Raw genomic sequence first — 121061 nt, 5'->3', positions numbered from 1 at the left:
AGTGATATTGATTTTCAGCCCGATCAGTGAGTTGGTTTTTGTTTGATTTGGCTCATTGCCCGAAGACTTAAATAATGAGGAGCAGAGGAAAGAGTTAGCTTCCCTGATTTTTTAAGCTACCAAGAGAAGGTTCAAAAGCTTCTTTCCTCCCTTTTAAAGGGCTCCACCTAAATAAGGAACTTTCAGTAAAGTGAAATACAGCAAAATACAATAAAAACTCTGAAAAGGCAGGCAAACAAAAGAAGTCACTGATCATTTGGAAAGGCACCTCGTTATGCCAGCAGCAGACTAACATGGACGAGACGAGAGAAAAATGTTTCCCTTGTTCAGGCTGTGAGGAATTAAAAGTTTGATTTTTTCTTAAGGTACTCCTCTATAAATAATGCTAAAACATTTAGTGGCAGCATCTCTCTTTATGATCAGAAACTGTCACAGGCTGTTACCACAGAGAGGATGAAAAGTGTCATGAACACTAAAATGCAAACCAATTCAGCTGAACAAAATGTACATCCTTTAATCAACAGGTTTAAGGAAGGTATGGCTGCATTACATCTACACAAAACACAGACATTTAGCTGCATACTGCAAAATATATTTGTTACCCTGATCACAGATGCTTTTCTAGTTTAGTTTAGCTTTAGGTATAGGTTTTCTGCTAGACCTAAACTCTGGCTTAGCCTTCAATAGGCACAGCAGCTATGGGGTTGTCCATGGATATAGAAGAATGTTCCATACAGAAGAATTTGCACTCTGTGTCTGACAAAATACAGGAGGCTCTGCAAAGACTGTTTTTTGTGAAGGGTCAGAGCCTGAAGCGGTGTCTCAGTGGTTATTCCACACCATGAGATGGTGGTTAATCCATGTAGACATTGTCACTGCAGTCAGGAGCAAGGGACTCTCACTTGTGGGAAGAAGGGAGTGACTGTGAATGGAAAACAGAGAAATAATTCCTGTGAACATACTTCAATACGGGTTTTTTTTTTCCTTACATTAAGATGTTAAGAGTCTGTAACATAGGCTTACATTTTAGGAGCATAATGAAAACACAAAAACAGCAAGTCACCTATGGAAGGCTAATAAGGGACTGAAAAGAGGTAGGACTATGAGTAACTGTTTAATTAAATAAAGACCATTTAAGCTGGAAGTCTCTCTAATGACGAGTTCCAGTGGACTTTGGATAACTTTCCAAAGGAGGAGGTTGAAAACTAATCCTGATCTATTCTGAATTGGTGGCAGATGGAAGAAATTTTTTCTTTTTTTCTTTTTAATGCTGACACTGGAAACTGGCACATCTCAGCCTCTAACTTTGAATACTACAGTACCAGATACACTGGGGTTTTTTATCCTTCAGACACGTTATTTCTGAAGCTCTGCCATTTTAAAAAGGTTTTCCAGATTTTATGAGCAGACTAAAAGAAAGGCTCCCTATGAAAAATCTCAGCTTCAAGTGTCAGACACTACACCAACACTTGAAAACTAGCATCAGGAGCTGTCTGTAATCCATAGGAAACTCTCCAACAAGTTCCTAGAAAACAGAAGGGGAGTGGAAAAATGTGATGTTGCTGACAGTGATCTCCTCCTGCTCTTTAGTAAGTGGAGACACAGAGTGTCAGAAGCAACACAGAAATACTATAAACCCTAAGCTGGCAGCAAGCACCCTTCTTTGAAGAAAATAGGGACTTAAGGACTCCAGGACTACTTCTCCTCATGCTTTACTAGTGCTTTGCAAGGGTAGAGAAAAAGCAGGCATTGCACCAGAGAGGAACAGCTGAAAGAACAACTCCAGGGGAAGTAGGGCAGTCAATAGGACAAACTGAGCAAAGACAACAGAAAAACAGGTGGAACTCAAAATCCAAAAGAAGATGTACAGGAGTTTCAAATTTAATAGCAAACCAATAATTGAAGGAAAAGGTAAGCAACTGCTGTCAGGACACAGGAGATAGGAATTTAATTTTTTTACAAAGAATAGCATTAAAAACAGCCTCACAACAAACAGTATTTAATATAACCAAAAGCACAGAAGTTGTATAAACCAATTCTTGAGAAGCAGCTTGCTCCTTTTGTTTAAAATAATCAATGTTAATCACATCCTAAGGTAGAGTCAAAATTTCTTTTCACAGAGCCAGCAAAAAATAATGCTGATTAGATTTTAAAGGAACATTTGAGACAGACCCTTGCTCTTTTTTCATTAATATTCATGTCAGTGGCAAATCCCCATCAGGAAGATGCTCTCACTTCCATCAAAATCAAGAGGGTAAACAAATTTCCTTCTGAAAGAGTGGCTGCCAAGGTCATTTGAGAGGATATTGGCTTAGAAGATCCAGCTTCACTGATGATACACACTGTTTGGGGCACCACAATGTAAACAAGATATAAAGGTATTAGAGAGCATCCAAAGGAGGCTACAAAGATGGAGAAGGGCCTTGAGGGGAAGCTGAGTGAGGAGCAGCTGAGGGTGTTTGGTCTGTTCAGCCTGGAGGAGACTGAGGGGAGACCTCAGTGCAGTCACAGCTTCCTTGTGAGGGGAACAGGAGGGGCAGGCACTGATCTCTGCTCTGTGGGGACAGTGACAGGACCCAGGGAATGGCCTGAAGTTGTGTCAGGGCAGGTTTAGGTGGATATCAGGAAAAGGTTCTTCCCCAGAGGGTGGCTGGGCACTGAACAGGCTCCCCAGGGCAGTGCTCACAGCACCAGCCTGGCAGAGCTCCAGAAGCATTTGGACAATGCTGTCAGGTGTGGTTCTTTGGGCTGCCCAGTGCAGAGCAGGAGTTGAACTTTGATAATCCCAGTGGGTCCTTTCCAGTTCAGGATATTCTATGATTATCTATCTATCTATCTATCTATCTATCTATCTATCTATCTATCTATCTATCTATCTAATCTATCTATCTAATCTATCTATCTAATCTATCTATCCACACACATAGCTATAGTGCCAAAGACAATGCTCAGGAACTGCAAATGCCCCAAACTAGAAAGTAAATAAATAAAAGGAAATCAAAATAATATTCAGTTTCCTCTGCCTTTGGAACCCTAACTGCCAGTTTAAGGCAAAAGGAGACCAGGCAACACCAATATAATAACTTAAACAAACTTAATGGCCTCAACACACTGAGGCCATGTTTCCAGAATTACACCTTGCTTCTTCAGGAGAGGAAAAAGGGCAATGGAAAATCCACTGGCCACTACCAGAAACAGGAGAGCTGACTGAAGCACCTAAAAAGGAACCCTAAAAGGAACCTGTTTGGAAAGAAGAGGAACATGGACACGGCCAACTTGGTTTTATATAAAAAGGTTTTAAATACAAAAAATACAAGAGGTATGGCCAGCACCATGGTCCTCAGCAAGAAGGATGATGATGCCCTGTTTCCTTCAGCTCCTAAAACTGCAGTGGCAGGTGCAGCCCCAGCCTCCTGACACCAGGACAGAGCATGCTGGGAAGCTGCAGGGCTCAGCAGGGAAATGTGAAGTTTGTGTTTGGTGCAGCTATGATACCTAATAAGGATGGCCATGCTCTGGGTCCCTTTCATTAAGGGTAGGCTGATATGCAGGGATTGATGAACAACATCTGGCAGGAATGGCCAGCTGCAGCAAGCAAAGCTGCCAGACAGCTTCAAATTACCAAGGTCAGGTTCTTATCATAATTAGTGTATTATCCTTTAATAGTCAGTTCTATGAATTTTAGTTTCCACAAAATCAGTTTAGTAGTGAAAAAATTCTCAAGTTTCATAAACATCTTTAGGATGACAACTAATGACTGTCAGAAAAAAAAAAACTCCAAGAACAAAACAAGAGAAACTTGGAGCAGAACAGATATTTTTAAACAACAGATGTACAGACTTGGTGGTATTCTTGTTACACCAGTTTCTTCTGAGTGTCAAAATATTACAGCAGTCAAAGACACTGGAAACATACACCAAGGATCAGGTGTTTGCCTCAGAATGGCAGGACTGAGATCCATTGTATTTCTCACTGTTTCCTCTCACAGAAGCATCAAAGTCTGAGAAACTGATTTGTGATGTTTCAGGGCTTGCCATTAAAAGCAGACTGACAATCTGCAAATCTTCCATGTGGACCAGAGATGGATGTAAAAAGGGAGCATGTGAAACACACTGGGGGAAAAATAATCCACAAAAAAGGTACAAAGCTAGAAATAGTTCTCACGAAAAAATGAAACCACTGCCTAAATTGTTACTGAGAGTTAATACACTGTAAATAATGTGGAATTTTACCCAAACATGTGAGACGTATTGCTGCCCATAATGCTCACAGCAGCTCCAGCCCTGACAGGGGCTTGGCCTCGGGGTGCGCCTGTCCCTGCAGCCAGAGCTGATCCCTGTCCCAGCTCTGCTCATGCCTCTGGGCTGCTGGAGATCCCTGTCCCACTACCAGCCCTCACAGAACCAGGACAAACCTCACCCTGAAGTCTTCTGTGAAGAAAAGAGAAATCTGAATCCTCCCCCCCTTTTTTTTTTTTTTTAATAATTGAAAAACATCACTTTTGCAGTTTCCTATGTATCTCAACCAGGTACAACATTTCATAGAAAAATAACCTCTTCAGCTGAGGAACACAGGTTTTGTAAAAAGCCATAATGATTTGGACCACCCAAACATGAAATCAAGTGCTCATATTCCTGGATTTGATGCTCTTACCTTCCCTTTGTAAATCTGAATCCATGTCATTAAAAATGCTCCAAGATTTGACATGGATTTCCATTGCAGACAGACCAAATAACCAAAGGATACACAGAGTTGTCTATGTAAAAATGTGCTTCTGAGTCGATTCCTTTCCATGATTTAAAGTTTCACCTCTTACAAAATTTTACTATAACAAACAAAAAAATGAGAAACATCCTGTACAGTCAGTTTCACAGTGTGGTGTGTCTTGTGTGCAAAAGATAGCATCACTCCCTGGCTGCTACTATCACAGGCCTGTACTGGCCTCACTGCACGGAGGGAAATGGGATGTTGTGTTTGGCAGGGAGTCCTGGCAGAAGGCAAAGGGTCACACAAGCTGCACACAGCAGCTCCCCAGGCACTTGCCTCTGGCCACTCTGCCCCTGTGCAGTCACAGCCTCTCATTTGTAAGGATTTAACAGCAACCTGACACAAATTCAACATTTGACACTAAGAAAACAGCCAAAGGGCAACCTCCAGCAACACCTGACACTAACCCAGCTCAGTCTGAGAACAGGAAACATTTTCTGGGAAAAAGCAGATATAGCACAGCTTGTTTCAACCATGCCTCGACAGCCCTGTGCCTTGGCAAGGAGCTGTCAGCAGGAGCAGTCCATCAGGCAGCTGCTGCTGGGAGCTTGCTCCAGCTGTCAGAGTTTCAGGAGCCTGTTACAGGGCTGGAATGCTCTCATTGCAGGTGGCTGACAAGTAAAAGCCCAGAAGCTGCAGTGCTGTCTGAACTTGTGAGTTGCTGTGCACCATGGTGCCTGCCAAGCTGCCCCCTCCACACACAGAAAGTGCCTCACTGCAATGGCTGGGATTCCTCACAGCTCTCTGCACACTGGAAATGAGAGGTGACTAGGAATTGAGTAGCATGGTTTGAAAAGTAATGTTTAAAACACAAAACATGAGTTGCTGCATCAGCTCTGAAAAGGGCTTGGGAGGAGGGTGAGGAGTTTGTGGAATGGAACAGGTGCCCAGGGCTTGCAGGTTGAACTTTATTTAAATTACTCATCTTTGCAGCAATCAGGTCTTACTTTTCTCTTCCATTTGTGCACTTCTGTAGCCATTTTTCAGCCCCACTTACCATGGTGTCTTCATACAAGAAAGGCCAAGAGGATTTTGGAGAGCATGGCTTCCTGTGAACTGGAGCCCTGAACACCACCTACACCACAAAATCCACCATTAATACTTCATTTTATTCTCATGTGTCACATACTACATGTTTGATCCTCTTCTGTGACCTGTCCTGCCTTCTCATGGTCTTTGTGCAGTAAGAGAAGCTTTGTTAATGGCAGAAGAATAAACAGAGACCAGGATTGTACTTCAGACACAAAATTCACGCACTGCAAGTAAATGTATGCCCATACTCCTTGTGATGGGCTTACAAATAGGGAAATGTTTTCTAACTCAGATGGAGGATTTACTTTCAATTCCTTTGGACTGACCTGTTTTGGCAAACCAATTTACTCTTCCAATATGAAAATTAGCTATAAATCAACATTATCTTTCTGCAGAGTTAAAAATTGCTTTTTATTACACACAAAATAAAAAAATTATGGCTTTTAATGCATATTATTGCTAAAATGTCTGAGTGATTTTATAAGTATGACACATATTAATAACTTGCCTACAATATGGCAGACAAAAATATTGCAAAAGAATGGGCTTGGATAAGAATGAAACAAAAGTACTTAAAGGGCTGCAGTGCATGTCTCATGCTGCTCCTGGTATCCAAGAGGTCTGAAATGCCTTGGAGACATCTAAAGGTACAGTTTAATATTCTTGGTTTTGACATGCAGTTACAGAGAGGTACAGAATCCCCAATCAGAAACACTTCTCCTAAAAACAGAGCCAAAACACAATTCAGGTGTTCCAGTTTCCAAAAAGACGACAAGCTGTCAGACAGTCAAACACTGCAAGCTTCCAGAGCGCTGGTGAAACAGAGGTATCAGTGATACACCAGGAGCACTGCTGGCATTCCTACAAATGCTGCCTTCCCTTATTAAAGAAACACTCAGGATTTGATGTACTTGACTGGAATTTTCCCTAAACTCTAAGTCAAAGTAAGTTTCCAGTTATGGTTATCTCCTGTTCCTCCCAGATATGTATTTCCTACCTCATTATAATAAATGTCAAGTACCAACAAGAAACTCAAAATATTGTTCCAGACACCCACCAAAATGGATGCACACCCAGAAGCTTTAACTGAAGCAATAAGGAGAGCAATGGAAAGACAAGCCAGAAGAGCACACAGGAATGCCCAGAGCCTCAACCAGGTCCAGGTCACCCTTTTTCAACTCCAAAGAGACACAAAAGCCACCTGTAGCATTTCCATAACTAAATACACACACATGGTGTTACTTGATACGGTGCAATGGCAATAACTGCAGCTGAATGAATGTTTTCAGTCAAAGCTCTCTGCACAAACCATATTACAAAGGGAATGCAGACACAGGTCAATCAACTGCTTTAATGTGACTAAAAACAAATCAGTACTGCAAAGCTGAAGCAAACTACCAGTCAGATGCCTTCACAAGAAACAAGTCACCTGTTCAGGTGACTTCAGCAAGTCATCTGTTTTTTTTTTTTCTTATTACAGTAATAGGAAAGGTACCTGCTTTCAGCACAGGGCACTCACATCCACTCCTTTCCCAGCAAGTATGGGAAATACCTTTATATTTTTTGTTGGGATGGTTTTCTTATTTACACATTTCACTATGACATATAACTCAGGTGCAATGTTTCTGGTATCTGTCCCTGGGCAGTTTAGAACAGGGAATGCAAGCCAACATGGTTTTAATGTTCAGGAATAGCTGTGCAGAGGCATGTTAATTTGGGGCCCTTTCACTAACAAATCACACAGTATAACTAGAAAGCCACAATGGATGGACTCAAGACAGGCAGACTCAAACTGAGTAATTATATTTGAGTTGACAACTCCAAAGAAAACTCCAACAGGCAGAGGCTCACAATTTAACTGAGGCAGGAGCTGGAAGCAGCATCTTCCCCCATCTGGCCAGTCAGCATCAGGAAGTCTGACAAAAAACCTCCGAGGGACACCAGGATGGAGCACAGACCCTGGCAGGTTAAAACTCTCTTGACACGGCCTGAAAGGAGACAGACTTTGCTGAGTGAATCATGTTGCCAGCCCAAGCTGGTTAAGTGTAGGCTTTGGGTAAACCAGGCAGCACAACATGGCATGGCTGCCAAAGCCTGACTGCAGCACTGCTTCCAAACTGCAGTGCTATTCTTGTGAATGTGTGTGCAACACATCTAAATCCAGTACCCTAAATAACAGTGGCATTTCCTCAAAAGAACAAGAAGAGGGCAAGACGTAGGGAAGAAAAAAATCAGATGTCTTCATTCATGCTGCTCAAATTATAAGGAGATGTGTCTATTCAGAGTTGTGACAAATTTTAAATTTTGCACAATGGGAAAGAAAGAGTTTCCTTCCATATCAACAGCACAGGAGTTTCAGAATCTTCAAAACAAGATTTATTTACAAAACTTCTAAATCATCCAGTCTTCACATGTGCAGTACTCTCACACATGCATTTTTTTATCTACTGCAAGATCTGAAGCAAGTGATAGTACTAAGATAAATTTTAATGTTATATATCTTACTGCAAAGCTGCAGAAGTTTCTTCTGTGTCTCCCTGAAGGACACATAGCAGCACATCACAAATCAAAGACTATACAAATCAAAGATGTATCCACCCATAAAGAGACACTTACTCACCAGTTTCAAACAAATGAATGCAATCAAGAATCTTTATGACACGCATCCTGCATGTTTGTTGTGGGTCTTCTTTTTTCTCCTCAAAAACAGCTCATAATAACCGTCTAGTGTCCCAGAAGAACAACCCAAAATTTCAAGCATTCTTTATTTTTCAGGTCTATGTATCAGGCAGAAAAACTTGTGTCTTTTCGAGCAGCCCACCTGAACCCCACAGATGTCATCTGTCCTTAGCTGAAGACGTATTTTCACTGAGCAAGCAAAAAAGCATGAAGTTATAGAAACTATCTGCTCCAATGGCAAAAACCTTTGCCAAAAATGTCCAGCCACCCCCAGCTCGAGCTGCACAGGCTGCCAGAAGCTCAGCACTCTGCCATGGCTGGAGGTGTTTCCCTCTCCCAGCCTGTAATTCGCCCTGCACGCTGCCAGGAGGGGTCGGCAGCTCTTCCCAAATACTGAGCCAATGCTCAACAGGCAAAAGGAGGGCAGTGAGGATGTGCAGAAGGCTGGAAGAGACAGCACTGTCCACAGCAGCAAGGCGGGACCCACCCTCAGTGCCTATTTCACATCAAATCCCACAAGAGGGCACAGGAGAACATCCAAGAACAGTTCATGTGAATCCTGTCCTGGTTTGGCTCACTCGCAGGCTCCCCTTCCCCAGAGGCTTGTGATCCCATGGAAACCACCCTGCTAACTCACAGCCAGGGGTGCTCACCCAGAGGAGGGCAGGACATGTACTGATGGCTATCTCAAATGCAAGATTTTACACTGTAGATGTTTGGCAAGCCTTTGTCATGCCAGACTTACTGCTGCAGTGGACCAAGAAAAGGGGTACAGCAGCTTACAGACATGAAAAAAATTGTCATTGATGGTTCTATGGCACCTCCTGTACCACCTCCAGTGCTTGCCCAGACTTGGCTACCCAGGACATTAAATGCACTTAATTTGTCTGTGCTTTCTGGCAAGGTGTATTTCACTCTGAGAGAAAGGACAGTTCAACAACTCATTGAAATATCCTTAATTTCACTCTCTGTTTATGTGATCTCACCCTGGAGATTTCAGTTGCACTGAAGCCCCCAGGTGTTGCTGAAGAGTGAGCAGGCTGAACAGAGAGGAGGCAATGACCTGATTATTTAAGGACCACTCAGGAAAAAATGTCCTGCTTTGGTAATGCTTATTAAGCTGCAAGGAGTTTTCAGTAGGGAACTACTACAGCTCATGAAAACGCTCCACTTCACTCAGGAATATATGAAAGCAGTGTCAGGAGATGAGTCAACATTATTGATTGATATTAACATGACATATCTGTTAAGCCTGAGGTCACCTGAGAATGCTGCTGGAAGTCTTATTCATATGCAACTGTCCAGGTAACTGGAGCTTGTTTAGACAGAGCCAGCCCATCCAAAGCACAACTGTGGATGAAGTCGTGCCTTAGAACACCTGCTTGTATTCAGAACATCACAGAATCATAGAATGGCTTGGATTGGAAGGGATCCTAAAGCTGATCAAGCCCCTTGCTGTGGACCAGGACACCTTTCCTTAGACCATCCATTCCCATGCTGGGTTTGGCCAGCACACAACACCTCCAGGTCTGTGCCCACCACGGTCACGAGCGGCGCCTGCAGCTCCACACTGGATCCTGTGCATACAAATTGTCACCCAGAACTGCCAAGACAGCCAGCAAACTGTGTTTAGAAGAAAAATACAACAAAAGAACTCTGAGCTGACACAACCGGCCCCACCCTTGGCACCGCAGAGCACCAGCTGTTCAGAGCCCTGGAGATTGCTTCTGGACCATTCTGCAGCTTGGTCTGATGGAGCAGGAATCAAATCGTTGTGATGCCAGGTTTTTTTTAAGCCTGCCATTTGACTTTAAGCAGTCTTAAATACTCTCTTCCTTCAGTTTTGTCCTCCTATCCTTTGTCTATTTATAGCATAAAAACTACTGGGTGAGAACTGCCTGTCTCTGAAGGGCTGAGGCACTCAGCAGTCTCACTCACAGATGAGCTCTTGACCTAGCACACAGCTTTGAGAACCACCACTTCCACAACCTGACTTCCATCTACCCATATTTAATCCAGAATATACATAGGTTATAAGCATATGGTGCTTATGTATATATTGTTTTCTTTGAATTAAATCTCATACAGCTTTTGAAAATAGTTCCATAATATTACATGGCTCTCAAGTGATTTTAGTGACATCTCCCTCAAGGTTCATGGCCCTTCACACAAGTATCCTGTTCCAATGCACAGAACACATTCATTCTATCATAGATGAGCTTTTCTTTTCATCTACCAATAGTGTAAGACACAACTACCACAGCCTTACATCATACAGTGCCACTTGATTTCACCTTCACACCCCCCAAATACTGAACAAGTGATCCCCATAAAAATGTACTTATGGACAGCTGTACCCTCCCCAACACCACAGAAAGTCTCTGAGAGCTCCAAGGGCACATTTCCCTCTTCAGCCCCTAGGAAAAAGGTTTTACTCTTGTTTTAACTACCAAAAGCTGCATCTCTAAACTGTTCTTGAGGAGAAAATAGACTTTCCTCTGAGTAGTGCCACCAGAGAGATTTCATCAGTGCCTTCTTAGCTTTGAATGTATCAATGTGATAATCCACAGCATCCTTTCAAAACTTAAAAATATGAAAATACAGTTCCAGTTAAAGCAGCTGCTGCTTCAAAGGTTTTTAAGTATTTTAAGAATTTTAATTATTTGGATATTTCTCAATTTTCGTTCTTATGTCACGTAGATAATTAGTTCAATTACAATTTCCCAGGTGGAATACCAGCTTGATTTCTACTTGCCTGCCATCAAAAAATTGACAGCAGAATTCTTAGGGCATGAAAATTACACCTATTTAGTGTGGTGTTTAACATAGTCTTTGGAATTGTGGAACACAACTTTCCTATACCAGAAACTTCAGTGTTATCAAATTATGAGTTCAAGAGCTGATTGGACTATTTCTGATATTTAAAGAACAATCTACTATTGAATTACAAACATTTTGCATGAATCCAAAACAGGCTGCTTGGCTTTGCCTACAAAGTGTCAACATCTTGATAATGGTTCAATAAGCTTGTGCCTGTATAATCAAGAGGGCCCCACACACACGTGCTGTAGAGATTTTATTTTTTTTAAGTCCATTTTAGTTTACTTAGTGGCATTCTGTACCTAATGTGCATGGTTATACACCAACACAGTACCATTAGAGAAAAACCCATTAACAGTTTCACTAGATTTCATACTGGGAATAAGGATCTGAAATAATACCACATTTCTCTAGTAAAAATAAACAGAAGAAAAGTAACATGAAACATTCACTTAATATTAGGGTTTACAATTACAGTTGCTGACGATTTAAGCTCTTTGGAGCCTTGGACACTAAGCATTAGGAGGAAATTGGACTTTCAAATGAGTGAAAGATGAAACAAGCAGGCTTTTGTGCAGCCAACTTGAAGATTACATGCAAAACTTAAGACTTTTGAGATTAGAGAGGTTACATTTGTCCTTTTAGGAAAACAGAGGATAGGATATTAGCATCCTCTGTAAACTACCTGAAGACTGACATTCACATGAACCGCAAACTAAAGCATTCACTCGTCTTCCTACGAAAATAAAGAGAATTTGGCAGTACAATAATCCTCAGAGAAATGCCAGGACAGGAACTTCTGTGGTCTTTGTTGATTTAGCAACTGATGTGTCCAATACTTTAGTGTTTGGTAAAGAAAGAGCATAAACGTGTGTTCCAACATCTTCCCCCTTGGAAAAAAGCCACTCTTAACCCGCCAATGAAAATAAGGAAAGCAAAACCTCAACTCACAAATACCACCCCTATGCCACTTTACACCCCTCCATGGACAGAACTACATATTAGGCAGGGATAGCCCCAGGAAACAAAATATGGATATCACCAACATGCAGCTGTAAGTTGTATTAAGACACCTTTCTCCCGTGTTCACTGCTGCCCTTCCCCTTCATGCCAGTGACACACATCAGTTTGAATCCATACCCACTGACATGAAAGGCTCTGTTCTGACCACAAATTCTCACTTACTACACCTGTTAAACCAGGGCACGGCAGTTTACACTGGCTTTGCTTACCATGCTACCAAATCAGAAGTGTCTAATCTGACAAAATGCATCTGCTTTAGAACAGGCAGAAACCACATACCCCTTTCTTTTTGCATGGAAATGGAACCTAAATTTGAGCTCATTTAATTTTTGCTACAGGAAATACAAACACTTAGAAGTGAAATGGCATCAGCATGCATTTTTTAATGTACTAGGTGCCTAAGAAACCAGGCAGACTCACCCATTCATTGTTCACATTAAAAAGAGAGATTACCTTGCTGCATGCAGTCTCACCCGGGCACCAAAAACTGCTGAGGCAGGGCTGGCCCATCGGACTTACACTTTACACTTAGGGACAACACAGAGCCTCTCTTGTTCAGCAGCTTTGAGCGGCTGTCACCTCCTCTCTCCGAGTGCCACGGCGGCGGCACGGAGGTGCAGATGTGAGAGGGAGCTGCCACCAGCCCGCCCCGGCAGGGCTCAAACCCGGCACGGCGGGAAGCTTTCCGGGCACCCACTCCAGTAACAACCCGGTTCTCCACACCCAGGACGCGGCTCCATCCGCGCTGACGGGACTGGACCGGACATAGAGCGAGGCACAAAGCGCTGCGGGTCGGCAGCGAGTGAGCAGGACGGGCCCCGGCCCCTCAGGCTGCCGCGGACACCGCGGCGCTCCCGCCGCCCCCGGCCCGGCCCCGCTCCCGGCCCTGCCCCGGCCCCGCCGCCCCTTCCTCACCCGCGTACTCCAGGCTGGCCCGGGCGCCCAGGGCGAGCAGCGCGGCGAGGCACAGCCAGCAGCTCCCCATGCTCCTCACAGCGGCTCTGCCCGGCGCGGGGCTCCGGCAGCTAGCAGCAGGAGGAGAAGGAATGGGACGGGGCCATTCACTGAGCGGCTCCCGGGCACTATCGAAGACTCCTCCCGCTGCCCGGCCCCGCCTCCCGGGCCGGGATTGGGATCCGCCGGGACTCCGGTGTGCCGTGTGTTGTCCCCCCCGAGGGGCTCCTGCTGCCCCGTGGCCCGGTGGTGCCTTGGCTCGGACAGGGGTCACAGAATCACAGGATCAGAATGGTTTGTGCTGGAAGGGACCGTAAAGATCACTTCGTTCCAGTGCCGCCGCCTCGGGGCTCACCGCGGCCGGTTCACGGCCTGCCCGTGCGGGGGTTCTCAGCTGGATGCACCATCCGGGCTGGGGGCTAAGCAGAGCAGAGGGGCACAGTCCCCTCCCTGCCCCTGCTGCCCACGCTGCTGTTCAGGCAGCCCGGGAGGGGGGTCCCTGCTCGGTGCCATGAGCCAGGACAGTGTGTCTGTCCCGATGTCCTCCTGTCTGTCCTTCCAAGGCAGATAGGCTCCCAGTGAACAAGGGCAGGATGGGGAGGATGAACCCCTCCTGCTCCCTCTGGTGACATTTCTGGCATGGTAGGACCTCCCTGGGGAGTTTTCATGCTGCCGGCCCCCATCCCATCCCATCCCATCCCATCCCATCCCATCCCATCCCATCCCATCCCATCCCATCCCATCCCATCCCATCCCATCCCATCCCATCCCATCCCATCCCATCCCATCCCATCCCGGTGGCAGTGCCCTGCCCACGCATGCCTGGGATTTTGCAGGCAGCAGTGCAAGGAAATAGACTGTATTTCTCAAGATGAACTGCTCTGGTTGCTCAGCAGTTTGCAGATGGCCATCTTTAAATGTTAAAAAAAAACCAAAAAATCCCCAAGTCATGAGAGTAAGAAAAGAAAGTTTGGTGTCATCACATTTCTCATTAGGTTTTTGAGCTGCCAGGGTGATGCGGAGTTACATTTTCAGGCTTTGTTCCATAACCACAAAGACTATAGGCTTTTCTTACTGCCTTTCACATGAAAGCAAATTCCCCAGACACTCCAAGCCCACGGAGGTGGAGGCTTCAGGCAGAGCATCATATGTTCCAACACTTTTGATTTGACATCTGTCAACCCTGCAGCTTAACTAAAGGTAGATTTGGGGTTTCTTTCTTTTTGCACTTCCTACTATGAGCATTTAATGTGTAATCTAAACTGGCAAAGATGTGGGAAAAGCCCATAAAGGTGTGTGAAAGCAGCTTCAGCCAGAGTTTGTGTGCTGGGGTGGTACAGAGGAGCGAGCCCAGGGAGTTCTGAGGGTCCCTTCCACATTCTGTGCTGTTTCCTGGACAAATAGTGAAATACCATCTAGTCAGGAAAGGAATACTTCTTTAAAAATAAGAGACAGAATTGCAGAGGAAGGAGAGTCTCCTCAAGGGGAAATGTTAGTCTGGAAACAAAAGAAGGTGACAATTCTGCCGCACTTTGAGGCTGGTTACACCAAAATGACCTATGAAAAATGTCATCTTGCTGCTAATTAAAATAAAAATCTGTGTGAGTGCTGTGTTTGGCAGCTTTCTCCAAGCATTTTCTTTTCATCTGACTTTTCCTTTGGATCAGGAGTGCCCCTGGATACCTCCCCACCTGGGTCCCCCAGTTTGCTGTCTGAGGCTGAGGTGTGCACAGGAGTGAGTGCTAGAGCTCCTCTGGGGTGAAGTTCCTGGTGGGGTTGGGTGGCACTGGGGCCTCAGCACAAACTGTTCTCCAAGTTCTCTGCCCAGTCCTGGTGGAGTCTGAGTGTGCTTGGGCTCAATAATCCGTTTTGAACTTGTTTGCCAAAAAAAATGAAAGATGTTAACAAAACCAATGTCAGTGTCATCAGAGTAACTGCAATTTAACAGCCTAAGGAATTCTTAGATTACCACATGTGAAGAGTTAAAATAATAACATTGCTCTGGTTAAAGAAGAACATCAGGAAAAGGAGTGCTTTAATCGGTTTATCTGTGCTGCAAGGCTTTGCTGAGAGTTCAGTGTTCTGATATCATTGAATAATAAAGGTACCTGAAGCAGATCTTAATGGGTCAGGTATCTCTTGCTTTCCCTTTGTGTATTGTCCTTGTGGCTGCCCATTTCCAAAACACTGGCCTTCATTTAGGTATTTCTGTGAGCTCAAGGTCTGTACTGCTATGAGAGCCTCGTTCAAGAAGCCCCTGCCAGAAGTGTGAATGCAGCTGCAGCTTCTCCATCAGCTGTCCCAGCACCACCCTGCCCAGAGGTCACAGCCTCTCTCCTGAGCAGCCTTGTTGAGCCTTTTCAGGGTGCAGAAATGTGGTGATTGTGGTGGCAAACCCTCCTTGCTGGGCTGTCTCCTCAGCGTGAGAGAGAGAGGTCTCAGCAGTAGATGCCATCAGTGACTGCAGCTGTGGAGTCTGAATTAGTACAGGCAAGAATCCTGTTTGATTCCCTGGAGTCAGTGGGACCTCAGACTGCTCTCCTGTTGCTCCTGATTGTGCAAGTGCAATTCCATCTGCTCAAACAACATGACCACTGATGGTTGCAGAATTTTTTCTTTGTCTTGCCTGTCCTGTGAACAGGGCTCTTGCAGCGGGCACTGTGAGCAGCCGTGGCTGCAATGCTGCTTTTCCTCTGACATCCAGCTCCTGGAGGGTCCCAACTGCCCTGAGAAAGGCAAGAGATTTAAGAGCTAACACAGTCTGCAACTTACAGCTCAAATTTAGACACAAATGTGAGCATAAGTAGCAGTGGCCTTCATGGCCTGTTTGAAATGAGCCTTGGAAAAACACCAGTGCCAAGATTTGCCTTCATCCAGACTCCAGTTTGCTCTGAGCAATGTAACATCCATTCTTCATGTTTGATAGAATGACAGCAATGTGAAATCACCCAAAAGACTGGGGCTTGAAAGGCAAATTCAAGGAAACTTTAAAGAAAAATGTTGAATTCCTAATGAGAGTTTTTAAGGGACCTTTTAATAGGGCAAAGTGTATGGAACTATGAATGAATTAAACAAATGTCACATGTATTGAATTGGAAGGCACAGTCCATTTTTTTTTTCCCAGTTCAGCTTTTAATTTTTATAGAAAAAAATTCTAACTATTTAAGCTTGTGGTGAGTTGGAGTTCCTGGCACTTCTGGTATTACACAAGAATTAACCAGTCTGCTTTTCATGGAAAATTCACCGGAATTTTCCATGAAAATTTTTCACGGTTCAGAGGTGAAAGAAAATTTTCAAGACTGAAATCAAGCAACACTAGAGGACTCAAATGTGTGAAAATGTCTTGGTTGAATAGAAAAATAAATCTCAAGACAAAGTTACATGCTCTTGGAGGCTTAAAGAATTATTCTTGTTATGTCAAAGAGTTAATATAATTACATAATTTTTCTTTTCTGCTTTTTTTAATAGCAGTTCAGAAGTATAATTTTATTACTCTGCACCAAAATAGCTGTAACAACTGTAGTTACAGTGATAATAAAAATACAACTTTTGATGGGGAGGAGAAATTAATTAAAATCAAATTTTAATAATGTTTAACAATCTAATATTTTTTCTCCAAATAGTAAAAGAATGATAAGGAAATAAAAACAGTACCCAGACAACCCACATGTGTGTAATGAAGCTTTTGTTGAGTAAGGTCTAATTCATCATAAGAGGATGACAAATAGGGCCCCAATCCAAACCACACAGTTTTAGTCCAGTGAATTGCCTGACCGAATGCAAATGCTCTGATACTTAGAATTACTCTTATAAATATCTGCAGAAATAGACAGTCTTAAAATAAAATTATAATCATAATAATGCTTTTCTTCTGTACAATTCCTAGAATTCTTGGAGCTTATCATTACTTTGTCATCATTTTTAGTGGCAGCGGCACTTAAAAATGCTCAACATTTTGATTTGTAACTCAACATTTACTGTTACCAGACCCTCCTTCCAGCTGGTGGTCACTGCCAGCTCTGGGGCCAAATTTTTCCCTCTGGATGTCAGCCTGCTGCACATGGGCTGTGCTCAGACACTCATCCCTTTGGGATCGCACTCAGAGCCATTCTGTGGGGTGCACTCCAGTGTTGGAAATGTGGGAATTGGAAAAACAGAAATTTCCACAGACTCTGAAGAGTTTGATCTGCAGACTTAGAAGGAGCTTGGATTGATGTAAAAATTCAATGCACAGACATTAAGTAGAAAAACCTTAAACTTATGTTTCTATAGTTGTAAGAATATACCTTAAGTAAGTAAGAAATTGTATTGGGTAAGATGGTGAAGGGTCTATAGCATAGTAATGTCACTGTATAAAATAAGTTTAGAATTTAAAAGTTATAATAGAAGCGTATGAGCATACATGTGATGATAACCTATTGGGTCAAAATATCCACTGTGCAGTAGAAGTGAGTAAAGGTGATAGGTTAGAAAAGCAAAATCAACCTTGTAGTGACTGTCCATTGGATTAGAAAGTTCAATATTGTCTTGTAACAAAGAACTTGTGACTGCTCTTGAGCTATGGCTGGATACTTGCTCCTTTAAAATCTCACTGAGACTGATGTTTATCTGAGCAATAAATGGTTCTTAGCGTGAAAATTGTCCCATCCTTTCATTACTAGTGGTGATAATGATACAGAAACTCTGACAGAATCTGGGAGAGGGAGGCTGAAATAGAAGCAAAGACTGGGGTTGACTTGTGGAGACAGCAGGCAGGAAGAACAGACCTTCCATAGGTGCTGCTGTTGTGAAGGCACGAAGAGGGAAAAAGGCAAGATTATTCAGAGGAAGGCATGGGCAGAAAGAGGCAGGTGGGTGAGTGTCATGTAGGGTGCTCTCTGAGGAATGATGGACAAAATTCCTCACACACTGTGCTGCTGCTGTCAGCTCATGACAGGAACCCCAGCGCTAGCCAAGAAACACCACTGCTAGCCCAAGATCATCCCTTCATGCAGAGCTGGTTCTTCACTCAGTGCAGTTTTCAGAGGGCATCTCCCCTGCCCATGGGCATGCCTGTACAGGGCTCTTGGCTAACTTTGCATTTTAAGTGACATATTCACCTTTGTTAATAGGAAGCTGCTTTTCCTGAAGTGACAGACAGGAAAGAAACACTAGAGGCCAGCCTAGGAGAGGACAGCATTGGCTAAAAATGTCAGGAAGATGTACACCAATGGAAATTCTTGTTCTGGGAGCTTAAATAACAGAGATCATGATCACATAGTTTCTTGTGTGAAACAATAAACTTAAAATTAATATATCCTAATAACTTTCTTTCCTAGGTCACACTTAAACCTCAATGGCACACTCCTTGTCAAAAATATAAAAGAAGATACAGCCCTGACTGTAAAAATAGCATATTTTAGGGAAGTGAAATTTTCTTCAGGGCAGCAGTCTCTGTGTGTCCCATCCCTGAGCACTTTCTTGCTCCCTATGTCAGTGATCTGAAGAAATCTCCTTGGCTCTTCCCAGTTAAAGGTGGCCTCCTAAAAATGGCACAAAGCAGATGTCAAGAGTAACTTTTCCACTGCCAAAACCCTTGCTGTGGAAAATTTTAATATGAAGGTCTGGGTCAGGCATGCAGAAAGCACATGGATGGAGTACACATGTAGCAAATCTTGGAGAGCACCAGTTCCCTTTTTCCATTCCATCTGGAAGGACTGGTGTGTCTTAGGCAGCCAGAAAAACAGAAAATTTGGGGGGGAATACAATATTTCATTCCCAGTTAGACACTGACTGATGCATCAGTATGTGGTAAATCATCATGGTAAATGCTAAATCATGGTCTCATGTATAATAAATGTACTGAAGAACAAAATCTCTGTATTTTTTATTTTCTTGATGCTGTTAACATGTCTTAAAATTCTAACTTAATATCTCTTCAGCTTTTGATGAGGGTGATTGGAAACAGCTGTGTCTAAACTGTTCCGAGATTAAATGAGAATGGTCTCAAGAATAAAAACTTCTTTGTGTACAAATCAAAGAACTGCAGTTTATCCAGATTTAGATTTTGCAAGGCTTTTGCTGAGTCATTACAATCTGGTCCTGAAAAAAAAAAAAAAAGTGGTAATTACATAGCATGAATAAAATGTAATTCCAGAGCAGTCTTGAAGGGCAGATAGGTGTGAACTTTAAAGCTCATCACTATGAGATACTGAGCACTGATGGTGGTCTCATTACACTTAATCAAAACATTATTTAGGCCCTTAAAGGAATTTAGACATAACACAGTGTGCAAATGTTGTAAACTCCCCTAAGTAGTGAGTTGTATATTATAGTTTCTAAAAGCACTGTGAGGGAATTTAGAAATATTATATTTATGTTTATGTTTATGTTTATATTTCTAGTTTAAAGAGCTAAAGTAGTTTGAGTACATGAGTATGTTTTAAGAACCCATACTTAGTCTCTCTATAGTCATGCAAGATTAGCTTCTGTATTCTTGATTATCAGGACTTAGAGTGGTTTACCATCATGATAGGGATTCAGTTCACTTCAACTACCCTAATGTCAAAACATGACATAAAATATTCCCCAGGGACAAAGACTGGATGTATTTTGCATATTGTACAAGTAAGATGTGGAATAAAAAGGAAGAAGTCGCACAAAATTAATTATGGTTATTAACTTTGGGCATATAAAATAGTGTCTAAATCAGCTTTCTTTCATGATCTCTCCTTTTTAAATTTCAATTACCACAAACTTGCATGGGTGCAGCAGCTGCATAAATGAGTCCTATGCTTCTGGAAGTCAGTAAATGTGCATAGGTAAATATATGGATTAAATGGAAATTTCAGGAGGTCAGGCACACATTTGATCATCCATGTGCACACACACACACACATTCACACATATATCTGTGTATCTCTGTCTATAAATATACACATATATGTCTCAGTGCACATACATGTATATCTGTGTATGCAAGGTGCTCTAATTCCACTTCAATTTAAATAAAACATGTATACCTAGATTTATCAGAAGTTGACCACTGTCCATCTATGTATACTTAGAAATAAATGAGTAATTGTATTTTTTTATCTTTATATTTTTACAAGGACACACAGTTGAAAACGTTCAAAATGCACAAATACATTGAGGTAGCAGAGTACTTTAATGCCAAAAGCAATGTGCCAGAAAACATAAAGTTTTCTGAGAATTTGGAAACAGAAAATTTGATACAGAATGACTATCTTTAACTTCTTTCAGGGGCCATGAGAAGGAGAATTTCTGGCTCCAGGGGCTGGTGACACCTTTGAAGAGCACAAACTCCACCTAGTGATAGGTTTAGTGGTGAAATTTTAGAAACCCAGCAATTCTAAAGCACAATCTCAATTGTATGGCAGGACTATAAAAATGAGAATTAAATATTTAAGTTGACAATTTTTGGGAAAGTAAGAAAAAAAAACAGAGAAAGATGTACTAGAAATGTTTATGAAATTTTTTGCTACTCATCTGTTTAAGAAAACATTTCAGTAACAAAAAATCTTCACATTTTTAATATAAATATTGTGAACTTGTTAGAAAACCTATAATTTAATACACATGCACATATAAATTGTTTTATTTGTTTAATCTTTTTTATTAAAAATGAAGACATGTAGAAAAGACATTGGAATGGGTTAATATATTCCTGCTTCTCGTTGAGCAAAGTATGTGGACAAGATAAATGTACCAATCCCTGAAACTGCTCAGACATACAGCAGCTTACAGTCCATTGCATAAACTTCTGTAGTGTTAGATTTGAGGGTAATTCCCATTTTAAAGTAATATTTCTCACTAAATTATTTCACCTTTAAAAAAAATTGTTCTTACAGTAACAATTTCTGTGACTGATCTCCCCTTAAAAAAATAATTAAAGTTTATTTAAATTAATGAGGGCACCATTTACTTTATTTCTCCTTTTCCACTTTACTCTTCTCAACAGTATCCAAGTGGAACAGAAACCACGTGTGCATTCAGAAAAATAAGAAAATATGTAAATATAGTGGAGGAACAACCCCTCATGTAAGGTTCACTGCAGAACCCAGGAGTAGCCCAAAGTAAAATAAAAGACCCAAAAGAATCCTAATTAACTCTGGCAAAGGATGAGCCAAGCATCCAGGTTTTTAGTATGATGATTGTGGTAGCACAGAGGAAGCCCTGTGAAAGAATCTGGGCACCTGCCATACTTAAAAGGACAAAGCATGCAGGTGAACCAACTCCTAGGATTAAATAAATTCTGGACACTTCTGACCTATTGTATAAAATTTAAGCAACTCTGAAACTGGGGAAATTGAAGGAAGAACTGGAAAGCAACCAGCCCAGTTGTCCCCCCTTTCACCAGTTCACTGTGTGGTCAGGGATCACTGAGGGGTCACTGACCACCAGGGACCAGCAGAGTGACCTCCAGGACAGAAGAATGTGTGTAAATGGGAGGGAAAATATATTCTTGATTTCAGGGAAATTATTTGTCATGTGTATGTTTCTTCTGGGAAAATCAATGATTATGTATGAAAAATACAGTATCTAAACAGGAGCCTTTTCTGTACTCAGCCTGCACAATATTTTAGAGGAAATATCCCCTTGAGCATCAGGCTGAATAAAGAACTCCTGCTTCTTAATGCTACAGTGGTGTTAAGCAGTTTTTATTTGTACTGACTTTTGGCTCCTCCTGTTTCCTTCTGAAGAAAAGCCTGTCTGCCTGAGAAAAACATGAATATTTACCCCATAATGATCAGCCTGTCATACTGATGCCACATTACCTCTGGTTGCATTATTTTCCTGTGAGAAAATCTTCACATTAAGGTGTGGATATTTAGAGGATACAGGATTAGAATCCAAGTGAAACAAGAATGAGGGTTTCCAGTTTTCCCTGGGCCTGATCCCGTAGGAGAGAGGCCCATCAGCTTATGCCAATTTCAGCAGGAGCAAAGGTTTTCAGCACTTCTCAGAAATAAAAGCTTTCTCCCTGTCCCAGTTTGGCAGGATACTTCCATCCTTACACTGTTTCCACTGGGACTGCTGCCATGAGTGAAATTAGGCACATACTCAAGTAACTTCTTCCATAATGGCCTACAAGGTAACTTGAAAGTTTTACTGCTATTTTTTCTATGTCAAAACAGAAAGATGTATATTTCTGAGTACCTTAAATATTCTTGACTAGGTTGTTAAACCAAGTAATATATAGAATATTATAATTTTGCAAGAGTGTCATGCTGAAAGTGGTACTCTGTAGACTGAAACAGAAGAAAATTATTTAGCAAAAAACATAAAATGCCTGTATTCAACTCTTCACATTAAAAAACCCCATATTTTGCTTTAGAACATCAACAGGTAAGGCCACAGAACTCCAGCAAGGTGCTGATAAGTATATAATTTTGACCTATTAAAATTACCAATAAATACCAAGAAAATCATCTGCCTATTTAAAATTACAGCAATCCAATCAATTAAAAAAAAGCAGCCATCAACATCTCGAGTCATACCTGTTTTCAAGTAAAAATTGCACTGTATGCTTTAAGACTGTCACATTCTCTTATATTACAACAGTTTTACAGCAATGTACATGTATTAACTTTCATCCTTCTGTCCTGGTTAGTCACAGTTTCACTGGAATTCTCCAGTGTATGATTCTGATTTTCATCTTTATTGCTTTCACCAGTTAAATCTTCCTTTTCCTTTTCTTCACTCTGCAGTGGCTTTGCAGAGCTGTCTTCCTTTCTGCTACATACATTCTTCTGGTTTGTCAGTGGCTTTCGCTTAAACAGGGAAAACTGGAGTGAAAGAAACAGGTAAAGGATATGTCTGAAACAGTTAGCAGTGAAATTCAAGATTAAAAAAACACAAACCCAGTAGGATATAAAAGTTAAATGAGGTTGGCAGATTTCTCCTTGGTAAATTTTTTTTTTTTTTAAACAAAATCACTAAAAAATGTTGAGAAACATTGCAATGTTTAAAATGTGTTAAAATAGCACACGGCAATCAGAAAAGTTCAAGTGATTGCAATTTGTCAAATTACACATTGTACAGTTTGTACAAAATGCTGTGAGTGGTGCATTTATTTCGGTTTCTTCCAAATAAGAGCCTGAGGCAAGGTCCAAACATGAAGTCCCAGAAAGTGCTCACTGTGCCTGCTGATAAATGTGTGTACTGCCATAAATGACAGTGCTTGTGCTCATTGAGACCACACTGGTGTCAAAGCTAAAGTAAAATTAAAGTTAAGTACTGCTTAGGGCCTTTGGTCAACAGGAAACTCAGCAGCCTCTGCAGGAGCCTCTGAATCCTAAAACCTGTAAGAAATTCTACTCCTCAACATGCTCATGCACCTATATAGAGAGATATATTTGATGATAAAATCAGTGTATGTTGCAAATAGATGCAGAGTAATGACCTCAGCTACTGCTTTCAGAGGCAAATAGGAGGGGAAATCTTTTTAGATAATGTCCCATAGGAATCAAGTCCTAAGTTTTCACCTCACCAGTTCATGATGTGATGACCAATCTCTCTCTCAGGGACATGCCTCTATTAAGAGGTCATAATGGGCTTTAACTAATTTCTATTATTTGGACATTTTAAAATTATTTTATCAAAAAATAAAATCAAGTCTTAAACAGGTTGCTCAGCAGTTTAATTATCTTTGCACATGATATGAGTTGAGGTATTTGCTTTGGCAACTGCCCACTGGCTTCTTGGTCACTGGCAAAGTTAGAAAGAATCATCAGGCCACAAACCTTTTTTCTCCCCACTCCAGTTTTTTGGTCCTCAGTGTTCTCTGAAGAACTGTTCACAGCATGATTGTCGGTGCTTTCCTTCTCTACAATAACATAAATCTTTATATTAAATTTCTTCTGATTCATGGAAATCAGAAAAATATCACAGAAAAGCAGAAACAATTACTCTTCAGATTATTTTTGAAGTAGAGCTAAATAAAACTGAAAAAACAATCAGAATATTCAGTAAAACTTGATGCCCAGCCTGAAAAGACGATTTTTATTTTTTAATCTCTCCATATATTGTCCTGACATTACTCTCCAGATGCTCAATTTTTAAGAATAGAACATTTACAGCAGTGACAATATAGAAAATATTTTTACTTGACACTCACAGTTTCCTCTTGCTGACAGGAGACAATGTCTTGCACACTTATTTGCAAGTATATTCTAATTTGGCAAAGCTGATTTTAGGGCAGGAGTTACAGTTCAGCATGAATTTTATTCCATAGAAACAATTCTGGGAAAAGGAAAACTTTCCATCTCAGTTGATGTGTCTGTGCTTAAATTTTCCTATATTCCCTGTATGAATCATATACATTTCAAACTTAATACCAAAACTTCCAGATCACTGAATAGTGGAAAAATATTTAGCATCCCTTCTGTACAAGTGATTTCCATTATAATATTGAAAATAAATGGCATAGCTTCTTCATTATAAGGGCTGTGGTCTGTTTTATACCACACTTGTTATTTTCTTTCAAGAGAACTATTTTAGATTATTCCAAATTTCTAAAATAAAAAAAAAGTCCTATACATATAGGGCACCCAATTACATGTTCCCCAGCTTTTATAAAGGAATATTCAGTTCCCATAAACTGCCATGAAAACTGCAAGGAGCTACTAGACTTACATATTCAGCATCCTGAATAGTGTTCAGCAATTATCACATCTCACCTAAAATAATCTCTCTGTGAATAGAATGAGGAAATGTCAGCTGAAAAAGATGGGGAAGAATTCTGAGCAGCTTCTTGACTGAATTGAGGCACAGGGCACATAAAGAAGTTTTCTGAGAGACAATAAAATTACCATGACTTTGGCACTGCACAGGATTCAGTCCTGCTAAGAGAAAGTCCTCGTGGACTTCCTGCACATGACTGGGAAAAGTATTTATTTCTTTCAAATCATTAACAGTTAATAATGGGGGTTTGCCCCTCAAATTTCATTACCTCTCAAGAACTGCTTTGCCAAGTATGAACAAGGACAGTGTTGTCCAGTATTTTTATAATATCATTTAGAAAACTTTTATCTGTCTTTAGAATGTACAGTTCTTGGGAATTGTATTCTTACCCTGCTGAACGATGGTCTCTTTCTGAGTAGTCTCCTCTGTCTATAGACCAAAAAAAAAAAAACCAAACAACTCTTTCAAAATTGTTAAAAAGAAAAAAAAAGTTTAACTATTAAACCTATATGTGTTTCTTCCTCTACCAAAACCACCCCAAACAACAACTTTGCATTTACAGGATAGGTACACATGTATCAAGTTAGTTACAGAACCAAATTCTTTCAGAGACCTGTAACTTAATAGGAGTAAATAACTTTACCTCTCCAGTTTCCACAGTGCTACTAGAACTGCTTGTCTCTCCCTCAGGTGATTTACGATCCTTTTCTTTTTCATTTTTTTCCTCTTTTCCCTCTTTTTTCTCTGTGCTTTCTTTTGTTTCATCTCCTTCTCTTTCTTCTTTTCCTTCTGCTTCTTCTACTTCCTCTACTTCTTCTACTTCCTCTACTTCTTCTACTTCTTCTATTTCTTCTACTTCTTCTATTTCTTCTTCTTCCTCATCATCATCTATTTCTTCATCTCCATAGAAGTTTTGTTCCTTGGACAAAATTGCCAAAACATAATTTTGAAACTCAAGGTGTAGAATTATCATGATCCTCATCCCATACCAGTTCATCACACATCAGAATTTGACTAACAAGAAAACTCAAAAGGGAATGTTCTAAGGAGATAGAATAAGAACAGGCACAGGAGATCTCAATCAAAGTTTGCTAATTTTAATCTGTTTTTAAAAAACTGACCTCCAGAGAACATTAGGAGTGCAGCTAACTTATGTTTTGCCAATATGTGCCTCCTTAAAGAAAAAGCAATGAAAATAAATTATTTCTGGAAATAAAGTATTTCTTTTAAATGTTTTAAATGAGCATAATTGACACAAGCAGTAATAATTCCAACATTGAAAAAAAATTCAAATCTTTTTCTCAAGAAAATTAATGAAGAAATGCCAGATACAAAGCTTTGATTCATGTGATTCAGTACAGACATTGTAATTTGAATTTAAATTATTTTCAGCCTAAGATAAACTTCAATATAGTAAAAATAAAATGGCCAAGGGCGTTATAAAATAAATATTTAAAAGCACGAATGCTATTTCTGTAAAATGTGTGGAAAAATGAATCAATTATATCCTTCTTACTCCCTTCAATCAGACTGTCATTATTATGCCAGTATGTACTTATAACAGCATAAAATGCAATATTTAAATAAGCATTCTCCATCCCATTGCAGGAATATAAAGGCCTAAGCCAAGGGCTTCCAAGGACAACTCGAGTGAAGGCACAGCAGTGCCCAGAGGAGAACATTTGTGTTCCACTGCAGCCAAGGTCACTGTGGAAAGTGGTGGGAAGTATCTGCACACCCTTTTGGAAGTGTGGTAAGGAGTCTTACATTGAACTCCTTCCTACAGCTGGTTCCAAATGTTGTCTCCCATCTGTTGTTAATGTTTTCCCTATTCTCTCTTACTTCTTTGGGTTTTTGCCTGTTGTCTCCCCAGCTGCTCTCATGGTCATTAGAAGGTCCTTGCTGGTGAGGAGGAGACCACCAGTGAAGTTTGAACACAGAGACCTTTGGTGGAACTCCTTTGCTAAGCCCAACTCACATATCCCAGGAATCTGAGACATCCTTGCAGGGGACTTATGGAGACCTGCATCATTCTGGAGCCCAGCTCACAGCCTACAGCACTTAAATCACACTAGATGAATTTATTTGAGCCATGCTCTTCATCCAAAATACAAAAAATGGAGGAGAGAGACACTCCTTTTACTCCAAGGAAGCCACCTGTTTAACTGAACAGCTTCCCAGAGTGACCCCATTTCCATTTACTGCAGCTTTTCACAGGTGTCTCTGGCTGCCACCTCATCTGGTACTCCTAAAATAGCAAATTTGGCATCATAACTCTGATAGCACAGTTCTGTTACTGTTATTTCTCCTTGCCCATTTACAGGCATGGTTTAGAGATTTTACCAATGGCAGGGAAGGATCTGAGATTGTTATACTACACATATGCTTTTACCTTAAAGGATGCATCATCTGACCATTCAAACTTATACCTGAAGAATTTAATAATCTAATAACCTAGGCTACTAATTAAAGTACATATATATGTATACTTATATGCATATATATACCTATAATCTCTTCATTATTCTCTTTCATCATGCTTCAGGGGGTTTATTTTCTTATTTCACTCTAAATTCCTTTTCATAAAAAGGTAATGCTGAAAGAATACCTTCAATACCTCTAAAGTTGAGACAGAGAGAAGCTGTCTGTGCCAAGGTCATGCATACAAAGTCAAAAGTAGTAGAGACCATACGAGTGAAATATTCCAAACCGGTTTCATTTAAGCTTGAGGTTCCAGTTTCTTCAAGGATAAAACTGTGGTTGTTACTATGAAACAGCCTTAAACATTTTGTACCTATGGTATAATAAATCAGTACAGCAGAACAGCAATCTAGAAAATACAGCCTTGCAGATTTAACAAAATACACATATTTTTGAAGAGTTGTCTTTGCTGATTTATTTTCATGCATTTATTCTGGTTTTCCTGTAAATCCAGACCTTCATAACTAGACATTCTTGAATATAAATTTGCTGTTTCCAAGCTTATGGGGACAAATGACTTTACTTGCACTGGTTTTGGCAAAAATATTGCTTTAGTGGGTGTAACTCAGGGTGTATAACTGTCTTCTGCCAAAATGGCTGCTAATGGCTTTTCTTTGGGCAGGTTAATACAGAATAAAGACATTTCTTTTCAAATTGCTCTACAAAAAATATGGTCCTATGTCCACAGGAGAGAGGGGAGAAAACTTCCCTCTGTTCTATACTGTTGTCTCACCTGATGCCATGCTCTGGCTAAAAGTCTCACTGAAGACTGAGACACATCTCATGGCAGATCTTGCTCAAACAACAGCTGCCAACTAGGTTTCTCTGTATTTCTGTAATTGTTTCATTGTAGACCCCTCCTGCTTAGTTTATGGAAACAGCTCTGCCAGATGGGCTGCTCATAATTAGCATTTGAGAAGGGAAGGCTTATGGTATCTTTCCACATCTCCTCAAGAAGTCAAAATAATGTTTGCCATGATCATTTTATATTTCTAGAGAAGAAAATCTCAAAATGTCCCACTGATGGGACAAATTTAGTTGCAGATCTTTTTAAAATCTGGTGAAAACTCAGTGATGAAGAGAAAGCTGTAATTACTATGTGTACCATTTGAAGTGGAGAGTTCTAGGAAGCTCTGCTTTACAGAGATGTTTTTGTTTCCAGTTGCCTTGGAAACTGTTAAAAATCCACACAGAAGGTTATTAAAGAGAGTTGAGAATGAGATAGGTAGCTACATGTCTGTTGCTGTGTGGTGTTCTGCCAAGCAGCCATAAAACAGCAATTGCTTAGCAGAGTTTTTAATCATTTAAGGAAGAGATTTCTCCATTACCTGCCCAGCTCATTAGCTTGACATGCTCAAAAGCATTCTCATGTCCCTTTTACATGTCTACAGGATAAATGAATGGTATAAATACCAAACAGGATTTTCCCTATGAAGCAGAAGTCTCTGAGTAAGTGGGTGTTAGTCCAAGGAGGGTGGGCAATGGTCATAATGCTTCATATGGGCCTGAACTTTCTGGAGCACTGGTAAAGACAAATACAAAACACATTCTACACACTATCTTCTTGCTTTGATGCAGGATTGAAGAGGAATAGATAGAGGAATCATGACCTATGGTAGCTGTCATTCTGCTCTCCAAAAACCTAGTGCACATCCACGTCACTCCCAAACTGTCCATGCTGGGAAAATGCACTGAGTTAACATTTTACTAAAACAGCATTGAAAGTAACACCAACCCTGATCTTATGTAGAGATGAGTGAAAAAACCCCAAAACCAAAAAGCTCAGTTTACCATTTGTAGGTTAGAGGTACATGGTTGGGTAGCCATGTAACATTTTCTTGATACTGATCAGGGTGTCAAGGCATCTGATGTGAAGTGACTGGAAATACTGCCTGACAGAACTGCTGGAAAAGTTAAGGTTCATACTGTGTTGTTTCTTACTAAACAGTTCCAGAGACAGCTTAAAACCTTAAAGTCCACATAGTGTTAGCCACTTGTCATCAGGTATTTGAACTGGCTTTCATTTTGTAGCTATTAATATAGAGGAGTTATTAGCTCAGCCACTCTAAGCCTTAGAGAAATATCCCTTACTTTAATGATTAAAGAAAGCTGTCAAGTTTAAAAAGACTGACAAAATTCAAAGACATGAGTACTCCAATGAGAGATTTAGCAGCTTATCCTTCCACTTACAAGCAATAAGGAGCCAAACTAAGCTTTCCTTCTATATTGTCACAGAGACAAACAGAAGGGTTCAGCTAAATACACCTAGAAGAGTTTCCTGCAAAAAACTGAGCCTGCCACCATAACTTGTCTAAAGCTAACACCTAGGTTTCTACTAGGTTATATTGGTTTCCCAATTACACAATTTTATGTTAAAAGCACTTAACATGGATTACCTGATACTTCTAACACTCCCTTAATGCTGCTGCTGTTGTGTGAGTGTCCTGGAAAATGAAGGCAATGCTACACTTGTAATTTCAGGCACTCTGTGCAGTGAAACCACTGGAAACCAGTTTTATGTCAGATGGGAGTTTCCACTGTTAAATGTCAAAAACTGAACTATAAAAATAGTTATGCCTTAAATATGATGGAAGAAAACATATTGAAGTAGCAGTTGTCCTGTAGTGATACACAGATTACCCTGGGCATGTGGTGGCTAATTGCCACAACAGTGCCCTCGAACGGGATGGCATCACCCTGGGATAAAACAGTGAATACACAGCTGAAAATGATGTTGGTAGAGACTGACTGAAAGATTCATTTTCCATTAAGTTTTTTTCAGCCCACACTTTGCTACCCAACATATTTTATTTACTAAAAGCTGAACACAACAACCTACAGGTCTCCACAGACCTGTGCACTTCTGTCACAGGTTGGCAGTGCACATACTTTGCATTAAGAGGATTAATCAGATTACATTCATTAACCAAGGTGTCATCCTGAGACTGCACGCTGGCATTGATTACACAGAGTAGCCAGTAATTTTTGAGGGCATTCTCTTAAGGATTATTTCAGTTGGCTTTGGTGTTATTATTCTGTGGTTTGCCAGCTTGCTGCTGTAGGTGCTGCTGTCGGAGAAAGATGTATCTCTGCATTCTTCTGTGAATAAAAAGAACTACTTACCAATGCATAAAATTCTAATTTAAAACTACATTCTGAAGAAGTATTTGTACTTTCAGTTTTTCACTAGATATTTAAATAGAGTCATCTAAAGTTTTATCCTCCCAGAAACTCAAAAGATATTTTTTATTTATTCTCCAAGATAAATCAACATCTGAAATAGCTCAGATGTACTACAACTTTCACATACAAAACTGTTACCTTCTCATAAAAGTTTTCTTTCTTTGGATAACAAACAGAAAATAAAAATTTCCAAGCAAAAAGGGGGAAAAAAACTTCTATAGAACTAGAAAGAATTTTTAAGGTGTTTTGTGAAAACCATAAAAGAAGTTTGACTGTTTACATCAAGTATAATCTCTTATGAAATGTTTTACACAGTAACATAAATAGCCTGTAATATTCACTCGGAAATACCACACCAAAATAACTCCTGGGTACTTGAGCAAAACAGGAGAAATATAATGAGCAACTCCAGAATATGTTGGTGTTATCTGAAAAACTCACTGTGTCTCTGGAAGATATTATACTGTATAAAATGAATTCTTAATGCTAACAGACACAGAGAAAAAAAAAAAAAAACAACTACTTGGGAATATTGGCCCACACTTGGATGCAGATTGTGCATATTTTCCAAATCCTTATAGAAAAAATTGTAGTGTCTGGAGTTTGTCATGCAGCTCTCACATATTTGCAAGTGAATAAGGACAGTCACTCCTTCTGCTTTTATTGTGCACATAGCTCAGATACTCCATGATTTTCCCAAATCCTGTACTTTTCATTAAAATCCTGCTGTAATAATTCTGCTTTTTATTCAGTGCTTTGATAAAAATACTGGTAAAGGCAAATTTTTGCCAAAGAAGGTTTGCAGGAAGATTTTTGACATTCTCTGACTTGGTACATTCCTCAAAGAACTGGTCCATGAGTCACTGCTAAAACCTCCACAGACTGCAAGACTGGGTCTCAGGGAAGAGCCCCCACTTCAAAATTATCTGATGTAAATTGGTAATTTTTACACAACCATCACTAATCTTTAAGCCCATTCTCATTTCATAGATTTTTCAAGGCACACCCAGCTCAGCAATGCAAGTGCCATCAGTTTCCCCATGGAATTGTTCTGGAATTCCTGCCAGCACTTGTGGAAGCTCTCCCTCAGCCACTGCAAGGCTGGCTGTACAGCACAGCTTGATTTCATTCTGTATCCTTGATACAGGACAGTTCAGGTTTGCTTTGTCCTTTTTCTCCACACTGATGATAATGAAGTGCTTTGTAAAAGAGGTTAAATTTTGCAGCAGTTCTGCTGCTGTGTTTCTAATTATGAAAGTAGTTTTGTGCCTAGGATAGATGCTGGATTGAATGAAAGTGAAGTATTTTATACTTCCTGTAAGAAAGCCAGGCTCTGCCAGGCTGGCTCACAAGCTCCTTTTAGGTTGGTATTTATTGCTCACTTTCCAGTCAAACAGCACAGGCTCTTGTACTAACAATAGTACACAGGGGGGATTGAACATTACTCTTCAATATTATTGTGATCTACAGCCTTACTAAAGAGATAAAGGCTTTGTTTAATATAAAATTCTTCTTAGAGCCACCTTTGTTTCTCTCTCACACACTCTCATATGACAGCACAAATACTTTAAATTTTACACAAACCACAAATGAGACTCTGTGTGAAAGGTGTGCCAGTCAAATTATAAGGCTCTAAATCCATTGAACCTGGGACACTCCAGCAGACAGCCCTGCAACCCATCACAGACGTAAAGAGTCATTTCTGATTTTTCAATGCTGGAGAAATAAGAAAACCAGAATGGTAAATATTTTTAAACCAGACATTTCAGGGCCCTGGTAAGAATTATTTTCATAACTAAGCATGGGGGTTTGAGATAACAGTATTAATATTTGTTTAAATTATTATAGCATAGGTTGACAAGCAAAAAAGCAATGAGCACTATCATGAATCCTTAAAAAAAGAGAGCGATTAAGTGTACTTGCTTCTTCTTTTGGCAATAGAAAAATAAAACTTCTGTTGCTGTCTGCAATGCAATTTTCTGATGCCAAAGCTGTGTCTCCAAAATCCTTTCAATATCCTTTCAATTCTCTTCTGTCTCCATTAAAACATAAATAAGTGTATAAGAATGTTACAGCTCAGTGAGTGACTTTGGATCCCAAACATGCCCAGAACTTTACTGAGCACAATATCATGGGTTTGCCATTTCTGCAAGCAAAGAATTTGCTCATTTGTTCATAGAATGCCACAGTACTAAACACTGTCACTTCCACAATTAGATGAAAAATTACCCTTTCACATTTACTTTGCCCTTTTTTGGCCTTTTTACAGATCCTTAATGTTATATGACAGATAGCATCTAAAAGGTAGTGTCATCTTGGGAGAAAATAAGCTAAAATTTATATTAAAAGATACCAAATGGTAAGGAAAAACTAGGAGGGAAAAAATCCTAAGAGCACTGAAAATAAAAACTAGATGTCCTTTCAGCAAAGTTCTGAAAGGCCGTGTTCCAAAGAATCTCCATGTGGTCATCCAGATAAGAAGCTGGAACAAAAATTAATGAGTGAAACCTAGACATTTTTTGTAACTTGGAGAAGGACATTTTTGTTATTCAGCATCAATTATGCAAAGAGATCTACTATCTGAACAAATGCTTTGATATGTTCAGCTATAATGGAAAAACTTATCTGCTGAAATTTTGCAGACACAAGAGAAGAGCTGTGTTACAGAATATTCCAAGGTCACCCAGAACACCCTCAGCTCTAAGCAGAGCTGTGAGGCAGCAGCAGATCTGCACCCCACCCTCTGAAAATGCCAGAGGTCTTTGTATTGCACACCCACTGTAAAAAGCAGCATCTGTAATTCTGGGAATCTCTGTGAGACTGTGCAGGGGATTAAAACCTCTGAGATGAGCTGCAGGGGATGCCTAGAAATTTGCATGTGCTTCTTAACACTGAAGATGTCCAGTGTTGCTGCTCTTGAATTAAACATGTAGGTGATTGATTGCTGGTTAACTGTAATTAATAAATCAATAAACCACTTATTCTTGACTTAAACCACAGAATTGAACACCTTTTCCATGTGATGGTCATTAGGGAATAAATAATGAAGAGGGAATAAGTGCTCTTTTTTCTAGTACAGGAATACAAAGACATCAAATGATGCAAATTAAAAAGAGGAGTTACTTCTCCAAACAATGTGTAAAGAAATCTAAGAATTATTTTCCAAAACATGCTAAACAGGCTAAAAATTGATTGAAAGAAATTCGTGTGAAGAAAATGGATGTTAAAAGTAATACATGTATCTGCTAAACTACAAATTATTGAAAATGCTGAATATATTCATTATACTGAATGATTACAGGGGTGAAGTAACACTACATGTTTGTGCTACCCAATATTCGAATTTATTTTTTTTCCCAGGTACTCACCAGCAGCCACTGGTAGAAAAGAGATGGACAGATCTTTGGTCTGGGCAATTGTCTGTTGTTTTCTCTCTCTAATGCAGGATTTCTTTTCTCTATTAAAAACTAATCAGAACTATTTCTGCCATGTTTCTTCAGTACTGCATATAAATCTCTTTGTATGCCACAATAAATACCAAGGATATACTGAATTTTCAGAAAACCACAAGTAGCAAACTTCATAAACCAGAATGAGTCAAACTAAATGAAATTCCACTCATTATGCTAATGAAGTTTCAAAGTCCCCTGAAAGCCCAGAAAGGGTGGCAGAGAGCCCAATTTATATAACGAGCCTGTGGAAAACCCTTAGAAGTGCTGGAGTAAAGCTCTGCTTTTCCCCCACCACAGGAATGATCCACAAAACTACATAAAAACAGTTCTCAAATCAGTGAATTTTAATCTAGACAAAACAAAGAAGAGGAGATGACCATAAGCTGGCTTCCTTCACTTTCTTGGAAAGCTTTCTGCTATCAGCATATGCTAAGAGAGAAAAAACAAATAGTCCTCATTTTCCTAAGAATTTACATTAAATGCTGCAACCAAACAGTAAATGAAGGGCCATTCCTATGTGGAATTGGAAATCACTTGCTTTAAAATGCTCTCTTTTTTTTCTCTCTCTCTAGGAAATACTTTTTACTAGAAAAAACAGTGTTGTTTTGTTTTTCACAGCCCAGTTTTGCTCCAATGATGCATTCTAGAACCACGAAGAAGTAGATGTCATATCCAAGAAACCCAGTTTTAGGCCTATAAAAATACTTTTCAATACTACTAAACTTACTAAGTTTAATCACAGTAACATCCTAATCTTTCTAAGAAAGATAAAATAACACATCACAGCTCCACTTAGTTTCAAGGGGAAGTGTTTTCAGAGGAATTGTGATAGCACAGCACACTGGCAAAATATCCAATGACTCCACTGTTAGAGAGATATTGGGAAGGGCATTTAACTGATTAAATATTCTCTAACAGAATATGAGGATACTTACCCTGCTCCAAAGACACATGCTGATGTCAAGACAATGTGCTCCAGAAAATTCCAAAGTTTGAAACAAATGTCACAGGGAAAAATTCAGTCACTGGGGTAACATTTTGCTGTAGTTAGGCACAGCACACCTGAAGTGATCTTACCTTCAAATGCAGCATGTGGAAGGGGTGAGTGAGGCAGGAAGGTTGGACCTAGACTAGGATTTACTGGCAAACTACTGATCTACTACAGGCTTTGTAGAAAATAAATTCTGGACACATCGTGTCAAAGATTGTTTAATGCCAGCATCTTACAAAACAATAATAAAATGTTTCATAATATCAACATAAGTATTGATTCCATTCATGTTTTTATTGAATGACATTTACTCATTTTGATTCCCTTCTTCTTCTCTCCTCATTTACAAGTAGGGCTTAAACAACTATTTTTTTAAAAAATGTCAATATTGAGATCTGTTTGCAAAAATTTCCGAGACCCCCCATTGGCGTAATATTCAAGTAACAATTCTGCATGAGTCCCTATGTCTTCATTTGCAAGTTCAGTCTCTAATGGTTGAAAGAGTGATGCATTATATTACAAAAATAATTTGCAAAATTTGTTTGTGTATTTTAAGGAAATTCTGAAAGTATTAACTTTGTCTTTAAAAAAATCAGACTTTCTTACCACTTTCTTTACTATTCCATCTGGCTTGTTGATTTGCCTCTTTTTGGAGATAACAGATAGGGTTTTTAAAAACCATAAATATTCTCCAATGAGGAGAAGTTTTGGCTCTGATCCTGGAAACATATGTGTTTCACACAGCAACAACATATATTCCCCCTCCTGGAATAGCTCAGAGTTAGAGGACTTATGTAATGTACTCTTTTGTAGGCAGATATAGAATCTTTTGTGTATTGCACAGTATAAACAAATAAAAAAATGTTTTAGAAGTGTGTATTTCAAATTCTTAGTTCTATCCAATCACCAAGTGTGATATTCAAAAAATTATCCCTGTACTCTAAAGTTATCTAGGCCAGATTCTGAGATCTTTGTGTGCCTTTTTGCACAGAATTATGTGCTGACAGCAAATAAGAAGTCAGCCTTAAGGCCCTTGGAAAGTCCCAGGCCATCACTTACCCAGGCCGCATTTCCATTACCATCCGCTGACCCACGTAAATTTGGCAACTTGTCCTTTCTCTTTTAATTTAGGTCCTTGAACATTTTACCAATGTATGAACAGAATAAAAGTAGGGGGAATAAATTATGGAGTGATGTGAAAGAAGTTTTACAGAGAGCCAGAGAGAAGTTTGACAAAAGGATCCATGTTTACCCCTGAAAGAATTTTCTACCAAGGTTGTTGACATAGAAACCAAGAAAGAAAGAAGGATAAACAAGAGAAACCTACAACTGCCTATTCCAATAAGCACTTTGTTTGTCTCTCATGACCAATGAGTAAAGTGTAAACTTAGGAGTTTTGTAAGAATGTATAAAAAGCATGCATGCTATAATAAAAACAGCTTTGAAGCCTTCTGAAAATGGAGTGTGTTGCTTTGTATTGTCACTCAATTACAACAGAGTGATACCAAAATTTTAAAATATGTACCTTTGCTAATTTACTGAAACTCCCTTCAAGTAAGGCACATTATCAGTAAACTGCCCTGCTACTAAAATTGGTGTGTTGCTGATTCAAAGGCAAAGATTACACTGTTACAATGTATAATTGATTTGTCAGCATATTACACTTTGATTAAGAGGCAAACGCAATTTACCTCCTCAGCAATTAATGTTTCATATATCATACATGATAAACATGATTGTGAAAATGATTGTATCAATAAAGTATGATTTCTCTCATAAAAGTATCCTGAATCCAAACATTTTCTTCAGTCTTTTTCAAGACGTTGGCACTTAAATTATATGCATAACAGTTTGCTTTGATTTCATGAAAAGATTCCTTCAAGTAATAAAAATTGATCTGTTTCCTGAATAGGCTTAAAATTCATCTACAGTAGTCTATGCTACTTTAGTGTTAAATAATGAGGTAGCACATTGTTCCAAAATTGTTCTGGATTATGTAAACCATTTGCTACATGACGTTTGGATTTCACGTTTTGTTTAGAGCTGTTTGGTAAAGCAGCACTTCCTGTCTTTTCTGGCTTCCTGGGTTTGCTTTTCTTTTCTGGAAGTTTACTACTATAATTTTTCCTTTTATCTTTTGCTTTTTCCTCTTCTTCCTCCTCATCCTCATCTTCTCCCTCATCCTCTTCTTCCTCCTCTCCTAAATCCCCTTCCTCCTCATCTCCTTCTTCCCCCTCTTCCTCTTCATCTTCTCCCTCCTCTCCCTCTTCCCTTTCTTCTTCCTCCTTACCCTCTTCCCCTTTTTCTTCTTCCCCCTCTTCTTCTTCTTCCTCCTCACCCTCTTCCCCCTCTTCCTCTTCTTCTTCTTCCTCTTCACCCTCTTCCTCTTCTTCCTCTTCCTCCTCACCCTCTTCCTCTTTTTCTTCTTCCTCCTCACCCTCTTCCTCCTCTTCCCCTTCTCCTTCTTCTTCTCCTTCTTCCTGTCCTGCCTCTTCCCCCTCCTCTACCTCTTCTTCTTCCTCTCTTGTTTCCTCATCTCCCCCTTCTTCCACTCCTTCTTCTTCCTCCTCATCTTCCTCTTCTTCATCTACTCCCTCTTTTCCCTCATCTTCCCCAACACTCTCTTCTTCCTCTCCTACTCCCTCATCTTCTTCCACTCCTTCTCCCTCTTTATCTTCCCCTTTCTCTTCATTTTCCCCCTCCTCTTCTTCCTTTTCATCTTCTTCCCCCTTGTCCCCTTCTGCTTCTGCCTCTGCTCCTTCCTCTTTCTCATCTCCTCTTTCCTCTTCCACTTCATCCTCCCCATCTTTTCCTTCTTCCACTTCATCCTCCCCATCTTTTCCTTCTTCCATTCCATCCTCACCCACTTCCTTAGTTTTTGTATTTGCATCTTCCTCAACCTGCTCATCTTCAGATACCTCTTCTTCCTTCCCTGCCAATGATTCTCCCAACTCCTCCTCTTCACCCTCTTTGTCTTTTTCATTTTCCCTTTCTTTTTCTTCTTCATCTTCCTTTTCATCTTCTCCTTCCTCTTCTGCCTCTACCTCTTTTTCTTCCCCTTCCTCTGTATCTTCCCCTCCTTCCTCACTCTCATCTCTTCCCTCATGTTTAACCTGTTCTTTGTCTTTTTCAGTGCCTTCCTCTTTCTCATACTTCTCCTCCATATCCTCCTTTTCTCCCTCGCTCACCATTTCTTCTTCCTCCACCAACCTGCCTTGCTCATCTCTTTGCTCTTTGCCATCTTTCTGGCTGAGCTCCTCATTCTCCTCTGCACCCTCATTCCCACTTTCTCTTTCAGCTTGTGATTCTTCTTGTTCACTTTCTTCCTCATTATCTTTTCCCTCTTCATCTTTTTCTACTGAAACCTCATCTCCGTCTTTGTTAACCTCACTCTCTTCTTCCTCCCCTAGTTTACCTTCACTGTCAATTGTTTCATCCAGTTTTTCTTTCTCACTTTCACCCTTTTCACTGCTTTCATTCTCCTGCTCCTGATCAGATTCCTCCTCATTCTTAATTTCTACTAGCCTGTCTTCATCAGGTTTATCATCAGAGCTTGTTTCTTCCTCATTCAGGCTTTTTAAATCAGTCTGTTCTACACGTTCTTTCTCATTGTTTGTAGCTTGCATCTCCTCAATCTCACTGTCTTTTTCTGAGTCCAGATGTGTCACTGTCCTCCTTGCCCTCTGCACAACTCTGTGTTCATAGAAGGCCTCTTCCTTAAGTATATATTTTTGGAGATCATTAATACGTTCCTCAGTTGAAGATGATGATGAAGTTACAGATACTTGTTTCAAAAACTGATGCTTTTTTTTATGATGCTCCTTCTGTTCTGCACTACTTTCTTCTCCTGTGACATTCATTCTTTCATACTTGTCAGATTTTTCAACACCATCCTTTAGTTTGTTTTGACTATCTGCTGTTTTTTGACTCCCTTGCTTTTTAACAGGATTGTATTCTTGTACAATTAATGAATCAGCCTGGGGCTGATCCCTGGGAGCAGAAGGAAGTACCTCTATTTTAAGGGACTGCTTAGATTTAACAGCTTTTGGCTTTTTATTGGAAGAATTTATTTTTTCAGTCAGAATTTGATTTTCAGTGGGAAGATTATATCTTGAATCCTCTCTGAAAAATTCAGGATTTTCCACACACACTTTTTCCCTTTTCACTAATATGCTTTTGTCCTCAGTAATTTCTTGAGCACCACTTTCCAAAGTACTATCACTTTGTGCATGCTCAGATTTACCCTTCTTTATACTTTTTCTGGCCACAGGCTTCCCTACAAAGGCACTACTCTTTTCTAAATCTTGTCCAGTTGACTCTGAAAGTGAAGACTGCTTTTGTAAAGAGCCAGACTCTAATTTTGAGCCCTCCTTTGTGGAATCAGAATCCTTGTTTTTCAGCCCACCCTTACCATCTCTTTTCAGTTTCACATTTTTATTGTTCTTCTATTCCACATGAGAAGCAGAAAATTAAAAAGAAAGAAAACAAGCATTAAAGACAAATGGCAGCAAAAGAAAAAGGTTACAAAAGCATCTGAACAATAAAAGAAACAATTTGTGAGAGGGGACTAAAAGACAGCATAAAAGGTAGAGTATTTCACATGAAATGAATTTACAAGTGCACATATTAGAAGAATGCAACATCCTGGTAATGATCAGTGTAGTGCTACACCTTTCCCACTACCCAAGGAAAGGCAGCAGGAACTGTGCAGCCAGTGCCACATCCCATAAACCAGAGCAGGGGCAATGCATGAGGCTGTGCAAGCAGGAGGAAATTCATACAGTTCTCTTACACCTTCCTCCTTTTGAAATCTTCTGATGCACTCACTGTTATGCCCTTTCTAAGAAGTTTTAAAATATGTTGTATTTCTGCTTTAAATTTTACACTTATTTAACAAATTATGAATTTAAAAATCTAAAATAAAATTGTAATGAAATATAACAAAGTGCTGAAAAGCTAGGATCACTTTAGGAGTGAAATATAAAGTACTACAAAGTACTTTAATTTCATAATTAAGACCAGTATTGCTTCTTTAAATATACTTCATGGTGAATATCTGTAAATAAAATCTTTATTTACACTGTGTCCCAAAATATTTTCTTAGCAACAAACCAGTAGAAATTTATGTTACCACATGAAGTTACAGGGTGTATACAATAACCTCTAGCTTCTTAAATTAGTGAAATATTACACTCTTAAACTGCACTGAATATGTGGACTTCTAGGTGCCTGCCCAAATTCTCTCTGCCTTCATGCAGCTTCTTAGAATTTTAGGTCATGGATATTCAGAAAATTAGCAAGAGGAGGTCTATAAAATTTGCCTGACTTTTTAAAAACTCAAAGTAAAATAATGAAGTAGTAGGACAGTACAAGAATTGCAGATTTTTAAACATCAGTATCAATATAAAATATGTAATTAGTTACAGTACCTTCTGTTTTTGGAGCGGTGATAATTTTAAGGACCAGTCACCAGGATTCAGCTTCATTGCATGTGTCTGCAAAAAATAAGATGTCTATTAAAAAAATAAATATATTTAATACAGAAAGCAGCATCAAAGCCCAGTTTTACTAAACAGAGCTAGTTTGTGAATATTTTAATATTATGCACAGTCAGGGTGAGACAAACCTGTATGATCATTCAGCTCAGCTATTTCACTTCCACACCATCATTTACTGCTTAAAAAGAGTGTGGTGAATAAATGTCAACACCTAAACTGCCTGTAGAGACTGAACACTACAGACATGTTTGAGATACACCTTCCAGCCCATATAACCTCACCCTCCCTGTGAGGTTACAAATAGAACCTTACTTCATTATCATCACAAACTTAAACTCCACATCCAGTTTGGCACCACAGCCTTGAAAGAACATCTTCAAAGAAATGTTGCACAGCAGAATTTTTCCTTGGAATCTAATGCTTTTATCTCTTCCACATAAAGCAAGGAACCAAAAGGCAACAAAAAATACTACTAAGTGGGAATATATAATGAAATTTTGCTCATCCCTTGCCATATATTCCAAATGACAATATAATAATATTGTTTGCTGTTGATTATTAACTGCTCATGGTTTAACTATATTCTTTTTCAACACAGTAAGCATGAAGAGTTCTGGTTTCAGACTCTCAATAATTTGTATCATCAATATAACATTAAAGATTTTTCTTCCTCTTGTCACATGTGTAAATAAGATGTATGTTGCCACAGTCTAGGAAAATTGAAAAAAACTATGCTGTAGCAGATTGTTTTCATTCAGATCCAAGAAGAGGAACAATTTATCTTGTATTTTGGCAAGTTTTCCTGATAGGCTTTTTTACAAATTTATGTTTAAAATTTTTTACATGTTTTAAAATTGATTCAGGACAGGTATAAAACTGAAAAGGAGAAGGAAGTCTAGCACATAAAGTGTGTAACATGCAAATAATGCTTCAGTAAATTAATGGAGGCCATGCTGTGCATTGGATCTGATCACATTTTTTTCTTGTAAATAAAAATGAAGTTTTATAATGTAAATTACTAAGTACTTTTAAATGCAAACAAACAATAATTCCTGTAGATGTTCAATCCCTCCAGCATAACTGTGGCTGCATTAAGGCCAGGACATGTTCCTTCTGCTGAGAGAACCAAATGTTTTGGAAAGTTGTACAAGTGATAAGGTGAACATGTTTTTTAAATAAAAGAAATATGTAGGAACAAGCTGGGGGATCACCAAATAATAAAAATGTCTGGATTTTGGCCTTCCCTTTAATATGATCCACCTGTATTAAAAAACCTTTTCTCAAACAGGAAAAGATGCTCTTCTGCTTCATTTCCTGCATTTCTCTGTTAGAAATCATCAAGAAAAGCAAGGTCAGAGATAGAGATCACCATGTGGCCTCCAGCATCCTTTTCCTTTTCTTTCTGATTTCCAGAGCTAAAGCATGGGGAGGCATTGCACTACTTGGACTGCTTCATGTCACAACACTACTTTGAAGATTAAAACATATTTTAGCATTGGGTGATGATGATAAAAAATGCATGCTCATCTAACACTATATCAGTATGATGTGTGTCACATATGATCTTCTGGTAGTCAGGAATTCTGCATTAGAACCTGGAACACAATTCAGTTTCTTTGTCTTCCCCTGCAAAAAATTACTGAATTATAGATCCATTACTGGAATATATTACCATATTTAAGATGTCAGTTGTATCCCCAAGGTTTCTGTCGATATTTTCATTATCTGAATCTTGTTCTGAAGAGTCTTCACTAGGTTTATCATTTTGATGATTATTTTCTACAAGGTAAAACAGGGGTAAATAAACAAATGTCACAGGAACAAACACTGTACAGCAAACAGAACACCCCACTCTTATAAAATAGAGATTATTCCTATTTTAGTAACATAGAACTGAAATCCTCAGATTCTTCACTTCCCCAGCCCAAGACACAGCAAAACCACTTCCATCTCCTTTCACCATTAACAACAGAGGGAGCTCAGCAATCTGGTGAGTTGCACAGTGGTACAGTGCACTGTAGATCTCTGACCATTTCTGCAGGCTTTAAAAGCCTAAATATTACCTGGGAAAGAGATTCTTTTGGATAATCTTTTTAATAACAGTGTAGCAATTAGACCAAAGTAGCTGCAGTTGTGTTATATCCATTGCACCTTATCTGTGTTATAGATGGAGAGACAGTGAGTTTCATGCAGCATTATAAAAATGTCCCTAAATCATTAAGCTCATCAGGTCTATGACCATTTTGTACAGCACAAAACCTGAGGTTTTAGGTCTAAGAAAACTCCAAAAGAAATTGAAATTTCACTGCATTGCTTTCCTGGAACCAGAAATGCTACTGGACATGCTGGCAGATTTAAAAATAACCATCTTCATTCTATGAATGAATTACTTTCAAATTAGATTTGGCTGTCCAGTAAATCTGAACTAACAGTTACACAGAAGCTTTGCATCCTGCACTCTTCAGCATTGTTCTTTCTAGGAAATCACACAGGCCCAGGATGCCAGACAAGTCCAGAAGTGCTCTAGAGAATCTGTGCCAAAGTCCAGTACTCTATTATGGTTATCCAGACTTTTCCATCAGCTGGAATATTACAAATCCTTATTATCTTAGATAACAAAGAGTGAAGAGTACTTCTGCATTTCCAAGTGAAGAAGAAAGGTCCTGTAAGAATTAGTAGACCTCTTTTCTTATGTTTTCTTATCCAAGTTCCTTGTGGGCTTACCTGTGTCCTTAACATTGTTCCTAACTTCTTTTTTTCTGTAATTCCTTTTTTTTTGTGTGTGTGAAAACAAAATAAGTAGTTAATGTTCTTACAGTATTTTTGTGAATCTTATTTCTAAAGGCTTAAGGAACCACAGGTACAATCAACAAATTGTTTTTCTTTCACTCAAGCCTCCTCTTAATGTTTAAACTTGTTTTGCAAACATGAACAGTGTGAGACAATTTTTGTCTGCATTTCTATGCTTTCATGCCTGTATGCTGCCAGACTGTCCTGAGGTAAGACTGAATCTAAACCTTCTTTCAGGTTCAACCTGCACATTTGTTTATGAATTTTGAGTCAAGCCATTCTTATCAGAAAACAGCAGCAAGATGTGGGGGCACTTCACCTTTCTCATGGTCTCCATCCCTCCCAGATTCAGCTTTAGGACGACTTGCAGAAAACCAGAATGGGCTGGTGTTGCTTGCCACAGGCAATGAAGATTTTAAGAAGCTTTTCCCCATTGCAGGCAGAGTTTGTGCCATTCGAGCAAACTGCTCTGGTGACCTTTCCTTTAGGAGATTGAAAAACAATAAATTGAGAAAAAAGCTAGAAGAACAAAATGTAAGCAATCAGTGGTATTTGCTGTTAGCTTGGGATACAGTGTTGCAACTTAATAAGCAGAAACAAATATCTTTTAAAATTTTAATTATTTATAGTCCTAGAAAGTGGACAGGTACATAAGGAGATTTTTAAGATCATCTCTATGGAATGATTTCAAGTAATCCTAAAATATAAACAAAGGAGAAAAAGAAGTTTTTCTTTTTATCCAAAATGAAGAACTAATCTCCCAAATAACATTAAGGTATTTAAAAGGTATTTAATCCACATATCAATATATTTTTATATAATAAATTCAGCTTTTGGTAGAGTTAGTTCTCAGATAGGTAAGTGAAATAATCCAATTCATTGTGACTAAGGAAATCACCTGGAATATGTAGCAGAGATATAAGAGCAGAAAGCAATATTTTAAGTAGCTACATCTAATATTCTCCTTTGATATTTTATAAACTATGAAATTGTTTAACATATTAAAGGATTCAGAGGGAAGAGTGAAAGAGTCAGGTTCTTGCTATTTTTAAAAAAATATTTCTAAGTTTAAAAAATGCAAAGGAACAGGTTCTACATTTTTAATAAAAAAAAATTACAAATCCAATTTGAATCTCCTTCACAGAAATAATTAAGCAAAATCCGACTAACACTTACTTTTTTCCTCCTGCATCAATTTTTGGGACCAGGGTAAATGTCTGTTTTTCATATTATACAATAAAATTAAACCCTTAGTTTAAGAAGATATATTTAACTGCTTGGCACATGCTGTGATTTAGCTTTTAAAGTGGTTTTGATTCCTGAAAGAAGTATTGCAACTCTGAATACCTCTGAGCTTACCCTCTCTCGACGCCGCATTCGTGCTGCTGATAACTGCAAAGTGTTTGCCAGCACAAAGTCCCCTCTGCTTTGAGAGGCAGCAGCAGCCAAACGAGGCTCATACAAATCTTCCAAGGGTATTTCAGATCCTTTAGGCCTTGGAGCAGCAAAAACCAGCATGTGACAACCCCCACAAGCAACCTACAGCTCAAAAAAAGGTCGGATTAGTTCATTTGCAAGTATCAAGGATGCAATTTTCTTACAGTCATGTCTAGGGACTTAGATGATAAGAAAGAAATGTAGTAGAAGTAAGACATAGCAAGTGGCTTCAAATTTAGTTCCAAATTACACCAAGATAAAAGTACTTAATTACGTTTATTAATGACTAGTGATCTATGTTCACTTCTTCTTAGTTAAACACAATGTATTTGTACTGAACAGAAGACAGGACAATCAAATTTTTATATAAAATATAGCAAAGATGTTCCCACTGATTTTCAAGAGACATTAGCTATTTATATTGATAAAAGTCACTTGAAAGCAATACTGATAGTTTCAAACCTACATGTTTTATTTTTTTACAAAATCAGCAAAATGTAAAATAAATTCAACATCCTCCAGTAGACACAATATTATTATATAAAGATGAGAGGTTTCACTTTTTAGAAAGTTTAAAACACTCACTGCTTCCAATAAAACTTCCTTCACCTCTAATTCCAGTAAACAAACAGAAGTGATCAATAAACTTCTGTTGCAAATTTTGTTCAATCTTGAGTCATGTTAACATTTTTGGTGCTGACAATTCTCTGACATTTCCTCCACACCTCAAGAAGCAGATGAAAACAACTTCCCTTACACAGTTCTCAAAAAAACTACTATTCTTGCTTTCCTGTCCAGTTTGGATTTAAAAAAAAAAACAAACTCAAATTTTCTTGAGGTTTAAAAATATCACACTGTACAAAAATAGTCAAAATTTAAAAGATTACTCTCTAGTGTTTACAGAAAATATATAAATTTTCCCATACTTCCAACTATCCAGGAGTAATAAATAATTCAGTTTATGAGCTACCACAGCTCTGAAGACCAAAACACCATAGCACAAGAGTACTGAATAAAACCCTGAAGATGAATCTGTATGTCAAGCCCAAGTCAAAGACATTCTAAACTAAATGAACACTGTGATAAGCATGTAAAATATCCTCTTTCCTTCAGTTTCTGTTGTCTACTATTTAAATGTTACAGAAAGAAATAATTCTATAATGATATTTCAGCTCTCATTAATAATCTGTTTCATAAAAAAGTAAATATTATTATGTCTGAGAGGAATGAGCAAAGGTTTTACCAAAAGGACTGTGAACTTCAAGAAGTTGTAACACAGAGTGGGATCAAACAGATTTGTAAAACTCTCTTCTCCAAATCCTAACTTGCCATGTCGTCCATCTCCAAAAGTAAACATCAGGCCATTCTCTGCATGTGGGAATAAAAAGGATGTTAAAACAAAGATTCAATAGAAAACCAGGACAGAACCATCATAAAGTAACAGGCTATGAAAGTAAGAAATATTTCCCTTCCAAAAGCAAAATCGGAACAATTATTTTTAGATCTTCAACAGATGAATATTATTAAAAAATATGCATGTTTTCAGACAAAGTACTGTCTGAGATGTTTGTCTAGACAATTTGTAAAAAAACTCACCCCAACAAAACAATAAAATTTAAACTATACAGAAAAACAATGGCTTCTAAACAAGAATATTTGTTAGCAAGGCATAATTAGGAGGTTATAATTGCCCAAGAGATCCAGAGTTATGCATGGCATGGCTGTGAGTCAGAAATTCCTGTTGAAGTCACCTTTCTCACTGGCTCATTTCACCCTTAGAACCAGTAATGGATATTCTGCTCCTGCTCATTGTATAAGGAAAGCTTTTACAGCATAATAGAGAGTTCTAGAAGTGGTTCCAGAATTTTGCACTCCCATACCTGCTATCACAGCAGTATGGTTTTCCCCACATGCAATGTTACAAATTTTATGCCTCTTCAAGCGTTTCAAAGGCTTTGGTACTGAACTTTCAAACACAAAAGTTCCGTGTCCCAGCTGCCCATACTGTCCAAGTCCAAAAGTGTAAACATCTGTCTCTGAAAATATACAGACAAAGTTAACATCAAATATGCTGATACATATATTATTTATACATGTATTTATTTATTATATAATTATATAATGTATTATACTATTATATTATTTGTTATATTATTTATTATATCACTATATTATTTATAAATAATTATATGTAGTATATAATTTATACATATATTTATATAATAGCCTAAATTCTATTCTCCAGATGGAATGACATAAACATAATTCAAAAAATGTTTAATCAATTAAAAATGTGACAACTAGTCAATTAATTTATCAATTATTAATATACAACAAAATTAAAAAACAGGAATTGAAGCACTGAAGTATACACAGAAAAGAATTTTAAATGGTTCAATGTGTGATATATTTTTTAACATCAGTGCAAAATAATCCACTGATCATATGTACACAAAACCAAAATTTAAAAATTGTATGGGAACTTACATACTGCAATCAATTAAAGACTAAATGTTTATACATTTATATGCATTTTCACAATAGCCTCATTTTAATTACTCATTAGCTCCATGAACACTGTATGGCCCTAAATACAACAGACAAGACCTCATAATTTGTATGTAAGAAGAGACTGGAACAGTAAGAGAATTGGTTTCAGTATTCTGCTCAGCTACCAGATCAGTCCTGCAATAAATACAGAGAACACTATAATTGTGCTATCTTGTGACAGAATAATCATCTTTCCACATTTATATTTTGTCTGTTTAATGGACTGTGTGTGCCAGGAAAAAGAATGAGAGCTTCTCCAAAGCAATAAAGATTCCTGGTGTGTCCACCCTTGGCACTCCATCACTACAGGGGAAGATTGTGAAGCTTGGAAATCTTGATGAGGTCATGCTTGAACTGAGAAGTTCTTTGGGAAAAAAAGGAGAAGTTTTCCTAGAATTTCATTTCCTGCCTCTTTTTCTTTTGCGTGTAGGCAACAAAGGAAAAGTGAGAGAATTCCTACTCAAAGCACTTGAAAAATTATTATGAAAAAACGAAAAAGGTTATGAATTGACAAAAAATATTCTATGTTAAGTTAAAAGAACTTTCCAACTTCAAAGGAACTGTGATGAAATAGTATCACTACATATGGAAATGTTCTTTCTAGGGAAGTATTTTCATTTCTGTTCCTTATAAATTGTTCCATAATAAGATGTCATGAATTCACACCATAAACAAAAAAAGCACAATGGTCTCAAATTTTTTATAAATTGTAGACAAAAAGTATTGAGCAAACCTGGTTTATTTTACTAAATGTAATGGTAAAGCTCCCTCTGCTGGAAATTTTAGTGCAAGACAGTAAAACCTTCTTGGGAGCTTTATAAAGTAAAAGTAGCAAGAATTTTCCTGTAATATTTAGACTTCCTGCATAATAATCAAGAAACTACATCTGAAAGCTCCTGAAAGACAGGAGCTTTCTCTAAGCAAACAAAAGTCTCATCTTTATTTTAGTAAACTGTTTTCTCAGGATGACTGATTCGAAAAATTCTGTTTAGAAGTACTTAATTTCTTTAAACAATTCTTTGCAAACTGGCAGATATTTTAACTACATGGCTTTATCTGATTAACATAATTACTTTGAATGAACTAAATATTTTTTTTTCTTTAATCCTAGCATCAAACATGCAAAGTCTTCTGCATTTTTGTTGAGAGGGAGATGTTCTCAAATGTTAACTTTAAAAGTGCAGGGAATTTTTTATTTCCTGTGTTTCTACTGAAAATGAGGAAAAAGGCCAATCCCAAGCCAGGTTAGAGTGCCTTTATATGATGAAGAATTTCTTCTGCTGCCCTGATAGACCAGTGGCACCTAAATGTGCTCATCCTAAATTTGCTTTTTAGTGAATTATCAGGGTAGAGGAAGAAAAAAACCTTTCACCTTTCTTAATTGATTCACCACTCTGGTGCAGAAGTGGGGTCACACCTCACTAATAACTCCCTTCAGTAGAAATGAGGTATTTCCTCCCATCTGTCCTTATAAATGCATGGAAAGAGGAGAGTATGGAAAAGCAACCTCACACACTTGATAAAATGGCAGGGGTGAATTTCATCATTCTGAACACAGCAGCAGCCCAGGAGAGGGCCCTTGAAGGATAAAGAGAAATGGTTGCAGAGGATGCACAGAAGACAATGGCTTTGCTGTTCCAAGTGACCTCCAGCACCTGAGTGTTGGAAGAGCTGCTTCTTTACTTCCTAGTCCTCTTTTGGAAGAAAGGGGATATTTCCCTGTAGCTGTGCTATCTTCCATCTTTGCAGGCATCTTTTGTAATCTCTGTGATCATTTGCACTATCAATAAAACACTCCTAGGCAAAAAGCTTTATAGCTTCCATATTATTTTTTACAACATGCCATTTGCTGACAGAACTGTAGGGGCTCAAAGAATGTTTTTCAGAATCATGCATTCCCTGCTATGTATCTAAGGCTACAGATGAAGCTAAAAATCCACAGAACTAAAAAGGTAGCAGACAGGTAAGCTTATATCATAGTAACATAGAATGGTTTGGGTTAGAAGAGACCTTAAAGATCATCTGGCTCCAACATCATGCAATGGGCAGGGATACTTTCCATCAGACCAGGTTGCTCTCATCCAGCCTGGCCTTGAACACAGGGATGGGACATCCACAACTTCTCTGGGCAACCTGTGCCAGGGCCTCAACACTCTCACAGTAAAGAATTTATTTCTAATAACCAACCTAAACCTGCTCTCTGTCAATTTGAAGCCATTCCCCCTTGTCCTATCAGTCCAGGCTCTTGTAAAGAATCCCTCTCTATTATTTCTTGTAGGCTCTGTTCAAGTACTGGAAGGCTGGAAGCCATTAGATCAGCCCAGAACCTTCTCTTTTCCAGGCAGAACAACCCCAGTTCTCTCAGCCTCACAGGGGAGGTGCTGCATGCCTCTAATCATCCTAATGGCCTGTCCAAATTCAATCCCCTTGAACATCACCATTATTATTATTTTTTTTACTATGACTATTATTCCAGTGAACTATTCACTCTCACATTAGCTTTATTTTTAAACAGCTTATGCTTAAAAATGTTACTGTAAAAAAATCAACTGTCAACACAATGTTCATTAATTCAGAATTAGTAGCTGGATTTGGGGATTTCAGTATAAATAGTATACAGACTTAAGAACAGTTTGAAAAATCTAATAATCCTATATGGTCTGAATTGTGAGTTCTGACAGGAAAAGGTAGAGTTTTTTCATCCTTTTTGTCCTCTTTCAAAAGGGTGCCTTGGCTTTCTTTTCTTTTTAAAAGACCTTGAAACAGAAGATGAAAAATCCAACATTTTACATACTAACGCACTAATGTTCTTATGTCAAACATTTTATTCTCAAAGGTCTGCTTCACTTTTTCCTTTGAAGAGCTATCTTTGCTTTCCTTCCTTTCAGAGAATGAAAGGAAGTAATATATCCTTCTATAGAAAAAATTATTCCCAGAGGATCTGTCCTCATCTGAAAAAAACTGCAAGAGATTAAGGCCACTCCGAATACTCTGTTTCTTCTTTTCCAATTTCTAGATTCAGATTCATTATTGTTCTACCTTTTAAAACACCTTATTGAAAAAAGCACACAAATTGGGATTGCTGCTCACCCATATTTAATTTGAAAGTGATGACACCAACAGCTTTCATTTGCAGCAGGAAGTACCTGCAGGCATTGGGGGAACCTGGTGCAATTCTCAGTCTCTGAGTGAATGAATCTGAGATGAGGACAGGATCTTCTCAGACTGGCTGACAGACTGCCATGAAGTGAAAAGCTTTGTGCTATCAAGATTTTGCATGATAGAATTTTTAAATGCAATTCTGCTTATTGTCTAGAACAATTGCAAATATTAAAGGCAGAGGTAACAATAGAGTTTGTAAAGATGATGGTTTCCAATACCATACTCAATATTTCTAAAACTAATCTTTTAAAAATTGGGCTTTTCCCTAAATTATTGCTCTTGACAATTTAATTCTTATTCTCTGGGAAAAAATAATTGAGTTTCTCATTTTAGAATTTCAGAGGAAAAAAACCCAAAGAATTATTTTAATATATACTTTCTACCTTTTACTCTGATGCTTGTAGAGATTCCAAGCAGTACCTTTACTTAATAACCCAGATAACAGTGGTTCTCACCACACAAAAATTGCCAATACTATAGACAACAGTCATAAAAAAAAAAAAAAAAAAACAAACCATATGAAGTGCTTTGGGATAGACTAATTACACATGAAAGTCAGGAAGAAACTTTCCCTATACTCTCTAAGACAACTGAATTATGCTTTCTTCTAATTTGATAAACTCTAAATAGAAATGATGTTGAGAAATGAGCCAAGATGAGCAAGAGTTTTTTCCATATGACATTTTCTCTTGTGTTTTTGCTATGTCAAATGAGATAGATGAATCAAGGGAATATTCAATAGTCACACACTCAATTCTCATTTCCTGAGACTGAAATGTCACATCCTGAAAAACTGGAAAGACCCTGAAAGGATGAGAACCGCACCAGTACATATTGTGTTAATAAAGGCAAGCAGCGCCCATTTTCATGGAGGATGACACTTGAAATTCAGAGTTTCTTCAAAATTGTATTACTTTCTTAATTTATGAAAATGAGCTTAAAAGAAGTGTAAATTTCTGCCCCTCTTTGAAGATATCTCATCAGAATTCTCTGTTTCTGGTCACACCACTTCACCTCAAGATGTAATTTAGGACCAATTTCAAGTGAAGTTTCTGGTGCAAAGCCATTAATGTAAGTATGTCACAGACTCTTAAAATTTTTAGTACCTGTATCTACCTCTTTTCACAACTTTTTGCTCAAATTTTGCTGCGAGTCAGAAAATGTCCTCGGTGTTAACACTTCTGACTAAGTATCTTTCATTTGATACAACATTGCCACTATTCTCTACTGTTTCACTCAAAGTGTCTTAGTCGGAAGTTCACATTTGTCACTTTTTTAATAACAGCTGAATCACATTAAAAAACATCTATTTGATTTTTCACTCTTATCACAACTATTAATCTTCAGGAAATGAATTTTGTTGGAGGATATAGTTTTCCTCTTTTTTATGACTCAACTAGGTCCTCTGGCACTCAACACTTTGATCATCAACTGCCAGCTCAGCCAGCACTGAATTTCTTACTTACTTCTACCAAAGAATTTATTTTCATAAGCAAGCAAATCTTACATATATGCATATTTATTACAGAATGTTTTTCACTGCATTTTTCTATGGCATTTATATTTCCCTCTTTGTTCTAGCTCTAGTACAGATTTCACTACAATGATGATGGCATCCAGGTCTGTATCTTTCTTCTAAATCTCTATAACAGTCATTGGTTATAATGATTATTTTTATCACATGAAACACCATAAAATCAAAATATCTACTGGTTGAATTCAGATTTATGGTTAAAAAAATAATCAACGATGATAATCAAATTCTTTCTACAAAACTTCACTTTATAACTCATAAAATAATGCTATGATTTATGCATTTGTCAGTCCCAAATTTATGGCCATTTTTTCACTAATAATGATAATCTGATTTCACATAAATAAATTTATTTTGTGACACAGAATGGCCAAGTTCATCCTGTCAGGGTAAGACTGTATCTTGGTGGAAGAAGGGAGACAAAGGCATTGAAATGTGGACAAATGTTTATATTCCTTCCTGAATTAGCTACTGCTATTTCCTCTTTATAGTTTTCCCAAAGGAATTTTAAACTAGCCAGAATCCTGCAGCTTGACTCACTACATAATCTTTCCCAGCATTTCACTTCCCCTTTTACTCTTTCCAATGGCTTGCAGCACAACACCACTCACAATCTCCCTCAGTTAGATTTTCAGTTTATATTTTAGAAAGTTTGGCTACATAACCTTGAATGCACACCACAAGATTGTCAAGAGACAACCACAGAGAATACAGATTAAAATACAGATTTAAGGACTGGTATCTATATATCAAATATATATATATATATATCTTGGTTATATATCTATATATATCTTGGTTTTGCAGCTTTTTTATTTTGGCAGAAGAAAAATCACAAGCTATTCAGTTTTACACATATTATATTCATTACAAGCTAAAGCTGCTATTTTTTGAACTATCTTCAGGCAAAGTCAAACTTACCTTTCCTGCTTCTACACCACTCTAGGTCAGGATAGGATTTGTGGAAAGAAATGGCTGGCACTGCTTTGCATGAATGCCTTGGAAAAGCTCAGTCACCACTGGCAGACAACCATTTAACAGTTCAGTAACACACTGCATTTTCCAAGTACTATATATGTGGCCCTGTGAATTAATATGTAACATTTGTATTTGCTGGTTTTCATAACCTGCACAATATGTCAAATGTCTGTACTGGTTTCATATTTATGCTAAAGATTCTGCTCAAAGGCACAAGCAAATTCTGTATCACAATAAGAGATATTTAATCCATTCAGGCATGCAGTAGATAGTGAAGCTACTTGAAAAGTGACTTCCTACATACCTTCCTAAATATTCAAGAGCATTTAAATTTACTACAGAATGGAAGCTTTCTTCTAGAATTTCCCTCTCACTGCAATAATAATTTCAAGCTCCTTAGAGAAAAAAAAACATCAATCATCTGTGTTGCACCAGGTGGTGCTGCCTTATTACAATTCCAGTAAAAAAGGCACTCAGCCTATGTAAAGTTCTCTTAAAATGTTATTTATTGGAGGTAAGACTATAAGGAAAAGAAGACAGGATGAATAACCTTCTGTCCCTTCAGAGGCTGGGAGTCCCGACCTATGTGGAATTGAAAAGGACCCCAGCACACTCTGCAGATCCTATCCATGGAAGGCTTCCTCAGTTTGAGCTCTTACAGTATTTTCTTATACCCAAAACCACTCTACACATCATTTATACTGATAACTTCAGCATTTTATACTGAATAAAAAGGACATTCACATTGCTGAAGTTCCAGATAAAGCAAGGACAGGCAAGTGGTGTCAACCAGGAGCTGTCTGTTAGCCCCTCTGTTAAAATCACTGGGCCAAGTCCATCCTGTAGCCAAGGGACATGGGCAGTGCAGCACAGGCCTGCCTTAGCTGGGTGGTGCATGGTTTTCTACCTGCTTGGTGTACAATGGCCCTCCAACTAGGAGCAGCATCCAGCACTTCAGTGGGATGTAAATTCTTTAGAGTGAATGGAGTTTAAATTACAGGGCTGTAAGAAGAGCCAGTTAAATTGCATACCTGTCAGCACCACAGTGTGTTCTCCACCACAAGCAACCTTATTAACCTTTTCCATAATTCCCAGTACAGGCTGTGGGACTCTATTGTTCTTCAGCTGTTCAGGGAATAATCCCAGTTTCCCATTCACAGCTTCTCCAAAAGTATAGAGCTCACCATCTCCTGTGAAAATACAGAACAAATTATGTTTTCTAGCACACACTCAGGAGCAAGAATGGGTTGTCAAGACTGCTGCAGACACAAATTATAAAGACAAAAAAATGCATGAACATTACAGTATACATATTTGTATAATGCCCAAACAGCTGTGAAAAGCACAGAATTCACAGAATTGACCAGGTTGGAAGAGACCTTCAAGATCATTGAGACCAACCCAGCCCTAACACCTCAACTAAACCCTGGCACCCAGTGCCACATTCAGTCTTTTTTTAAACACATCCAGGGATGGTGACTCCACCACCTCCCCAGGCAGACCATTCCAGAACTTTATCACCCTTTCTGTAAAAAACCTTTTCCTAATATCCAACCTATATTTATCTTGGCACAGCTCAAGACTGTGTCCTCTGGTTCTGTCAGTGCTGCCTGGAGAAAGAGACCGACCCCACCTGAGCACAGGCACCTTGCAGGGAGTTGTGGAGAGTGATAAGGTCACCCCTGAGTCTTCTTTTCTCCAGGTTAAACATCCCCAGCTCCCTCAGCCGTTCCTCAGAGGGTTTCTGCTCCAAGCCCCTCACTCTGCTTTGATGGGACACAAAGGTGCTATATCTGAGTCCCTTACAAATTCCAAATCACATTATTTAGCCTGCAATGAATGTAGTCACAGGAAAAACAAAACCACGTGCATCCTGCTTCTGAGAGCTGGTAATTCCCTCTGTAATCAGTATTTAAGTTAAATGATGAATTGCTTGTAAGAATCTGAACTGAAACAGAAAATAATTTTGTGTGGAATTTTGATGGAAAATCAACCTGTTCAAGCAGGGTTATCCTTGAGCACATGGCACAGGATTGTGTCCAGACATTTCTGGAATATCTCCAGTGAGGGAGGCTCCACACCATCTCTGGGTGTCTGTCCCAGTGCTCAGTCACTGCACAGTGAAGGAATTCTTCCTCGTGGTCAGGTGGAACTTCCTGGCCATCAGTTCCTGCCCATTTCTCCTGTCCCATTGCTGGGCACCATGGAGCAGAACCTGGTCCATGCCCTGACCCTCCCTGCAGACAGGGATGAGATTCCCCCTCAGCCTCATCTTCTCAAGGCTCTCTTACATTCTTTTACACCTCTTTTCTAAGAATTTTTTGCAGTCATTTCAATCTGTCTGTGCTTCTTAAGAACCAGCAATTACCTCAGCTGCAAAAAGCACATTTCATTACATTTTAAACCTATGAACCTAAGCTTCTCTGTTCAGTTTGATTTCCTGTTTTAATTCTGATTTTGTTCTTAATCTATATGCAGAAATACTTTGCTGTTATTTGCATCAGCACCAATTTTCTGTTCTAAAACAGTGGCCCAATTAAAAAGATAAAAATCAACTGCAATGTGAGGTTTTCTGTAACCAAAACATTCTGCTGACAAAAAGAGATTTTAAGCATCCTAAGTGGAAAGAAAAAAAAAAGCAACAAAAAGAATCCTGTGTTTTTTGGAAGGTAAGTATTTTTTCAGTACTCTTAGATCAGCCATATATTTCTAAAAACAAGTTTAAAAAAACCCAAAAGCACTTGGCAGATAACTACTTATGCAGTTCTCTTTGAAGAGACCAGCAGTTCTTCTTAAACACTATTGCACTGAAAAAATTAATCCAAACATTATCTAATTAAGAGGATTAGAGATTCAAATGGCCAAGCCTCCCAAACTCATCAAGTTTATTACATTTTTCCACTTAATAATCCAGCTAACAAAGATAAACCCATTTACCAAAGCAATTTTTGAATACATTACACATCCCTTTTAGGCAAATAGTGGTCTAAAAACTATGAAAAATAGCAATCAAGCATGAACAGAACCCAGTCAAACCCAGATAAATTTTGAGTGCATCTGCTTGCTGAGGACATGATGTACTGTGTGGAGTACACCTGAATTTTAAGGACACTCTGTTCACAACAAAACCTGGTTATTTAATTTGTTCCTCTCATATGAGTCACACTCTCACACGTTGAACTTTCCCTAATGTGATTTTCTGTATCACTAAACTTAAAATCACAGGAGCACATCAAGAAAATGGACAAATGAATGGAAAATGTCCCTCAAAGGGAAATGTGCATTTGAGTGCATAGGTAAGAGATCTGGCTGGTGGCAAATGAGGGACAAAAATGAGTGGACAAAAGACTTGGATAATTCTAATGTTTCTTGAATAAATGAAGAAGAAAAAGAAAAGAAATATCTATTAAAATCAAATTGGTTAAAACTGTCTCAAACACTGAAATTCAGGGCATGGTAATATTTGTGGCATGAATGATTCTTAAACCAATCCTTAAAAATAATGACAAAATATATTTAAAAAAAGAATTCAAAGAACCTGCAAAACTCTTTATGAAAAGACATCTTCTCAGTAAGAATCTATCTTGACCTTGATTACAGCTACAGTTCAGGCAGGGGAAACACCAGAAGGGGTCTAATATATTCAATTCCTTTCCGTCTCCACACATCTAATTCTGCTGTAGAAGCCAAGCAGTGGTGAGATACATCAGCTTTTCCTGCTCTCCATCTCCTGCAGTGGACAAATGAGCTGTACATGCTTGCCAAGCTTAATGCTTCCTGAAAAATTGTCCCCTCTTGAGTGTGTGACCAAAGGAGAGTCAAGTAAAGATCTGTATAAGTGCTCAAAATTGTTGCTACACTCTCCCAGCAGTTTATTTCTCTTGTTGATTTGCTTGAGGCAAAACCCTGACACTGGGACACAATGTCCAAAGCCTGCAAAAAGGAAGGAAAGAAAACACACTGAAAAAATCCTGAAGAGAGCTGGAAGCTACAGACTAAGAACTTCTTTCCAGTGGAACTCTTTGACAAGCGCAAAGGAGAGGTAAAGGGAGCAAACAATCATCTTTCAAATATGAACTGATTAATCAGACTACTTCCTAATTTGCATATGGAATTGAGTTAGCCATTGCCTGTGCATGTTCATAGTCTAAATTCCAGAAGGTGGTTATTTTTGTTTAAAATATTCAGGATTTATTCTGTTCTTCTATTCTACAACCACTTTGGCATCAGTGGAGTCCACGTGTACATGGCAGAACACAGGTGACACATGTTCAGCATTTAATTGTCTGCAAAGAAAGCCTTCTAAAAGCAGAATGAAGAAGGGTGACATCACTTTTTGGAACTATAAGAGGCATTGCTCTTGTCTTTATAGCAGTTAACCACCTTAAAGTTAAAAGTCTACTAAAAAAAAATCTAAAACGCAGCAATGTCAAAAAAAATAAGAACTTCATTTTAAAAGGAAAAAAAAACCTGGCATCTATGCTTTACCACTTTTTATTCAATACACTCTTATTAATGAACATCCTGCCCTGGAGAGGGCACTCTGTGTCCACACTATGTTTCCTAGTGTCCTCATGAGCCACCTTTTAGTTTTAACCCAGATATGTCTGTGTTCCCAACAAGTTTTTCAGCCAGCACACACCTTATGTCAAACATAAACATATTAAGAAAGGGAGCCATATGGTGCCATGTTTATCAGTTCAGTCTGACAGCATCTACCAAGTTTGAAATCCTGCAAGTATGTTACACTATTAAAGAGAGTGTATTATTTCATGTTTAAAAATCAAAATGTGGTAATTCTACAGTATTGTAATAACTGGTAGGTAAAACATCCTGTGACTATGGTATACTCAGAAAAAATGCATAAAGCTAATTTTTAAACACTGTGTAGATACACACTGACAGCAGTGCAACAGAAAATCGATTCTGCAAAAGTACTTGGATGCCCAATATTAAATTTTTATGGCAGCTGAAGTATCAGTCAAATAAAACTGATGGCAAGGGGACCAAGGAAAGTACTAAAAAAATTTATGCTTTCACCACGAACAAGACCATGTGTGTGTCAGTAGCTTCAGTGACATAGACTGAATTCATGCAGGACTTGTAGATATTAAGGCTAAAAATTAAGATTTTCGACCTCATACTCAGGCCTGCTTAAGTAGTAATAGGTTCACCAACTCCTCATTTTTACAGGTGATAACCTGTTCATTCTTCCTATCAATATTTTAAGAAGCTCCATTTTTCTTAGCCAGGTACATCTCTAAGCCTTTTTTTTTATCCCCTTCCACCAAAAGTTTCCACTTCCTTAGGGCACTTGGCACACACTGTTCTCTCTTTAATCTCAGATGTTTGTCCTCAACCCTTCTACTAATAAGAACTTTTGTGACACCCTGCTGCACTCCTGGACCTTCAGCCCTTGGCTCAAAGGCAGAGATGCACACATTACTACTACATCCTTGAAGGCAAGCATCTTTTTTTCCCCCATTTATTCTGAGTCCAGGAAGCTGTGTTTTTTCTAACAGGTGCTGAGGTCCTGATCAGTCCCAGACACTTAATTCATTTACTGTAATAAAGAATTTGTAATAAAAAGTTGCACACTACCAGCCTAACACCTAATTAATATTTGTGCACTGTAGCAAGCTCTCATTCTGTTAACAGCATGTTCTCAGAGAGCAATAAAGATATTGTATGTGGAAAAGTAACATTTATCAAGTAATCTGGGAAAGGTATCTGATGGAATAGCTCCTGGGTACCCATTAAAAGCTTTACAATCAAAACTATCGATCCTTTGAAATCTTTAATTACTCTAAGGGGACCAAACAGTAAAGTTTAATAATGTAAATCTATATGGCTGAGAGGAATTCATAGCTGCTCATACATAATGCCATCAATACTGGCTGATCATTCATCCATACTGGCATTATTAAAAGGTGAGTGGAATCTTCACTTTGGAAACCAATGGAGAGCTGGGAAGAGAGAGGTGGAAAGCAATAGGGAGGTGGTTTGGTTTGGTTTGGTTTGGTTTGGTTTGGTTTGGTTTGGTTTGGTTTGGTTTGGTTTGGTTTGGTTTGGAGATCAGGCAACAGCTCACTGCAGCATTGCTTCTCCTCTATCACATACTGCCAGTTTAAATTATTTCAAAACTTACATTTAAGACCAATAAACAAACTTGGACAACAACCTTTTACTTCTAACAAGATTAATTTTTCCTCATAAAATAGCATCTCAGTTCAATATTGGTATTTCTAGAGAAGATAAAGTTTATTATTTGAGCACCAAAACAAGAAAAAACTCAAAAAAGTTGGATTTTTGAAACCATGGTTTTAATCCACAATATATGCAATAACCTTTATAAAAACAAACTGTAATAAGATACTTCATTATTTCTAATATTCTTTCACACAACAATGTGTAAATGCAGAAAATGAACTGCAAGTTTTTTCTCTACATAGGAGGCTTTCTGTCACGTGGCAGTTTTTAACAACTATAGAGTTTTAACAACTATATCAAGTTTCAAAGCAATATTTGAAAGCTATTGCCTTGTCTCCACTAACCTCTATTCCCATTCTCTTACCTGAAATCAAGGCAGAATGATAATATCCACAGGATACAAAGGAAACAGGTTTTCCAATATCCACTTTGCAGGGGACACTGACAGAGGCTTCACTGGCCAGGCCAATCTGCCCCTCTGAATTATCACCCCACACAAAGAGCTGCCCATCCTCTACAATGAAGACACAGATAGTTAATAGATTTAAAACAAAAACTAATAAAAGTTAATCTATTTATTGAAAAGTACTTCAGAAACTCTCTATATGATACTAGTGAATGCCATGATCTCAAGGATATAAATGATAATTTGGCTCAATGCGAAAAGGAATTGGAAATAAGAGGGTTTTTCCTAAGCTTTTCAAAAGTGACCCAGAACACTTACACATAACCAACATTAGACCATAAAGACCAACAGAAAAAATACTGTGTAAAAAAACATTCCTTCAGATAGAGGAACACTGAGTGAGACAATTCAGTTGCCAGAGGTCAGTATGTAAATATTACAGTGAATTTAAGGTATCATCTCATTCCTAGGTGTAAGTCACCCCTTTCTCAGTCTTCCAAACTTATTTTCTGTTCTGACTTTGGTAGGCATCCCAATTATTCATGCTTTATCTTTCAGTTCTCCTCACAGGTAGTTATATTGACCAGCTTCATTCTCCTCTCCTTAAACTACAACAGTAGATGTTCCAGGTTTATTAAGACCAGCTTCTATTGAAACAAAGACCAATGGCAATAGTAAAAGAAAAAAAAAAAACAAAAAAAAAAAGGCAGTGAACAACATGAAAAGTCTGTAGATTCTTCTAGAAGATATAAAATCTTATAAAGTCTTCTCTATGTATGTATGTGTATTTCTTATTGGTGGTAAATAAGTTGTGAATAAAAAGTACCACCTACAGTACTACTGAGGTAGTGTTAGGAGTTAAAATAATTCAAAATTGTCCCAAAAATCAAAAAAACTCAGGAGAATATCAGCAATTGGCATAAAAAAACCCCAAAACCAAACAAGCAGGCTAGCATCTCTCTCAAGTTCTGAAATTACAGCCTCAATAACTTACCTTGAACAGGTACAGAAAAAACTGCTTTACAGCAAGACATGAAAAATTGCATTATAGGGTAATAAAGGACCACCCATCCAGTGACTGGAAGTATTGTAACTGTGTGGATTTCAGCATGTTGTGATGTAAAATTGGTATAATTCTGCCACCTGAGAAACAGGTGAGAGGCTCAGCCTCTCCCAGAATTAGTAAGGAATGACACAGCAGTGCAGCCTGAACCAATGGACTGCAATAGCTGCAGTAACAGATGGAATTAAAGATACTTAGTCTTCATAGGATTCATGTTTTGCAGCTGCTTTCCCTGGAAATAAACTGAAGATTTTTTTTCCATTTTGAGGGTATTCATACCACTCCTCCTCTGTAAGTATTTCTACTAAACTTTCACAAAAACTCTAAGAAGTTATTGAGACATACACCCCTTACCAGACTGTTGAAATAGGAAATTGACTGACAAAAAATGGTTGTGGCTACCAAGGAAAGAAGACAGTGAGGACAGAAAATGGACCCACATATACAGACAGAATACTGGACAAAATGTCTTCCTGGAACCAGGTTGGACACACATAAATAGATTTTATTAGCATTTGTTCTCACCAGTTACTGCTGCTGAGGTGTATGACCCAGCTGATAGTTGCTTGATCTTGTGCTGGTTGGTGAAAAATCTAATTAAATGGAATGTGGTCCTTTCCTCTGTGTCACCTAACCCCAACTGGCCTTCACTGTTACCTCCAGCAGCATAGACATTTCCTTTTTCTGCATACAGAAAAGCACAGGTAACACAGAGAAAGAAGAAAGCAGAACAAGTGATTTAATTTTCAATGGAAAAAACATCACAAAAACATTAGTGTCTATTGTCCAGAAACACCCTCTAGCTGAAATTAGCAGTTTCTGTTGCAGCTAGCAAGGTTTTCCTGCTCACACTTGGAGCAGAACTTCCTAAAGACCTTGCTGCATTTCCCACTATTCTGGAGACTGATGTAAAAATAAATGTGATTGGAAGTTCTGCAAGAGCTCTGAGAAAATGAACTACCAGTAGCCCTGGCAACCAGAAGCAGCTCCTTCCACAAACAATGTATATTTTGAGATGAAGTGGGAGGAAAAGGGTGCAGGATGTCACATACAAGAAAAACTGAAGCTGTATTAGTAAGTAAATTAAACAAATTAATAACTTGATCATTTTGAGTATTATGAATGAAATATATTTCTACTCAGTTTTTTTATTAGAAACATTTTACTTATTTTAATATTTAAATAACTTCCAATTAAATTAACCAGGTGGTTTTTCTAGAATCTTGAATTTAACACTGATGACAGATATCTTCAACTTTAGAGAACTTTGAGATTTATACTTTTAATTTTAGTATGTTTCACATCTAAAGTGCTCATCTATGAAGAAACAGAAACATCCTATTATTGACAGAAACCCAGACAGAAATGTGATAAATAAACTGACATATAATGGCCACAAATTACCTAGCCAGGGTGTACACCAAAGGTGACTAATATTTACCTTGTGCAGACTTGCATTCTCAATTGTTATTAATATGTTCTATTTTATTCAAACAATCTTACTTACATTGTTCAGGGTCTCCATGTATATAAACCTCCTAATAATCAAACAATCCTCTTTACAACATTACTGAAAGCTAAAGGATTGCAACCACAGAGATGGCTATTCCATTACATAAATTATAGAAGCATGACAAGAACCTTCATAAATTCTCTGTATATTGTGTCTCTACACATTTTTTTAAGTTCATATTTACAGTTTATTTATTTATAGCTTAATAAAGCAACTTGTCACTGAAATAGCAGACTATGTTGTGTAACCAAAAATGCAGGAAAATTTGAAGACTTGAAAACACTCAGTTCTACTATATTTATTCAAATATATAACTTGACACTAATAAAGATTATTTATCAAAGGTAAATTTGAGTACAGATGTATATAAAATTAACAATATATCTTTACAGGGCTTAAAGGACATATTAATAATTGTTAACCACACCTAAAATGCCAGCAAGAAATTTTTCCATATGTCTTTTAGTAGGAAATTACTATCTAACATTAGTTTATAAATGCATTTGCTCAGAATAAATTTAAAAATTCTAAAAAATTCGGAATTCTAAGAACTGGATGTCAAACCCCTGAGTTTTAGAAGACCCTTTTTTCCCTTCTTCAACACTTCTGAGGTTCCTAATTAATTTTGCATGACAGCAAAGGAAGAAATGCATCTTGAATATGTATGAAATAGAGGTTACATACCTGTGTAAACTAAGGTGTGGTTTCTTCCACAAACAGCAAGTTTTGGTTTTTCTGGTTTTAAAGCTAAGAATTAAAACCAAAGAGGAGGGGATGTTATAAACAAACTGATAGCTGGTTCAACAACAACATGTTCTATGCTCTAGAGGGAGCTCTGATTTCTTCTTTTCACATTTTTACAAACAGAATTATTACAAAATACATTGCACATTTGAATCTAGCACATGATTTATCAAATCAGTATTCCCCCGAGATAAGAAAATAGGTCAAACCTTAAAAACTTAAAACACTCAAGTTAACTTGATGATGATTACTTCACCCCAGTGCCACAGTCCCTGGAATTTGCCATTCATGGGATATGCCTCAAAGAAAATATTAAGTCGCAGGATGAAATTAATGATTTAAGCTGTCTTCAGTTTTCATTAACAGTGTTATTGTTACGACCCCCTTAGACTTTTCCCAGTATTGTAAATCTTTGAAACCATCCTGTTCCTTTGTGTCACCATTCCTACCTCCCTTTGTTGTGCTCCCATCCCTTTTCTGCTGTGCTCTGATCGCTTCCTGATCCCTGATCTCAACTGCCAAGGGCAGCCCTACCTGGCCCAGTGCCTGCATTTTTTGCCTGTGTCACTCTGTCTCCATTTCAGCTGAGTTAGCACTGATGAGACTCCCATAGCATGTACTACTCTGCAGTCTGGTCACTTTGAAAGACTGGGAATGGATGTGAGGGGAGTCAGGAGTTATTTTGGTGGGAAAGAGAGAAAAATACAGGGGCTCCTCTTCTCCTATGAAAAGTGTCCTCCATTTCAGAAATAGAGAGGAAAAATGTCTCCCTGGATTTTCCATCCTTGCTCCAGTTACTGTTTATTGTCAACAAATTATCTTTCCTCAGTCATGTCCATGTCCCCTATACAATGCTCTAAACCAGGATTATTTTTACATAATAAATATTTAATTGCTTTTCCATTGCACTAGTCCATAACAAAGCCAACAACAATCATCCCTTTCACAAACCCTTTTTCAGCCCTTCCAGATCAGCTTTCATCAGCTCTTTAACATCCAGATTAAGGTGCCTTCTACCAAGTCACCAAACAAATCTATCAACTTAAGCATGAACTGCCCCTGGTCTGTCACACAGACACAAACTTATTTGGTCCAAATTCAGGTTCCTGCTTCTATCCAACACCTACCACTACCATCAGGGTGGAACCATAACATTTTCTATGGTGGTTTCTTCCTACAACACTCTTCAACTTCAGAGATGGTCTTAATCAGCTCTTCAGAGGCCTGTGCTCCCTAAACTTCTTCCTACTTAAGCTAACCAATTGTATATTATGAAACATGTTATATTTACAGTGTTGCTGGTGATTTTTCATAACCAATGTCATTAATCTCTAACCAAGTCCCAGAAATACTTTTTTTTTCAGAAACATGCAGACATAAACATTTGGCTCCAAGCAGAAAATTAAAAGTATCTTTGCAATCCCATTCCCAAAGCCAAGTGATGACCAAAGGCTAGTGTGAAAAGCTCCAGGACTTCCTGCTGCTGTCTACTGCCAAGAGAAAAAAGACACCCCTCTTGTGACTTTTTTCAATGGATGCCAGGTCTGGTTTGAATTGCAGTCATCTTCTCTTCATCTTTTATTCTCCATTGCAATTCAACAGCAAACCCAAAACTTGAAAGCAAATCTATTTAAGCCAAGGTAGGAATCAATCTCTCACATGGCTGACAGAAGATGTGTACCTGATAGTAGCTGCATTCTCAATCTGAAGAGAGATGGAGGCAGGAGCAAATAAAGGACAGTAGAATAAACTAAATCAGGAAGAACAGAGTTTGAACAAGCAGGATAATTTGTTTTTAACAATAAGCTAACAGATCGATCCGCTGGCAGAAAGAGTGAAGATAAACATTTAATAGTGAAAAGAAATGTGCTAATGGGATAGATCTGACTTGACATAAGTAAAGGGATAAGGAAAAGTATTGACTCAGCTTTGTTTGACAAGATAAAAACAGCTAGGAAAGATCAAAAAGATCACAGTGCAATGAAAACATATTTTCCAACACGTGAAAGAATACAGGAATTTATTTTACTGCCTCATAAAAATGTATTAACATTTATGTCCCCTGGGGCATTTCTCATACTTGTTAAAAATGTAGCAGTACTTGTGAAAAGTTTCTGATAGATTTTTTTAATTTACAAAGTTGCTAAGAAAATAGTGACACAGAGGTTACACAATGCTGCTGGAACTATGCCTTCAAACACATCGACCATGCAGAGACCAAGCATCTGATTATGGTCTGCAGTAAAAAATGAAGATGTGGTTTGAGAGAATAGGCAAGTACTACATAAAGTCAGAGCCCTCAAAAATTACAGGATTCTATGTATCTGAAGTAATCCTCAGATGCAAAAGGACTCAGAATCTGAAGTAATGGAAAATAAATAAGGGATCCTTTAGAGCTACATTTCTGATCTTGTGCACTAATGTGCACATGTGATGAAACATAAGAAAGAATCAGTTATTTTGGAATTGCATCCTATGAAGTACCTTTTCACAAGGGTTTTTTTTTTCAAAAAGACAAAAAAAAAAAAAAAAAGAAAAAGCCCACAAACCTTTAACACAGGTTGGTTTGCTGACAGTGGTCTTTGATCCCAGTCCTAGCTGGCCCCAGTCGTTACTGCCGAACATGTAGAGTTTGCCTTTCCCTGAAAAAAATCACAGACAGGGGTTTGAACACCTCATTCCAGCCAAGATGGTCATTCATTCACAATGAACTTATTACTTCCTTTCTAATGTAAGGTTTAAGTTTAGGCAATTCAGTACATAAGTGTAAACAATAATTAATATCTTTGTGATTTTACAGTTCAAAAATAGTAATTGCATTGTTTAAGTAAGAAATCCCCAGCCAGAAGAAGAAACATCCTCATCTTTAGTTACAGCACAGATGAAGTGCTCTTCAGAAAACAAGATGTACTTTTGGGCAGACCCTGCAGTCCAGAAACCCCAGTATCTATAAAATAATATATAATACCTTATAAAATAACAACACATCTAATTGAGCACTCTCATCTTTTACTCCAAAGACATGAATGAATAATGCAGCTATTTGATAAATACAAGTACAGATTTGTAATATTTGACTTCTTTGATTGTTTAGGGTGGGATATTTCTTTTATTGCTAAATGTCTTAAAATTATTTACAAATATGCATTTCTATCAAATGTAGTTTCTGATAAATTTTCACAAACTCTATTAATTTGTTATTTTGCATATAAAGACAGAATCTATAAAGCCACCACACAGAGAGTTTTGTAAACCTAAATGCAGACATTAGGTTACAAATGTTCAACAGGGACAATGCTAGAATCACCTTTCAGAAGTTCCTATGATGTGTCATTGGACTTGCATGTTTGACCATTGCAAACAAACTGCTACAATTCTGAACAATCAGTGTTTTTTTCTGAGGATGGTATATGAACAGATGAGAATTTTGTCATCTGGGATGAAAATTAGCCAAAACTGACTACTGACAATACCTTAAAATGAACTCAATTGATTTCATTTTTTTAAATTATCCCACCTTGTAAAGCTGTAAAGTTCCCCGGAACCGGAAATAAAACCCTTGTTCCAACAGAAATCTTTGCAAAACAACAGAAACTGATTTATCAAAAAAACTCACAACAAAACAACATCCTCTCCCCAAACTCCCACCCTTTCACAGCAAATAAAAGGAGTTTTTTACTTCTGAAGGTGTGCAGAGCTTTGTGCATTAGACTCCATCATAATGTTGTTATCCTAGACAGAAATTTGGTCATAGAGCTCGTCACCCTCATAATCTACAATTACCACAACCACAATCCACAACTGCAATTCCATATAATAATGCCAAAATAATATGGCTGTTCCCAGTGAAGGTTCTGATTGTGATTTACAGAAACTTTGAAACATGATATTGCAATGTTTTAAACATTACCAAAAATCCTATTCTAATAAAAATATCCATTCATTTTCCTAAATATAACCACATAGTTAAAAAGAAAAAAACCACACCAGTGCTTATCTGTAACTAGTATCTAAAATCCTGATTGTTAGATTTTACAATTCTTGGCACGTGGGACTATGTGTCAATATTATGTCTTTCCAAGAAAGCTGGAAGGGAGGAAAGACAGAGGTCAAATTCATGCTCACAGTGTTCTACTAACAGGATTTATATCTCCATCCTAATTTTGATAATGCAATCATGTCAAACACATGCAGAGCTGTCCCTGACAGCAAACACACCTTAAACAGAAAGGATTTTTATCAGCAAATGACATCTATCCTATATTGGTATGGCTTCCTTGTATCCTTGCTTTACACTTTCCAACTGCTTTCCTAAGACAGCAGTACTTTTGTGGGAGTATGATGCCAAGCTGCCCTAATTCAATTTAAGCACATTCTCTTTTATCCATGCAAAATTCAAACAAGGTCATGCTTTTCATCCTATAATCTGCTGGGTTTTATATCAGTCTTTAAATTCTCAGGCATTGCTTTGTAAGTCAAGGAGCTTAATAGATGAGAGGAATTTTTCCACATTCTTTTACAACTGACTGACAGCCTTTTGTAATTTCAGGTTTCCTAGGAGTATAACAGAAAATAAGAAATCTGGGAAGCAGTTAATTTAGAAAGAGAATGAGAATTAATAGGCACTACAGAGGAACCTAAACAAATGCTTGTAATGAAGCAATGTTTTCCAGTCTGTACAACAAATCAAGTTTCAGAACAGACATGATTCAGTCTAAACTGGCCGAGAAATCCAACATAATTTTGCATGCAAAAGGCACAATTTTCATAACTGCATACTGACATATCCCAGCCATCACACAGATGCACTGAATCCAACAGCAGACAAATAGGCAAGAATCAAATTTCAAAATTTTGTAAACTCAGATTGCTCTTGGTTTCTTTGCTTCTACTTTGGTGCCACCATCCAGACTGTGGCCACCTGCCAGGTGGAATGGCTGGCACAAGAGAGAGTAAGACTGTGACACTAGGCAGGAGGGAAACAATAGGATACAATGAAAAGGCCTACTCAGACTGTTTTGGTGATGAAAACACACTTCCACCACCTTTATCCTGATGCAAAACTGAAGTATTTCTCCCAGGCATGTGTTCCCTGGCAGGTACAGCAGCAGATGTTTCACCAGCAGCAATTCAGGGCTACCAGGGAAGCCACAAGACACTTCCATGTGTAGCAACAGAGGTTTTGTGGGACACTTCAGTAAGAGATTGTCTCCCCCCTCATTTCTCATGAACAGTTGCTATCACAACTGTGATTCCTGGCAACCCCATCAGTCATGTGCACTTGGTTCATGAAGTGCTTTTAAAGGCAATCATTGGGCAGCTGGGAAGTATCAGCTGGAATCCCAAGTGCTTTGTCATAGCAGGCAGCCAAGTACTCTAATCACCTATGTTGAAAAGTATGTTTTACATATTGCCCTTTTTCTTTTTAAATTATATGAGTGTGGGAGAGAAATAAGATGGGGAGGCAATGTACAGGCCTTGAATATTTACTATAAGATCCTTCTGAGAAACTGTATCTGAATAAAACATAAAAGGTAGTATTTTGTACAGAGTAGCAAATGCCAAGGAACCACGATTATTTTTAAAATTATTTTTATTTGAGCTATTTAGTGAATAAATTACGTTAACAGTTGATTTAAAACTCATATAGAAGTCAAATAAATCCCAGGAAAATAAGAGTGGCATCAGTTTCTTTAGACAAGTCATAATATTTTCAGAAACTTTATTGAGCAACAAGCACAGTCATGCTTAGGACATTTGGCATCACACAAGCAAAACCAGCACAGAACATTGCTTTCTCACATACATCAACACAAATGTGTACTAATCTTTCTCATCTTCCCCTTGCAGCTGATGCAAAAGGTATTGTGCCACGTTCTGATGACCTACTGGTAAGCAGAAAGAATAGAGAAAAACTGGTGACAAAACACCTGGAGGGTTTCCAAGATCTCTGTTGAATGCTTAATGCCTTACAAAACCTGAAATTATGAGTATACTATCTTGTGGTTCCATATGCATCTTTCACTCCCACTTTTGCAACTGATACTTCTTTATTTCCTTCTGCTTTCTTGTGTTGGGGGCTTCAGTTCTCTCCAGGGCACTCAGTTCAGAAAAGGTGTCTTCATTCATCAGCACTTTCCCCCTTGAGAACAGGATCAGTCTCTGATCAAATGTGGTTAAGCTGCCTAGGATACTCTAATCAAGGCAAATAAACAATAAGATAGCTGTTAAGTTTGAGGGTTTTGTAGGAAATAAAATTTAATACACAGGTATTGGTATGAGGTCTTAAAAGTAGGCATATTCATACTTCTTCACACCAGCTCCCATGAGGATGAATTAATTGCTTTCCAAAGCCTGCAGTTATAGAAGATGCAGTATCAGTATTCTTGGGCCAAAAAAATACAGAAATGAGGCAAGAACCATTACGAAACATGTTACAAGTGATGGTGGAATATATATTGCTCATCACTGCATTAAAGACCTAAGGAAGACCACTGCTTAAAAAAATTCCTGCTTGGACATTTTAATCAAGCTTATGCCAATGATATGCAAAAGAATAAAGAAACACAAATTTCAATCCTAAACTTCCTTCCTGAAGAAGAAAACATTTCAACTAGCTCAGCAAGCCAACTCAAAGTCTGCAAGTAACTATCACTGGTGCCTTCAATTCCAACATGCAGCTACAGCAGGTAAATAAAATTTTGGACTCTTAACTCCTGACCTAGAAATGCAAAGGATGGAATGTTTTGTATTTATTTTACACTTGTCTTTATAAAAGTCATATGGGAATATTGATGCTGGATTAGATAAAAGAAGTATTTGAAAGGTTCTGAATATTTTGTTTGAATGCTAAATATCAGTTCTTGTACATTTTCTTCATTAGTATTCAGTCAAGATTTGATGCTAGCTGTAGCCATCTCTCCTGCCCAAGTCCAGCATTAAGGAATGATTTGTATCAGTTTGGGGATGATTGTTTTATTTAGGATTGTTGAGCCATGTTAACTGTAAATTTGGTGTATTTCTCAATTTTAACCTACCTCATATTCCTACTGTCCCCTAAAAATTTACCTCTCACTCCCTCTTTCAAGGTGTGGGGAAAAAAGGAGGGGGGAAATTTTGTGACCTGCAACTAAAGACTGAAGGTAAAATGAAGCATGCATTAACACACACCTGCTGGAGATACTTTCCTTCCTTGGTGATGTTTGCATTTTATCTCTTCCAGGTCAGGTTCAGCTGAAGAAGATCCTGGTCTCCCACAAGGTCTGCACCCTTCTCAGTAAACTCATTATCAGCATGAGCTTCTGGACCATTTATTCCAGCTGTTACTGCAGCTCAGGGTCATTCCCAAGGACTGTATCATCCAATTCCATCTAACTGCAGAAATGTGAGGTGCACATGGGCATGCACTGGTGTGAAGAACAAATGAGGGAGAAGAGCCTTTTCCTTCCTTCTTCACTTTTTGTGTATGACTCTTGCAGTTTCTCTACCTTTGCTTGTTGTTGATCCACACTTTACTTTCACTTTTGCCTTTACTTTACAATGACCCAGAAAACCTTTTGCTATCAAAAATGTCTTTTTCTCATGCTTCTACAGTTCCTTGAGGGCAAAAGCTTTGAGGAAATAAAGATCTGATCATCTAGAAGCCTCCCTGGTGATGTACCTGCCCACTACAACAGCTAGGGCAAGCTACAGAGACACTTTTGAAAAAAGCTGCATATACTAAAGTAATGGAGAGAAGGAGAAATTATACAGAAATGATGCTGCATGAAAATCTCTGCAAGATGACATCTTCAAAAGCTTTATCTAAGTGGTAACTATTACAGTGATGTGGGAATTAGGGGATTGTTGCTGACTGGGGTTAACAGTGCTGGCCCAGGCATTTAAATTTACTGGTTTAAATTTAAATTTACTGGTTTAAACACAGAACTATACCTGTGTTATTTCAAACTGGGTGTGGGCATATAAAAGTATATGTAAAAAGGAAATGCAAAAGGAAAACGCCACAGTGCCCCAGGTAACATCCAGATTAATTCAATGCAACAGGTAATTTAATATTATTGGTTCAATCCAAGAAGAAGTGCCAAGCTTTGTTCAAAATAAACTATTAATGTATAATTCATCTGCCGTGAAGTTAGGCTTGAAAAATTCATCATGTAATTTCACCTCAGGGTGTTCTGCAGCCCATGAAATCTACAGTCTTTTTTATCTTGCCTGGAATAGTTCTTTCTAAAAATTCAGCATCTTCAATGTTGCTTGTGAACATTGCAAGAAAGCCTCAGGAAATTATTTAATACACAACAACCAATTGTAAATCGATGAGCAATAACTACATTCCAATTTTAAAAGTCCTGAAAAGACACATATATTTTTTTCAACAACAAAGTCTTATTATCTGTCAGCAGTTGATTGTCAATACAACCATCACACATGCTCATCCACAGAAGAGTAGTTCCTTCCATGTAAAATAAAATGAACAAATTCTTTAATGAGTATTTTTTCCATCATTTCAAAGAAAAGAAAAAACCATTAATGATGCTCCCTCTATTACACCAGAGCTTCTTTGAATGCTTTTTCCATTTATTTCTGATTTTTGTAGGATTTTCTGAAATCCTTTATTGACTTGTTCTTTCAAGGGCTATTTTCATCTGACAGGCAACAGTAATTCCAAGCTTAATTTGAGAGATACAATTATTGTTTCAAGGACATTTCTAGTGAACTTGTGGTGTTCAGCAGTAACTGTTACTTCCATGACACATGTAACATACTAAACTTTGTCAGATTCATGAGAAACATTCAGCCTGAACTAAGTTACACTTAGTTTAAATCCTGTCATACACTCAGTTGTTACAAACTTCCTCCAGGCAGCTCTTGGGCAAGTCCTGTGAAAACCTTGGTTTTCACCAAGGTTTAGACCAAAGATTGGGAAAAATTTCTCCATGGAAGAGGATGCCCAGGGAAGTGGCTGAGTCCCCATCCCTGGAGGAGTTTATAGATGTATAGATGTGTTTATCTATAGATGTATAGATGTGCCACTTGGGGACATGGTTTGGTGGTGAACTTGGCAGTGCTGGATTAATAGTTGGACTTGGTAATCTTAAAGGTCTCTTCCAACCTTAACAATTCTGATTCTATATCCTCCATTTCCAATACTGACCTGTAATAATAGCTGTATGTTCATCTCCACAGGATATAAGCACAGGCTTGTCATTTTTGAACCAGAACTTGCTAGGAATATCTTCTGCAAATTTGCTTTTCCCAAATGTGAAAACAGCACCTGACTCTGAAACAGAAAAAGATGTCAGTTTCAGTGAAAGCAAATTTTACTTCACATATTTTGAAGTAGATATGCTGTATCAGTTCAGTGGCACATTTTATTTTCTTATCTTTCTCTTCTTCCTTCTCTCAGCCTTCAAAACATGGGTTGGAAAAACTCTAATTTCACCCAAACAGGAGGAGGAACTTTCCTGTGTGAGTGGCAGAGCACTGGAGCACGCTGCCCAGAGAAGCTGTGGAGTCTCCAGCTCTGGAGATACTCAAAACCTGTCTGGAGGCGATCCTGTGCAACCTCCTCTGCCTGAACCTGCCTTAGCAAGGGGGTTGGACCAGATGGTCTCCAGAGATTTCTTCCAAGCCCAGCCATTCTGTGATTCAGTGGTAGGACCATGAACTAAAAAATCCAAACAAAATCACCCCAAAATAAAGTCCAAGCAGCTCTTCAGGCTTTGTAGTTTGCCTGGCTTCTCAATTCTCCCCCCTCTCAAATATGTTAACAACATAGTTGCTAAAACACAGAATGTTAACTATTTGTTCAGCTTTTGGTTCGGCATGTGGTTTGACAGAAAATGCCAATTCTACAGAAAAATACACGAACTTACAAGTTAAATAATTTGTCAAAATCCTTGCAGACAATGTCAGCTCAGATATAAAAGCCCAATTAGACTTCCTATTTTAAAATGTCAAAGCCTGTGCTATAAAATAGAGATGTTTTTAAAAACAAAACCAAGAATAAACCAAACCTTTTCCTTGTAAATTTTGTTAGCATGTAACACATTAGGAAATACACACAATAACAGTAGACTGTTTCTGAAAATGACATTGAGACAACTTAGTGCTTTAACTTTCAAAGAAAACAATCTCATCAACAATATGCACCCCAGCTCCAAAACCTAAAAGTTCTTTCTTAAACTGTATATTTGATTTGCATTTAAAATAATTATTTATTGCAAAAGCTTCCCCTACTTCCAAAGATGTTATTTTATGTATCAGATGGGGCAGACGTATAAATTGCACTTATTACCTCACTAGATGTGGTTTTCATTTTCACTTGCTCAAAAAGCTTTGTGCAGACAAACTCAAGCCTTTTAAAAGAAGTTGAGCTTTTTCCTTATTTTACCTAGACACACCTACAACTACAGACAAGCTAAACAGCATCTGAAAACTCTGTTTGAAGTCTTCATGTCCAGCCGGACAGCCATGCACTTCTGAAATTTCTTAGCAATCTCTCCAGCAGGTAGAGAGCTCTCTGGTTCTTTTACCTTCAGAAGGGTTAACATGAAAACATTTTATATTCTTTATTCAATGCATACAAAAAGCTGATACATTTTCCAATGCCTTTTGTATCTCGTTCATTTGACTAAGCCACAACATATCACATCTGGACACAACTGCTGTGCCCTGTTCTGGGCTCCTCGGTACAAGTGAGACGTGGAGCTCACAAAGTGGGTATGGGGAGAGGCAATAAAGACGTTTGCGGGACTGGAGCATCTCTCTTATGAGGAAAGGCTGAGGGATTTGGGCCTGTCCAGCCTCGAGAAGAGATGGCTTACAGGGAACCTTAATGTGTATTTATATACGCCTAATGTGTATAATTATCTAAGCCCAGGGGGTGCCAAGAAGATGCAGCCAGGCTCTGTTCGGTGGTGCTGAGCAATAGGGCAAGAGGCAATGGGCAGAAACTGACGCTCGGGAAGTTCCACCTGAACAAGAGGGAGAAATTCTTTCCTGGGCAGTGACCGTGCATGGTGAGGAGTATCCCTCACCGGACATACCCCAGAACCATCTGGACACAATGCTGTGCCATGAGCTGTGGGATGGCTCTGCTGGAGCAGGGAGCGGGGACCAGACAACCCGCAGCGGTCCCTTCCAGCCTGGCCCATTCTGCGCTTCAGCGCTGCCACTGAACCCCATTAACTCGGTAACTTTGGAAACGGAACCCCACCAACTCGGTAAATTAAATCACACAGGATATACACGAGGCGTTTGTTATCCCAGCAACGAGGCGACGTCTAAACATTACCCCGGGCCAAACCGCGACACAAACCAACCATTAATGCTCCGAATTAACCGCGTCCCCCCGAATGCCGGCGCTGCCCCCCGGCCCCGCCGCTGGCGGGGCTGCCCCGTCCGAGCTCTGCCGGCAGCGGACGCGTTTCTCCCCGGACACCGTGAGGCACCAGCCCGGCGCGGGGCCCGGATCCGGGGGAGCCCTGCAGGGAAGAGACGGGCAGGGCGGGCACAGGCAGACGCACCGTCCCCCCGGTGCCTCCAGGAGCGGCTGCACTCACCGGGCACGGGCAGCTCTGTCCCCGCGGCGGGCGCGGCCATGGCGGCCGGGAGGAAGCCCCGCCGGGCCGGGGGCGCCGGGGAGCGGGCAGCGCCGCCTGGCGGCTGGCGGGGGCGGCACCGGGCGCGGCCGGGCCCTGAGGGCGGGCGCGGGGAAAGGCCCGGCACAGGGCTCTGGGTACGGCATCGCCAAAGGATGGGCTGTGCCGGGCGCGGAGAAAGGCCTGGCACCGGGCTGTGGGTATGGCATCGCCACAGGATGGGCTGTGCTGGGCGCGGGGAAAGGCCCGGCACAGGGCTCTGGGTACGGCATCACCAAAGGATCGGCTGTGCTGGGAATAGGGAAAGGCCTGGCACCGGGCTGTGGGGATGGCATCGCCACAGGATGGGCTGTGCTGGGAATAGGGAAAGGCCTGGCACCGGGCTGTGGGTATGGCATCGCCACAGGATGGGCTGTGGTGGGAATAGGGAAAGGCCCGGCTCAAGGCTCTGGGTACGGCATCACCAAAGGATCGGCTGTGCTGGGAATAGGGAAAGGCCTGGGGCAGGGCACGGCATCACCGCAGGATGGGCTGTGCTGGGATTGGTACAGGGCTGTGGGCACGGCATTGCAGTATGGGCTGTGCTGGGCATAGGGAAAGGCCAGGCACAAGGCTGTGGGCACGGTGCTGCAGGATGGGCTGTGCTGGGCCTGGCACAGGGCTTTGGGCATGGCATTGCAGATGCGCTGTGCTGGGCAGGGGGAAAGGTCTGGTAGAGGGCTGTGGGCACGGCATCACAAGATGGGCCATGGTAGGCAGGGGGAAAGGCTTTGAATAGAGCCGTGGGCACAGCATTGTCACAGGATGCTGTCCCCTTCCTCTTAGGTGACACTCATTTACAGGAGCTTCCTATGAAATTGGTCCATGTGGGAATTGGGGTCAGGCAGCCTCTGTACAGGGGTGTGGTAGATTGGCCATCACTGGACACCAGGTGCCCACCAAGACACTTCATCTATACCCCTTCTCAGCTGGACAGAGGAGAGAAGACAGGAAGCATAGGTTGAGAGAAGGCAGTTTCCTACAGCAAAAATGAAATGTTGCATGCACAAAAGCAAATTAAAAAAACAAAGAATTTTTTCCCTTCTTCCCATCAGCAAGTGATGTCCAGCCAATTACCAGGAAGCAGGAGTTAAGCATCTCACCTTTGCTCCAGAAGACACATATTGTAAAATAATGAATGTTCCCCCTTCTGCCTCCCTTCCTTAGCTTTTCTGTCTGAGCTGGCATTACATTATATAAAATATCCCTTTGGTTAATTTGGGTCAGCTGTCCTAACTGTGTTCCCTCCCAAGACCTTGTCCACTCACAACCTACAGATGGATGAGAATTTGTAGGGACAGCGTTGGTGCTGTGGCAGCGCTGCTCAGCAGTCCCCAAAACTCTTGGGGTGGCATCAGCACCTTTCCAGCTGCCAGTGCAGAGCCCAGCCTGAGAGAGCTGCTGTGGAAAAATGAGCCCAGCTCAGCCAGACCCAGTCCAAGAGGCATCAGCAGTGTCCCCTCCCTGGGAGGCTGCAGGGTGGCACTGGAGCCCTGGGCACCTTGGTCACATTTGCTTTGTCTGCTGTCTTTTCTCCTGGGCATCACTAATGGCACAAGCTCAGTCCCAGGGCCTGGGCTTGAAAGTCATGGGAGTCATTTGCCAGAGGACAACCAAGAGGGAAAATATGGCCTGACATTTTTCTCTTTCTTCCCTTTCTTCCCTTTCTTCTCTTTCTTCCCTTTTTTCCCTCACTACTCATTTCTCTAGGATTTTACTTCTGTTTGACATTTCCCCTGGCAACTGCTGCATTTCCCAAGTATCTCAAGGTTGGTTCAGCCTGAGCAAATCCCACCAGGAGCTATCACCCTGCATGATGTTTTCACAGCTGTCTGTCTTTCCCAGAAGTCAAACTTCTCTCTTGTATGTTTTAATTATAAGTTCCTTGAATTGTAATTTCAAGGTATCACCCTCTCTGACAGATATGCCATCACCTTGATTTACCCTAGTGAGTCTCTCTTTACAGGGAGGAAGAAACGAGAAAGTAATGGTCATATTTCAAAACCACCTAGAGTGCAGGTGACATAAAATCTTATCTGACAATTATATTTGAAGGTAGAAACTTAAATTAAATCACTTTAGTATTTAGCAACTGACCTACTTCAGATTATACAGCAAGCAGTTTAGCCTTAGGAGGTAGGCAGGCTGCAGTATTACACTTTCTGGGCCCACGCTGTTGAACACTACCACAGCATAATTGAAAACTTGCTCCAAAAATAATTTTTAAAAAGAAACAACAACAGAAAACAAACAAACAAACAAACAAGCAAAAAGAAAACCCCAAAGGAAAAAAGAAAAAAAGAAAAATCAAAAAAAAAAGAAAAAAAAAAAAAAAACAAGCAAAAAAAAAACAAAAACCCCACCCAACAAAACCCCCCCGGAAAATGTAGATTTCTTTAATGCAGACTACTTCATTCTTGTCAGGGCCCCAAAAGTATGAATAAATCTTTATGTCCTGCCCAGTTCCTCAGCCAAGGACCCAGAACCCTCATTTAGGCTCAGCTCAGGGCCAGCAGTCTCTGCCTGGGTTGTGCCAAAGCCCCCATGGCCACAGCCCCATCCCCTGCTCATGCTGATCCTGCAAGTCTTCTTTTGCCTTTTCCCATCAGCACATGCTCCTGTACAAATATTTAACCCCAAATAGCTATGAAATAGTATTGACACTAGTGATATGACATGATGAGCCCACACAGAAGAACACAAACTGCAAGTGGTGCAATGGGCCCTGGGAGAAATCTCTGTATCTGCAGGGTTTGACCAAAGAAAAGGTTCAGGGTCAGCCCAGCCTGGCCCAGTGCTGGCTGAGACAGCCAAAACAAGGACCTTGGTTCTTGGTTTTCCCTCATTTGCACAGCAGCACATCTCACTCTCTGCTTCCTACACCTTCCTTTCTCATAACTTTATTTGTGGGTTAAGAGAAGCCTTGATGCAGACAGAAGATGCTGTTTAACAGGAGGAATTTCATCAGTATTGCAAAACTAGCAGGGACCAGCAAGCAGCTGCTGCGACAGTTTTGGTGAGCCTATCCTTTAATTTTATCTGGTGTGTGGTGTTTCGTCAGAAACCTGGAGCCAAAAGCAGCAGAATCCTGTGAAGGAGTATTTTGGAGAAAGGCTCTGGGGGGCTTTTCCCTGCAATTTTAGTGTCCTTTTACCTCACCAGCCAGCAAGCTCTGTGACTTCAGGAGATTGGAGTATCATCTGTTTTTAGTGTTTGTGAAGTACCATTAATTTGTTCTGTGGGATTTAGCTGCCAAGTCAGGAAGGAATGTTTATTCTTGAGGTCAGTGTGTGCTGCAGCTACTGTAACCAGTATATAACCAGTAAATCTGAATAAAGGTGATCTATCTGCATTTAGACATATATTGTAGCCAGTTCAGGTGGGGAATTCTCTCCTTGAAGCTGCAAGGTGAATCTGTGTCTCATTATTTTGAGTCTATATATATACCCTGGAGGCATGCAGCAAAAGCATAATGTGATGGGAGATTCAAAGTCAAGCAGACAGATCTGCCTCTGTGACCTGGCTTTGGGTTCTTTCTGCACCCACATAGCTGTGCCTGATCCCCCAGTTTCAGGAAAGTTCCTGTATGACAGCATTTCACTAAGCTGCTTCTCAGGTTTGTCACATCTCCAAAATCAGGTTAAAATTTTAGAGCTGAAAGTCAATTCCATGTTTTCTCATGGTTTTAGGTCATCTTCAATAAGAACAGAATTAACACTTGTTACATAACAAGTGATTAGTTCTAGAAAACAATATGTATAAATTTCACATTCACAGGAATCCTAATATGCAGTAAGTAATTTTTGTTTATAATTTCTACATTACATCATATGAAAACCAAATGTTTTCCAAATTCTATAATTTATTTGCTACAGATTTAGAGCAGTCCTAAAGGCTGGATGTTAATTTTCTTATGAATTTTGGATTTTTACTGAAGCCAGTTGGGAAATTTCTGCAGCTCACAGAGGTGATGGAAAAGCAATTTTGGAAAACAAGTGTAATAAAGCTGGTTTTCCAAGGAAGTAATCCGATTTGTTAAGTTCCACACACAGCATTGTTATTTTTATTTGGTTTTTTTAACATTATAGCATAATATTGGCATAAACTATCACCACTGTCTGTGGGTATTCCCAGCTAATAGCACTGTGTTTAATATTGCAAAATAATCTAATGTTTGTCAGTCTGTGCTGAGTCCAAAGTTATGTGTCCCTGCTCAGAAAGGAAGAAGCCAAAACTGCTTGACCTTGCAATTCTGTCCGTTACATTTCAACTTTGGTATGTTGTCTCATGCTCCTTCTCTGGAATTAATTTTTCCACTTCTGCCCCTCTTTCACATATGGATAACAGGGAAGGGAGTAAATTTCTTGGAGGTCATAGCAATAAAACAGAATCTTCAAGAGGTCAGGAGCAGATCTGTAGTCCAACTTTCTGCTTGCAGCCCGTCAAACACCATATGGGAGCAGCTATGCCTTTGCATAGGCACCTCTTGAAAATACTTAAGGATGGTAATTCCAAATCCTCTCCAGCAACAAATTTAAGTGCTTCACTATCTGCCAGTAGAGAAAATAGTGATGAATATTTCTCAGTCCACTTCTCAATCACGCCAGATGGTGAAACAAGAGCAATGAACAGAAGTTGTTGTTTGGCAAATTGAGATTAGATAATCTCTAAGTCCCTGGAAGGAATTGCAGGCTGAAATGAGAAAAACAAGGAGCAGCCCCAAAGCTGTTCTTGAAATAAGGAGAGTAGGAAGCAGCAAGAAATTGCATAGATTTTAATGCAGAACAAGTTTGGTTTTTTCCCCACAAACAAGTTAAAAAAGCAAATCCCTGTTCTGAAAATTTAAAGTAATTAAAGAAGTCCCAGTTATAAAACTATTTTCCTTTAGAATATGCACAATGAAAATTAAAGCAAATCCCATGATTATAAACTGCTGGTATTAAAACTCTTGATATATAAGAGTGGATTTCAGTAGCTTATCTTGGTGGGCTGTTTTTCATGGTGTGGTAGAAACTACCTGATCCATGAAAGACCCTACATTGCTCCCATTTTCTTCCTCCCTCTGTTTTGAGCTGTGAGTGTGATTGAAAATGTCTAGCAGACAAATATTTCCCATCTGCTCTGAGAGCCCACACGGCTTTGGGACCTTGTCACCTTGTCACCTGCACCCTTGGGAGGCAGAGCAGAAGCAGCACCCCAGGAACCTCAGTAATTCCCCTCTCTGATCCATGGCACACCCTGCAATGGTCTGGAATTCCAGTTTCCAGCAAGGAAAAGATGTTCCTGCCCTCTAAGGCAAAGCTCTCAAGGGCTGAAGCCCAAGTGGAGCAAGATCTTACAATGACATTTCACTGCCTGCCTTCATGACTTAACCCAGGGCTGTTTCAGCACATGGACTGGGGAAAAAAATCAGGGGAGGGTTTTTGGCTGGAGCTGCCTTGGGTAAAGACAGATAATGTGAAAGAAACAGAGCAGGCAAAGAAGGCAGAAGAGAAAGGAGGACACAAATAGCACTAAGCTCAGAAGGTGCCACTCTGAAAACCAAATCAGAACCTACTGAAAAGGAATGGGACAGAAATAAAGAATTTGGAAAGCTCTGAAATGGCTTAAACCCGCAGGAACAAGAGCCCTGAGGGACAGCCCTCATCCCTGGCCTGCAGTGCACATGGAGCCCCTGCCCACAAGTCCCAGGCTGTGTCCATCTGGCCAATGCTTTGTGCCCTGCTTAGCCCACCCTCCAAAGCCAGGGCTCTGCACTGTGGGGCTCAGGCTGTTGTGTGGGATTGTGTCCAAAGCCTCCTGGGGGTATATCTGGGCATATTTTCCTAGCTGCGGACTTCAGGGCTTGGCAATTAGCAGGTGCTCCATCTGAGCCTAGTCTCAATGGTGAGCTAAAGGGAAATACAAACCACAAACACAACTGGAAATAGAAAAGTATTAACTGCACTCAGTCCACTTTTTTGCACTGCTTTGGTGTCCATTTCATTCAATCAGTCTAAATAAAATACACGCTTAGCTCATACCCTTCAAAACCTTAGCAAGAGCAGAGTGTGGGCTGTGTAGTGATAAGGAGGGCTGTAAGTACAGGGCCAAAAAGGGCTGAACTGCCACACCTCCCTGTTAACCTTTAGCCTGTGAAACAGGGGCTTGGACAAGACTTTCATTAAGATGCCTCATTTAATCTAGAGAAATTTGATCATGTAACTTCTGTGGGTGATTATCAACATCCAGTTTCACGTGATTCTGAAGTCCTAAATCTGGATGGAGGCCAGAATACGCTGAATAAGTACCACATGTCCAGAATGTCTTGTGTGGTACAGCAAGGCTGTTTTGTTGGGCTTTTTTACCCTTTTTTCCAATGTAATGAAGAGATTTCATACACACTTATAGAAATGCCACCTTTTGTGAGAGTGGGATTGGAATGTGGCAAGTGCCTACTCATGCACACAGCAAAAAGGGGGAGAAACAGTACCAAGATCCATTTCTGTTGTTCTGTTCCCAGCTTTGGGGCCTTACACATAAGTCATTTTTCCAGGTTCTGACTTTATTTGACAGGCAGCATGCAGTTGCCATATGCATCTCAGAAGACAGAAGAAATCACATCTAAGGTACATTTTGTAACACAGTTTAAAACATTGTTACAGTGGCCATAGATGCAGTGCATAGTGGCATGTGGTGCCTGTCTGACCACATCTGTTAATTATTTAAACTAATTAACAAAGTCTATCATGATGATCCAGCTGGGTCATGTGAGGGGAGTGGGAGAGATTTCAGGTGCCTGCTCACTGGCTTTAGTACATATATAATTTAGTATTGAATGGCAAAAAATTACACATTTTCTGCTCTTTTGACACAGGTATGGGACACCAGCTCAAATGAATGTTGACCTGAAAGGTCGGGATCTCCTTACTCTACAGAGCTACACAGCTGATGAACTGAAGTATTTGCTGTGGATGGCATCAGATTTGAAACAAAGGATAAAGCGCAAAGGAGAGGTAAAATGATTTAACTGTCATTTAGGTCCCTCAGATGTTGAAATAAATACTGTTCTGAAGGGTACTGTGAAAAAGCCTTTCAGCTGTCATGTCCTAATCAAAATCTCCTGAGGTCTTAAATACTGTAAATCATGTGCTGCAAATCAAAGAACCTTCCTGCAAAGTGTCCAGAGATATTCTTTAAACACTTCAGAGGACTTTGTGAGTGGAAAGGTTAAACAGGTTTGTGCAGCAAGTTCCCTGTTGTCAGATAACCCCATCCATCCACACATGCAGCACTAAATGTAGCAAACAAATACACTTCCCTGCATGGGATTAAATTAGTATCTGAGTTCTCCTTAATTCTGGCTCAAATTGAGTGCCCAAATGCAGTTGCTTTTGGGCCTAGAATTACTTCTTTGCCTGTAACCTTTCCACTGCTAGTAAATTTATTGAAGAGCAGGAGAACAAAACTACAGGTAAGAAACCCCACTTTTGGAACTTTTCTAATGTTGAATTAAATTTTGCAAGAAGTATTTAATACTTTAAAGACTATAACAATTATAAAATTGAAATAAGTTCATTTTTCATGTTTCAGTATTTGCCTTTGATGCAAGGCAAATCTTTGGCCGTGATTTTTGAGAAGAGAAGCACAAGAACAAGATTATCTGCAGAAACAGGTAGGTCTGAGCAATGGCACAGTGAGACTTTATATCAAACTATATTCATTGAGTATGTACTAAAAAACACTGCATAATTTTGCATTTAGCAATTTCTACTCAGGAGAAACCTAAACTTTGAAAGCAAAAATAAGAAAAGAATGGAGGCTGTTTGTGTTTCACCTTGCATAATAATTTCACAAGCACACGGCTCTGGTTGCTGAAATTTTGTCAAAATCAGAAATAATGTAATAGGCAGAAATAGGTATTTCTGGTGTAAGCTCCCAGCTGTACTGGCAAGATGTACATTTCCTAACATCTACTTCAGTAAGCATGACAAATTTAATTTTTTGCAAGCTCTAATAAATATTTTTCTAATGTAATATGCATTACCATTGTTGCATTTCAAAATATGTGCTTAGGCTGGGAATACAGTAATGCCTTGATATAAATTCAGGGGAAAAATTAACAGGATTACCTACAGGGGAAGATAACTTGATGGAGACTCAAGGATATTAGCCTAATCATATCAGGCACTAGAACATTTTTCTTTTGGGTTACAGTCCTGAAACATTGAAACATGTACCTATGGTATCTTTATTTACATGGTAGTTGTTCTGAATTCAATGACACTGCTGAAATAAATCACTCATCAATCAATCATTCATAGCAAGAAATAACTCTGATCTGGTGATACATCAAGAAAAACTTGCTCTTCTCTCTTTTAAGCTGACCCAGTATCCCTCACTTCTCCCTAGTGAAAGAATAGGAAACCTGTTGAGTATTCACATTCCTTTACAAATTGTAAGAGAGAAGGTAAAAATAATGGAAGGAAAAAGCAGATACATTAATTCCAAGCATTTATGAATTTGCCTTTGTATTGTCTGGCACAGCCATTTGCCTGCTGATCCTTCTCTTTAAGCAGCCATGTTGTTGCTTTCTGTTTTCTCCTGATAATGAGGACTTACTAATGCGCATTCCCTCTCTGTGAAGACCACCCACCTTTTAATTCCTGAGTTTTCAGTCCAGTTTCTTGTTTCCTGCCATCCTGGTGTATGGCCAGGTAATGAATTCTCTGGATCTGTTTATCCTTCATCCTTCTGTATTCTGAGGGAAACACTGCTTAGTCCTTGGCTTTTGAAGGCTTATGGAAAGGGGAAGCTCAGGAAAGTTCGAATGAATTAACGTAAGGATGGGAGTTAATGCACATAAATTCATCCAAGGGAGAATTAAGCTCCAGTGAAATTTATTTCTGAGTGAGAGCTTCCACAAGAGAGTTTAATGCAGTTTAGCTTCTGTGCATTAACTTCACACCTTCAGTTAATTGGTCTTAAGTCTGTTAAGCCTAAGACTTTGCTTCAAAGGCAGACTCAAGTATTTTCTGTTCACAAAAACTATATACATTTCAGCTGCTTTTTTAACATAAATGATTCCCTCCTTGGAATCTCTAACTCAAAACAAATGTAAAGCCACATGTGTTCCTTTTAGCTAAACAAGATAATTTAATACCAATTTTCTAATGTCTAGTGAAGGTGGACAATTGCAGTGGATTGAAGTGTTTATTTATAAAGTTCCTGAGTCATCTCAAATAGCTCTTCCCAAGAGCTGCCCCTTCAATAACTTGAGAGAGGTCACTTGTAGGGCAAGGTCCTGGGGAGGAGATTAATCTAAACAAACCTTGCAACTCTCAGGAACTGCTAAATCAGTGCATTTCATTACAGAGCAGAGACTTGGAAAGCACTGATTACAAAATCTTCCTTGTGCAGTGTCTAGGAGTTTGTTGGGACATACTAACATCATGGAAGAGTTTTCAGAATTCCTGCTGTCCCTATGCCTATAAAGAATGACATTATTGAAAAAGAAATAAACAGAATGGTTGAAGTTGGAAGTAATCTCTGAAGGTCGTCTGGTCCAATCCCCTGCTCAAGGAGGGTCTTATAGAGCCAGTTGTCCAGGACCATGTCCAGAAACCTTTTGAATGTCTCCAAGGATGAAGATTCCACAATCTTCTGTGGCAACCTATGCCATTGCCCAATCAGCTTTTCAGTAAATAAAATTTTTTATTCAGAAGGATCTTCCCAGTTTGTGACCATTGCACTATTGAAAAACACCTGGCTCTGTCTTCTTTGCCTCCTCCTTCAGGTGTTTATATACATGAGCAATATTCCCTCTGAACCTTCTGTTCTCTGGGCTGTGCTGTCCCAGCTCTCTCAGCTTTTCTTCTTGTCTCAGTTTGGAAAGACAGGAGTCTGTTAAGGAAGGCAGGAGCCTCCCCTGAAATGGAGAATGTAAACCCTCCCCACCCCTCCGAATTGCTATAAATTTTAAATTAAGGGGCTCTCAGGCAAAAAATATGGGAGCAGGAAATAACAGTTTTTTAATAGGGAAGAAAATAAAAGGATAAAATAAACAATGCAGTACACTAGAACAATACTGGCAAAGTCAGAACCCAACCTGACGTCCTGTGGGTCAGGGTGTTGGTGGCAGTCCCGTTGGAAATGTGGCTGTAGTCCTCCTGCAGTGTCAGGGATGGTTCTGCTGGAGCAAGGATCCTGTAGAAAAGGGTGTAGTCCTCCTCCAAAGATCCAGTGGAAGTAGAGGCAGCTGCTGTTCCTCTGGGATATCCAGTGGAGAAGCCATGCAGTTATTCCAGAACCTCTGGATTGTATCTGGGTAGGAATGCTTGGCTCCTCCCTCTGGGCGGAGCATCTCCCAATGGGATGCTGTAGTTCTTATCAGCCATGCAGTGACATCCAATAGTCTGTTATCAGCAAATGTCCCCTCCCAAGAGAGGAGTGATTGTGATCACTCAGAGAGAGATAAGGCAAACTGCCCACTTGACAAAAGACAACTGCCATATAGATGGTAATAGAAAACATCTTGCATTGCAATCTGGAACACTTCTTATATGAAATATGCTTCGGTCCCTCAGCCATCTCTGTTAGCCTTTGTTAGCATGGACATCCCAACTGTATCCATATAACAACATTTCTCATACTGAGGACCCCAAATCCAGACTCTTGAGGTCACCAATGCTGTATAAAGAGGAAACATCACCTTCCTCCACCTCCTGGCAGTATTTGTCTGGTGCAGTCCAGGACACCATTTACCACCCCTGCTGGAAAGGTACACACATGGCCGGATCATGTTCAATTTGCTGTCCACCAGGACTCTCAAGTCCTTTTCTGCCAAGGTGCTCCCCAGATGGGAGGCCTCCATCACATCCTGGTGCAGGGGGTGTTCTTCCTCAGGTGCAGGACTTTGCATCTCTCCTTGCTGAACTTCATGGGGCTCCTGTCAGACCATTTTTCCAGCCTGTCAAGATCCCTTTGCACAGCAGCATGACCCTATGATGTACCAGCCACCCCTCCCAGTTTTGTGTCAACAGCAGAATTGCTGAAACCACACTTGGTCATTGAGACCCTTAACACAGGTGTTGAACAGGACTAGACACAAATGGACTCTGAGGGTACTGCTGGTCACTGGCCCCCAACTGGACTTTGTGCTGGTGGCCACCACTCTCAGGCCTGGCCATTGGACAGTTGTGAAGCCATCCCATGCTCTGCTCACCCAGCCAGGCATCCTCAGCTTGGCTAGGAGGATCTCATGGGATTCACTGTCAATGGACACCATGCAGTCCAGGCGGACAAAACCCACAGCCCTCCCCTCATGCACCAGGCCAGTCATGGAATTACAGAGGTTGATCAAGCTGCTCAAGCATGACTTCCTCTTGGTGAAACCATGCTGACTATTCCTGACAATTTTCTTGTCCTTAATCTGCCTAGAAATGGTTCCCAGGATTAGCTGCTTCATCACCTTCCCACAGACAGAGGTGAGGCAGCTTGGCCTGAATTCTCTGGGTTCTCCTTGCCCTTTAACTTAGGAGTGACCTTTTTGCATTTCTTCCAGTTGTCAAGATTAATTGAAGATTATCAAAACATTAATTTATGATGCATTGTAATAGATCAGTTGATATTTAAAGTTTTCCAACATCCTGTTTCTCTGAACTGTTTTATTCTAATGACATTGCAACTGTACTGAATAATAAACATCTCTTTGGGGTATAATTAATTGCCTCTTTAATCTTGTCCCAATGTGTATTTCTGAAACCCATATAATTTTACTATTTCTAAGATAAGTAGTGATGTTGTAAGTTTAATGCAGAACTAGAAGTAACTTCCATAGAGTAGTGGCAAAGTAAATCCAGTTCTGTAAGCCTAGGAGATTTATTTCTATCACTGGCCATTTTATTGGAAAATGTGACATATCTGCTATTACACTGGAAAATGTCAGCTCTTCACAGCCAGAATCCCATACCCATTCTGCATAAAATTTTGTGTACTTTTTGAAAACAGAACTATTCACATGGTCATATATTACTTGTAAAATAAACATCCTCAGGCATGGCACAAGTTGAATGCCCTGTTTTTGTTATAGCTTTGGTGTAAAATAATCTGATTGTCACTGTTGCTCTTAAAATATACAGCTGCAGTTATGTTTTAGTGAATAAGTCATAAATAAATCCAAGCCTTTTCCAGACACTGAATGCAGACAATATTTCACAGAGCTGAAATGGAGAGGAAACAGGGCAGGTAGGAAAGCTCAGCTTACCTTCTCTTGTTGTGCATTGGAATATACAAGATCTTAACAGCTTTAGGGGGATTCAGTGCCCCTGGCTTTAGTGGAATTACTCCCAATTCACTCCTCCTACACAGTGTGGGGAGAGGAACATGATGGCCATGCCTAAAGACTGCTACACAGAATCACAGAAGTAATTGCATTGTAGCATATGAACTAAAGTGGGGATGATAATACATGGTACAGGGTCTGTTTTCTGTTGGAGTGGCTAAGTATTATTTAGCTTGGCCTCATTACAGAAGGTCCAAATGCACCTTAGTTTACTCTTCACTTAAAAGAGTAGCTTAAAAATAACTTTTAAAAACTGCTTATCAGTTTTTAGCTTCTGCTTTAAGAATGTTCTGCAATTTCTGCCTAGGAGAGTTCTTTGTTATCAGTCTAAATGGAAAAATACTTTCTACTTTGTAAGTCCAGGCAGGCAATGAGGAAATTAATAAATGCAAATCCATATGTCTTGAAATTCTGAAGAAGATCCTTCCTTTGAGTCTGAGAAGATGACTGTGTGTGTCTCCAGGTAACAGCTCCAGACCTGTGTAGCCAACCTGTGAACTACAGGATTCATTTTGTCCCTCTTGGCTCATGCAGCAGGGACAGCCTGGCATGAAGATTTCACTCATGTCCTGTCTGAAAGAGTCTGCATAAGTGGGGTCAATAATGTGCCACAGCCTGAGGAGTGAAACTGTGTATTTTGATAAATAACAGTAGTGAGAATTGTGGACAAGAGGTAATAATCTATGCTGGATTTGCAGTATGAACATGTAGTAGTTTATTGAAGATATCACAATTCATATAAATATTTAGCATGTGGCCTTGGATATGACCAGGTTGTGACAACAAAGGATTAGATCTCCCAGTTTAACACACCACTCCAATGTTTATTTGCTGAATTGGTGCCTGCGTACCTTCAAAAGTCATCATTTTTTTTTCACTTTCTACTGGCAGTCTGGATGAAAGAATCTGAAAAATATTCTGTCTCTGCAACTATATACAAAGCTAGAGCACAGAGCTCCTGTATTTCCAGCTGGAAAGTTTTGTCTGGAAATATGTTGCCAGGCCCTGCACAGATGGCCGGTTCATGAGTAGAAAGCCCAACACATCAGGGCTCTGCTATGTACACAGACTCCAGGTGGCAGCTCTGACTGGGCTGCCTCACGTCTGGCAATTCTGAATGAATGTTCAGATTCCAGTTTTTTTACCTGGGCATCATTTCTAGAAAACAGAATATGTCCATTGGAGCATGCCTGGACTGCAAATCATCTACAAAGGTGTATGCATTTAGAATCCTAAAATGCAGAGCTGCTGTATTGTGTGGAACTTGCAGGAATAAATACCTGACATAATTGTATATGACTCAAAAAAATCCACAAGAATTTGGGAAGGAAAAGTTACTGCCAATGACAGTTCATCCTTGAGGTCCTCAATTAAAATTTTGCACTGAATAAACAGGCTGTAATGTGTAGTTTGTATACATTGTTCTTTAAATACAGTGTTTGTGTCTGAGCTGCAGAGGGGAGGTGAAAAAAGTAACAGTAGAATAAATGGTGCTTCATTTTTAAAAGTTTGCTCTGTGTGACTTGCAATATTGTTGAGATTTGGAGCAATCCTTAATGAAAACAACAAGAAATTTAAGAGGGCCCATTCAATAAAATGAGTATACACTGGTTAGGGGAGCAGAAATTTGCCCTTTAGGTGGGACTTGGAGCATCATTACTTTTAATCTGACATCTAAGGAAATTGAGGCAGTCCAAAGAAAATGTTTTGCTGGTATTTTTTTTATCTATTGTATTTTAAACTCCCGAGGCTGGCTGAACTGATGCAAAGCAGAAGACCTCTCCTCATCCCTGCTGCTGGCAGGAGATGGAAGTTAATAAGGGTTGCTCTGTGTAAGGAGCCCAGCTGTGAGGCCCAGACCTGCTGCCTGTACCTGCTGGTTTTATATGTGAAAGGTTTTAATGTTCAGTCCTGGATTAATCCTCTTTTAAAGAGTAACTGTGGGATGAAGTTTTTAATCCATGGCAGACCTGTACAACCACCGTTCTGAAGCCACAGTGCTGAATCTGTCAGCAGTGCCATCTAATGGATACAGCCAGCTTGAGCAGCTTTTGACCTTTTCTTCTGTTTTTTTCTTCCTTTTCCACTCTTCTTTTCTCTCTTTTTAATTTTTGTTTCCTAGCAGAACGAAGTTCATCAGCATCTCCACAACATCACAGTTTGGTAAACAAAGTAGGGGTCTCTACTGTGCTGTGTGCAGCTTTTCTCTTCCTGGAAATATAAATATAAAGATGGGCTTCTTTCTAGATTTTTGTCACAATAAAAGACTCACACCCCCACAGTGTTGTCTCAGCAAGGCTGGTTTGTCCATGCTAAGATTCTCTGGCAATTTCCTCCATCAGAAATGCCAGTGATCTGCCTGCAGAAAATTTCTGCACTAGAAGGGAGTTGTTCTTATCACACAGAAAATGCCATACATACATACATACAGCCCAGTTCAGATCCTACACTTTGTACATCCCCAGCTGTGGAATCCTGTTCCCCATGCTAGGATTATGCTAAACCATCTGTGACAGTTCATAAAACAGCCCCATCAGGCCCTATCCTCCCAATGTGTGACCATGAGGGACTTTACACTCAGATTCAGTGGAAAGAGGCTTCAGACCTAAACCAGGCAAAGAGACTCAGATGTTGGTGAAAAGAAGATATTTTCTTCCCTGTCTGTGTCGGATGGTTTCTTTTTGTAACTTTCTACTGGTGGTGCCATTAAAGTAAAGCAGCAGAGAACCAGAGATTTGCCTTTAACATGTAATTTTTCTTCATCCAAAACACTGTTCAGACACCTCTGAAGTTCCCCAAAGTGTTTTCTTCTCTTAAATGATGCTCAAATTTCCATGGTTTCCTGCTCAGGAATGGATTTTACTCTTCATACCTAATCCATCCAGCTCTTTGGACCTCCGTGTAAATTCCTAATTATTGCAAGGTAGAGGGATGCTGGCAGGGCTTGAGACCTTTCCTCTTCTCTCTCTCATATTATCATTTTTAGGGCACTTGGTCATTTGAGACCAAATTCAGGTTTGTTACAGTTGTGAGGAGGGTTTTCTGTCTGACTTTACATGAAAGACAATGTTGATCCTTGCAAGGATGTGGAAATGCACCAGGTGACTCTGATGGTCCTTCTAGGATGCAAAGCCCCATGAAGCAGAAATGCAGCGTGATGAATGGATTACCTGGCTCTGAACAGGGAGCAACAGGGATGCTTGTGGCAATGTGTAGCCCTGGAGCTGGAATCACTGTTCCTGTGATCACAGATAGGAACTCATGGCCAAGGATTTCAGTAACAAATACATTTGAGTGGGGTTATTCCACAGCACATTTATTTGACATTTTGTGTGTCAAATGCTAAGAATTTTAACATTTTGATGTCCTGCTGAGTTCTACTTCTATTTTTGACAATGTATTTTCTATCAAGAAGATTTTTAAACTTGGCTGCAAATATGAAGTGCTGGTGTTTCACTTCTGTTTTTTTTTTTTTTTACGTTTTTCCTCACTGTAGGATTTGCTGTCCTTGGAGGACATGCTTCCTTCCTTACAACACAAGATATACATCTGGGCACTAATGAGAGTCTCACAGATACAGCAAGGTTGGTAGAATGTCACTTGATTGATCACTGCATTTGGTTGTTAATTGGGCTGACACCTGTCTTACAGAATTTTGGGAGCTGATATTTTCTTTCTGGAAAATGCCAGAAGCTAGTCCAAATTTCTTAAATATTTACAGATCAGTTCACAGAATCTGTAGCTCAGTAAAACTTTATTCCATCCTCTCAAGCTATCCTACACTTCCCACACTGTGGTGTTTGTGAGGTCCCCAGGATGAGGTGAAGAGATGAGAATCTGACTCCATGTTCTCAGAAGGCTGATTTATTATGATATGATATGATATGATATTACATAATGCTATACTAAAACTATACTAAAGAATAGAAAGGATACAGACAGAAGGCTTAACAAGAATGAAAATGAAAGCTCGTGACTGATGCCAGAGTCTGACAGAGCTGATGGTGATTGGTCATTAATTAAAAACAATTCACATGAAACAAATCAACCATGCACCAGTTGGTAAACAATCTCCAAACCACATTGCAAAGCAGCAAATACAAGAGAAGTGAATCAGATAATTATTATTTCCATTTTTCTCTGAGGCTTCTCAACTTCCCAGGAGAAGAAATCCTGGAGAAGGAATTTTTCAGAAAATATCACGGTGACACCGCACTGAGAACTATTTTGGCATATAGAGTGTTAATTAGAGCTACATTTACTAATGGAACAATTTTATGAACCTCAGTAGTCATGCAGTTCCACTGATGACAGCACATATATTCTAACAAGACTCAAACTGAAGCAGGAAATGGCATCACAATCCAATATCAAACCTTGTGGTTCTGCTGCCCTTGGAGCAAAATCAAAAAGCAAAGACACAATTTATGTTTGTTTGGCCAGCTGCTGGTGGGCCTTAGCCTGCTGAAGTAGTGTCCCTGCAGTGGCAGGGTGGCACTGAGGACCTTTCTGATCCCCTCATTTCAGCAGCATGAAGCTGGACCAACACTTTGTAGCCAGTTCAGATTTTCCTGCACCTTCCTTCCCAGCTGTACCCACTGCCAGGACTGCTGTGGAGGCTGGGCTGTGGCTCCCTGCCCTCTCTGGCATCCCTGGAAGATGCCAGTCATGCCCAGTCCCACATGCAGGGGTGGGGAGCAGCCTGTCTCCATTGCTGTGCAGGGAGGTCCTGAGCTCAGAGGTTTTCTGCAGCCTCTGATGTTGCAAAAAGCTGGCAGAACATGAGGTCCTGTGTTGCAGGTGCTCCTGCTGTTTTCCATGGCACACCAGCTATTAAAGCTTCATCCAGCCTTAGCATTATCCTGCTTTCTAGGCAGTCCTTTTGCAGCCTGAGGTCGATTCAGTCAGGCCCAGCTGTTGGAAGGTTAGCAGTGTCTGAGTGGTCCTTTTTGTTCTGGTGAAAGATATGCAGTGTCAAGGTCATCAGGCTCGATTCAAAATGTGCAAATCAGGCAGATGAGTTCCACTGCCTTTGCTGAATACCACAGTTCTCTTGCTGAATACCATTGTTTGAGAACTGTGTTGCTGTTCTCTGTGATGAAATCCAACAAAAATTAAAGAAAAAATATCAAACATTTGGACATTCTAAATTTTCCTTCCTTGTTTTTTTTTACTACTGAAATGGAAGACATATGGTGTTGATAGTAGAAAGTAAAAATCTCAGTCCCTTGAGGCCTGGAAGTACTAGGCTTAACTCTCTGCTAGATACATAAATCTGCCAGAATCAAAGTGAGCTGCAACAACAGAATCATAGAATATTTTGAGTTGGAAGAGACTTTAAATATCATCTTGTTCATAGAATATTTTGAGTTGGAAGAGACTTCAAGTATCATCTTGTTCCAACCCTCCTGTCATGGACAAGGACACTTTTCACTAGACCAGGTTGCTCAGAGTCTCATCCAGCCTGGCCTTGAACACAGCCAGGGATGGGGCATCCACAGCTTCTCTGGGCAACCTGTGCCAGAGCCTCACCATCCTCACAGTCAACAATTTTTCCTAAAATCATCTAAACCTACTCTCTGTCAGTTTGAAGCCCCTAAATAGTCCCTCTCCATCTTTTGTGTGGGCTCTGTTCAAGTATTGGAAGGCTGCAGTTAGGTCAGTCTGGAGCCTTCTCTTTTCCAGGCTGAATAATGCCAGTTCTCTCAGCCTTTCCTTGGCAGCAAGGTGCTCCCTCTCTGATCACCTTGTAGCTCTCATCTGCACTACTGCAAAGCTGGCTGTAAACCCCAGCAGCCAAACCTGCAGGAAGGGCAAGGATGAAGTCAGGGCCCTTCCAAAGCATTTTTCTGTAATAACCTCTGCAAGCATTGTCCCACCAGCCATGCAGGACTGTCACCTGCAGCCTCTCTGCCAGTCAGATGCCCATCCTACAGCAAATCTGATACAAAAACGGATATGCTTAACATAAACTAGTTTTCATTTCTTCTTCTTCCCAAATATGTAGTAAAGGGACATTAAATCTTTTGTTTACAGTGTCCTGAATGACCTTTGTTTGCACAAGCAAAAAAGGAAAAAGGCAGACAATAAACTACAAGAAACAAGGCAATAAATAGAAGCAAGTAAACCTTCCAGCCATTCTGAAGGCATTCCCATTCTGTGGATAAAGTTCCTACAATATCTACTTCCCAAATAAACCTCCAGCCCCCTTTTCTCTGTCACTGCTTGCTCTTCCAGGGCAAGCCCCTATTTATGACTCTTACCTGGGGATTTTGCTCCTCTGCTCAGTCACAACTCTCACTTGCTACAGTGGACAGGGGCTTTTCCCAAAACCTTACAGTCCCAGTGCTCTGCTCCACTCCTGCTGTCATTAGCAGAAATACTACTGACTGCATAATCAAGGCTGAGTAGTTTACCCAAAAGAACAACTGGAGTGTTAATTCCTTGGTGCTTCTTGTGAATGAAAGATGACATCCCAACCTCATTCAGATAATGTAAGAACAGAAAAAGAATGCCTGTAGTAGACCCAGAGGGTATTTCAAATATTTACAGGCATGTGTCTGGGGCTCTGAGGGCCTTTGAAGTATTTGAGATTGAGACTTAAAGTAAAAGGGGCACAGATCCATAAAAGTCACAGGTTTTATTAGAACTGCTCCAGGTGAGGGTTGAAAGCATTGCCGCTGTGAACATATTTTTAGTGACTAATTACCTGCTCATAAATCAGTTTCTCCATGCTTCACAAGACATTTACATTTATGCTGACACTGTGGCAAAAAGTTTCCACCCATTAAGGAGCTGTGAGCCTTTCAGTGCTGTTTAACATGTCTGATCTATCACCTGAAATGAAATATAAGTACTGTGTCTGGATTTCCCACTGCAGAGCAGTTCCACTGGGCACCACTAAAGCTCAGTGGCCATCAGGTTCAGTGGAGCTCTGAAGAGCTCATAGGATGATTTAACCACTGGAATTATTAGGGCATTAATCTCTTCATTTATGGGGAATGGGTTTATTTTGCTGAGAACACATCCATTGTCTGTCCCTGTGAGACTATGAGTGAAAGTGAAGTGGTTTTGTGAGAAGTTTAAAGCTTTTGAATGGATATAAACTGTCAAAACAAAAGCAAAACTACCTTGCATAGCAGTATTCTATACAAAACATATGCAAATGCCCCATTTTCAAATTCAAAAGTCTGCCATACCAAAAAGGCATACTCTGTGTTTCATTTTGGATTCCTCAGAGGATACAGTTGAGGAAAAAAAAATCAGGTTTTCTCCATAGAAATAAAAATTACTTTGAAAAGAGAGATATGCAACATTTCAATGTACTCAGTGTTCCAATATAATATACTTCCAGGCTCTGGGATTTTGAAGTTGATAATCTCATGGTTTTGAAAAGGAATGAAAAGAGAGAAAGACCTAGTAGTTGATAAAATAAGAACATTAAATGTAGTCACCTGATGAACTTGTGCTTACAGCACTCAGCTTCCAAAACTTCACCTTTGATAAGACTCTTTTATATATTCAGGACTTTTTTCCTATGCAATTCCAGCCTTACACAGTTTCCATTCAACTGATTAAATTACCAGAGACTTAATCATTCCCCTGTAATCATAGACCTCCAGGTGAGGGTTATTTGTGGTTTTTTTCCCCCAAGTTCAGTTTCATTTTGGTTTCACAAAGAATAAAGCCAGTTTACCACTGATTTTCCTACTGTAAAACATGACATCTAGAAATGCTGGCAGAAGGACTGTCTGATGTCCTGCTGGTAGGTGTCTAATAGATCTGATATCTACTTCCAACAGACTAAAGATGAAAATCCAGCAGTTTTCACTAGTGGTTGATTATGACTGAATTTTCCCTAATGGCATTCCTTATGACGGAACCATCTTCTTTAATTTCTTGATCATCTGTGTCAAATAGAAATCTGCTGAGCTGACATCCTAAAAGAAAAAGAAAGCTATAAGAAAAGTGAGCCATTTCCCAATATGATTGTCCCTTTCCTTGACTGTTGGGGGCTGGCTGCGTCTTGTTTAGGGAGTCCACCAGTGAGAGGGCTAACAAAAGGAACCATGCATCACATCCCTGATGACCAGCTCAGAACAAAACAGGTTTCCCCCTGAGAAAGGAACTGGTGAGCTGAGAAGAAATAATGGCACCAACAGTAACTCTTCCAGTACTTTGTAATCAGTAAATACCTTGTTCAGTTCCTCCTTTTCATTTGTAGCTTCTATTGACAGTCTTTTCTTCAGAGAGAGCTCTACAGGCAATCTTGTAATTTTATAAGAGCTTTGCTTTTGTGAGGAATGTCTGATATGAGTAGAAAATTCTTATAACTGACTTCATCAGGAGCCCTTGATGATGATGGTACTAACAGCCTTATTTCCACAAGAGGAGATGCAAGAATTTGCCATGGCTAATCAGGAAGGCAGATACTGCAAGGATTTTTTCCACATTTTTCTAATTCAGTCCTCCCTTGTTTTGTTTCAAGGTCCTATTTCAGATAATATGAAAACACACAAAATGCTACTTCAAAGTCAAGCTTCAGGGCCTGATTAAAACACAGAAATGCAGAGAAATTAAGAGCTCCAATCCATATTCAATTTATCTAAAAAATTCAGAGTATACTATGCTAATTCCTGTGTCTTTCACACTTCAGCAAATGAAGTTAAAGCCAGAATGGTACAGGGGCTTCTGCAACCCCTTCCCTTGTTCTGAGTTTGAAATTTGGGCATTACTTGAATGCTGATACCCTGTGAGTCAATACACAGGTGTATAGGTAGGAGAAAGCCGACCAACAATCCCAGCCTGTTGTGTTTCTGTGTTTATTAAGATCAGTAAACAATTGTGGTAATCTAAGATCTGTATTGCTGATCCTCACAAAGTCAGGCTACCATACAGAGTCTATAATATTCAGTCAATGCTAAATTTGTTCTTTGCTAAAAGACTGAAAAAAATCATATACCTTATCTCTTCTGAGGTTATCCAATTCTTTAACTGTCACACTATCACACAATCTCTTATCTTATTCAGAGAGATTAACATGTATCAATGTTCCATCTACAATGAAAAGCTAAAGAGGAAAGAATATAAAATAGAGCAGCAGTTTTCATTTACTTACTATAGTAGTGTTAGGAAGTGAAACTTCTTACTTATTAGCAGCTTGTTAAATGACTATATTTGAGTCAGTTCTGCAGGCATGATAAATTATTCAGATAGCTGAAAAATATTGATTCATTACCATTTCTCATTAATATTTATGTGTTGCATGGTGAAGAGTGCAATAGTGGTATATTTATTATGTTTGACTTGAGTATTTTCTGCCATCTCTAGGGTGCTGTCCAGCATGACAAATGCAATCTTGGCTCGAGTTTATAACCATAATGATCTGGACCTAATGGCAAAAGAAGCCACAGTCCCAATAATCAATGGATTGTCTGATTTATACCATCCTCTTCAGATTTTAGCTGATTACCTAACTCTTCAGGTAAAAATACAAACAATTTTTTTTTTTTGCTAATTCTTAGTGAGTATTTGGGGAAGTCATCTTCAAATCCATTTATCTCTAGGTTTTTCAAAGTAGCAATTATATGGCACTTGTTGTTTAAAGAGATCTTCATCCAGCAATATAATTAAGGACCTGTTTAATTTAAAACAATTACATAGTCCTATCAGCTGTAGTGGGGGACTGAAGTTAAGCATAAAATTAAGTATTTTATTGGAATTAGTCTGCAATCCAAAGAATGTACAGAAGGCTGTACATATTAAGACAAAGATGAGAATCTTGCTCAGGCAAAGCCAGCAGATTTTTTTCATTGGCTTAAAAACACTCAGTAGTTTGCTCTTAATTCCTCCCTAATCTGTGGACATCTTAAAAGGAATCACTATTTATGTATTAGGAAATGGTTGAACAAATTTGTTTTGAATAAGCAAGTTAATGTTACCAGTACCAACACTTAGTGTTCAGGCACTTTAACCAGTTCAAACCTTTCTCACCTCAAAGAACAGTTATAAGAGATTGTATTTTTTATTTTTCATCTAATGTAACTGTGGATCTGACAACTGGATAATATTTTACACACACAGAATACCAGATGTTTATCTGTGAACAGAAGGACTGTATGGTTTTACAATCAGTTGAGGATCTGGCTTATAAAAAAGATTATTATACTGCAGGGCTGGTTGACAACTATGATGAACTCCTCTGACCTTGTTTACTTTCTGAATGAATAAAAACCACACTGCTTGAAAATGGTAGGGCAGAATAATTTTCTGATTTATTCAGCTACGTTTCTCAGTTGTTGGGGACTTTGCTATGGGACATTCAGTGTGTGGAAAAGATCAAGTGTGAGTAATATTAAATTATTCATGCTTTACACCTTAAGTACTGGAAGGCTCATGTGTTTGGTGAAAATCACTTCTTTATTTTAAGTATTTTTTTGTAAATTTTTTATATTCATGGTTTATATTTATATTCATTATATTCATGAAGAGACCAGCAAAAATTGGTGAACTAAAGAGTAAAATGCTTACATACCTCAGGATAAGGGAGATTTGTGAGATCACATTGAGCCAGCCTCAATGTTCAAATTGCATAAGAAACAGTAAGCTGTTATGAGAATGTCATAATTTTATTGTTAACACTGTGTGCAAACAAAAGTCAGGAGAATCTTCTGTTTGTGTTTTGTGGGGTGTTCTGTTTTGGAAACACCTTATTAATCAGTGTTTTATCACTTGTGAGTAACACTCTCCAGAGCAATCTGCAACTCCCAGCCCACACAGCCATGGGTATCTCTGCTCCTAAACGTGGTTTTATCTCAGCCACTGACTGACTGCAGCACCCAGGCTCACAGTGCTGTTCCCCTCTACTCCAGCTAATGAAGAGAGTCCAATGAGCATCCCAGTCACCTTCTGGAGATGCATCTCTTTCTGCACTGACCTTAGGGGGAAGCCTGTGGAAAGCAGCAGGATGGGAACATGCCCTGTTGATCACCCTCTGCTCCTCCATTGCATCCTTGCACAGGACAGCTGTGGCAGAAGCTCCAGGTGAATATGAGCCCGGGCTGCACTCTTCCCTGGCTTGAATTCCAGGGGCAGCACCAACAGCTGTGGGTGTTCTTGCTGCACCAAACACCAGGGAGGATGAATTTGGTGATGAAGAAACAGGTCCATAGCAGTTGGTGCTCAAACAAAAGACATGGAGAGGTGTCATGACAAAATGAGCGCTTACAGTGATCACAAAGAGTGGCTCAGCTTTCATACAGACGAGGAAGGTTTTTTTAAATTTGCAGCACTTTCACACTCAGCCCAATAAGCAGAGCACCATTTCATCCATCTACCCATCTCTCCCTGACTCTTTCCAGCGTGTTCCTCAGCCCAAAATTTGTCAGGAGATCTTTATAGGGCAGCTGGGTGGCCACCCTGCTGTGCCAAGGGCATGTTGCACTGCTGGCTGCTGACTCACTTTCCATTCCTGTTTCCTATCCAGGAGAGAGGGGCAGGCAGGGGAGAGCTCTCAGCAGCTCCCTGTGGGTGATGGCACTGCCTGAACTCTCCCTTTCTGTCCCTCTGCTCCCTTTTTTTCCTCTTTGCACTGTACAGTGAGTTGGAGAAGACGGGGGTGGCATGTAATGAAACAACATTTTAATCATTTGCCTGAACTTTGCCAGGCCACAGAAGTGAGATTAACTCTTGAAGAGGTGGGAGCCACAGGGTCTGGTTGCTACTTACCCCAATCAAGTTTCTTATGGGATTTTCAGCAAGATGTCATCCAAGTCCTGCCTGCAAGTAGATTAATACAGGAAGGATGTGGAATGGTACCACTGATTCTTTAAATGAGTTGAAAGACCATACATAACATTTAGACTGTTTCTGTGCAATACAAAGGCAATTTATTTGATTTATACATATATGCAAACTACAGTAGTGGCACAGACTGCTAGCCTAATATTTAAATGTAACTAGAGATTTTGTGCAGCTTATTTCTTCTTAAAAAATGTCTCTTCCCTATCCCTGTAAATATTTTCCTGCCTGGATCTGTTCCTCCCTGCTGTCAGTACATACCCAATATGTACTTTTTTTTATTTTCCTTTTTTTTTCTTCTCTGTTTTTCAGTGCAGCTCTATATGCACTCTGGTCCTCTTCATGTTTAGCACATTTTTCTTCTTCCATTTTCTATATTCTATTAATTTAGTTGTGTGCCTTCTTGAACCCTCCTCAAGAACTTTCTCTTTGGTCTGAAACTACATAATTGCATGGTTTGTTTTGAAAAAATGTTTTCTTGTTTATAGCTTCTATTCTCTTTTCACAGGTTCATTTTGGCATCATTATTTTAGTATAGTCCATTGCATCCCACAAACAATGCAGCTGGTTTATTTTCAGGGCTGTCAATTCTCATTCTGTATTCAGAGCAAATTCTCATCCTGGAAATGCTCTTTTCAGATCATGCAGTGTGTTCCTGTTATGGATATTGGGGTGAGATTCCTCAGGTTCAGCATCTTCCTGCCCAGTGTCTTCTTCCTGAGCGACCTGGATCCCCTCATGTGTTTGAAGTCTAAGCTGGCTCTGTCCTTTAATATTGTGCTCAGGGTTAATGCCCTCCATTAAGGCAAGAAAAATGTTTTACTTAACCTTTATATACACTATCTTCCTTCTTAAAGGTTGTGTTGAATTGAGTGTGCTCAAGTTATAACCCACTTGGAATGGTTGCAAACACATAAAGAACCTACTTTTGAGGATTTGGGGATTTATCCTTTAAAGACTGTGAGTTTGTGAGCACACACTGAGCCCCTGAACTGCCCTGCTTGTTCTGAAACAGCCACGAGCTGAGTTCACCCAGTGCCTCTCAGTGTCCTGGGCAGGAGCTGTGGCTCAGCTTCTGCTCTGCTCAGCGTGGCTGGAGGGCAGCATCACACAATCTGTATTCCAGAGACAGCCTGGCTATTGACATTGATTCAATTGATATTAATGTCACTGGCCAAATCAGCTCGCTTCTAGCTGGCCAGACTGGTAATTAGAGTGGATCCATATGCCACTAGCTTTTTATGTCACTGGTCTGGGGGGAATTTTCTTTTTCAGAAAGCAACGGTTGGCATAAGAAATACATCGGTGGTTTCTTTTTAAACAGCATAACAAATAATGCTGCCCAGCTAGAAAAGGGCTGCAATATATTCTCAAATTCTCCTTGCTGTGTGATCCCAAGACCTCAAATTATTACAATTTTCAAATTCATCGCCACAACCATCCTTATTATTCTAACAATTAGAAATCCCAACTAAGATCTGTCCTGATCTTCTAAAATATACTGCATCAATAACCAGGACAAAAACCAGTGAGAGAATAAGAAAGAACTGGCCCAGCATCTGCCTTAAGCCCAGTTTGAGAAGCAGAAGATCCAAGTTTGCCCAGCTTCTCATTTACTGGATTGCACTGTCTCCCGAAGGGCTAAATCTTTGATTAGTCCCTGGCATTCCATTTTAAAATTTGACAGATTATTGATTCATTATTCAAAAGCTTGTTTTAATTGAGGGCTGTTATGACAGTTGTGGTCAAACATTTCAGAATTAATCTATAATGGTGTCAGAGTTTCAGTCTTGCTGGAAGCAAGTCCAGGCAGAGGCAGACACAAATGTCCCCAGTTAGTTAACCCAGGCTTCTCCACACATAGAGCAGGGTCAAATCACTGAGCAGACTGATTTTCTCCAAGAGTTGCCTACACCGATACACTGCAGCCATGGATAAGAACAGAATGAAATATTATAAAAGCAACATGAGGGTGAGAAAATTGAATGTAAAATTGGTATTACATATTTAGCTGGGATTTTTCATGAAAAAATCACAGGCAAGATTTATGGCACTACAGCAATAACTACTTTGTCAAAGAGCCTTCATAAGGGAGAAGGGCTCTAGACTTTCTAAATGTGTTATTTTTTTGTGTGGATTTACTAGGAGTCATGTTCCAAATGTAGAGTGAAACTGCAGAGCACCCATGCAGGAGTAAAGCCTACATCAATATGACTTAATTTGTAAAAACTGGGGAGGGATGCAAAGGGGAAATTTCTTCAGAGGTTCTGGTGAATAGCAGGTATTGATTGTAAAGGCTCTCATTTTATTTGGAGTGTTACTATCATGGCAAAACACTTTCAGCAGGATTTCACCTGTGTGATTGTGTAAGCACATACTATAAGAGGGAGAGGGTGGGAGGGGAAGTGTGTCTTATTTACTGTAGCTTTTGTTTTGCCTCCAAGCTTTCTGGTTCTGACCAACAGAGTCACCTCATCTTTGCTGGAAGCTGAGGGGGTGTGTTTGCTTATAAGCAGTACAGTCACAGACACAGTGATCTGGCTTTAGATGAAGAGGTTTGAATTACAGCAGCAGTGCACCAGTGGCAGCATAAAGTCAAGCTTCACTGGCACACACACGGCTTGATTCTGCCCTGCTATGACTCTTTCCATTAGCAAAACATCTTCATTAAAATCAGTTCAGCGATGTCCACTCTACACAGTAGTCACTGCAGATGCGGTTTGCAATTTGCACTGCATATCAGGGATCATTATACAGACACGTCCAGTACTCCATATTTTATCTGTAACAGCCAGCAGCTTGGGAAAACAGAGGAGAGCACTTAGTATGCACTGGGCTTCTTTTAATGCAGAGCAGCAGCTGGCAGTAAGGTGAAGTTGTTTAACATAGCAGTGTATTTGTGACTCTAGTCAATGCTTTGAGTGTTAAGGCTGAGATGTCTATTTTTAAACAGTGAGATGAAAAGAACTCAGGACTGTCTCACTTGCTTCTGGCTGTGGGTTCTGGTCTCAGCTATCACTAAGCTCTAAATGGAAACAACATCTTAAATAAATGCTTCACTTTGGCCTTCTCCTAGCAGCACTATTGCTAGGAGATGTGGAAGGACTTTGAAAGATCCTTGGAGACGTGCAGAATGGTTATACTGAAATAACTTCCATGTCCACACAGTCCTGATTTGTTCTCCTGCAAATGCCCTTGCATCCAACCTCTGCCAATGAGCCTGCTGTTTACAAACTTATCTGAAAAGCAATATTTTTGCAATAGCATAGTTTTAGCCCTTAAACCTGAACAGTCTAGGACTCTATCCAGTCTAGGTATTTACAGAACTTTAATGTCATTCAATTTTCAAGTACTACTATTTTTGACTCAAAATTGTGGTCACTGAAAGAAATGCTAATAACTTTGTTCCAGAACAACCTCACAAACTATTTGTTTAGGAGAAGCTGCTGCCAGGAGAGGAGGGGGTGGTCCCAGCCCTTTTCCTGTTCGGTCTTTTGGCATCTTTTCTGCAACTGCCTGCAAGGTTGCCACTTAGTACAATGTGGATGCTTATCCTCTCTGACAAGCATTGAATCACGTCACACAAAGTGTTGAAACACTGTCTGGCTTCCAGCTACTACAATGCAATTGTAGCATGGCCCAGATTTGAACTAAGAATAAAAGGTTCTCCAGAATTTGTTTCAAGTCATGAGGTAGAGTTTTACAGGGCAGGCTTATAGGAGAATTTGGTTATGTCTTTGTAAAAAATTTGGTAGCAGCTTAAGTGCCTGTAAACATGGATATTTAAAACAAGGCCCATTAAGGAGCCTCAAATTGTCCTGCTCTGGATGTAACTCCTGGTACTCTTGTTCCTCCTTAGACCTTATCTGCTTGGGGTGGAGTGACAGAGTAACTGCACGTGGCCAGGCTCTAAGTGCCGCCAGGCAAAGTCACAGTTAACTCTGTAATGCTGTTTCAAGTTTGGGTAATCCACATTTTTTTTTAAAAATCCCTGCACTCTTTGGCTGAAGAGTGGAGAACAAATGCTGCAGGCCATGAGTGGCATAGCTGCTTTCAGAGTGCTGCTCTTTGCTGTCCTGTGCAGCTGGGGGTGGAGATGCACCCCCAGGACCTGGCACTGCCATGACCACAGGGAACAGTGTGCAGAGGCAACCAAGCCAGAGCAAACCTCAATTGGGATATTTTCACAGTCTGGGGGAAAGCTGGAAGGAGTTCCACTCCAGGCGTTTAGACTGTCTCTACAGTAATAATTTCCAACACTCACTGATGTTTATGAGGCCCAAAGAACAGCTGTTCATCAGCGATGCTAAAATCACTTTGTGTTGGCTGCTGAATCTCTCAGCCTGAGCCTCACCACGTGGCACATGTGCCAGTGTTTCCTTCTCACATGTGCCAATGTGTCCTCACATGTGCCAATGTGTCATCCTCACATGTGTCAATGTGTCCTTCTCACATGTGCCAATGTGTCCTGCGGTGGTGTTCACAGGGGTCCGAGGAAGAGGGAAGAGACAAGGATCTGACTCCATGTTTCAGAAGGCTGGCTTATTATTTTATGATATATATTACATTAAAACTATACTAAAAGAATAGAAGAAAGGATTTCATCAGAAGGCCAGATAAGAATAGAAAAAGAAAGAATGATAACAAAAGCTTGTGTCTCGGACAGAGAGTCTGAGCCATCTGACTGTGATTGGCCATTAATCAGAAACAATTACTGGAGACCAATCACAGATCTACTTGTTGCATTCCTCAGCAGCAGATAATCATTGTTTACATTTTGTTTTTGAGGCTTCTCAGCTTCTCAGGAGAAAAATCCTAAGGAAAGGATTTTTCATAAAATGTGTCTGTGACAGTGTCCTTCTCCAGGGGAAGCAGCAGCACTTGGCCCTTCTTGTACAACAGGGGGGCTTCCCTTCCATGACCATCCTGCAGGAGCAGCAATTCCAGGTGTGCTCCATGCAGGCAGCACTTGAAGGCAGCCTTTGCACAGACCCTTCTGATCATTCCCTCCTGTCCATCAGCCTGCCAGCTCCTCTGGAATGTAACCCCAGGGTTTGTGGTTGCTTTGGCAGGAGCACTATGGAGGGCTGCAGGGGCTCACCATGGCCTGGATCGGGGACGGCAACAACGTCCTGCACTCCTTCATGGTGAGCGCTGCAAAGCTGGGAATGCACCTGAGGATTGCCACTCCCAGGGTAAGGAAAAGCAAACCCGAGCAGAAAGGAAGGCAAACTGCACCAGGCTTGTCTCAAACACGCAGGCATGGCTCAGGGGCCCAGCTGGGGGTGCCTGCATCTATCCCGAGTGCCTGTTTTCAGAACCAAGGTACAAAATCCAGTTATTTGGATGCAAAGCAGGAGTGATTCCACTGAGTCCAACATCAGAAATGGGAATACATGACAGGAGTATAAACCATGGAGGATCACAGTTCCATCTGATAAAGCCTTACAAAGCCATCCAATGCACTCTCCCTGTACAAAAAAAAAAAAAAAAAATTAGGCCTGTTTCAGATAGGTGGAAGTGTTGCGTCTCATTTCATGTAAATTGGTGGTGCAGCATTTTAGAATGTGCAGCATTTTATATTGCATTGTAATACAATATAAAATGTTTTAAATCAGTTTAGAACAAAAAAAAATTAAATGTTGTTTATGCATTTAATTCTGTAATTGTCAAAATACATTTTTCTTATATTTTAGAACAATTTTCACCACTTTATCTCCAAAATAAACTTTCAACAAAATCAACAGTTTCCTCAAGTTTTACAGTTTTGAAGGTGCTCTTCTTCCATGGCCAATGGTTCACAATGGTTCAATAAGTATTTTTCTAACTGTTCTTATTGATTAGTGAAGATCTAACACATGTCTAATGATGTCTTACCCATCATCTCTTTTGTCAGGGCTTTGAACCAGACCTCAGGATAACTAAAATAAGTGAACAGAACTCCAAAGAGGTAGGAGCCTAAGAAAGTTTATTATCATTATAAATGAAGTTCCTTGTCTTAAAGATTTTCCTAATTTTATTCACTCTAGTATGGTACAAAGTTGCTTCTCACAACAGACCCTTTGGAAGCTGCAGACAGTGCAAATGTCTTAGTCACAGACACTTGGATAAGCATGGGACAAGAGGAGGAGAAGAAAGAAAGACTAAAGGCTTTTCAAGGTTATCAGATTACAATGCAGGTAAAAACTGAGATTTTGGGGTTTATTTATGTTTTCACAGTTTCCATATCACCGTAGGACACAAAACAACATGACACACACACCGCTGTTCTCAATGTGAAAAAGGGGAAGTTTATTTTCTAACTGCAACATTTATAGATTTTTAAAAGTGACAGTGGGTTGGAGGGTGAAAGTGCCACCTCTCCAATGACACTGGACAAACCAACAGTCCATCAAATTTCTCTTCCATAAAGGAACGAAAAACAATAAGTTATTTACATAAAGTGTGTGAGAAAGTTCGTTACAAGAATGTAAATATCAGAAGGTTTAGAATATCTTAAAAAATCAGAGCAACACTTTGCATTTATAAGAATCAACATCAACCAAGCATGAGTTTGGGGGTTTTGAGTGGGGCCATGGAAGAGCCACATGCAAACCTCCCTCCAGCTGAGAAAACTCACAAAGATAACAAAGTTTTAATTATATCATACACTCCACATGGCTTGGCCTCTTTCAGAGCTTCCCAACGGGATCCAGCTCCAGAACATGTGCAGCAGGGAGGGTTTCACTCCACTTCTAAACTCAGAGAAATTGGAGTGACTTTTTGACTTTTGTGAAGTCAGCATTGAACTCTTACAGACTTGCATGGAGATATTCCCATCTTATTCACAGATGAGGAATTCTTTTGAAGTCTGTGGAATTCTTCTGAGTTCATCATCCAAGTAACCAGAGTGGGAGTTAATATAAAATTTGTTAACTTTTTTACTAGTTAAGGATTTTGCTAATGTCCTCACATATGTCTGTATTTTATATGTTTTTTAATCTACAGACTGCAAAATCTGCTGCTTCCAACTGGACTTTTTTACACTGTTTACCCAGAAAGCCTGAAGAAGTTGATGATGAAGTATTTTATTCTCCACAGTCATTAGTTTTCCAGGAGGCTGAAAACAGAAAATGGACAATTATGGTAAGAATAAAAAGAAATAAAGATAACATTATTTGGAGATTAGGGTCAATTCTGTTCTACCTTCAATTCAACCTGGTTCCACAATAAATAGTGAATGTTAAAACATACGTTTCAAATTTACCCCAGAGCACATCACAATTTTGACTATAGAAAACACTTGTAACACAAATATTTCTGGGCACAAATGTGATCTATTTTGGTGATATTCTGCTGTTGCTTGACCCAGATTTTATCACTAAGTGAAATCTACAATATAAACGGTTGGGTTTTTTTGGTAATTAACTCACTGGATTTACTCTAATGATTAACTCAACTTCTCAATTAAAACATGTTAAATGCTGAGGTCCCAGGGTCTGGTTTAGAAACTGCAGTTTCCCAAACACTTAAAGCCAGTTATTTTCTCTCAGGAAAAGCTGCTGCTGACACCAATGGGAACTTCCCCTGAGAAAATGCTGGAAGAGCAAAGATTTGAATAATCCTGAAAAGTTATGGTGTGGGTGACGCTGTGTGATCATGGGAGCCATGAGGGACACTTGGCATTTAACATAAACCACAACTCCCCTCTCAGCATTCCTGGAATTTCAGAAAATTATTGCCAGATCTCAGTAGCCTATTATTTATTTTTTGGCTTTTGATCTACCAAGCTGACAAAAGCTAGAGAAAACTTTCAGAGGTAAAAAGAAAAACAGAGATGGCATTGTCAGAGTTCTGAGATGAAGTGTAGATGTGCTCCAAATTAATAAATAAGAGGTTTAGTGTTGTGTTTGCTAAAACCTCAGACATTGGACACAGTCAAAATTACTAACAAATTTGTGTTAAATTCATAGTTTTGTCCTTAAAATTCAACAAAATGCTTGGATTTTTTGTTTTAATTTTGCACTGTTTCTAACTGCCCTAAATATTATTTTTTAAAAGAAAGAAGCCCTTTACTTTGGGTTCCAGATGCACATTTTTGGGGGGGCTAGGTGGATGAAAGGAAAATGTCATCTTTGTATTTTATCAACCTATAAAAATAATGAATGTGTGAGTTGTGTTTATATAGTATTTTCTACCACTTGTAGCACAGAGAGCAAACTGAAGAATAGATTATTTGCTCAGCTGGAGATGCAAACAGGGCTGAGATGCAGCCACGAATGGGCTGCACTGAGGGGCTGCACAGCTGTAACTCAGGCACTTCTGTGTGCCTGGCTGGCCCTGGCTATCAGTTTCTCTGGGTCTGGATTGAAGGCACTTGAGAGAATTGTTCATGTTTGGACTCAGGTGTTTATTATTTCTTATCAGTAAAACAGTCTCATCACTGTGAGTTTGGCAGCTTTTCATTAGAAGGCACAAAATGGCAACAATCTCTTGTTACAAGGTCTTTTAAAGCTAAACTATCCAATGAAGAACTGACACCTGGATTATTTTCCCTTTTAACCCAATCACTGATCCCAAAGAGCTGCAATGGGGACTTTTCTGCCCAATTACAAAACATCACCCAAACCCATGGAGAAGAAGGAAGAAGGTAAAGAAGAACAATCTGCCTCCACCCAAAGCCTCCATCTTGCTTCCATCCACAACATACTAAAAATCCCAAAACCTCAATTTCTCACCAAGTGATACACCTACACTGCTCTCTATAATCTATTTTACACTTTTGTGGATTCCAGTCTCTCTTGAAGTCTGGGGAACTTTCTCCATGAATGAGGGTCACAGTCAGTGCTCCCCTGGGGGTCAGGGCAGTCCAGAGCAGACACAGAAATATTCCTGGTGCCCTGGGTTTCCACACCTGGCAGTGATGAGGGGAAAGGAAGAACAAGACCACAGCCCCTGGAGAACCCTCACAAACCCAGTGCTGGACCAGAATAACAATGTGCAGTCAGACCTTGTTGTGAAATCACAGCACCAGGTAAAGAACCAGGTAAAGCCTTATCAAGGCCAGGCAAGTGTGGGATTTGTTGTGAGCGCAGGCATGGAAGGGGCAGCAGAGCTGCTACAACACCACATTTCATTTACCTGACTAAATCACTGCCATTTCACAGCTGAGCCAAAGGCTGGCCAGGCAGGGCAGCAGGGCTGGATGGCACACTCTTAACCTCAGTGAGGATTTTCCATGTTTCACTACAGAAAGTACAGTTAAACTGGGATAAATTTCAGAGCCCATGTTCTGGTGTGGCTCTCACTGATGCTAATGGAAAGTGCTGGAACACACAAGCCAGCCCATATGATGTCTGGGTACCCACAGCATCTCCTAGAAATAGCAGAGAATACATCACAACATGCCAAAAAGGCCTCAGCATTTGATCTAAATGCTTGTGTGAATTGCTCCTAAGCTGTCCATTAATATATTTTGTCCACACTGAGAAAATCTATCAGCTACAATACAGAACATCCTAACTGATTTTCAGCTCTTGACTGATTCATCATAAGAAATTCTAGCAAATAAATCTGAGTGTACCATTTTTGTCAGGATAATAACTTTCAACACAAGGCTTCAGAGGTGGAAAATATTTCCCCCTTATTTATTTTTATGGAGTATCTGTTTCCAATGTGATTGGATTTTTTTCTTCTCTTCCTCCTCTAGGCTGTCATGGTTTCCCTGCTGACAGATTACTCACCACAGCTACAAAAACCCACATTTTGATGATTGGATTCCTGCCAGGAGAAAAATATTCCTCATCAGCAGAATATTCTGGTCTGCAAACACATAGATCTTCTTCATAAAGGACAAAGGCAATGAGTGATTTTTTTTAAAATAAAACCATATATTTAGCTGTATAATATTGCATTACAGTTCTGAAAATGTTCAAGACAATAAACACCATTGCAGAAGCTGCTTTTCATCTGGATGCTCCCAGCTGGCCCTCCTTTTAGGGGATCAGCATCATGGAAAACATTCCAAGGTTGTACCTTAATGGTTGGGTCTACCCCATGCATAGGCATGGTATAGTCTAGGTGTAGGTGTGGTGGCCTTGCACTGTGTGATATTGATTTTTATAAAGATTTTTAGCTTTTTTCATATATTTGTCGCTTTGTAGATTTTTCATATATAGTTGTATAGTTTATAGTGCTTTTCCTGCCCTCTCTCACATTTTAGAACAATAAGCTAACCCTTTCTAACACATTCTTGAAATTCTGTTTAGTCTTATTCTCAAGAAGGGAATTTCTAACAAGGACATCTTGTTTTCCACCAGAATTTGAGAGACATAACAACACATAGGACAAAAAAAATCCCTGGACCAGCTCCAGAGGGGCAGAGCCAAGGGTGGGTTACTGGGGCAACTGATCTCTGATTGGATGTACTGGCCAGATGTACTAATAAATTAACTTTATAAAAATTATACAAATCCTGTATCACATGTGTGCAGAGCCATTTTTGTGCACCTGAAAGCTTTCATTAAAGAATTGCTTTTTAGCTTACCACTCTTATGTTGTTTGGAAAGTTTTGTCTTTTGATTCCAGGCAGCAATACAACAGACATAAAATTAAATTGCTGATCTTGGGAAGTGTGTGTGGAGCAGCAGTGCTGCAGTTTGCCTTGGCTGTCTGCATTTCCTGGGCACCCTGGCTCCTGTTTCTGTTCTCCAGCCAACCTCCAAATCCCACTCCTGTGTGACACCAAAAATACAGAGAACTTGTGAGCATTATCCTCCTCCATGATATTCCTGTGGGCTGGTGCAGGGGGATACTGCTGTGGAATTGGAATAGAGCTGGATGCAGCAAAGAGAGACAGCCAGAAGGAACTGGTTCATTCTGTGCCCATCTCCCCTAGACCTTCATTCCCCAAACAGAATTTTGGCTAAAGAATTGAATATTCTATTTTTTTTTCCCTAAGCAAACTCAAAGGGCACTACATGATGAAACTTCTACAGCTTGTTTGCAGAAATTGCTGCATTTTGCTTTGCACTGTAACACACCATACATTTTGGCTACTCCTTCTCTGTAGCAAACAAATTCATGACATTTGTAGTTTTTGTGATATCTAGGTATGTTCATGTAATATTTCAGGTAAAGCTTTGAGTTCACTATTAACAAACACCTTCTTTGTTGTTTCTAAATAGTTTCACTTTTCTTTTTTTTCCCCCACTGTAATACTGGGACAATGTCTGTGATATTTTAAAAAATTCTGCCAATCGGTTTGCATTTTCTGACCAGCTGCAAAACATTATTCAGTTCCTTTCCAAATTGGAGTTCACTGCAGGGCCACACATCACTGAAATGAAAATAAAGATACTTTTTTTCCTATGTATTTACAATTGATTTCTTGTTCTTGCAGGCATTTGTGTGTCTTGTTAAGATTAACATTTTCCTTTACAACATTATAAGGGTTTCAATAATTCAATGAACATTTACACTTCAGCAGAGACATAGCTGCATCAATGATGTAGGAATAGGGTATGTGCTAGAAATCAATGTTTTACTTCCCAGTTCAGCATGTGGAGGAAAATGCATGGAATACAGTATATTTCTGTATATGGTTGCAGTAAGTCCTGTTTTTTGAATTAGGTTCCAGTTCAGCAAGATATGTAGAAATAGGATTGGTCCTCTTGGACCTGGTGAGCTGCTCATGTGCTCAAATTTGAAGATGTCCCCATCGACCTGATTTTAGTGTTGTCTGAGAGTAAGACGGCTCACTTTGCTGGTCCTTTCATAAAAGCCACATCAGTGCCAGGTTTATGGTGTTGCTCAATGTACTCTCAGTGAAGTCACACACATTTATAACACCAAAGCTGCACAGTTAAATGTTTCAGGGTGAGCAGTTTAACAATCCTGCTCCTCTTTTGATTCTCAGTGCTCTGATTAGAGCCAGCATGCATCTTGGTTACTGCTGACTCTTTTTGTACTCAGGAGTCTGAGCAGGATGCCAGGCAGCTCACATTTTTATAACACATGCACAGAGCTGCTGGCATGGTGTCTGAGTTAGAGGGTCCAGCATTTCCAGGAGGGTGATTTCACTTCATTCTATTCCTCTGTGAACACACAAGGATGACAGCCCCTGCTCTATCTTGCACAAACTGCTCACACCATGAGCTGTTCTGGTGCTTTATAGAAACACTGGGTGGACTTCACATATCCTGAGCACTGGATTCCACTGTGTGGAATCACTGAACCTGCTACACCCTGCTGCACGTGCAATACCCAGCCTGTGTGCTGGGAGCCAAAACCATCCCAGCAGGCAGATTTATGGAACATGTGTAGACTGTCTGCAGAGTGCTCACAGAGCAGATCTGACACTTCCTAGAGGCATTGGATTGGTACCAAATAGACTTTCTGCCCCACAGACCCTGAAATGTGGTGCCCTGAAGGGTTTCTGTTATGCCTGTAGGGACTTTCACTGCCTTGACATACAACAGAAAAGCACTGCAAGGATTAATCCACTTGGGCAGGTTTAAGCATCCTGGGATTGCTGAGTGGTAGCTGTAGTAGTGTGCAAGACAGCATTATGATGCCACCCAGACTCCTCATTAATTCATTACTTGAATTTACTAGTGATGACTGCAAATGTGGTGAATAAGGAAAGCAGCAATAATGCAGGGAGATTTTCTACAGGGGAAAACAGTTTATCAGCATTCAAAGGGCTTAAACCAAATGCATAACAGGTAGCATAACTAATAGCTTACAGTGTTTTTCATTTTTCATTACGTTTATTATGCTTTAATCTGTGGGAGTGCTGTTTTCATTGCTGAGTGTACTTGAAGGATAGGGTGTTGTTTTTCTCTGTGTTTTTACAGGGATGTTCCTGCTCCTGATAGCCTAGACCTTCCTTCCACAAAAGTCCTGCTCTTCTGTGTGACCCAGAGAGCAGCCCTGGGTCAGTTCAGGTCTATCAAGATTTACCCACATCTGACTCATGCAATAATGCCCTGATCCAGTATCTCACCCCACATATATGTGCTCTGGTGACCCTGCACTGGTAGGGGCAGCTCCCAGCCTAACCCATCTTCACATAGGCACAAGGGATGGACTGACCCCCCCTGTCCTGCTCCTCTGCCCTGCAGGGCTGGCTGTGTGCTCCTGCTTGAGCAGGCACACCCAGACCTCACACACAGGCAGCACTGAGGCTGTGCTGTGTCCCAACAGGGAATATTCACGCTAACTTTGGTGCTCAAAGTCCAGGTGCAGATCCAAGGTTAGTACTGAATCTGGCTCTGATCCCAGCTGAGGCCATGGGGACCACAGGGGCCCAGAGGTACTTTGATGTCATTTTAGATAGCTGGGAGTCTTGGAAACATCTGCACAGATCCAGCAGATGGGACACAGGAGCAATGGGGCACTGAGGGCAGAAACTGGTGGCCAGCAAGGACATCCTATAGCACCTCAGATGGCCCCAAATCCAGTGCTTTGGCAACCACTCCTCACTATGGCCTGTAGAGGATTACTCCTATTCTATGCCTAGAAAGAAAAGTACAGGATTGCTTTTTAGCAGTTCCCAGACCCTGTACATTCTTGTTCTGCAGCAAATTAACATCAGTGGGGGAATTGATTATCTGTGTGTGATCTTCCAAAAGTGAGCTAACATTAACTAGAGATTTAGCAGGCAAAGAGGGGCAGAAATCTTCTTTATCATTTTCTCAAGGAGGCAGAACAGCATTTTTTCCTGTGTACTACAAGGGAGAGAGCACAGTAATCACAGTATGTCAGAGGCCTGCAGAAAGAATTTGCAAATGATTCCTGTAACTTAGGGAGGACTGAATGGGGAGCCTGGACAACCAGGAGAGAACAAAGTAAAAATTTTCAAACATAATTAAATATTTCATTTGAGCCAGCTTACATCAGGAATAACACCATGTACAGCAGATTTACTCATTGTCTGGTAGCGGAAGCAGCCGCCTGTGAAAGCCTGAGCTGCTGAAAGGGAAATACAGGAATAACTAAATAGCAAGGAAGCACCAAGGCTTGGTTGCCTGAATCCTCTAGAACTCCTGAATTAATGTTTGCCTCTCATAAAACAGGGCTGTAAGTAATCCATAATTATCTTGCTCCATTTCAAATTTTGTGGAAGAAGGAACAAGAGCTGCATGAAGGTCTGAGCAGTGCACTGAACTGATTGTTCAGTCTGGGGAAAGATTTCATGGCTGAGCTGAGATATATTGAGCTTAGTTTTGTTTTCCAGGAATGTACAATACTGGTGGAAAGTCTGAAAAACAGATTTCACAAAAAGGGAAAGTTTCTTTTTTCTTCTGTGTCTCCCATTTCTCAGCTAATCACTTGGTTAATTGAGAAAATAAACGGTGCTTTTTTGATTATTTTGCCATGGCTGTTTAGTCAGCTGCCTTTAAAATGCAGAGCCCAGAATTTTTGGGTCTTGCCCAAGGTTATGTGTACAGAGACACTTCATAAGCCACAATCAACATTTAATTCAGCCCAGCATTTGTTCTCGTGACTAATGGGATACAGCTATTTGCAAGGTTATTTGATTCTTACACAATCTTGTTACCAGCTTTTTGAAGAAATCCCAAACCTTTGTGGCCTCTGTAAAGGCTGATGATCTTTTCCATGTGTATGTGTGTAGAGGATTTTTCTCTAGGGGCAGGAAATCTGAGGTGCCTCCATTCAGACAACAGATCCTTCACAACCACAGTCAAAGCATTGCCTGCCCTTGCCAAATCCCTTGGAAAGTTCCTTGTGGTCTGCATTATAGGCCAGAGGATTAATGAATGCTGTTGCTCTTTAATGGGCCTATTTTCAGGGGATTGGCACTCATGCAAAGTAGGCTCCAATACAAGCATAATGTATCCAGAGAGGGACAAGCACCAAGATCCTCAATCTTTGCTGCTCAAAGTTTACTTAGTTGAGCCAAAACTCAATTCCAACTGTAAGGAACAGCAATGATAGCTGGAGAAGTGTACTGAAGAGTTGGCAGGGCAAATGTGGGTCATGCTTAGCGATTTAAGTGCAAAATAATATTAATTGAAGGGAGAAAGATAAACTACCCACACAGGTTATAGAATCATGGAGTCACAGAATGGTTTGGCTTGGAAAGGACCTTAAAGATCCTCTTGTTCCAACCATCCTGCCTCAGCCAGGGACACCTTTCACTAGGCCAGGCTGTTCAAGGCCTGATTAACCTGGCTTTGATCTCTCCCAGGGATGGGGCACCACAAGTTCCCTGGACAACCTTTTCCAGTGCCCCACCACCCCTGAAGTCGTGAGACATCACAACTCCATCTCACAGTCAGCACGTTCAGTGCACCTCACTGACTTGTGTCTGTGCAGCAGCCTCACCTGGTATGCCCATCCACTATCTATCTGCAGGGGAGGTGAATGATCTTTTGGACTCCTGGAGGAGGAGCACTCCATGGCTCCCTGGCTGCTCAGGGTGTGTGGGGTGGCTGTGTCCCAGAGGTGGGAATCCCCCCGTATCCCTGGTTTGGCCCATGGGATCCACAGCCCCTCTGCAGCCCCAGTGTGCGACACCTGTTTCAGAAGGTAAAGATGAGACTCACCTCAGTAATGCCAAGTCAGTGGTGTTAAAACATCTCTTTTGGGTGACAAACCAAACTCTGTTTGTGGCCCAAAATGGAGGCCAACTTTCCCATCCTGTTCCCAATTCTGGGCCCAGGTGAACTTGGCCTGGGTGTTGCTGGGCCAAAGGTTTGTGTTTGACACACTGCCAGCCACTGCTGCCTGGGTTCTGTGCCACACACAGCGCTCATGGCTTGTTGCTCTTGTTTGGGTAACAAAGAAAGTTAAACCTGAGCCGCTGGAATAAGAAACATTGCAGTGCACACACAGAACTGAGACCCAGCACAGGCAACTGCACAGAGTCCTTGGCTTAGGATAGAAATGAGGGTGTCAGAGTGCCCTCCTGCCATGTCCCTGCTGGCAGGGCAGCCTGCTGTGCTCTCTGGTGGTATAAGAATGGGATCTGCACTGCTCTGGTCTCCTGGGAGGCTCTCCTGCATGTCTGGGGTGTGCTCTCCCCATAGATGACAGACAATGGGGAAAACCCACAGCAGAGCCCTTGGGTTTTCTACAAGGCACTGTGCCACTCATGGGTGATCACATCCCACGATCTGCCCTTTTGGGCTGCCCCAGGAGCCCCTGCCCTGCGCCATGGGGCTGAACCACCACCCCAGGGCAGCCTCAGCAGGGCAGGTTTGTCCCTGCCCTGCAAACCCCAAGAATGGAGCCCCACAGATGGTGCACTGCTCTTCTCCTGAGGCAGACTGAAATGTTTGTAATTGATATCACTTGGAATACATCTGCTGACTTTGGGAATTGAACTGAATTGAAAAGAAATGTCTGCCAGCAGCACAGGATCCCTGCATGATTCACCAGCAGGGTTATGGGACCCACTGCACAGCTCAGATTCCTGACTTCAGTCCCAGAGCAGTTTGGGGGATTCCTGAGCACAGGGTGCTGGAGGACCAATGGCACAAGCATCTCTCCAGGGAATTTCCTTGTGGCAGAGCAGCCCTGGGGCTCCTCTGGGGCACTGTCAGTGTGACAGGACACAGCCACCTCTGAAGGGAGAGGCAGGGTGTCTAAAACACTTCAAACTCAGACTGACTTCAAGCAATAAAATGTCTTTATCCCGATCCAACAATTACAGAACACACCTCATGTGGTGATCTATGCATATGCCTTAAAGGCATATAATCCTATAATGGAGAGCTATTGATAATATGGTCTACAGAGAAATAAGAGAAAGCTTTCAGATCCCCCTGTCTTAATCCTCTGTGCTGTGACACAGCTGGGTCTTTCTTAAGTCCATTTGTAACCCTGAATTTCCTGTGTTTTGTGTAATTTCAATGCCCCATGTTTTTCTTTAAATTTCTCACACATTCTTTAAATTCTCACACATTCCTCCCCTTGCAATGGGAGGAACTTTTAAAAGTGTAGCCAAATAATTTGATTTTGAGAAGCACTGTGGAGGAGATAGGGGAAGATGTATATAATTTTTCTCCTACCAGCTTTCTGAATGTCTCTCTCTCAGGAAAGGTAACAATTCCATGCAGAAATAATTCCATTAGACATGAAATATCAGAGCTGTGAATCACTGGGCATTACAGAGCATCTTCCCAGCAGGAGACAATCTGAAAACTGCACCAGAGAGAGAAGTTTAATTCCTATTGTAACACTAGGGAGGACAGTGCAATCAAAAACAGCAATAGGAAGTTGCAGTACAGCAGAACTATCTATTTTACTGGTTGTATTCTTGGGAAAAGGAAACCAGGGGATTATAGTTATTCTCCCAGCAACACTGTTGATTTGCTCAGGGTAGTAACTAGAATTCACAAAACTGCAATTAAGGACTCAGGAAAGCATGTTAAATAAATTCCTCTGAAAGACTACTGTAGTGACTGTGCACAAATTGCTTCTAGGTGTCCATATAGCAGGAATAACTGGGTCTGCCAAGGAAAAGCTTTTCTGATGTTCTGGGAGGGCAGTGCATCCAGCCTGTATTAGAGGTTTCTAAAGGCAGGATGGATCCTGAATTGTGGGGGCAGTCAGTTTTTGCCACTTGGAGGGGTTCAGCTCTGACTTTAGGAAAAAGGCACCAGTTCTTTGTTCCTGTCCCTGCAGCTCAACAGAACTCCACTATTGCACTATTGTGGATGGCTATGGGAGCATCCTTCCCACACAGGTGCCCTCTGGGATCATCACAATTAAGCAGTAAAGTTGTTTCACCTATAATTTTTGGACTTGCCCCGTTCTGCCAAGGGAAAAAGCTGTTTCCCAGGGCTCACTGCTGATGCTCAGGGCCACAGTGCATTTTCCTACCCTTCCCCATTGCCGAGGTGGACAGCAAAAGAATCACAAACATGTTTATTCTGAGCACTGTATATTGCAAGTAACAATAATCAGGGTCCTGCTGACTTGCCAGGTTAATTTATAGACCTGGGACCTAACCTTTGGGAGAAATAAATTCACAGAAATTGCTTGGACCTGAAGCACTCAGTAACTCTGAAAGCAAGCTCATACTGCCTGTCTCCAGATTACTGCTGCCTGTGAGAAACAGGTGTCAAAGGCTATTACACAAAAAAATAAAGGAGGTCCTTGTAGCTTGTTAGCTAGGCAGCTAAAAAGGTAATCTGCAGAGTATTTGCCTTACATGGCTTAACTGGATTAGCCTCTACATGCTGAATGTCTGGACTGTCTCCAAGAGAGGTAGCTAGTGCCTTTCCTTGCAGCAGTCCCCTTTTTCGACCAGTTATTGGAGAGCCATTGCTCACAGATTGCCTGGTTGGCTGATAGCAGGAGGAAGATGGAGAGCTTGCATTACAGGGGCTGCTTGCAGAAGCAAACACAGGATATGTTTAAGCAAATGCTTAAGCAGGAGGACACTCTTTGCAGCAAAACTTCTGCAAAAACTGGGGGCAGTTTTTTTCAGCTGCAGTTGTGACAGTATCAAAACACTTTCCCATGCCAATTTTTCACAGTAGAACTCAGTTTTTTTCACGAAATTTTACTTGTCGTTGAGATTATTTTGTACAGGCTACTGAAGAGAATATGTGTCCTTTAACCCAGGTGTTTACCTGGTCAGAGGACAGAGACCCAAGTGCCTACCAGCTTTGGTGACCCTCCTATCCCAAACCTCTGAGTCCATGGCTGCCTGAAAACCTGAGCTCGTGGTCTGGAGCCACCTCCAGTGTTTGCTACAGAGGTGCTTGGCAGGTGACTGTGCTGTAGCCAGGATCTTCATTCCATTTTTCACAGACTTTCAGCACAGTCAGAATGATCCAATTCATCCACCCATTCCTTTCTCTCAGTCCTAAAACCTCCAATGCATCTCCCAGCTTACCAGGACCCAGGAACGTAAGACATCGAGGAACAAAGGCCTAAAATGAGAATTTTTTTACAAAAAAACACCCCCAACTCTTCAATAATGAATGTAATGTGATGTTCCATTTATGTCATATATTGTCTGTAACCACAAAAATAAAAGTAAAGCAATCCTACATTTGTCTGAGAAGAAAAATTCTGGAACAGGATGAGAGATGCTAGAGATGTCTGGATCTGTAGAGAAATGCATGCACAGCAAAGGGGTGGATGTCCAGTGTGGCAGAAGACCTTGCTGAAATAATTTATGGTATATTTCCTGCCTCTGCCTTGAACTGTCAGGAGGCCTTCAATGTGTCCTTCATAATTTCCCATCCTTTTTCTTCTTAAACTTCAGTCTCTGCATCCCAATTGGCATTGTGGTCTCATGTGAAATACAAGGGCAATACCCTTCTGGGCTCTGAATGCCATTTGCATTAAACTGGGTGCTGGCCATCAGCAAGTGAGATGAGCCACTCCAAACATTGATTTAAACATTCCTGTGCACTAATCTACACAAAGTCATCAGCAGAGTGATTTATCATGTGTGTGCATAAGTGTAGGGAAAAAAAAAGGGACAGTCTTGAAAACGGTGCTGAAGTGATCTATGTCCTGGCTAGAAATGTGTTAAGTTGGTAAAGACTGGGCAAAAATATATAGGAGCGGGATGATTCACTGATTCTCACCTGCCTTCTACCAAATAAATCACAAAGGCTGGCTATGCCTCCTTTGAGATTCTTTTTTTCCTGTTCTTCTCCCAGCCACAACAAAAGGGGCTTTTCTTCCGCTTGAACTGACCTTTGGCAAACATTTCCCTTCCAATTAATATCTGCAATGTCCTTGTGGACTGCTGCTTCTGGAGACAGCAGGGAGGTGGCTCTGAAGCCACTCACACAAGAGCCAGGGCAGAGAATAATTGCCTGAATTCATAAGGTTAATTCCAGTCTAGACGAAGGCAGAGAGAAGTTAACTAGAGGTCTTCTTTGGAGAACAATTTGTTTGTTTTTCTGGACGCTCTTGTCTCCCTGTGCTGGCTGCTATCTATACACTGTGATTATTTCTCTCATGGACTGCTGAGCAATTACAGTGTCTGAGCACTGGGCTCACTGTCCTTGTGTCATTATCAGTTTTATAGCCCAGTGGGAGCCTCCCAGGAATGAGGCTTTGACTGGGGCTTGACCTGCCTCACTGGATGAAATGGAAAGACAGCAGGCTGGGCGTGGGTGTTTGGCAGGGGGGAAGTTGCTGCCTGGCTAAACCAAAGAGACTTTATTAAAAACATTCATCAAAATCTTGCTGCATGCAAATTTACAGGTAAAGCCTAGAATGACTTAATATACAGTCTCATTAAAAAGGACCTGGATAACTAGAAGAGGTAAAAGAAAAACATCAGATTAATGACTGCAGGAAATTTAAAGTTTGCACTGAACATTTTCTCATCCAGACCAAGTTCTCAGGATTTTGCAAATTCTTGCTAAGGGGACAGTATTGCAGGCAAATTACTGGCTAGAGACAGGCTATGTGATGTGCTGTGAAACAATTGGGTTTTCAGGGTACAATTATCTGGGTTTCATGGCACTGCCATGTCAAGCCAGTGGTGTTAACACCGGTGTCGCTGTCAGGATGGATGAAGGACATGAGGCAAGGTTGGTCAGTGAAAATAGGTAAGATCCTTCAAGACAAAGCTTTTGCCTCACAACTAAAGTTCTCTCATGTGCTCTTGGGCCAGGGTAAGCGCAGTGGGATGAACAGTGGTGCACTGCTTGTGCAGTTGTTGGTGGGTGGCACATGCACTGTTGCTGACCCCTTCTTTCCCAGCTACTCCATATCTTTAGGTCATCAGCCCCCTTACTGGCTTTGGTGACATCAGTTTTATCCCCTTGCTGAGACCTTTTCTTTCTGTGGCTTTGGCAGTCTTGTGCCTCCTAAGACCTCTTTTTACTTCTCTGTTTATTCCTTTAATGCTTCTCATCAATGGCTTCCTCTGTTCTTCTTGTTTCCTTTGAAAAGAGAACATCACAGTACATTGCTCATCCTCTCTGCATTCCAGCCACATACTCTGATGAGCTCATAAGAGCCATTCATTAACATGGAAGTAATCTTTCTGGGCTAAAACATCAACATCCTTTGCATCTTCCTTCCCTTCCCTTTGTCATCACCATTCTTCTTGACCTCAGAAGCCTCTCATTGACCATTCTGCCTGTCTTTCAGGTCCACTGTAAGATGAATTTCCACAGCCTGAGTTACTTGCTGTGCCCCACATGGTATTTGTAATAGTCCATTGTGAGGGGAATATATGAATCCTCCCACTCTTGGCTTTCCTAGTATGAAACCCATTAAATCTAATGCATGTGCATTGATAAAGCAATATCCTTCCCTGCTCTATCCCTTTCTGCTTCTGTCTTCCTTATAAATACATCAAGCACAAACATTCTCTTTTCCTGTTCCAGACTTCTGTCCATTTATTTACTTTGATGCCCTCCCTGTTGATTTCCATCCTCTGCAATGCCAGAAATCCCAGCCCCATTTGCCTGGATATCCAGTTTCCCACTGAGTGCACACATGCTTTTCCCCCCTCCTGCAAGGGGGGCCCTTCTCATACAGGTCTTTAAAATCTGCATTTTGTGGGCATTTTCATTGTGCTGCCCACACAGCAGTGCCAATTAAGCATGATGGCACAGGCACCAAGGAGATGAAAAGCCTGTTCTGTGTGGTGTTTTGCCCCCACATTGACATGTGTGTGGCTGAGCTATTCATAGGCATGACGTGATCTCTCTAAATGGGACCCGAGTATGTGAGGAGGAGGCAGTGTGAAAGGGAAGGGCTGGCCTGTGACTGGGGTTTTGATGCCAGCTCTGTCACTGCTTTGGCATGCTCTGACAAGTCACCTGCTCATGCCTCTGTTTCCCCACCTTTGAAACAGGATAATTTTTCTTACTCTGTTTTCCAAGTGCTTTGAGACCAAATGATAAAATATGCTCTGCAGTAACCATGCACTGTTGTTTTTCCTGTCCCATTTCTCCTCATTATGTGTCACTCCAACTGGTTTCATCTGTGGCTAAATTAGTCTGTGGGCATCTGAAGGAACCCTACATTTTTCATTTTTCACAGCATGACGGCAGAGGCGTTGCAGTGCTCTCTAACTTGCAGGTAATAATGCAGCACAAATAAAAAATTATAATAAAAGCACCTCTCCTGAAGCTGTGGACAGTGCTACAAAAGGGAATGCTGAGCGTCTGCACTCAATAATGGGGATCTGAAGTGACTTCTTGTGACATTTTATAGTCGGACGTTGCCTGACAAAGATCCCATCTGGGATATAAATTGCATGTGCTGCTGCCATATGCTTGGGGAAGCAGGATCTGTTTGTTCTGTTAGGGGAGAGGAGCCTGCTGAATTCAAACCAGAGTCAGGTACACATCGTGTTCATCCCAGCTTGTGTTAGAGCTGTAGCAGCTTTTTATTCTTTTTATTTG

At 40.0% G+C, this 121061-nt stretch overlaps 3 protein-coding genes across 6 annotated transcripts; 1 reads left to right on the top strand and 2 right to left on the bottom strand.

Annotated features, from left to right (window-relative positions):
• Positions 1–20866: 20866 nt before the first annotated feature.
• On the bottom strand, positions 20867–26185 carry LOC134433153 (VID27-like protein). Its single transcript, XM_063182035.1, has 4 exons — positions 25604–26185; positions 25350–25389; positions 24021–24103; positions 20867–23063 (listed from the first exon to the last, which is right to left on the bottom strand). Exons 1-4 carry the CDS (start codon positions 25955–25957, stop codon positions 22842–22844), a joined length of 699 nt encoding a protein of 232 aa, XP_063038105.1. The 5' UTR covers positions 25958–26185; the 3' UTR covers positions 20867–22841.
• Positions 26186–36853: 10668 nt separating this feature from the next.
• Positions 36854–74573, bottom strand: RPGR (retinitis pigmentosa GTPase regulator). Of its 4 annotated transcripts, none has more exons than XM_063182015.1 (14): positions 72107–72233; positions 70123–70358; positions 65502–65594; positions 62893–62955; positions 61221–61379; positions 59591–59740; positions 54048–54206; positions 46673–46828; positions 46036–46160; positions 44715–44894; positions 43675–43837; positions 42238–42344; positions 40497–40562; positions 36854–39512 (listed from the first exon to the last, which is right to left on the bottom strand). In XM_063182015.1, the coding sequence occupies exons 3-14, from the start codon at positions 65575–65577 to the stop codon at positions 37008–37010; spliced, it is 3909 nt and encodes a 1302-aa protein (XP_063038085.1). In that variant the 5' UTR covers positions 65578–65594; positions 70123–70358; positions 72107–72233; the 3' UTR covers positions 36854–37007. The 4 variants fall into 4 exon arrangements, with proteins under 4 accessions (XP_063038085.1, XP_063038094.1, XP_063038098.1 ...); XM_063182024.1 differs by having other exon boundaries at positions 70123–71404; positions 72107–72232; XM_063182028.1 differs by having other exon boundaries at positions 70123–70326; positions 72107–72232.
• Positions 74574–74648: 75 nt separating this feature from the next.
• OTC (ornithine transcarbamylase) lies at positions 74649–110068 on the top strand. Its single transcript, XM_063182001.1, has 10 exons — positions 74649–74755; positions 81451–81589; positions 82167–82248; positions 90413–90500; positions 96247–96400; positions 103788–103910; positions 104612–104665; positions 104745–104894; positions 105703–105840; positions 108404–110068. Exons 2-10 carry the CDS (start codon positions 81470–81472, stop codon positions 108461–108463), a joined length of 969 nt encoding a protein of 322 aa, XP_063038071.1. The 5' UTR covers positions 74649–74755; positions 81451–81469; the 3' UTR covers positions 108464–110068.
• Positions 110069–121061: the final 10993 nt, after the last annotated feature.

Source organism: Melospiza melodia, chromosome 2 (assembly GCF_035770615.1).
Source record: "Melospiza melodia melodia isolate bMelMel2 chromosome 2, bMelMel2.pri, whole genome shotgun sequence".
In the NCBI taxonomy this organism is placed as follows: Eukaryota; Metazoa; Chordata; class Aves; order Passeriformes; family Passerellidae; genus Melospiza; species Melospiza melodia.
The sequence above is the reverse complement of the archived record's forward strand: the minus strand, read 5'-3'. Positions and strand labels throughout refer to the sequence as shown.

Coding starts and splice junctions, on each gene's coding strand:
- OTC (XM_063182001.1), top strand. CDS start 81,470: ATGAATGTTGACCTGAAAGGTCGGGATCTCCTTACTCTACAGAGCTAC. Junction 81,590..82,166: donor GGATAAAGCGCAAAGGAGAG/GTAAAATGATTT, acceptor TTCATGTTTCAG/TATTTGCCTTTGATGCAAGG. Junction 90,501..96,246: donor AGTCTCACAGATACAGCAAG/GTTGGTAGAATG, acceptor TGCCATCTCTAG/GGTGCTGTCCAGCATGACAA.
- LOC134433153 (XM_063182035.1), bottom strand. CDS start 25,957: ATGAACTGGTATGGGATGAGGATCATGATAATTCTACACCTTGAGTTT. Junction 25,390..25,603: donor GCACTGTGGAAACTGGAGAG/GTAAAGTTATTT, acceptor TTTGGTCTATAG/ACAGAGGAGACTACTCAGAA. Junction 23,064..24,020: donor CTGGAGTGGGGAGAAAAAAG/GTTTGTGGCCTG, acceptor CTTTCACTCCAG/TTTTCCCTGTTTAAGCGAAA.
- RPGR (XM_063182008.1), bottom strand. CDS start 74,556: ATGGCCGCGCCCGCCGCGGGGACAGAGCTGCCCGTGCCCG. Junction 54,207..59,590: donor TCATTCTGCCTTGATTTCAG/GTAAGAGAATGG, acceptor GTATTTTCACAG/GAGATGGTGAGCTCTATACT. Junction 39,513..40,496: donor CACCGCTCCAAAAACAGAAG/GTACTGTAACTA, acceptor CATGTGGAATAG/AAGAACAATAAAAATGTGAA.